The sequence below is a fragment of the Rattus norvegicus genome, chromosome 5 (assembly GCF_021556685.1).
Source record: "Rattus norvegicus strain SHRSP/BbbUtx chromosome 5, alternate assembly SHRSP_T2T, whole genome shotgun sequence".
Classification (NCBI taxonomy): Eukaryota; Metazoa; Chordata; class Mammalia; order Rodentia; family Muridae; genus Rattus; species Rattus norvegicus.
Genome location: NC_141538.1, coordinates 83,041,893 through 83,168,350, shown reverse-complemented (window position 1 = coordinate 83,168,350; position 126,458 = coordinate 83,041,893). Strand labels below are relative to the sequence as shown.

The window sequence follows — 126,458 nt, the reverse complement described above, 5'->3', positions numbered from 1 at the left end:
AGCAATTTATTACTAGTTATTAGATTGATGTCAATAAGATCACAGCTTCAGTTGTGTTGTATCAAAAGCAGTCATTGACTTCTGACTCCAGCACTTTACACCAGGCTCTCAGCAGGTCTTGCCTGGCAATGCTTTTTCACTTAGCTGGGCCCCTGATGGAATCCACTTCAAAGGAAGCCCCTTCAGTTGCTCTTACCATGCAGCTGTCTCCCTGACTTATCCTGGCCCCCCTCTCCCCCTATCCACAGGGATTATGGAGGCTTTGGTGTCACTTCCTTATAAAGCATTTCCACAAAGGGAAGCTTCTATCATCTGTCTCAAACAGTGAGTCATCTTTCCATCCCCACTGCAGAGCACTCCCGTGTACTTCTCATCCATATGTCAAGTCCGATCCTGGCCTAGACAGGTGTTCCCAAGGATCTGGAAAGTCTTTAAACTCCTTGTATGGAGGATGCTCCACAAGATAGTTTCTGAAAAGCTTACTGGGTGTAAGCAGATCTCCAGTCCCCAGATACCGCAGCCACATCTGCCAAGGTTGCTGTTCTCAGTGGAAACCAGAGAGAAACTGAAGAGAAAGATCAGACTTGTGGGCTGTCTTCAGAAGTACTAAGGGAACAGGGAGTCTGGCATGGTTTATATTCACTCCTCTCAATTCCCTTTTGATGTTTACCCTATCTAGTAGAAGCAACCAGATGTGTGAGAGGAGTTTAGGAGCAATATATGAGCAGAGTTTGTATAGTTCTTATGAAAATCTTGGCTAGGTCCTTTCCCCACATGGGATGCTGAGTCAGGATACGCCGACATGGATGCAGGCTTAGGCTGTTCCACAGTGGGTGGGACCTGCAGACAAAGCTCTATGGCTCTCTTTCTTATCTCTGGCTTGAGTATAATCATCTCTTAGCTTTCCAGTTTGACAAAGTGTACTGTGGACGAATCCTTAGAGTTAATTGATGAGCAGCCATTCAGATAAAGTCTGACACTTTCTGGAATCAGGCTGCCCCAGGGATGATAAGGAAGAAATGTGTCAGTCCAGATTTCATCTTTCTTCCTGGCCTAAATCACTCAACACTGCAAAGCTCCCACATCAACAGACCACAGAAAAAACTGTCAGGCTGAGGGTGAGGGTTACAATTCCCAGGCAACGTTTCTGTTCCTCCCTGTCCTCTGACCCACCCCATGAAATGCAACAAAAAAGAAATGTCATTCCAAATTTCAAAGAAGACTGATCCCATCTCTCACAGATAATCTGGTATATTAAAAAACCTAGAAAGTTTAAAGCTGAGATCATGGCAACATTATGGAGTACAAATGCTCTAACAGTAGGCTGGGAGGTGATAATCTTAACCTGTTTTCATTAACAGGTAACTTAGAAAGGACATTTACTTTGACTTGGGATTTTATAGGCTGAAAAGTTTAAGAACTAGGAACTTGCATATTTGTTTTGCTTCTTGTGAAAGCTTTGTGATTGTGATACTTCCAACAAGGTGAAAGGCAGGAGGCTAAGCAGCCCTGGGAAAGAGGAAACTGGTTGAATCCCTCCCTGAGTGGCTTACCTATCCCCATGTTAAAAATCAAAATGAATCAATTTATGAAGTTTTTACTGCCATGTCCCAAACACCTGCCAACACTGGCACAGTACAATCAGATTTCAACATGAGTTGAAAAAATCATAGTCAGTATAGGTAAGGATGCTTAGTCAGAACAGAGGGGCCTGCCTAGGGTGCTCCCCACAAGGAAAAGGGGTGATTTGTATAGCTATATGAAGCTAGTCCACCAACCCCCAGGTCCCGCTGAGGGTGATTATATTTTCAAGTTAGCTGAAATCATCTGACTATGAATGAAGGAAATCATCCTACTTAGAAAACAATGAAAGAAGAGTGATCTTGTCTTGAATCTCTGCTATTTCTGTTGCTGTTGGAGGGCAGGTAAAGGGAGTTTTTTTTTTTCAAAGGCAATTCATAACATTTCTCCCAGATATTAATCTCTCAGAGCAACATTGAACATCTGTACAGGAAAAGTATTCATTTTTATACATTCTTGCCTCTGGTAAATTGCATAAGCGTGTGTGTGTGTGTGTGTGTGTGTGTGTGTGTGTGTGTGTGTGTGTGTGTTGTATATCTGTAGTAAAAAAGATGGGGAATTCATGAAAGCTGTGTAAGAAAAGTGATTACTACAAATTGGCCATGCAGTGATCTTTGTAGCCTGTCTGAAAAGGAAATATGTATATTTTATTTTCTTGTTTTATTTATTAACCTTTTATACTTGAATGAGCACATTCCTGGAATGTATGTCTAAGATTATGTTTCCAAGTGCAAATAAGGAAAATAGAAAAGGATAAAAGGAAACCCTCAGAATAGACTAAGTCCCTGGTTTCTAATGGTAAACAACCCCAGAATACAACAAGAAACAGCATAGGCATTTGACAGTGTTGTTTTTTAACTGTAAGAATAATGTCAAGTAACATCAGTTCTTTTTGTTACATTTTACAACCAAGAAATCTAGGAAAATGAATAATTCACCTTGAGTCCCCTTCCTATCCAAGCATAGTGGTTGAAATAGGATTGGAACTGAGATCGTGCTAGATAACCATACAATTTCATAATTAGCAGAGGAAGTCATTTTGCTGTCTCACATTACTCAAGAGGCCAAAGCAACATAGCCAAATTCCTCTTAGTAGATCACCATGCTCAGACTCCAGAATCACTCCACATAAACTACTTGAGTCTAAGAATGCCACCATTGCCTTTTGCTGATTGTCAATTAAATATTCATTAACATACCCCCAATATTGTTAAAAATTTGTGAACTGGAATCTTCTTGGTGGATTTGAATTCTTTCATGACTCACCCCTGTACCACAGTATTTTCCTCGCAACTCGAATTTGAAATGAGTAGAATAATGATAGAATCAATCCAATGGGCTCATAGTAAAGAACTGAAGATTTAGTACAAACAGTCCAAGTAGTTCCTAAATCACGACAAGAATAACAACTCTATAAATGTTAACCACCATTACCTTTTGCTATTCACAGAAGAAAACTAAGAAAAAAAATAGGAGAGAGAAAAAGTGACAAATCACATTTCTTCATGTGTATTCCATCCAGCTGTGAGAAACCAAGTGAAGAACTTTGATCCATATTGATTTCAAAGGTGCATTCCTATGACCTACTCTAAGCCCAAGACTCACTTTTGACTCACTTGTACTCATTGCCACAACCCAGGTTGAGACCAATGGACACCACCAAAATCACCTCCCACCTGTCTCTGTAGGGGATACAGAACTCTACAATTTCTGGCTTGATCTTGCCCAACACTGGTCTATTAAAGTCTTACTCTCTTAGACTCTCCAAAAAACTGTCTTAAAGTGTGAACAGGATAGTACAATGGATTTCAACTCCCTTCTCCCCGCTATTAATCCATGCAAAGCTAAGATTGGAGTCGCACATTCTTAACAACACAGCTATGCCCAAGGATGCTTCAACTAAATTTTAACAGGAAATAAGGGGTCAAATACATCATTCAGCATCAACATCAAAACCCATCATAGGGCACCAGTTTGCAGAGTGTTTTCTTTCATAGAGCTTTATGTGATATTCATACCAACTCTGGGAGGTACTAAAGGTGTGGGGTTTTATTTGATTCTCAAAAATAGAAAGAAAGGGGGTTGGGGATTTAGCTCAGTGGTAGAGCGTTTGCCTAGCAAGCGCAAGGCCCTGGGTTCAGTCCCCAGCTCCAAAACAAAAGAAAGGAAAAAAATAGGAAGGAAGGGAGGGAGGAAGGGAAAGAGAGAGAGAGAGAGAAAGAGAGAGAGAGAGAGAGAGAGAGAGAGAGAGAGAGAGAGAGAGAGAGAGAAAGGTAGGTTGAGGGAGGGAACATGTTTTTCCTTGAGATGATTTACCTTCTAAATATTCAAGCTGAATGGAACCCACAACTGACTGTGCCAAACTTATGTCTTAACCATATTTGTTATAATAAAGCCAGCCAATTAGAGTGCCAGCCAATTGGTGTGCCAGTCATTTTTGTGGAAACATGAATGGACTTCCTGTGGTTTGGGCATGTACAATAGGAAAATGCTGCCTGCCTTAGAGGGGCTGTCACAGAATAGTTGAGAAAATGGACAAGGAAATCAGTGATAACATTCAGCACTGTAAGCATCAAGAAAATAATTTAAACAATGGTTTTTTTGTTCACCTCCAAATTATATGATATGTACTATTCTAAACATGAATGAAATGCAAACTTATTAACAAATTATTAATAAATACCAGGATATTGGCCATAAACAGATGCTAGTTATAAACAACACTGTCAGTAAACAGACATCAAGATACAGGTGTCTGTGGTCTAGTAGAGCAAGAGGCCAAAGGAAAGACTACACATGTAATGTGCTAACAAAGAAAATGGTAGTGTAAATGAGGGTAGAGGAGGAGTCTCCTGTCTGGGCACAAGAGTTCTGAAAATATTGTCAGAAGAAACACTACAAAATAAAACTTAAAAATATAATTTATCATATGGTAAAACATGGCTCCTTCTAGCAAATTGGATGAACAAAGGTACTCGGACTTCTAAATTATTTCTTCAAATTTTAATTTAAAATATTTGAGTTTCTAATGTCCTTAGCAGGTGCCCATTTAATACCAAGGCATAGAGAGCTGGGTGGTGTCAAGGACATTCCCAAAGTCTCCCAGTCAATAAACCACCCCTGGAACAAAAGAAAAAAGTCACACAGTCAATAAACCACTCCTGGAACAAGAACTCAATACCAAACCAAGTTCTTTTTATGCTGTTCCAACCACACAACTGACTTCTTGGTTACCTGTGTACCTGACCTATGCTGTTTTGTCAGGCAAGCTCCCATCTGTCTTGCTTCCCACTCAGGAACATCTTTGAGAGATTGGGAGTTTTGATTTTTTTTTTTGATGATTGGTTGGTGGTTTCCTTTGTTGTGTGGAAGAGGGAGAAGAGGTGAAATAGAGAATCAATGAAGATGATGTGTAGACAAGATGGGGAAAGTTGATGCTAAGCAATGATTTTAATTGAATGACTGACAGTCTGCCTTGGATATAAATTCTTTCCAATTGTTTGAGAAGACTTTTGGCCACTGTAGAGTTACATGAGGCTTTGAGATGAGTTTTGACATGACAAATCACCATACTCAGACTACATAACCATTTGGCATAATCCACTTGAGTCTAGAATGTGGACAAGGCTAGGAGCAGCAGAGGGGAATATTACCAGAGTTGGAAGCCAGAGATCCTTACAGAGGGTGATCACTTGCCTTTCTCAAGTTAGCTAGTTCCAGCCAATACTCTACTCACTGTCTAGTCCATCTGGGGAAAATAATGTAATAGACCGTTAAGACAATGAGAATGATCTCACCTGGGGCAATCCTCCATACTCCCTTTGGCCTCTAATCATGGCCTCCACCAGCAACTCATGAATGAGAAGAGCAAGCAACAACAAAGTCAGTCCTTGGCAGGAATCGATGTGCAGAGGTGGTGTTTACAAGCCTTCTTTCTACCCTCTCACATGGAAAAAAAATTCTCATAGTACTGAAAAGAATATAGCCATGCAAGATCAGATGCCAAAGATATGATGGCCTTGCCAAATGAGAAGATTAGTGGCTATTAATTTCCGTAAGCGTCCTCTGCCTTAATGTCTGGTAGATTTTGGAGGCTTGGTTCTGACTAAAATGACCATGGACCACGGCCATAGTGGCCTATGGCTTGTCATTTCTCCTCACTGAGTCCCCTTTCTTCATGTGTGCAACAAACGTATTGGACGTTATAATCCAGTACCCCCTTATGTTCTGTGGATAGAGAGAGGAAAAGGCTAATTATAAAATATAGCATGTCAAATATTCATGTGTCCCTTCATCACATCATATAGTCAACAACTACTTTCTGAGCTTCTGCAATGTCAAAGTCACTTTACTAGACACAGAGATAAACAGTCCTGATCACAGACCCACAGGAAGCCTAGGGTCTAGGAAGGAATATTAGGCATACAGGTATATACAGATAGAGAACTCCACAGCGTGAAAGTGATGACTACACTGACAGAGCTGAGCTATGTGTGTGGAAGCATTTTTGCTGTTATTTATATTTTGTCTGTTTGTTTTCAGAGCTGTTAGTAGCTGGTTTTGGTCATCTTGACCTAAACCTACACATATCTAAGAGGAAGAAACCTTAATTGAAAAAATGCCTCCATGAGATTGGTCTATAGACAAATCTTTGAAATATTCTCTTAATGATTGAGGTGAAAGAGTCCTCACCACTGGAGGCAGTACCACCCCTGTGCAGTGAGTGCTAGAAGAAAGCAGGCTGCTGTCTGAGGATCCCCATCCCCTAACTGGGCTGCCTGGTGTGGCCTCAGTGGGAGAGGATGCATCTAGTCCTGCAGTGACTTGATGTGCTGGGGGCAGGGAGGGGAGGAGCGGGTGATTGGGGGGGGGATCCCCCTTCTCAGAGGGAAAGGGGAGGGGAAAGGAGGGAGGGGCTGTGTGAGTAGGACACTGAGAGGAGAGGGGGACTGCAATAGAAAGGTAAAAGTGAATAGATAAAGAAATTAAGGGTAGAAAAAGAAAGCAGACTATAGGCACTGATCAAGACTAGGAGCCTTTCCTGGTTATAGAAGATGTCCAGTTCACATTCAGTATCCCCCATTGCTAGGAGACTTCACTAGGGTCATTCTCACAGTTTCCAGGGATCCACTGTACTAGGTTTCAACATCACCATCCAAATGCCCCCAAATTCCAGTCATCTCTCCCAATACTCTCTCCCTCCATCCCTCCTATACAGCCCACCGGCAGCCTGATCCCTCCTGTTCCCATAACGACCCATTCCCAGTCAACTTGAAAAATCTATTCTATTTCTTCTTCCCAGGGAGAACCATGTGTCTCCCCTTGAGCTACTCTTGTTATTTGGCCTGTCTTTCCTTCCCTTCATATAAAAGAGGGATTATTTGGGTCTGAGGATTGAGGCATGATTATCTTTTACTTAAGAGCTAATGTCCACTTATAAGTACATACCATGGTTTTCTTTCTGGGTTTTGGTTGCCCTACTCAGCATATTTTGCCTATTTGTTCTATCCATTTGCCTGCAAATTTCATGATGCCATCGTTTTTAAAAATGCACAATTTCTTTATCTATTCTTGGGTTGAGGGACACATCAGAGGGACATCACCTACCACCTAATGGAAGCAGATGCAGAGAGCCACAGTCAAATACTAGACAGAGCCAAAGGAACCCAACAGAAGATGAAGGGGAAGAATTATAGGAACCAGAGGGATAGAGGACACCATGAGAACAGAATCAACTAAGCGGGATTTAGGGGCTAACAGGAACTGAAGCAACAAACACAGACCCTGTACCAGTCTGATCTGAGATCTCTACATATGCCTTAAGGGTGTATAGGTTGGTGTTCTTGTTGGAGTCCCAACAGTGGGAGCTGAGGGTGTCTCCGACCTGCTTGCCTGTGCTTGAGACCCTTTTCCTTCTTCTAGGTTGCCTTGTCAAGCCTTAACATGAGGTTTTGTGCCTAGGATTGCTATAATTTATTAGGCCATGTTTGGTAGATATTCCAAGGAAGCCTGCTCTTTTATATGAAGGGAAACAGAGGAGTGAATCTGGAAGAGATAGGAGGTAGGGGGATGGACTGGGAGGAGTAAGGGGAGGGGAAACTGTGGTTGGGGATGTAATAAATGAGAGTAGAACAAGAGAGAAATAAAAGTCAGACTGAGCAAGCCAGGGAAAGAAAACCAGTAAGCAGTGTTCATCATGGCCTCTGCTTCAAGTCCTACCTCCAGGTTTCTACTTTGAATTGTGTGACCTGAGAGTTGTAAAATGAAAGAAACCCTTTATTCCTTTTAGCCATGGTGTTTTATAAAAGCAAGTGGGGAACTAAGATAGACAAGGTTTTACTACATAGCCCCAACTGGCCTGGAACTTGCTATGTAAATGGGCCTCTAACTCTCAGAAGTCTGCATGCTTCTGCCTCCTGAGTGCTGGGTCAAAGGGATAAGATACCACACCTGACTTGGAAGCATTTTTAATTAGATAAATATTACAGGAAACTTCCAAGTGAAGTTGGATCACAGAACCAGGTGGTTAATGGTTTTGAGAAGTGGAGATGAGGAGATTAAGTAAATTTCAACATAAGTCCTATGTCTAGAAGAGCACATGATCTATACAGACCCCTTTGCACAGAACAAAAGCTCCAAAGGGAATGTGAGGGCCATTGGATGACCATGAAGAACTGCAGAGCAAATAGAAGCATTAGTTACCCAAGAGAAAAAAACAACCTATGGCAAGGGAGAAAATCCTCACTGACTATCTTCTTACAGGAATTAATATCCACAATGTATAAAAAGCTTTTAAAAACCCAAAAGAACAAATTCAATCAGCATATGGGCAAAAGAACTAAATAGACAGTTCCCAAAAGAACAAATAACTAGCAATAAATACATGGGAACAGCTTAGCCTATTTCTCCATCAGGTAAGCAAACATCCAAATTGCTTGAAGGATCCATCTGACCCCAGTCAGAATGGCTGTCCTCAAGGAAACAAAACCCAACAGTTGTTGGCAAGGGTGTTTTATGCTGCTGATGGGAATGTGAATTCAATTAATTCAATAACTATGAAAACCTGTCTGGGGAGGTGCAATAGATGGAAACTAAGGCTGACATTTGGTCCATGTGGTATTTAGCCTAAAATAGCAGAGTCAGCTTACTGCGGAGATTCTGGAATAGCCATGCTGATCATGGAACCATTCACAGTTCATCTCCATGTCATCAACAGAGAGGAGGAGGAGAAAGCTGTAGTGATACACAGAGGAATTTTATTCAGCCATAACGAAAAGTACAGCTATGCCATTTGCAGGAAAATGTATGGAACTGGAGATCACTGTGCTAAGTGAAATAAACTAAACTCACACAGGTAGACAAACACTGGATATTTCTCTTACATAATGCTAACTAGGAGAAAATAACAGTAAACAGAGGACTCTCGGGGATGGAGGGCAAACGTCGAAAAGGCATTAGAAGACTGAATATCAAAATATATTATGCACATTATGGAAATAGCACAACAAACACATCACTCAGTATAATTACTAGATGTAGAAGTATAAATAGTCCAGGGGAACAGAACAGGGTCTAGTCTGAGCAGTCGTCCTCACTGCAAGGCCAAGGTATAGCTAGAATTATGATGTTTGGCAGCATTTTTGGAGAAAACTTTTTTTGTTGGTAGTGAAAGGGTTTCTTGCCCTTGTTTGTTCTTGTGGGTTTTGTATGGTGGGTTCTGTTTGTCTTTGAGAAAAGGTTTCAGTCTACAGCGCAGGCTGGCCTCAGACTCATGATGATCCTCACTCCAGGATTACAAAGGACTGAGCCTCCATAACCTGCTGAACATTCATTTTACAAGTAGATTGCAGTAAAGCAGAGACTGAACCATCAGCCAAGGAGATAGCATGGGCTAGACCTAGGGCATAAGTAGCACATATGTACCAGCAGATGTGCAGCATGGTCTTCATGTGCACCCCTCCCCATAACTGGAGCAGGGGCTGCCCCTGAATCTGTTTCTTGTCTGCGGATCCCATTCTTCTAGCTGGGCCACCTTGTCTGTTCTCAGTGGGGGAAAATTCACCTGCAGAGACTTGATGTGCCCAGGGTGGGTTGACACCCAGGGTCTGCCCACCCCTCTTTCCCAGAGGAAGGGAAGGGATGGGAGCTGTGGGAGGGATATTGGGAGGAGAGGGAGGCTGGATATTGGGATGAGAAGTGAATAAATAAATTAATGGGGAAAAAAAGATGTGTCTACAGTGTCGTGTGACACACTTCTATAACAGCTGATGGCTACATTCTTAAGTGTCAGGATCTCTGGCTGTTTCCCCTCTCAGGGCCGCCCATTTGGCTTTGCTTTCCAGTAATAGATTAAGCAGTTTGTGGTAGCTGTGAATTCATGATTGACTATAGAACACTAAGAATTGTTGGGGACCAGGGATCTCAGGTCCGGAACATTCTTAGAAGAAGCCCTATTAATCACACAGGCTTTTAGCAGACACTCTCAACTTATTTAAATGCCTTGTTCAGGTCTATATAATTAGTTACAAGTAAATTGATCATATATTGTGTATAAGCGTAGCTCATGGGACACAAGGAGTAAATAAGTGCCTGCCTAACACTTTATTTGCTCACTGAGAAGAGGTAACCTGGGTCTACTTAGCAAAGCCTAGAAGCATGGAAACACTCACTACTGGTAGAAAGGCAGGCTCGTGCCACTGAAATATGTTTTGGCTAACATGCAGAATGAAAAAAATTCCCAAAGCTACGAGCATCTGAATCAGCCCAAATGGTTTAAAAGTTCAAATGAGTCGTTTTATGACATGACTATTTATGGATGTTTTTGATGTCTGAAGGGTGTGGGGTGGGGTCACTTAAGCTGAGAATCTTAGAGTCCTGGAATCAGTGCTGCCGTAGGGAGAGCCTAATTTTGACTAGCTTTATTCTACCAGAGAAACTGAGACTAAATGTTATGATAACGGCTGAAGGATGGTATCAACCGTAGTGGAGAGTTGAAATTTCCGATACTGGTTGTTAATTAAAATATCATAAGTCTCTTCTAAATTACAGAACAGAGAGATGTATTTTCCACAGTCCAACAAAGCAGCTGTGCCTGTACTAGTGTGACAGTCTCACTCACTGTTTCTGATCACTAATGTGTCATGGAGCCATGAGGTCTTAATGCTTCCCAGACACAGACCCCTGATGGCTTTTAAACTGCTTCTCTAAATTGCAGGGTACAAGCACTGTCCCAAACAAGCCCAGAAGTACCACGAGTTTAGCCCCAGGTTCCCCGAGGATAATATAACATACTAACGGAGGACTTCAACCTCAAAGATGAAGTTGTTACGGCTTAAAATGTATTAGTGCTTCTCTAAAAGAAATAAAAAGTCACTCAGCACCTAGGTACACTGGGAGCGCAGGAGGTTCAGGAGCCACCAGACTTAGTAGACCCTACTAAGTGGAAGGCACTTAGCATATGGCATAAACAATGTCAAAAAGTGACTCCTGGGGGACATTGGGATCTGTAATGATTCCCCCAGGCAGCTGGGCACCCCGAAGAGCTCACTCTTCTAAGCTCCCAGTATGGTTCCCACCTGCTGAGAACTAATCTTGGGTTATCTCCAAACTAGCCAAGAGAAACCTGAACTGCCCTGGCTTTGCTCAACCCTCCTCGAGCTCCTCTTTCCAGGAACTGGGTTCAGCCCTCGGGCTTTCTCTGAGGTGCCACCCCGCAGCTGCTGCCCAGAGCCCAAGGAAGCCCAGGTCGTGTTTCCAGCTTGCTCAAGTCCAGGAGCATAGCCAGGATCCAGTTCCCTCTCATCCCTGCTCTCAAGGCTTCGGTTTCACAATTAGAATACGCGTTTGTGGAGCAATGCAAAAATCACACTTCACTAACAACTACTCTGCGGGGGCGGAGGGAGCTGAAATTCCTACTTTTTTTTTTCTTCACTATAAATTGTATGCAAATGGTCCGTTAGCTGGCTGAGCGCCTGGAGTGAGTGCGTCTTTCATGAGCTAACCCTGTTCCGCTGGGAGGGCTGTGCCTTTAACTCACCAACTGAAAAAAAAAAAAAAAAAGTGGGAAAGGATGTCTGGAGGCGAGGCGTCCCATTACAGAGGAAGGAGCTCCCTATATAAGCCAGCCAAAGCTGGCTGCTCCAGCCACAGCCTGCCTACTGTCACGCGTCTCTCCCGCGCGCTGAACACACACCCTAGCCTCTGGTGGGCACAGACAGTGGCTGGGGAGACGCTAGGGACTGCGCGCTTGGGAACTCGCCCAGGTACTTCTCTGAGCCGGTGCACCCAGAGACCTTGATTTCTCCGACCTGGAATAGGTGAGTCTGTTGATCCCATCTCCCAGGGTTTTTCTGGTGTGCTCCTGGCATTCCCGGTGCCCAGTACAGTGTGGGTTTGTAACTATAACACTTCTGTTTTATTTCCAAGCCGGGTAAAAGAGTGTTTCCCGGGTGTGATCTGATGTGCCCACCCTGGTATTCCCTACTTTGCTCTCCTGCAGTCTTGTATTTGGTATGGATCTGTCACTAGTTACCATTCAGAGGAACTTTAGGTAAAGTTTTTGTCTCTGCCTTTCTTTGGGGAAAAAGTCTTACTTTTCCTCTTAACCTTTGACCTAGTTGATTCTCACCTGTGGATTTTCCCCTTTATGAGTGTTAGGGAAGTAGCATTTTATAGCGGCATTTGCTCGCAATGGTGCGGTGGGACGAGTATTAAAGCAGGGAGAACACAACTGCACATCCACAGTCTTAGCACTTGACAGCTTTCGTTCCCCTCCCTCTCCATTTGATCCTCAGTGTCCATTCTGGGGAAAGACAAAAACTGGGATACTAGAGCGAGGGGATAAGCTCTGGGCACAGATGAACAACTCACAGGCTGTAAGATGAGACCCGTGGGCACGTCCCTGGGTTCTTGAAGCAGGGTGACAACCTCCTGATTCGCAGACCTCAGGTAGAGCATGGTTAGAAGGTTTGGAGGCACCTGAATCCCATATTGCTCCCAAATCGGGCTCCCTCCTCACACTTTATCCCAGAATCCCAGTAACATCTTCCCTAGCTGGGGGAAGCCACCTTCCCTGGTGAACTTCGGAAAGACCCCAGAGATTCCCCTATGCCATCTGTGTTACAGGGGGATTATGAGGTTGGGGTTTGACCCTAGAAGTGACTTAGGCATTCCCAGGAGTGCCACCACAACATAAATGTGCCAGGAAAATATGTAACCTCTGTGAACCTTAGGTTCCACTTCGCTAAAGAGGGGACAACAGCTCCCCTTATAGTGAAGAGCAAGTGAGGAACAAAAAGATCAAATTAGCAACTGGGCCATCTCTGTCATGGCCCAAAGCTGCCATCACTCTGGAAGTGAAAAGCACCACTTACCCAGTTTTGGAGTGTGTCTGCTTACCCTCCCCTTTTTATCTTGCCTGATCTCAGAGTGCCTGCTCTGCTAGCCTGGCATGTATTTTACAAGCAAGGGGTTGTGTTGGCACCATTAGGAGGAAAGGTGGCAGCCTGGGGCTTCATGTGAGTGTAGAGTTCTGACTCCAGAAGGTCCTCAGGCAATCACAGGCTCAGGTGCCTGGCTATGGACTGCTGTGTGGCTGACGGTTCTTTGGAATCCGATTCTTTGCATCAGAGGGTGAACTGGACTGGGAGCTCTCATTAAGAGTGAATGTCTCTTTCTTCTGTTTTTGTGAATCCCCTTTTCTTGGTTTTATAGAGCTTTCCCATATGTACCTTAGAAATGAAAACTGCCCCCCCACCACCACCTGGTCCTGAGATATAACAAAGCTCACCCAGGCTGGTGAGAAGTATGCTCGCTCTAAAGAAGCTGATGGAAAGCACTCCTGTCCTGTGAACCAAGCCTTTCGCAGGGCATGGGTGGCAGTATGCCTTGGCTTTGTACATTCCAAGAATGTGACCCTATCTGGGGAAAGAAGCTGGTGCAGGGTGCGAATATCCTCTGGGTTACTCAAATGGTGTGAGCAGGAGAAAGAGCACTGAAAAGGGTGTAGTCAAGCTCCGCAATCACCCACCCCTCCTTTGTTCAAAACACCCAGTTTCATGCTCTTGGCCTCTCTTTACCCTGTCTCAAGAGGTGACAAGATTTCCATCCATCAGCTTTGTCACTCCTACAAAGAGGGTTAGGAGTTAACCTCTCCTGGGTCTCTGTGGCATGCACCTCATATAGATATGACTGGCTCTTGACACATCGTAAGAGGTCAATAGACAGAGACATTTCTGTTTACCTTGTTACTAGATCACAGATACTTTCAAGGTTAGTGTTCTAAACAAATGTTTGTCTGCTTTAACAAGAGAGGCATGTATTAATAAATTCTGAACAAAACACAAGTTTCTGATAGGTACGCATGAGGCTGTATGCAATAACAAGGGGTTAAAAGACCCAAAGCCATTATTCATCCCCTGAAACATTTTCACCAGATTTCAAACAACAGGACACACAGCTCCAGGGCTCACAGTTAGGCAGTGCCTATTCAGGTCAGAGTTCTGAACTCCAGCAGCTACAGGAGTAAGGACAGTTCCCTAAATGAAACAGGAGACAGAAATTTTAGAGGCTTAAGAAAGGTTGGTTATTTCAATCAAGGTCAGTAACCACCAGGGCCAGCCTAGAGTTAACCAGTGCATATGGTACCAAATGATCATAGTGTGTCCCTGGACCATGGGTGTACTTGTGAGACAAAGAGATGCCCAGAGCAGAGAGATTGGGTCTTAGAACTCAAGTGAGGGGCCAGAATATAAACCCATGTCTTTGTTTGGAGGCTGTGCTTCTTTTCAATGTGTCAGCTTCTTGAATAGCCCTCAGAAGGAAAGCACTTCCTTTCTGACAAAATATGCCCCTCTGGGCAGACTGTGGCCACCCATAAATACAGCAATAGCCTGATCACATAACCCGAATAGAATTTGGAAAGGCAACTCAGGCTGACAGAACGAAAAACATACCCCCTGAATCCTATCCGTTCTCATGTTCACAGTGAACTAAAAACACCTCTCTTCCAGCATTTCCATGAACTTACAAACTGGTTTGCACAAAGCACAAAGGCTGCTCCATACTGAGGCTATTTAGGTTTGAAAAGTAGAGCTTATGCTACAAACATTTAGTTGGCTCTCCATATACAGTTCCTGAATGGCAGTCAAACACTCACCTAAAATAGCTAACAGTGAGGGCTGACAACAGGACAGAGTGATGGCAAAGACTGTCTACATCATCTCACTTAACTTTCTAATACTGCAAATTATGGATTAACAGTTCTACTTAATAGAAGAAACTGAGGCCCAAGGCAGCTGAGTAGCTCAGCCCAGGTCTTCCCACAGAAGAGTCAGAATTGGCTGCAAACCCAAACTTTCTAAGTAAAACCCCACAGTTTTGTCTCTTGTGCCACGCTGCCTCCTGACGTCAGGCTTGGCTAACCCTGCATGGTGTCCTTTGGGGAATGGCCAGAGGAGTACAGAAGACTCCAGCTGGCATCGGAGCCTCTTGATTTCACAGAGGAGCCCGGCAGCTATCGTTTTTCATGGTGCACAGGAAAGGTTAGCTGGTGGTAGTGCAACCCACTGCTTAGAAACGGAAACATTCCAATTTCAGCTGAGAGACAGGGTCTAGGGATAGAAAGGACAGAGAGATGGGGAGAGAGAAGACAAGTATACACACACACACACACACACACACACACACACACACACACACACACACACGGGGTTGCAAGGTTGCAGCCATGTCCTTCCCAGTGATTTTTATGACATCAGCACACACTTCCCCCGGCTGTGTGGGTGGGAGCTACGAAAGGGAGAACAGAGCTATACCTTCGTCTTCTAAGGTATAGAAGAGCTGAATGTGTGGTTTTCAAGGGGGCTGCTAAGCAGATAAAGATGAGGCTATCCCCGGTCTCTAAAGATAGTCAGGGAACAGTTATAGACTCCAAGCTATAGATGCTGCCAAAGTGTCAAAGAGAAAGGTTATGATTCAAACACCTCTCACTGCATGAATATAGCTGGGAATCCCCTTGAATACCATCCCAGACCAGTCTAAATACGGTCAACATGTGGGAAACATTAGATGAAGGCCCCTTTCCAAGAAGGAAAACCCTCTTAATATATAGTGAGACTGGCCTGCAAACTCCAACCCTTTCCAACACAAGACACACTGGTGGCTTTGCCTTCTATGGGATCTGTACACACCCTATGATATCTTGTGGAGGAAAGACCACTGCATAGTTACCTGATTCCAACCCCGGTGCTCAGAGTTTTGTTCAATTAGACCCTTAAATCTAATCAACTGTGTTCTTTTTCTTTTCTACCATATACACTTCCTAGTGCAGTGGTTCTCAACCATCCTAATGCTGTGATCCTTAAACACGATTCCTCATGTTGTGGTGACTCCCCAAAATAAAATTATTTTTTGTTGTTACTTTATAACTGTAATTCTCTACAGTATTGAATTGCAATGTAAATATCTGTTTTCTGACCGTCTTAGGCAACTCCTGTGAACGAGTCCTTCAGCTCCCAAAGAGGTCACAACCCACCTGTTAAAAAACACTCTCCTAGACTTTAAGAGGCACCTGGAGTTCAGTGCTCTCGTTGCCATTCTTGACTCTCCAACAGGGAACAAAAGCAAAATGCCCACACTCAAAGTAGGTTGTGAATGGAAAATCCTTTCCATGTGTACTTTTACTCTATTTGTGAGTGGAAATTTTTAAAAGATCATTTCATTCCAAGTCGTCTCAGATGTTTGAAATTTCCTGAAGTTCACAGGTCCTGAAATGTGTGCACTTTAACTCAAATAGTTGTGGCTGGTCCTTGAGCCTTCCTCAAACAGACTGCCAAGAGACAAAGGTGTTTCATAAGCCCTGATAGCCTGCTTCAGAATCAGCCAAAGGTCACCTCTCACCCTAAAGGAAGGAAGGCAGCTTCTGCTAACATCTCTAAGGATGTGTCCAAACTATTCTTGATGCAGGCAGATGATGGATAACTGTAAAATTAATTGCACTAGTTTACTTTGTTCATTGTCATCGAGACAAAATACCTGTCAGGAAGCACCTTAGGAAGGAAGGCTTTCATTTGGGTTACGATCTGCAGGCACACTGTCTGTTCTGGCCGAGAAGGCCTGGTGGCAAGAGCCGGGGTTGGCTGGTCGTACTGTATCCATGCTCAGAAGCAAAATGACGAGAGTTTGTACTCAGTCGGCTTTCTCCTTTGTATGGAGTCCAGAACCCCCAGTGCATGGAATGATGCCACCCACACTTAGGGTGAGGCTTCTCACGTCAATTAATGCAATCTAGAAAATGACTCATAGACATGCCCAGAGGTTTGTTTCTAGACCCATTTTCCAACCCTATCAAATCGATGATCAACATTAACCAGCACACTAAATGTAGTCTGCTCTAGCAATACTGTACCATTTTACCATTTCTTATTATTTCCAACATCATTGCCATTCTAATGGTGTGGACCTGAGGTGAATCAATATCAGTAGTTTATTGAATATCATGCAGATCGATGATAGGGGATACCTTAACAGAAACCTAGGTCCAAGTCCCTAGAAGGTGGTAACGGCTTTTAGGCTACACCGGCCATGCTCGGCACCCTGCCTCTGCTCATGCTGTCTTGGGGAGTTCATTATCCCCAGAGTCTGCATGCCTTCTGCAGACATCAGACCCTCAGAATATAATGTCTGTGAATTCTCTGCTGTTCCCAATACAACAGGGTTTGACTTCTACAGGTGTGCTGTGCAGCCTGTCCATGTTTCCTGACAACTTTCCCATGTGCAGGACAGACTTCCCAACATGGCATATGCATGATTCAGCACGTTTATGAAATACTCCTAAGCACATTACCTTGATGTACTCCCAGAATGTCTATATAACGGCTTTGTAGGAAGGTAAACTGAGGCCTTTGTTACTTGTAGAAAATAGAAAGAAGTAAAGACTTTCAGAGCTCCTTCCCAGGATCAATTCCACAAAGTTTGTTTCCCTCACTATGCTAAAGGATTCTAAAAGAATTGACCCAAACTTCTACATACAAAACAGCTTAGAGATGACAGGCTATTTGCTAGATAAATATTAATATTTTAAAGATTCACTTTGTGTTTAATTGTGTATGGATGTGTGTCTTTGTTGGGGTAGGTGCACAGGAGGACAGTTTCTCTGGGAGGTCAGAGGAGAGCGTCAGATCCCTGGAGCTGGAGTTATAGGCAGTTGTGCACACACTCCTACTTAAATGCTCAGAATTGAACTCATCCCCTCTGAAAGGACAGTATAACCCATCTCTACAGCCTTATATTTACATTTTGAAAAGATAATTAGGTAAATCAGGCAATGCTTAGCTTGATGAGTGAATTGTCAACGAGAGGCTTTAGACAAGTCTGTGGATTCTGTGCATTGGAAGAGTCAAATGTTATCACCCAGCAGGTGTATAAGACAGTTAAGATAACACTTGCTGAGTTAAAAAAGTGGAAGAGACTCAAGACTGTTAGGAAAAGTATTTGTTTTCTTCAAAATGTTAAGGCTAGAGATAAGAGATCTCGGAATATTGCATAAAAGGACCGTGTTAAAGGAGTCCAAGCAGTCATGCAACATGACACCACTGCATGTCACCTGAAGAAGCAACAGGTTGTGTCCAGAAGAAGATAGCCCAAAGCTGCATTAGACCGTATGCCAGTCAGAGCCCCTTGAAAACACCGAGCGAGTATAAGCACAGTATATGGAATGAGGATACCTTAAAAAATAAAAATGTATACATCTAATAATAAAGTCACCTATGGAGGTGGAAGTCTGGTGGAGGTAACCTCAGAAGGAATGTTGGCACAGCAGAGGGAGTCTGCTTGCTGGGGAAAACAGGAAGCCAGACAGCTTCTGCAGTGGGCAGCAGCATCTTGAATAGCCCATGTCATTGGCAATCATTCAGAAGTAGCTGGAAGCAGGGATGTTACAGGAGAGCGTTCTTGCAGGCAGGTTGCTTTCACTAGAACTTAGAATGCCAACGCTGAAAAGGCTGATTGATGGGCAACCTCAAAGCCAGGAGCTTACAGGCCAGGTTCAAAGAGATCCAGATATAATACAGGAGATGCCATGAAGAGAAGGGTAAGGCAAAAGTCACATTCAACCTTGTTTCAACTAAAGCCCCTCTTCATTTATGCTTGTGCATGGAACTTCCACATGACACAGAATTTGCTGAAGGGCTTCTCTGGCACAAAAAGAAGAAGAAAGAAATAGGAAGAGGAGGAGGAGGATGAAAATGTTTATAGAAATCACTGGCCAACTTTAACATCTTCATTTTAAAGATGGTGAAATTGAGACATGGGGAAGAGAGATTTTTTTTCTAAGATGTTATGCCAGCTGGCAGTGGGTCAGGGCAGAATCTTGGGTCTCCTGACTCTGCTCTTAGAATCCAGGGATAACATAAAAGTCTGTAGTTAATATATACTCTTACAAAAGAAAAACAAACTGTCTTATCCTCTAAATAGTATAGCATATGTGGATTTAGCTAACAATTCTAATATTTACTTACCTACCACAAAGCATAGTCATTTAAAACATCACAGGTAGTGTCTTCTGGATTCTATGGGTCTGAAATCAAAGCATAGCTGAGCTGAGTGAGTGAAGCTGAACTTTCTATGATTAGTTGTCATTAGCCTGGGTTTAGATCATAGCTGAAGGCTTGACTGGGGATCAGCTCTCTTCCAGGCTATATCTGATGGCTGAATTTCTCAGGAGCTTCTAGACTGAGGCTTTCAGTTCCATGCTGCCTTAATAACTTCCCACATGGGGCATTTCAACAAACCTATTTACCTCCTCCAAGCCAATCACACACACACACACACACACACACACACACACACACACACACAGAGAGAGAGAGAGAGAGAGAGAGAGAGAGAGAGAGAGAGAGAACACTCTTCTATAAATGAATTTTGCTTGACAATGATCACCCAAAGTAGTTTTTTTCTAAATCTTATAACTTTCTCATTTTTTTGTCATTTTTTGCAGCACTGGCCTTTATGCATGGCCAGCAAGCACTCTGCCAGTTTAGCTACACCTTCTGTATTCTGAGATCAGGTCCTAGGCAACTGATGTTGATTTTCAACTCTCTCTGTAGCCAAAAATGACCTTGAGTTTTATCCAGCCTCCTGCTTCCTAGCACTGAAATTACTTGCATACACTACCACACATGGTTTCAAAAGTAGTCCATTGACCCAATTTGATCATGATGAATTTGGGGCTATTGAGAGCTAGTATCAATACAGTCATTTTTGAGTCAGCTGGCTACAATCTCTAATACTCCAATATCACCGTTCCCTGGCATCATAGGTAACAAATTCACTTTTGCCACCAGCACTCCAGTCGATGGGTAACCAGTAATTGTGGCAACTACTAAGGTGTGATCTATGTCTTAACTCCTCAATCCATTTATATGATCATTACCATAGATCATCTGAGTGGACCTGATTTCTTTCAAATATCACCCAAGGCAATATTTTTCAAGACAGCTACTCCAAAATATCAGCCAAGGTTCTCAAAAAGCAGCAGAACTGATGATATATCATGAAGAGTTTTACTGTATTGGCTCACAGGATGCAGTCTGAGTAGTCTAACAATGGCTGCCTCACCCTGGAAAGGCTGAGAATCCGGTAAATGTTGAGAACACAAGACTGAATATCTCAGCAGTCTGATGGGTACTGAAGGCCTGGAGGATTCCTGGAGCTCTGCTGGCCTCCAGGCTGTGCTGGAATCCTTAAGAGGTTGCTTCTATTATTGGTAAAGGAATGCCTCGGCAGCAGAGAAGAAAAGTGGACATACATGTGGTATGTGTTTGGGGTTCAGCTGTAGCTCTGTGTCCTCTGATGCTGCACACGGGCTAGAAGGATGAAGCAGAGTCTGGAATGGTTGGGGTTCTGCAGGACCCCAGTCTGGCTGAGAATGGGTATGTGTGTGGTAGTGGTGGTGGGGATGGTGTGTAGGTCTTAATGTTACAGCTCTTTTAGACAAAGGCCTTCTCCAATGGTCTACAATGAAACAGCTCTCTGAGAGGACCTTAGCTTGTGCCCATAAGGTTATTTAGGCTGGGTTTGTATGCATATGCTTTATTCAGGGTGAACCAAGGCTATATATGGACCTTGGAGAGTAGAAAGGAGTTTTCAGGGTAAATGAAAATCATTGGCTGGAGTTTAAAGTTCTGTGAATGCCTCATTTGTATAGAGAGGCATTCCAGGAATCCCAGGTACTTATGAGGAGGGTTCTTATTGGGGGTGGGGAAAGGAAGTTGAATCTGTTGGTCTTCCAAGGACTACTCACTTTCCCCAAGGTAGAGGGTGTGAGAGGTTGGGCTCCCCAGAAGAAGTCAAAGAAAGGGAAGCCCTACTGTTAATGGGAGTCCTCCATTCTCCACTGAGTTCAGATGATTTAATAGGTCATGGTAGATGTTAACCTTAATTAATAGGATTTTTCTCACAGACAAGCAGGCAAAGGAACAAGTTTCCTTGTTTAATGATCTTTCATGTAAGCTGCCACCAGAAGTCGCTATCCATATTTAAGGTGGGTCATCTTGCTTCCAATAATTTGGTCAAGAAAAGCCCTCATGGGAGTGCCCCTTGCTTAAATTCCAGATTCAGTCAAATTGACAAACAAGATTAGCCATCACACCAAATATATTTTACTGAAAGGTAAAGTAGTCCGGGTGGAAACTCAAAGTACTTGTTTTTCTTATCACCAGTCTAGCTCTCTCAGCATATGAATTAAACTTTAGAATATCACTTTTTCTTTCTTTCTTCTATACCATATACAGTATGGTGTGTCTTCTACTACTGTAATAGTTTCTTAGGAGTTTCCATTGCTATGAAGAGACACCATAACCAAGGCAACTCTTATAAAGGACAATATTTAATTGGGTCTGGCTTACAGGTTCAGAGGTCAGTCCATTATCATCAAGGCAAGAGCATGGCAGTTTTTAGGCACACATGGCACAGGAGAAGGAGCTGAGAGTTCTACATCTTGTTCCAAAGGGAACCAGGGAAAAACTGGTTAACCCCACCCCTTACAGTGACACACTTCCTCCAACAAGGCCACACCTCCTAGTAGTACCATTCCCTGGGCCACGCATATTCAAACCACCACATTTGGTTTGAATATAAAATGCTACCCAAGGTTTGTTCTTTCCATGCTTAATTCCAAGCTGGAGGAGGTATTACTCAGGAGACTATACATTCTATATTCTAATAAAGAATTTTCAAGAGGAGGGTCTGGGTGAAAGAAGTGATAGGCCTTAAGTTTCCTATAATCGAGATCCCTGGCCTCCAAGCAGACTCTGAGCCTCAACTAGCACCACGCTTTTGGCACATAGCTTTTATACTTTGTTTTTCTTGCAAATGTTATTCCCTCCTACATAAAATGGCATTCTCTATGTTTTACATCTAAATCATCTTCTTTCTTCAGTTATCAGTTCCAACACCACTTCATCCAGGTACAATAGATGCTCCCCTACTGTGTCCTTTTGCACCATCCCTTACACCAAACTGTAACTATTCTACAGTAGACCAACCCTTCCAACAAAGCAGTTCTCAAGAAGATATTTGTACCAGGTTCACCTGAAAATCGGCATGACTCAAAATTAATCTTAAATACCTGATAAAAGTCCTTATTTCCAAAACTCAAAAATCCATTTCTGGTGAGTCTTGCTTGGAAAACCTAGACTTAGAAGTTATCTCTGTGTTTCATTCTCTGGTGTCACAATTACGCAGGGTGATAACACACCTTATGACAGCAGGAAGCTATTCGGGCACTGGGACAAAAAAAAACCATGTCAGGACACAGACTTCAAGGATTATCTTTGCTTTCAAAACCAGTCCTAAAAATAGCTGCCATCATTTACTTGGGATTTGGGAAAGGCCAGTACCAAGGACAGAGGACATCTGTCTGTGGATTTGAGAATGAGTCAGAGAGGGTTGTTGTAACAAGATTGATCAATCACCGACTAGTGGGAGGAATGACTGGTCTCAGGGAAGAGATGAAGACAAGGATCTCTTTGTCTCTGTATATGGGGGAAATCACAACCCATTGAAAGAAATGAATCATGATTAAGAATGTGTCTTTGGTATCTGAGGAGTCTGGGTCCAAAATGTTTTTGTTTGCTGTGCAAGCTTGACAAAATATCTGCTCTAACTTTAACTTTCTAAATATATATAAAAGACACAATATAGCAATACACATTTTAGAAGATCACTGTGGTTATTAAATAGTATTGTGTATTACATTGCTTAAAAAACTGGCATGTGACACAAATAGTTATGGTCATTCATGCTGACACTGCTTTTGAGGCAGTTGTTGGTGATAAGACTACTTGGTAAGCAGTACTCAAATTGTCTCCTGTGAAACAGATCCTTACTGAGAGTCACTTAAAAAGGGTTCTATGGCTGGTAAGTCTGGAAACACTTGACAACATCTTGGAAATTCAGGGTTCATATGGTCTTTTTATCTACAGTCCCAAAGGCTGACAAGTGGTAGAAACAATAAGGTAATATTGTTATATTATATTATAATAATGAATTATAGGATATTACCTTATTGATATTGCTAAAATTCCTATTTTATTCTATGTGGGCTTCTATGGCAACATTTTGTGTACTAGTTAGTATGGAGACAAAAAGAAGACTTTGATCTTAAGAATAAAATACCAGTAGATTCCATGTCTTGAGAGTCCCCATATCCTAGTTCATGGATTGAGATTTACAGCTGTGCCTACACAGGTTGGAAGAAACAGGGAGGTTCCTTGGGGCATCATTTTGAAGAACATTGATCCCACTATAGAGAGTTCTATCCACATGACCAGTTACTTCCCAGCAACTAATAGTATCATATTGTTAGATTTCAATATATGAGTGTTAGGAACAGCCACAAATATCCAGAAAATTCCATGAGGAAAGAGAAGTGGTAAAAAAAAAAAAAAGGGCCAGAAAAGTGCCTAAAACCTTCAAAGGAGACAACAGAATGGAATATGAAACTGAGAATGTAGGCAATTCTTAGGACACCAAATATCCCTGTTTGATTAGAAACTCACAGAATGTTTGATGCAATCAAATTCAGAATCTGAGAAATTCTGTCCAGCTCTGGTGAATCCATATCCCAAATCTGATGAGACCGTTGATACTCTTATCCATACGAAATCTGCCTTAAAATGTGTTGGACCATGATCTTGGAAATGATACCAGAGCACCGGGCTCCACAAATCCTTAAGGGAACTGTAAATTTGCCCTCACACATTTAAGTTGACAGTTAAAAGGGCAAACATCCCACTTGAGCCAAAACAGGCATGCCCAGGTCAGGAAACCTAGCTGGAGAGGCAGAGACATGCAGAGTGTCATCCCAATTAGCAACTCTTTCTGGCTAGGGAACCCAGTGAGCCCAGCCAGACCCCAGCAGATTCTGGAACCCTGTCTAAGCCAAAGAGAATTTGCCAACATGTACCCAGGAGCTAATAACCACTTGCAAACAGTGCACCTTGGCTTCGGTGCTCTCCAGAGAGAAAGCGTACTAAGTAGGAGAGCCAGCCAGAGCTCAAAGAGGACTGCAGAGGTCAAATACTTCCGGACTTACATGTGGAGACCACTTAGACAGCTGCTAGGGGGTCTGGGAAGCAGAAGATGAAGAAATCGTTTCTGCGTGCCTAATCTCTTCCCTTACTGAGCAGCTCAAATCCTAAGTTTGTACTTTTATCAGAACTGAAGAAAGTTGTTTGAGGAGCCATTCCAGTGTGGCACAATGGGATTGAAGGGGCAGGCTTCAAAAGCTGCATCTGTCTCACGAACTAGTTCTTAAGCTTCCATGAGTCTTAGTTTAAATTCCAAGTCGGCATAGTAATACTCCGCTCACTTGCTTATTGTGTCATTAGTAAGATTAATGAAAAACCTAAAGCATAACATTTGCCACAAGACAAGTTTGTTTTAAAGTATGTGTGTGCGCGCATGCGCATGTGCGTGGGTGCGCATGCACACGAGCAGGCAAAGGTATTTGTGGATGTCAGAGGAAAACTTAGGGGAGTCAATTCTCTCTTTCATATTGGTCTCAGGGATTGAACTCAGATCATAAGGATTGGCGACAGGTGCCTTTTTATTCCACAGGCTCACAAAACAGATTTATAGTAAATAACAAAATGTTGGTTTTCCTGCCAATCCAGCTCTATTTGGGTCTAGAACAGCAACTGTAATGGTCCCTATTCTCCGCCAGGGGTCAGCAAACTGTGATGTAGCCGCCCATTTTTGTAAAATCTTTCATTTTAGAACATAACCATGCTCATTTGCGTATTTTCTGACAGTGTCTGCTACAATAGCAAAGTTGGATAGTTATGAACTCTATTGTGTCTATGCAACCAAGATACCGGACAGAAGCAACACAGAGGAAGAAGGGTTTATTTGGGCTCAGAGTTTCAGAGTCTTACTCCAGGATGTCAGGAGAGGGAGCTCAGGACTCAGTCTGAGGTGTCAGAAGCATGCAGCCCCGGCTTGCTTACCTGGATGACAAGGGAGCATGGGAAATTAGACTAGAAAGAGATTGGGTATAAACCCACAATGCCCACCACCCACCCTCTGACCTCCTTCTAGCCGCCAGGCCCGAATTCCCAAAGGCTCCACAACCTCCAGGTTAGTCCCACAGCTGAGGACCAAGTGTTCAAACTCGGAATCCAAGAAGATGATTCAGATTCAAACTCAAGAGTAAGAAGTGATCCTACAACACATTTATCTCAGGTCATTTAAGGAAATATTGACTGACCCTTCCAATCAGTATGCCAGATTTTCATATAGTTTCCAGACACTGTGACCTTGGCAAGCCATATACTATTATACACATAAACCAAGCTAAAAATAAAAGTTTATCTAATAAGTTTTCCCAGCACAGGTAGGGGCACAATGCTCTAGAGATCTTCAGGAGATTTAGACATTTACTAGACATTTTACTAGACAGAACTTTAGAAGACTGACAGACACTACTATGGCCCATTCTCCCTTTATCCATTCTGTACTTTCTTACTCTCTTACTCTGTTTTCTCCTTCCTTCCTCCCTCCCTCCCTCATCAGGTCCCTCTCCCTCTCCCAGCATTCTTCTCCCTTTCCTTCTTCTATGGTCTTTCCTAATCCCATTCCCTCTGGTTAAATATTCTGATTTCCTCACCATATGCTTAAATAAATAGCTGCTCAATTAATGTAATCAAAACAAACAAACCCACACCTCATCTAGACAAATCCTCGTTGAGATTTTCTTCCCAGGGGACTCAGTTGTGTCAAGTCAACAAGTTAATGTAAAATTCCAAAAGAAAGTTTTAAGTTTCAGGGTCTCTGAAGTCTGAGGCCCAATTTTCCAGGACCTATTGATTTTTAAACTCCCCTGTCTGCCTCCTCTCACTTTACCATCCTCTCATTTATTAGCCTTCTCTCTGGGCCGAGCTGAAGGAGAGCAGGCTGTTCTCCACCAGCTCTAGAGATCTGCAGGAGACTTAGACATTTTACTTCACTTGACTTCATGCCCTCTTCTCAAGTCCGAAATGGTAAATAAAACCGCCATGCACACACCAGTTTTCCAACTTCATTCTCCCTCCATAACTCCAACAACTGCATTCACAGTAATGACACGAGCATTTAACTATTACATAAATGTTAATTTCTGAAACCAAACAATACACTGGTTTCAAAAGAAAAAAATCACTCAATAGAACAAAAGAAGCCTAAACTGCGGAATGAGATGAGAGGCATCACCCTTACTTCAGCTTCCAGTTGCACTGACTGGATAACTTGCTGAACTGTCTCCAGCCTGTGCTTCTGATAGCAGGAAAATATGAACAGTGTCCTCCGATTGCCTAAGCTTGGATCACGATGAAAAGGCATCTGCAATGGGCCAAGAACCAAATAAATAATACTGATTTATCTCATTTTAGATTTGAGTTGCTTGAGCTCTTCCATCCCGGGGCTTCACCCTTTTATGACAGACAGGTCCTGGCCAGGGATAGCATCATTGTTAATGTGTAAGGACTGAAAAGAGAAAGAGGGTCAAGGATTTGTCCTGACCTGGTACTTGCTGCCCTTGTGTGGCATCAAACCCAACCTGTGACGTACTTCAAACACAGAAGAATCAAATAAGTTTGGGGAACACACTCTAAACGATCTTCTTCTTGGAGGTTTCTACAAACACATAAAAGACCCTGGAAAATCCTGAAGTAAAGAAAGATGTGTAATTTGTTTGGCTTAAAATAACATTGGCTTTAAAAATAGCCTTTTCCAAACATGATTAACTAGGAAATACTTTTTGCTCCGCATTAATACCTCAACATGCAACACGTTAGGAAATAGCTATGGCTAAATTAAGCCTAATTCTGAGTTAAGGTTTACCTCTATTTTTTGGCTCTTGTGTAACTTCATAAAGACTTTTTACACTGTTGACAGTTTTCTTGGGAGGGGGGACACAGGGGACCCAAACTCAGGCTTTTTTGAAGTTAAGCCTGTGAACTTAGTCATGCAAACCAGCCTTTGGTGTCAGTAAATTGCTGGAGGAAAACCTCGGGTTAAGAATGCTGCCTCTAACTGGTGAGTCAGACCACCTAAATTAAACTCTCTTCTCCTCTTCTAGCTATGTGACCTCAGTTTCCCCATCCTCAGGGAGGGGAAAATAAAGGAAGAAATGTCAGGGATCTTAGAGAAAAAAAACAATGAACTAATCCATATGTGGCACAGAAAGTACAGATGTTTTCAATCAGGACTGGTTATTATTGTAGCTTTGAGGTGATCTCGTTTTGAGAGAAGAAAAGTAGACACTACGTGTCTGCATTTCTTTTCTAGGCACACTAATTAATAGCTGGAGTGGACTTAGTTTTCCATAGTGTCTGGTTTCTTGCTACCAATCTCAGAGATCCATTTTTGTTTCAGGGGTCAGCTCCTATCAAAGTGCATCAAGGCTGGCCGGTCTTGATGCCTCCTGGGTTTGGTAATTGTCAGTGTCTCTATCTGGCTGCATCTAAGAGCAAACCTCAGGCCAGCAGAATTCCACTCATTCGAATACCAAGACTGTTATTTCAGAAAAGGTTTCCAAACACTCTAGTTTCCAAATGCCAAATATTTAGCACATGCATTCACACCGCCTTGCTCCTGTGTTGCTCTCTATCCATAACCTGTCCCTCCTGAATAAATACCTTTAATTCTTTAACCTTGGCTCCCTCATTTGAGACCTATGAAAGAGCCAGCTGCATTTCTTAAAAAAATCGGATGGAAATACAAAATAGAGGAGGCTATTGTTCCAGGAGAAATGAATTCAAATTTGTTTTTGAAATGATTTTCCAGAATTTTATAGGAATCTATAGTGTTGCCATTTGGTCAAGGCCACTTCTTATTTTCTTTTATGTCTAGGCAAGGAGCAGAGGAGAGCAAACTACTGCTCTGCAGAAATTTTATTTCAAAAATTGAAACCAGACGATCTCGAGGTAGCTTGTGGTCTGAATGTATCAATGGATCTAGTATTTTTTCATCAGAGCTGCTCTTAGGGATACTGAACCACAAATATGAATCTCATTATTGTGTCTAGATGGAAATGTTTTATGGATTAAAATTTGGGGATTTAATTTGGCTAGTAATGAAACTTCTGTTCAGGGAGACGGAGGAAAGGAGCCTCAAAATAACACCAGTGATTCATCCAAATACCTGAAAGGAAAAAAAATCAATATAATATCTGGATCCCCTTTGTATTTAACGTTGGCCATTTTGCTTGAGTTTAAGTGGAAGGCTAAATTTGGTTTGACAGGACTATTGGCAAATTAGCAGCAGGTCACAGATCATTACAACCAAGAACATTCTAAAACTGGGCTTCGTTGTATCCTTTGGTACAGTCTTGGTACAGTGTTGGGTAATACCAAGTTAAATGCCTCGTATAACTTGCCTTTATGAAGCCCAGATCCCTATATAGTCTAGCTATATATGTTATGCATAACTAAATCAGCCTAGCATAAGTATGAAATAGACCTGTAACATTTCCAGACATCAAAATCGTCCTTAAGCAGTGCTCATTCAGAAGACAGAAAGGAAGATAACCAACTTCCAATAATGGATTGTTCTTTTAGTTTCTCTTGAAGGATAGATTAAGTTTGTCCATTCGAGTGGGGCAAGTGGGCTTTCAAGACACCAAGAAGTCTCTCTAAAAGTAATTTAGATTCTGCAGCATCTCAGAGGTGCCCAAAAAACCTGCTTCACTCCACAGAAGCACCATCAGGTTCTGATCACATGTAACTGATAGGTTCCCTCGGCCTGCTGTTTGAAGGTTGGATAGACAGAGCGGCCACTGCTCTCAAATACTAACTCCTTTCATTGACTTCCGGTACAAAAGGCAATGAACAATGATGGACTCAGAGAGACTTGGGTTCATATCCTTACTCCTTAAATGACATTCCAATTTGCACATGTGACTTAATAACTTTATGCCTCAGTTTCTTCATCTGCAAAATGAAGATAAAATTTTTTACCTTGTAACTTGGAAAGACTTTAGAATCTTGTGTTTACAATGCTTATGGCAAGCTGTGAAAAAAAACACAGTATCTTTCGTACTTCTATTATCCTTGTTGGTATACTTCTCCTTGAACTTCAAAGAACTATTCAGCAAGTACCTGGGCCTTTCCTCCTTCAGTAACACCCCACCACCACCACGAGCTCCTTAGCCAAGAATACCACTTCTTTCCTTATTGTTTACTGAGGCTGTCACTGCTAATACTCTTGTGCATGCATAGTCTCCACATGCATTTCCACAATGACCTCTGGGAAAAGGGCACAGCTCTTACTCAGACCCTCCTCCCCAGTGTCCTGAACACTGTGAAGCCCACAGTGAATTAGAAGTAATTATCTCTTTAAAGAATCTAAGCCCTTTCTGTTGGGCTAGGACCATGTAACATGTTTCCCAGTTTGTAGAGGCACTTGAGAGGAAGTATGACCATTTAGACCAGTGATGTGTGGTTTGACAAACAGTTACATATGAGACTGTTCGGGAGATCATTTTAAGCCTTCTTATTAGAGGGAACATGTTTGTTTTGGCTACTATTGTATCATTCATGCTTAACTAGAGGCTTGGCACATGGTGGGTATTTGATAAGGATAGAGGGATAGATAGATGAATGGAGGATGGATGGAGGGCAGGTGAATGGATGAATGGGTGGATGGATGGATGGATGGATGGATGGATGGATGGAATAAAGACATACAGAATTAAGAATTCTATAAAGTTCTTAGCACAGGAGTCCTCTCAGTTCCTTTCCCTTATACTTCTCTCTGGAGACCATTACAATGGGCTCGAGCTAAGCATTGATGGAAACTTTTCATATGTATTTCTTTTTTATCATTTTTATTTTATTTTTGAGATTATTATATAATTATGACATTTCTTCCTCCCACTTCTTTCCTCCAAGCCTTCTCCCTGCTATCCTTAAAATCCATGGCCTCTTTGTTCACTAATTGCTAGTACATGCATACATGTATATGAACATACATGTATATTCCTAAATATAGCCTGTTCATCCCTTATTACTATATACTTATATGTACATTTCAGGGTTGACCTTTTAGCACTGGACAACCAATTCTCCAGAGAGGACCACCTCTTCCATTACCAGTCCATTACTCAGTTACCTATAGTTCTTTGTGTAGAGTTGACGCCTCATAGGCTTTCCATGTCTACTTTCCCATGTGTTGGTGTTATCCTTATTTGGCTCAGATGTGATGAGTCAAGTTGGTGAGACTTTGTGAGTGTAGCCCCTGATACTACAAAGAGACACAGATTCATACCTCCTCAATCACCTTACACTCTTTTTACCCCCCACTTCTACAATACCCCCTGAGCCTTCTGTGTTTTGCAGATATCTCCATTAGGACTGAGTGCTATAACTCTGCATTTTGATTGGTTGCGGTTTTCTATAACGGTCTCCATCTGTGGCAAAGGGACATCTCCTTGGCCTTATTTTTACTTTTTCCAGCTTTACTAAGGCAGAATTGAAAAACATATAATGTGATTATTAGATAGATAGATAGAAATGGTAACCGATACAAGATAAGAACCAACATATCTACCACCACACATAGTTGCTTGGTTTGAATAGGGTGGAAATAACAAATATCTACTATCTTAGTAAATCCCAAATATACAATGTAATATTATTGATCCACTTTACCATAGTGGCTCCCATAAATAAGTATGTGCTATGATGATTGTATATGGCTATCTGGGGTAATTAATGCAGCATAATCCTACAGTTGGACTTTCTCATAATTGTGTCATTAATTTGCCTGCATGTGCACAGTGTGTGGGTACCACTAATTTACCACCTCTGGACTCAGTGATCCTCTACTGTTGGTTGTAATCCTTGCTCAAGTGGGATTCCGATTTTATAATCTGATTTCTGACTGCATATGGAAAGCACTGTGAGGCTGGGCCAAGTGTTTTCCATTAAGAGAACAGTTTTGAAAGACTAAACCACAGACAGTCTGTTCTGAAGAAATAGCTGGCCTGGTGTCATGGACAACCATCCCAGCAGCAGCTCTCAGCCTCAGAGAAGCCTTGGCCAAAGTTCTGACCTCCCAGAAAAGAGCTCCACCCAACTCATTCACTCCCTCGTTCCTGCTACTGAATTAGAGCAAGGCTAAGGGAATCCTAGGTCTGGAGCCATAGCCTTGTCATTTTCCTAAGGATTTCAGAATGTCCCTGATATCAGACTCACTGAAACACTGAGGACTGAGATAATTTATGTAAACCAGTTTCTTAGATAACACTTAAACAAAATCAGATCATGTGTCTAGTAGGCATGATTGCTTGTGTCTTGTTTGAAGAAGGTGGTTAGCCAAAGGCTACTTTGTGCCCAAAAATAAATTCTTAAGGTACAGTTGAGAAGACTTTCCTTCTTTCCAAACCTATTCATTTTTCCTTAAGCTCATTGTTTCTTTCTCTTTGCCCCTCTTTCTATTCCCTGAAGCTTCTGGAGATAAAGCCACAGTGGGAACTAGAAAGATAGTTCAGTAGGCAAAGATGTTTACAAAGTAAGTTTGATGACCTGAGTTCAGATCGCTGGGATTCATGTAAACAGCCAGATGGATTATGACAGTATGTAATCCCAACATTCCTACAGCAGGAAGAGAAGCAGGGACAGAATCACCTAGAAGTGCATGGACCCACCAGTAAACTATGCTCAGTGCAATAGAGAAGCAAAAGAGACCTGCCCCCAACAAGGTGGAGGATGATAACCGATTCCCAGCAGTTGGCCTCTACCTGCTATCTGTACACACATGCATGCACACAGACCCACATGCACAATTAAATAAAGCTTAAAAGAAAAAAAGGGGGCAGAGTGGGAAAACATGCCTCTACATAAGGTGTAATTTCTTTTAAGCTTAGAAAGTGGTTTACATAAAATATCTCATTTCTCACATGTAGCTGGTATTGATGTTGTCACTATACAGATGTTAACATAGAGGCCCAGACAAGCAATATTTTACATCCACTGCCATAGTAACAAGTAACAAGAATTGCTGTCACCCACCATTTTTTATCTAAAGACAGTTTGCAATTCACTGTGGTTCATACTAATAGGAAGAACAGAGTCAAACTGTTACAATATTTGACTGCCTCTAGAGCAGATGGTCCCAAACACCACATAGTCTCTTCCAGGGCATTTATCCATTTTAGCATTTATAGTTCCTCCCAGTGAAGATCTGTTTCTATTGCTGCCTCCTTGACTGACCTGTGACCTCATTAGTATGAACACAGAGATGTCCATTACTGGTCTCTGATAGCCTATGTCTATCCCAAGGCCATAATCACATCATTCAACTCATCTCTAATGGGAAAAAAAGAACAAATCATTTTTAGGAGACAAGTCTCTGGGACAATCAGCAGTACCACTGACATGTTATTGGACACCAATTAAGAGCCCATGATCCTATCTCAAACCGATAACAACTTGCCAGTGCTGAAATTCAGACCCTCATGGCTCAGAAGGGTCTTTGGCTTGTCAGTTTAAGTTTTTTCTATTTTTTTCACCCAGAGTGTCCTGGACTCACTCAACTGAGGGGATCAGATGTCCTTGGAAAACAAATCTACACTTAAGGTTGTTTCCTGGCTCATGGCTCTTCCTGACACATTCCAAGAAGGAATTTATGGATGTTGGGAGGGACGAGGAGTGAGGAATTTGTAGACCATTTTAGAAGCCTGTGTTAGCAGCCCCATGCTTGACTGACCCAGCACAATAAAATTTTCTTCCCTGTAAGCCAGAAGAAAAATTTGCCGTAATACCTTAGATGCCAAAACGATATGGAAACAAGTTCATCTGCATTTAAAAAAAATGGAATCATTGTTGTCTATCCAAGTCCAGGATATTCCATGTATGTGCCTGAGTCAAAGAGATAAACACATTCCATGAGCTACTAATCATGATGTCACAAGTAACTAATTCAGAAGTGTGTCTCCAACCACATAAGGCTATCCAGATGAAGTGGATACATGTCTAAAACTAAAATCATGTTTTGCTTGTTCTCCAGTTACGGCCATGGAAAATATTCAAAGAACAACTCCTTTATCTCATAAGAGTCTCCAGCCTGTGGAGAGGTGACTAAAGATAACCTTTAAGATATCCCATGCTTCTTAAGGTGCTGAAGTGTCCAAACTTGTCACCAATCCAGTCATCCATAAAGAACATATGCAATAGCACTCATTCTCTTGGGTACATGAAGACGACCCCACATCTCCTTCCCTGGGATTGATATATGATAATATTGATACACTCCATGTTAGCTTCCTCAGTTATGAGTGAAGGAACACAAGTCATCAGCTTCCTAGAACACATTCTCCAGACCTTTCTTTCTAGTCACTTCCCATAAATATGAGTCCAGGGCACTGGAGAGAGGAATCCGTGGTTAAGAGCATTTGCTGCACTTCCAGAGGACCCAGATATGATTCCCAGCACCTACATGATGGCTCACAACCATCTATAACTTGAGTTCTAGGGAGCATGTTTCACTCTTCTGGCCTCCGCACACAGCAGGCATACATGTAGTACACAGATATACACACAGGCAGCAGGCATACATGTGACATACATACAGAACACATGTAGGCAAAAGCATTCACACATAAAATATGTTTTCTCAGTGATAATCTTTTATCTGTACTTTTTATGGTCTTTGTAAATTAAATTGTTCATTCTAAAATTATACATTCTAAAATTATAACAGTATCTGAACTTGACTCCCTGTGACCTCAGTCTCCCCTCTCTCTAACTGAAATCTCTCAGCTAATTTCCATTTCCCCAAAGTCTGCCCTCAGAAGAGACATAAACCAGCCAGTTACCCGCATGCAGCAGAATACTTTGTTTCGCTAATGTCACTATTTCTCCCCAGATCCACCCACTCTAGAGCACATATTTCTCTTTCTAGCAGATCGATCTTCACAAGACTTAGTTTCTCAAACACCATTGACTTCTACAGTTTCTCTGATCCAGGTCCAAATTGCCACCGAATTTGGGACTGGATTCAACTAAGGTCAAAGCAAACAAAAATGCTATTGTCATAGACTCTTGCTGGGTTGTGATCCTGAGAGTGCAATACAATGTCTTGTCCTGTTGATTGAGTTCCTATAATGTACCAGACAAAGTTCTGAAGCTCTAGTACAGACCTCTAATACTTAATTCCCCCGTGTGTGTGTGTGTGTGTGTGTGTGTGTGTGTGTGTGTGTGTGTGGTGTTTGTGTGGGTGGTGGTGGTAGTGGTAATAGTGGTGTTGCAGAAGTCAGTAGTCAACATTAAGTGTCTTTCTTCAATTTCCTCCAGAGCTATCAACCTTGTTTTTTTTGGGGGGGGGTGGGTTATTCTTTTATTGGGATTATGAGACTGTGTCTGCAAGTCTGGAACTTGCAGATTACACAGAAGCATGGGAGAGCTATAAGCATGTGCTCCTATGCTCACCCTTTAACATGGATTCAAGGGACCAAACTCAAGTCCTTGTGCTTTCATGGCAAGTACTTTACTGACTGAGCCATCTTTGAAATTGTTTCTGACCCTTACTTTATAAACAAGCCCAGGGTTGTGGATTAAATGATAAATAACTTTCCAAGTTACAGAGCCAGGAAGGGCTTAAATGTTTTATAATACAGAAGATGTGGATGATCAAAGCACTACTCCCAATCCTCAGACACCATGAGCAAATGTGAATGATAACCCTCAAAAATATCATTCCTTTCCTGTGGACCTCTTAACTACACGATGAAGTAGCTTCCCTCCTCCCACATTATCCTTAAGTCTTCCTTTGGGTTCTCAACCAACAGCTCAAGTGTACATCTTAATGAAAGAAGACCATAGGTAACTTTCTGTCAAGTATTTATTACTCTCATATGTATGTAAATCATTGTTTTGTAAGTCTTAAAACAACGAGCCAGGGTTCAGCTAGGTAATCATGACTCAGTAATTTCTCAAGTAAATGGCAATGTGACTGATGAATAGGTCAGTTTAACAATCAAAAGAACTTCAAGGTACATCTTCCACATTCTGTCTCATCTAACCCTCTTCACTATTTAAGTCACATCCTAACTTGCTTCTTTCCCAATAATCCACACACTGGTATTTTTGGACAATCCCTTTGCTTTTCAACACCATAGGCAGTTTACTCTATACTCAGAAAATAAATCATCTACATTCTTGTTTTTTGGTTTTTTTTTCTGTTTTTTTTGTTTGTTTGTTTTTTTATTCTTGTTATTCCCTAAATCCTGAAAAGATTGTTTTTTTTCTCCTTAGTTCTGTTGTTAAGTCCCAATAGAGTCTATGCTTGGTCTTATATCTATTTCCACCACCCACAGAATTTTGGTTGCTATAGAACATTCAGTGTGAATTCTGTCAGTACTGGTCAATCTGAGAAGAAACTAGAAACCCGTGGACAACTCTTAATTTGGGTACTTGATTCAGAAGTACCCTGTCAAGTTCTTCTAAAGCTTAGACTGTGGAATGTTCTGGATAGATAAATCAAGGGGAAGGGGCTCTGAGGTGCAAAGGATGGATGCTATATAAGAGGCTCGTGACTAGAAAGGAGCAGTAAAACCTCATTTTCCCCTGAGTTCTTTGTTCCCTCCCCCCAGGCACCTGCAGAGAAACAGCAGGTTTATTTCAGCTTGAAGAATCACTAATTACAGCCAGGAGTCATTAAACATCTCCTGGGGCTACACTTCACATCACCATAAAAATTCCCTCAGAAGGCCTGGCTAGTAAATTCTGAGGGACAATGAATGATCTCATCATATCAGCCTGTCAACCCTGCCATTGGCAAGGATTTTCATTGTACAAAATGAAATAAGGGGAAAAAATAAGTAACTTACCCATGTGCCCAGATCTGAATCTGAGATACAACTCCCTAATGTTTTGCCATGCCTTTCTTTTTCTACTGTCTCCTTTCATTTCCAAAAGTTGAATAATGAGTAATGTCATTTCTTCAAAATTGCAAGATTCTTCTAGAGACCATTTTATGTCCTTGCTACCGTATATAATGAAGGAATATCCAGAAAGCTTCAGACACAGGGAGCAAGAAGGCAAAAATCATTCCAAATTGTAGCCACTCCACAGTGTGCATTAGTGACAGAACCTAATAACTATTCTTTTTCTTTATTTATAGATCTTTCTTCCATGAAGACTGGAGACGTTCAACTGTATTCTTTTAAGTACATCTAAATACCAAATTCTACTGGAAGTTCAGGCACCCTACAGATCTAGAGACACCTAGCCAATCCAACCTCTACCATGGGGGCCGTGACCTGGCTATTGCCAGGCATCTTCCTAGCTTTGTTTGCCCTCACTCCTGAAGGTGGGGTCCTCAAGAAAGTCATCAGGCACAAGCGAGAGAGTGGGCTGAACTTGACCTTGCCAGAGGAGAATCAGCCAGTGGTGTTCAACCATGTCTACAACATCAAGTTGCCCATGGGTTCTCAGTGCTCAGTGGATCTAGAGTCAACGAGTGGAGAGAAAGACCTGAGCCCCACACCAGAGTCCAGTGGAAGCTTCCAGGAGCATACAGTGGATGGGGAAAATCAGATTGTGTTCACACACCACATCAACATCCCTCGTCGGGCCTGTGGCTGTGCCGCAGCTCCAGATGTGAAGGAGCTCCTGAGCAGACTGGAGGAACTGGAGATGTTGGTATCTTCTCTAAGGGAGCAGTGCACCATGGGTACAGGCTGTTGCCTCCAACCTGCAGAAGGTAGGCTTCCCAGAAGGCATTAGGGTTTGTTGCCCCGTCTCTGCATAAATGAGAAAATTATGAGCTTAAAGGGATCCAGGAGTAATTTTTAATGCTGGTTTCCTGGGAAACTAGACAGACAAGGTATTCATTTAAAAAACAAAGGGGGAGGTTTGAAGGTCAAGTAAGGTGGAGAGTGCAGGCATTTCTCTCCTGTTCTAGGAAGTCATGCTAATAATAGTTCTCACACTCATTTTCTAGCATTTGAAAAATCTGCTTCATAAAGCTCTATTTCACTTAATTATATCTGTTAGATTATTGGTCTGAAGAGTTAGCTCAGCAGGTAAGAGCACTTGCTCTCTCAGAGGATACACATTCCATTTCCATCACCTACATGGTCACTCACCACGTCTGTAATTCCACTGCCTGGGTGATTCTAACATGATGGAACACAGTGTGATAATGGGACGATGGTCGGTTCAGGGCTGTGCATACAACCACCTGTATGTACCAGACACAGTACCTGTCTTATATGATCCTACCAACAACCCTTTAAGGTAAGATTTAACATCTCTCCGTGAGTCTAAAATCTGAGATTTTAAAAGTGGGCCAAATGTCACAGGATGACTCAATGATAAAGAAGGACATACACAGACTTTGGATGTGCCCGGGTACTTCATTCTCTCTGGAGGACGCCCTGGGCCCTTGCACATCTATTCCAGGAATCCTGCTGCTTAGGAGTTCATTATCTCTATCCCCTGAGTTCCACAGAACTACAGAAGCACTTGCTTCAAATCAGAAATGAGTATCTGTTTCCACCACTTAGAAAATACTACCAGAAAGGGCACTGATGATGATGATTTCAAGGATGCACCAGAGTACTGTATGTAGGGAATACTGTGGGACTCAGGCTTCTAAGGCAATTTTTGAAAGTTTATCTTTATTAATAAATCAATTCGTTTTCTCTCTGTCAACTCCCTTGGGGAAACATGTAGGTGAGAAGACATGGTGGGTTTAATGTTAGTGTGGCTTGAATACGACTGAATTCCATCTGATTTTCTCCACTAAGCTCCTGCTCTCCCCAGCCAGTTGATACCTAAGGATACAGCTGAATTTGGGTCAGGGCTTTTCCATGGGAATAGCAAAAACTGCTCTCATGAATTCAGCTAAATACCTGTTCTCTTCACTGCAGGCCGTCTGGACAGCAGGCCCTTCTGCAGCGGCAGGGGTAACTTCAGTGCTGAAGGTTGTGGCTGTGTCTGTGAACCAGGCTGGAAAGGTCCCAACTGCTCTGAGCCTGAATGCCCTGGAAACTGTAATCTCAGAGGCCAGTGCCTTGATGGACAGTGTATCTGTGACCAGGGTTTCACTGGGGAAGACTGCAGCCAGCTAGCCTGTCCCAATGACTGCAATGACCAGGGCAAGTGTGTGAATGGGGTCTGTGTGTGCTTCGAAGGCTATGCCGGCCTTGACTGTGGCCTGGAAGTCTGCCCAGTGCCGTGCAGCGAGGAACACGGGATGTGTGTGGATGGCAGGTGTGTGTGCAAAGATGGCTTTGCTGGTGAAGACTGCAATGAGCCCCTTTGCTTCAACAACTGCAACAACCGTGGGCGGTGTGTGGAGAACGAATGCGTCTGTGATGAGGGCTTCACGGGCGAAGACTGCAGCGAGCTCATTTGCCCCAATGACTGCTTCGACCGAGGTCGCTGCATCAACGGCACCTGCTACTGTGAAGAAGGTTTCACAGGTGAAGACTGTGGTGAGCTCACCTGCCCCAACAACTGTCAGGGCCATGGCCAGTGTGAAGAGGGACAGTGTGTTTGCAACGAGGGCTTTGCAGGGGCAGACTGCAGTGAAAAGCGGTGTCCCGCAGACTGTCACCACCATGGCCGCTGTCTCAACGGACAGTGTGAGTGTGACGACGGGTTCACAGGGGCTGACTGTGGGGAACTCCAGTGCCCCAATGGCTGCAGTGGGCATGGCCGCTGTGTCAATGGGCAGTGTGTGTGTGACGAGGGCTACACCGGAGAAGACTGTAGCCAACGGCGATGCCCCAATGACTGCCACAACCGGGGTCACTGTGTACAGGGCAAATGCATATGTGAGCAAGGCTTCAAAGGCTTTGACTGTAGTGAGATGAGCTGTCCCAATGACTGCCACCAGCATGGCCGCTGTGTGAATGGCATGTGCATCTGTGATGATGACTACACTGGGGAAGACTGCAGAGACCGCCGCTGTCCCCGGGACTGTAGTCAGAGGGGGCGCTGTGTGGACGGACAGTGCATTTGTGAGGATGGTTTCACTGGTTCTGACTGTGCTGAGCTCTCCTGCCCTGGTGACTGCCACGGCCATGGCCGCTGTGTGAATGGCCAATGCATCTGCCACGAGGGCTTCACCGGCAAAGACTGCAAAGAGCAAAGGTGCCCCAGTGACTGCCACGGCCAAGGCCGCTGTGAGGACGGCCAATGTATCTGCCATGAGGGCTTCACAGGCCTGGACTGTGGGCAGCGCTCCTGTCCCAATGACTGCAGCAACCAGGGACAATGTGTGGCAGGCCGCTGCATCTGCAATGAAGGCTACACAGGGGTAGACTGCTCTGAGGGTGAGTATCAGCAAGCTGGCAGCAAGTGGTCCTGATGGGTATTCAGCTGATGCCTATCAGAGAATATTTGGATTTATCAATATACCAATTCTTTTCATGTGTTCTGCTAGTGTATTCCTGTTAAATATTCTCTCTCTCTCTCTCTCTCTCTCTCTCTCTCTCTCTCTCTCTCTCTCTCCATATATGAAGAAGTTATGTTCCATCTCTTGGTACTGGGCAACTTAGATTCAAAAGCTCAGAGAAGTGATACTGTTGTCCAAAAGACTCAAAGCTGATACTTAAATATTATCTATCTCAACTCTATTGGATCAGCCATTCATTATCCTTTACTAAGTATCAGCTTCCTTTCCTTCTCTACTCTGGCTTTGAAACAACGGCAAACAAAATTCCTTCATTTGAATGGAAATGATAATTCAACTGGACTAAATAGACATTTCTATTAAATAAGAAGAACTTATTAAGGCAGTCAACTAAAGAATAGTTTCTGGTTACCTGGGAACTAGACCTGTCCCTTAAGCTGTCTTTTGGTGCTAGCTTTATCCAAGGGGCTGTGAACATCTCCCAGAAGAACACTGTTTCTAGTAATTATTCAAAGCAGAGGCATATAGTATCCATTCAAGAAACATTGACTAAATGAAACCACAGCAAAGAACAAAAATATTCATGTTCAAGGAGCGTCTTCTCTTTATTTTTCTCACACTCATGTCATGATAAAGAACATCTTCTGAAGGTAGGCAGGAACAAATAAATAGTCCCAGTGTTTAGTGTGTTTGAATTGTGCAAGATTAGCAGAGAGATGTGGGCTCTAAACCTGATATAGGCAACTGCAGGAAAACTTTTTGCCCTCACTCACATCTAAGGAACAAGAGAGTCTGGTTAGACAAACCCTATAGGACTAACTCAGGGATCCAAGCCGAGATGACACTTTTCTGTACCATGGTGTAACTCAGAGCTTTTCCAGAAAGTGGAAAAGCGTCGAAAGCAATACTACTGGCCAGGGACTTCAGTCGGAAGGAAATGGACTAATGGGTTGCAAAGCTACTTCTGGTGGCAAAGATCTGTAAACCCAGCTCCTACAGAGGCTGAGGCAAGATCAAGTTCAATGCCTGAGCCACAAGGAACATTCAACATCAGCCTAGGTCAGATGATCAAAATCGATTGTATGGCTTTCTCAGAGAATTAATGAAATTATTTTTTAAAGTAAAAAGAAATAGAGGAAGAGAATTTTGTTATAGGGAAAGTAAAAGACCTCTTTTTTAATACTTCTTAGACTTATTTATTTTTGTTTTATGTGTATTAGCGTTTACTTTGAATGTATGTGTAGGAACCACCTGTGAGCCTGTACCAGCAGATGTAAAAGGAGGGCATGAGAGTCCCCGGAACTGCAGTTTTTGGTGCTTGTGAGTCATCATGTGGATCTTGGGAATGTATCCCTGGTGCTCTGCAAGAGCAAAAGTGCTCTTAACCACTGTGTAATCTCTCTAGTCTTGACTGGCAGAACTTGTATTTGGTATGCATAGGACCCTAGCTTCGAACATCACAAAGAAAGAAAAGATGAATCATAGTAGGGCTCCAACTGAGTCCAGAAGGCTAGGAACAATGTGTTTTAAGAACAGACAACTTCAGATCTCTATTGCAAATAGTAGAAGAGAATTATCAAGGAAGTTAAACTTATAGGGTACTGCAGGTATATTCTTGACTTCCAATATCCTTTTTTATTCCTCTCAGTGTCCCCTCCCAAAGACCTTATTGTGACAGAAGTAACAGAGGAGACTGTAAATCTGGCATGGGACAATGAGATGCGGGTCACTGAGTACCTCATTATGTACACACCCACCCATGCTGATGGCCTGGAGATGCAGTTCCGTGTGCCTGGGGACCAGACATCTACCACCATCCGGGAGCTGGAGCCAGGAGTGGAGTACTTCATTCGTGTGTTCGCCATCTTGGAGAACAAGAGGAGCATCCCTGTCAGTGCCAGAGTTGCCACCTGTGAGTAGGCAGAGGACTCTGTGTAGACTCACCAGCTGTGTAGCACTCTGCACACTTTAAGTGCCCAGTATTTATTAACACACTTTGCCCAATGAGACAGAAGCAATTGTTAACCCCATGTATAGATAAAGAAACTGAGACCAAATAGTTCATCATCTCCTCTCAATCCCCACAGCTAACAAAGATGGATTTGGGCTTTGACCTAGGAAGTCTTAGATTAGATCTTAACCCTATTACCACCATTGTATGGAGTTCTAGTCTATTGAATTCACTGTCTGTTTCAGGTTGTTCCTTTAAGATTTAGTATAATTACCTTCGTGCCTGAAAAGCAAGCTGTGACTAGAAACTGGCCCTTACTTGCTTAATAACAGCAACATTGGCCTCTCCTTACTGAGTGTGCACTACATGCCAAGAGTTAGGCCAGCAGACTTCATGGAATGTATCACTCAATGCCCTTGGTGCATTCCCAAGGGCAGACACAGTTACCACTTTCTCCCAGGAAAAGTAATGATCTCAGGGCTTTGTGTAAACCTTGCCCAAAGTCACAGTGTAATGGGTGATGAGTTAGATGGTGATCTAGGTCCTTCTGAATTCAAATCCTATGCCTACTTTGCTTTGTTAGTTCAACCATATGAAATCGTAAGTAGGTAGTCATATGATTGGTAATAATAGGGGCTTTCATATTTTCTCACAGCAGACTGCATGCCAGAAGAGCCTCTAAGTAGACCCCAGATATGGTTACCAGCCTCAAAGACAGCTGCCCATCACAGGTTTAGTGTATCGCTAGCTGTGTGGCTGCCCAGGATCTTGCCCTTCCTTACGTCCTGTTGTGCTGTTCCTTACAGACTTGCCTGCACCTGAAGGCCTAAAATTCAAGTCTATCAAGGAGACATCTGTGGAAGTAGAGTGGGATCCTCTGGACATCGCTTTTGAAACGTGGGAGATCATTTTCAGAAATATGGTAAGGGACTCCCTAGAGGAGACATCCTTGACATAGGGGATTCTCAAGGTGATCAGAAGACCCTGCAACTTCTTATGTCACTTGGTTTCCCTAGCTTTGGATGGTAGACTGGGCACTATCACTTTGTGTGGTCACTTATGTATTTAAGTGATGTCGAATTCTTCCCTGCTATTAATAAGTGGAAAAGTATAGTATTAAGGGAGGAGAGTCCAGAAAACACAAGTTAAGTCATCTATAGGTACCAACATGCAAATCTCTATTTGGGGTAATAGTAACCAGTCTGTCCTATACAGTATTTCCTGGCACATTTTAAATATGAGTGGATCTTCCAAGGACCCAAAGATTAGGTAAATTAGTTTTCTGGTTGTAACCCAGGCCCTGTTCTCAATTATCTGGGAGAGCACGGGATAACCCACAACTGATGTCAACTGCTGCCTTACAAAAGGAAGGGTTGATTTGTGGCTCTATTTGACAGGGATAGGGTAAGTATAGGTGTTTACAGGAAGAACAAATAAACTCAAGAAGCAGCTTTCTTGTCTGTGTACTCTCAGCATCTAATCTCCCAATCTGCTATGCTACATGGGAAGTAGATAATGGATAAACCAAACAAGAAGCAGACACAAATGAAGCATGAAGGTGCATGGCTATCCCTGCCTCTGAATCTTAGCCCTGTGTTCCCATCTTACAGAACAAAGAAGATGAGGGAGAGATCACAAAAAGCTTGAGGAGGCCAGAGACCTCCTACCGCCAAACTGGCCTGGCTCCTGGCCAAGAATATGAAATATCTCTTCACATTGTGAAAAACAACACCCGAGGCCCTGGCTTGAAGAAAGTGACCACAACTCGTGAGTAGCAGCCAACACCTGTGATAGACCTAATTGTGTCTCTTTGCACCGTCTGGTTTATAGCACGCCCTCTGACACAGCATCTGTATCAGTGAGAGTTTGCTTACTTATACAAAGTCCATATGCAGTGCCTTCAGTGAGAATTCTGCAGGTTTGTGATTTGGACTTGGGCTCAGCTATGTGAGGATTGTCCTTGACTGGGGTCACTTGGGCCTCTTTTGTGAACAGACTGCTTGGCCTAGAATGGCCCCAGTCAAGAAAGTCACCTGTAATCCTTGCACTCTAGAAGCTGAGACGGAAGTATTAGCATGAGTCAAGGCCATGAGTCCTGGGCTCTGTAGTGAATTCTAGGATAATATAAGCTATGCAAGGAGACACTGTCTCAATAAAATGAAAGCAAAGCATAACCGATGGCGATTTTCTATCTGTGGGACCTCATCATCGGCCTGGGCCTGGTGGCATGGCTATTGAGTAGACTCATAACTGACATTTCCATCACTGCTGTCGGAGCAAATTCTCAGGCCAGGTCCCATGGGAGAGACAGAGAAACAGATGTGTCCCCTCCCTGAAGTTTCTCAAAGGCACATGCTCAGGATGGTAGATGTAGAAAAAGTAATCATGGAAGCTATCACAAGTCATCTACCACATCGGCTCATATCATACTAACACCAAGTCTCCCATGACAGAGACCAGGTGTATATGCATGGTACTGTGTGTAAAGACTAATGAATAAGCCTTGGAGAAATTGAGTCACTTTAACATAATGTAGTCCAGACAGTCCTGGTCATGACTCTACGCACAGCTGAGGAATGGAGAAAAGGGGATCCCAAGGCTTGCTGGCCAGGTCAAGGCTAGCCAGAGACCCGGGCTCAAGGAGTAATGTGGGCAGTCCAAGAATGATGCCTAAGGTTGACCTCTGACCTACAGATACACTCACATATACATACACTCACACACAACCTTTTGCACATATACATATATCCAAACACACACTCTCATACATGCACACATAAATGTATACTCACATATAAATGCATGCTCACGTACACACTCACACATGCTGTTCCAGCCACACACACCCACACACAAACACATACAACTTTCAAAAACCCACACACACTCAACAAAGTCTCATACACACTTTCAAACACAAACAGACATACTCATACACCTTTCACTTGACACTAATATCCTTAGCAATTCTCAGGGTAGAGTAGGATTTAATAAGCTAGCGAATTCTGTGGGATATAACTGAACTTAGAATTGTCCTAACATCAAATATTTTTACAAAACAAGATACTGTAGAATTGGAGCAAGTGATTCTACATTGGCCTTTAGTAGAGAAATGTCTTATTTTCTTCAAGAGAACAGATGTGCCGGCTCTTTAAGAAGTCAACTCTTGCTGGCAGGGGCTTGCTGGGAAAGTTGGATCTATTGACACATGACAAGAAGGAACATCTTGCACTTAGATGCTTGCACAGTTTGCATAGCTTAGGGCCAGTACGTAGGACTGTCTCCTTCATAAGCAAATGTTTTCCATCATCCTGACAACAGCACTCTGTGGTAGGTGTGAGGCAGGTACTGACAGGAAAAATCATTAGATCACCAGTAATGCAGAGAAAAGATCAAGGAAATGCTTATTCACTGTAGGCAAAGCACACTGAAGAGAAAATGACATTTCTTTACTTGCTCTTTGCTCTTTTATTCAAATTACTTGAGGCTTGGCCTCTTTGTATTCTGCTTATTAAGAGATAAACACCCAGCCTCTGAAGGGCCATAGTGTGTAAATACCAACATTGATGGATGCACGCTTTGCTGTTCCTTTTGTGACTATTTCTGAGAATTTTTGCAGAATCCAAGGACCTTAGCTTTTTGGTGCAAAACATGTTTGATTCCTCCTCTCTGGCACCTCATCAAGGTTTATTGTGCTCATTCTAGACACTTAAATGATGACAAGATTCATCATTCTATGATGGTGAAAGGGTGTGGTAGTCCTGGGTTTAAATCCCTTCTTTGCCATTCTCTACAACTTTGGAATATCCTACTTCTTTAAGGCTTGGTTCCAACGTTTGGGAAACTGGGTCCATAGCATCTTTCTCACCAAGTTGTCTTAAGCCAAGGCACAGATGACACAATACCATGGGATGTGATCAGTAGAGAGAGTAATGTCAGTCTTTACCATTCAAGGAATGCAAAGTCGGGGCTACCAGTATCCCTGACCACACCCCAACCTCCTTGGCAGTTTAAGTGGCTTTATGGCTGTGAGAATGTAAGGCAGTGTCACTGTTCAGGAAATAGCATCATTTTCATGATGTATTTCGTGGATTCATTAAATACAAACTGATACATAACCACTTAGACTTTAAAAATGGACCACGAAGCATCCCACAATCTATCCGAAAAAAAAATGGTCCTTTTTCCATACTCTGCACGAATCCCAGCTACTTCCCTTTAAAAGCACTTACTGGACAGATGCTGAAGGCATAGACTTTTAAAGATAAAAACATATTAAATGTTCAGGATGACCTGAGGAACTTGAAGGCCAAACATTTATTTTGTGAATAGATGAATGAATAAATGACCCATTGTAACCTGTAAAGGTTCATGACTTGCCAAAGAATGACACCCAGACCCAAACAGTATGTAAAGCAAAGAGTGTTTTATTCTGCAGAAGTCCAGCATGCTGGGGTCTCCCATTACCAGAATAGAGAGACAACCAAGTTAGCTTGCAGGCTCAATTTAAAACACAGTGGACTTCTGGGAAAGATGAGCTTTATCTCACTCTATCTCTAGGCATTCCAGAACCATTATGGGGCATGAAGAGTGGAGTCTGTGGGGTTTTTTTTTGTTTGTTTGTTTGGTTGGTTGGTTGGTGTTTGTTTGTTTGTTTGTTTCCTCTTAGTAAATTACTTGCCCAGGCTTGCCCAGACTTGCCCAATTCTTAGCTTAACTGACAATTTGAAGCCTGTCATGGAATCTCCCTAGCCTTCACAAACAAACTATAAAAACATCTGTGACAAGATCATGAGACAAGTGTTCTGTCACAAAACTCTCTCAGGGCAGCAGCAGCTACAGGGAGGAGGATGTATGTACCTGTTTGACATGAAAGGCTTAGAGGAGAAGGGAAATCTCAGTAGATGAAGCAAAGGAATAGGCTTGTACCGACCAGGAGGTAAGGAAGTGTGAAATCCAGGTGTATGGGGCAGGAAGTGAGTTTAACAGGATGACACAGGGACTCCCAGAATGAAAACAAAACAAGCAGTGTGCTTGAAACAGAAATGACTCTAGTCTTACCTCTTTTGTCAAAAACTACTTTGAGGCTGATCCCTTCTGCTGGCCTTGACCCTTTTCTCTTCTTTTTGTTGGTCACAGGCCTGGATGCCCCCAGCCAAATTGAGGTGAGAGACATCACAGACACTACAGCACTGATCACCTGGTCCAAGCCCTTGGCTGAAATTGATAGCATTGAGCTCTCCTATGGCATCAAGGATGTGCCTGGAGACCGGACCACCATCGACCTCACACATGAAGACAACCAGTACTCCATCGGGAACCTGAAACCTGACACGGAGTATGAGGTGTCCCTCATCTCCCGCAGAGTGGACATGGCAAGCAACCCTGCCAAGGAGACCTTCATCACAGGTGAGGCATGCCTTACTGTCAAGTGAGAAAAAGACAGAGTACCAGTTCTGTCCCACTCCATGCATGAGTCTTCCAGGCTCCTTTAACACCAAAGATGGTCAAGGGCCTTTCCAACTCTGCATATTCATTTTAGATAGTAATTGGTGACTTGTTTAAAGAAAACGGGTCTAAATAACTTCCAAAACGTACCCAGGCACACATATACATGTGTGCCTATGTGCATATATGTGTGCATGTATGGGGGAGAGAGAAATGGGGGAAAGGGGAGAGAAGAGAAAAGAGAAAAGGGGGAGGGGGCTGGTCTGATCTTCTCAGACAAAATTTCTGGCTAAAATGTAATGGCTCCATGGGTAAAAGCATTTGCCTGACACCTTAGCAAATGGCATTACCTCAAAGGTATGCAAATGTCGATTATCTATCCCAAAAATACTTTACAGGAGTTTGATAAGCACCAGGTGATCAGCAATTAGCTATCAAAAATACATGATTCAACAGAACAGTTTTCATATCCACAGTCTTATCTTGGGGGCTTTGTAGTGTTCTTTAGACACAGAAAATGAACTAAATGCAGCCAATTGAAATGCCGCCTATCAATCAATCATCAAGAAAGGAGCCAGGCCTGTGCTCTTTAACTCTGTGTATCAGTTACCAAGACCGGCTTCGGAGAAATTCTGACATTTCTGTCCATTGGCAGGTGCCTTTTGAATCTCTGATCGAAATGCCATGTTTTCCTACTCTCTTCAAACCAGGTCTAATGCCAATCTTCCCTTTCCCTCCTAAACAGGCCTGGATGCTCCCAGGAATCTCCGTCGCGTCTCACAGACAGACAACAGCATCACCTTGGAGTGGAGGAATGTCAAGGCAGACATTGATAGTTATAGAATTAAGTATGCACCTATCTCTGGAGGTGACCATGCTGAGATAGATGTTCCAAAGAGCCAGCAAGCCACAACCAAAACCACACTCACAGGTGAGCCCTGACCCAGCGGTGCTGTGCCACAGGGGCCCTCTAAAGGACAGGAGCCTGCTGCCACATATTCCTACTTTGCAACCCTGCAGAGAGAATGAAATAAGCCCAGCTTCCTCCTATCTACCCCTCTCACCGTAACTGCATCAAGTTAGTAACAAGTAATGGGCACACAAAAATCAAAAATCACATTAGCTAGGGACCAGTCTGGGATCACCTTTAAACTCTTCTGAGAGCCCACCTTCTGCTAGGCAGATCTCAACCTGCACATTCTCTTTCAGGTCTAAGGCCAGGAACTGAATATGGAGTGGGCGTCTCTGCTGTTAAGGGAGACAAGGAGGGCGATCCAGCAACCATCAATGCAGCCACAGGTGAGGTGCATGGCAATCCTGCCACAACTGAAGTAGACTCAACAGAAAAGGCAGGACATATGAGAAACATTTACTTACAAATTAAAAGCATGAGATCAGAGGAGAAACAGGTCTCTAGTACCATGGGGTCTAGATGTCTACATTTAAAAGAACTAAAGCAGAGCTACCCTAGCAAAACTCTACAGAGGAAAGAGAATAAAGGAATTTGAAAGAAAATTTGGAAGCAGACTTAGAGTATGCCTTTTTATTTCTCAACCTATTCTTTTAAAATAAGCCTGTTAAATTGGTACATATATGAAGGCTTTCCCTTGAGAAAATACCACCATAGGGCAGATAGTTAAATAACCACATAGATACGGAAGGCCCATGGCTCCCATAGCATCCTGTAGTGCTAGTCTTGGGTGGAAACTACCTAGGGCTAAGGGTTTGGAACTGTTGCTTCCTTCCTAAAGTGTCTTTCCTGAAAAACCCATATTTCACAAAGGACACATCCCCTATGACTCCCAGCAGCTTCTGCTAGATCTCTCCAGGCACTGTGGAGAGAGGAGAAACAGGGTGTGTGTGAGATATAGGTCAGACTTGATTGGGTTTCCTTGGGATGCAAAAATTGCACACTGTGATTTTGAGATAAGTGTAGATTTGCATGCAGTTAATGGGAGATCAGTCAGAGGCAATACTGTACCCTTCGCTTCATCTCCTCCAAGTAACAGACACACACAGATAATTCACTACTGGATACAATCTCACAGCTTTGGATTTCAGTAGTGTTGCAGATTGCGTGTGTGTGTGTGTGTGTGTGTGTGTGTGTGTGTGTGTGTGTGTGTGTGTGTGTGTGTTGGGCATTTCATCACATGTAGGTTTGTAAAGCATGGATAACAAAGACTCAAAATCATTGCAGTGCATCCTGGGTACCCACGTTGGAATATCCCGCAATAGCCCTGCCCTTTATGTAGAACCCTGGGCATTTATTTAACATCCTTCCTCACGCTGTCATTTTCCCATTTTACAGACATTAACTAAGGAGAGTGTATCAGTCCATTTCAGTTGCTGCAACAAAATGCCTTATGTCAGGCAGCTTTATGAAGGAAAAGAATCTCTTACTCACAGTCTTAGGGCTGAGAATGAGGTTTAAAGGACCAGGAAATAGAGTGACTATTGAGGACACTCTATTTTGTCTATTGAGATGTCTGTCTTTGCCATGTCTTCAGGGGACATAGGGACCAGTGTCTTTCTGGGATCTCTGTTGTTAAGCACTGAACCTAACCACAGGGCCTGCCAATAATCCTCACATCTGAATAGCATCCTTTGGGGCATTAGGATTCAATATATTGGTTTTAAGGGGCTACAGTGTACAGTCCATAGCAAAATAGCCTATCATGTTTTGAAAGTGGCTTTTGTCCTTTAGCAATATGGAGACTAACAGTCTGTCTCTTGGAAGTGCTTTGTTAAGTAGCATTTCATAGTTTGGATAAACCACTGCACATTATTTTTAATTTTCCCCAAATCCCAAAAGGTAGTTAGTAACATCATCTGTCTATAAAGGGTGGAGTCAGTCAGGTAACTGTCCTGTAGGTACAGGACTCCCCAGGACACACTGACCTCCAGGAGTCCCTGTGCTCGCAGCCTAAAGAAGATGTCTCATCATTCTCTCTCCAGAAATTGATGCACCCAGGGACTTACAGGTGTCTGAGACCACACAAGACAGTCTGACTTTATTCTGGAAGACACCTCTGGCCAAGTTTGATCGTTACCGCCTCAACTACAGCCTCCCCACAGGCCAGTTAATAGAGATTCAGCTGCCAAAGGATGCCACCTCCCATGTCCTGACAGACCTGGAGCCAGGGCAAGAATACACTGTTCTCCTCACCGCTGAGAAGGGCAGACATAAGAGCAAGCCTGCGCGTGTGAAGGCATCCACAGGTAAGTCATCCTGAGCTCCCGCAAGCCCTCTGCTACCTCTGGGTGGCAGCTTTGAGTCAGCCAGGCTTGTTACCACAGGCATGTGGTGCTCAGAGGAGAAACAGACTCCTTCCTCTCCTCACAAAGCTCTCTCTGCCACAATGAAATGGCAGCTTCCTCGTCTTTCATGAAGATTGATGCTTCTTCCTCTATGTCAATGGACTGAACCAAGTTCTCTCATGGAGAGATGCTGACTTCTAAGCAATCCTGACTAGGAGAATGTAAACTGGGAGCTGTGTTTGTCTGTCCAGTCTCTTGTTGCTGTTTAATTTTTGCTAAATGGTAGTCTAAATTTTTTTTATTTCTGTTCTTTAATCTAATGACAGCTTTACCTTTCATTGTTTTAAAGATGCTCAGGATGTTGGATGTCATTACTTAACCTCTCTTGCCCTCCTCAGCATCACCCTGAGGAGAACTGCATTTGGTCCGGAGCCCGCCTCAGTGCCTTCTCACTTTTCTTTTTTTCTAGTCATGAAGAGTCTCCTGGTTCTCCTTGGTTGATCCCAGGTCCCTTCTAGTCCTATTAGCCTGCTCATGCACCAATCTTCTTTCCTGTCACTTTAATTCAGGGGCTGAACTGAACAGAGAGTCTGGAGCTAAAAATGGTTCTTCCTATATGAAAAATGACACATTCAATTTTAGCCATTAAGTTTTCAAGATCGCTTGAATTTTTGAAAGTGACAGGCTTAGCTTCCATTTTCATTAGCATGTATGTATGCAACTACGGCATATACTACACTGTGCTGGTGTTGGAAGAAAAGTTTGTCACATGATCATCATAGCCTGGTTGATCCCACTCTCCTTCTCAGAGTCCTTGAAGAAAACTAGAAGCTAGGAATATCAGCGAACAGGATGCTCAGAGGTCACTAGCACTGGTCACACAACACTAATGGCACCCAGCTGACCCTCAGTAGTCTGAAAGAGAATGACAAGGCAATTTAGAAATGTCTTGCAGGGCCCAAGTTATCTATTACTACTTCAACTAAATACAACAGAATTTTCAAATGTCAGTCTCCTTCATTAAATTGATCTGCCACCAGGTAGTACAAGAGAAAACATAATTGTTTCAAGTTGTTGAGAATCCAGGCTGCTTCACTTGTTCTATTCCACCATTTTCAGAGTTCAGCTCCTGTTCCCGAAACGAGGTCAATGTCACAACATGGCTGCTACAATACCACCATCACATTCATATTCTAGGCAGTTGAATTGAGGTAGAGCCAGAGCTCCAAACCATTGTTCTTTCTAGAGATTTAATCAATCATTTCTCTCTACATTTCATTGGCTATTCTTAGGTGACATGAGAAGGCTAGTCTCCTATAAGAACATGCCACTGTAAAGTCATAGACCTTTTTAAGGAACATAAAGAAATTTGTGAAACAGAAGGACAGTCTCTAATCGGAAATGAGTGCAGTGGTTAATTCTGGGAACAGTACACACCGCTCCCCACTGAGCTATGGGATGCTGAGACTGTCAGAGATGCTTGGAAGGAAAAGTTAATCAGATAGGGAAATAGAATCAAAGGGAGCTAGCTTTTATAGCCCAAGTTCAATAGTCTACCCTTACACAAGGAAGCAGAAATAGAAGAAGGAAGCAAACCCCTTGATTTCCTCTCCTTCTACTCTTTCCTCTTTAATGAAGTCATTAATTAGTTCAACCCCCAGAAGGAGAGAACTCCCCCTGCATCTCTAGAGTCAAAGGCAGATGTTGTAAGATTAATATTTCTTACCTGTAGACGTTATGGGGAAGTGGAGAACTGATGGTGCTTGTGCGTTTTCTCCAAGGAATCCCCGTGTTCCAGCCACAGTAGTAGTCCAAGTCCAGACCTCTTCTATGAGGTGGCACCATATTGAAAGTATAGTTAATCTTCCCACCTTTCATACCTTAACCTGTGCTCCACAGAAAATCAAACTTGTACATAACAGCACCTTTCCATGGGCTGGGTGGCCCTTTAGAGTCCAACTTCTCTGGCCTAGCTTCCACTATTCATGCCCTTGGCCATCACATGGCTGTCCCCTTATATGCTTGCTGAACCTGACTCTGTCACCAGGCCTGCACTCCTTTTGTTATATTCTTATTCTGCTCCCTGTTTTCCACTTATCATTCTTTTTAGTCTCATCCATTTCAAGTGTTATTCAAGGGCATCCTCTGAGCAAGCTGTGAAAGGTACTCCCCTCCCCAACCCACCCCTGATGCTGCTCCAAGGTTCTGTGGCCACTTAACTGACTTGAGAATGGGCACTAACCACCTTACTGTCCCTGACCTCCTCCCATCCATGAGCAGATTGTGGGGACAATCTCCTTTGTCTCCTGCTGCCTGCAGTACCTGGAATACATCCAAAGCCAGGGTGAGCGTCATGAACATCTGCAGAGATCCAGCTGCTCTGGGGCCAGCATTACCACATTTTATTTTCTCCTTTTTGTCCTTCTCTGCTTTAGCAGCTGTTTAGCACCCTTCTGGAGTAAGGAACAGGGTACTTATTCCCTGGGAATTTTTTAAGTTCGTGTAATATGAATGACAAAAGGAGAGCAGGATGACAAGAAAGGGGGACAATGAGAGGGAGAGACGTAAAAGGGAGGGAGAGTAGAAAAGGGGGCACGTTCTCTTCCAGAAGAGAAGGAAACAAGTATGGTTTAGCCTCGTTCTCTCCTTCTGCTCCCTCCTCCCAACCCTCCCATACTCTCCTCTTCTGTTCTTTCAGTTTTTCTCTTTCTGCTTTGATATTTCCATTAACTAAACACTACCTAAAGCCAAGGCTATGAATTCACTTCGAGCAATAAGAGACATAAAGGAGGACAATAGGTATGGGCCAAGGACCATGAGGTGTATTTTCACAGCAACCTAAGAACTCAATAGTGTCTCACATGAATTTGGGAGGTAGAAAAATGAAATTTTATTCCTTTCCACAGAAATTAAAGAACATTTTGCTCCAATTTGCCATTTTGATTTTCTATCAAGGAAACTGAAGCTTATCCAAATATTTATCCTTTCAATGTATATTTACTTAATATACTACGATTACATGCTATGAGTCAGACAGAATAGGTGGGATAGTCAGGCAAAAGAGAAACTAGAAACAGCGCACTGCAGTGGGAAAGATGGAAACAACATGCGAATGATGTAGTTCTGCTGTTAGAGGCATAAGGAGCCACAGGAGAATAGAGGCTCGTCCTCATCACAGCTGACAAAGGGGACGAAAAGCTCAGTGGAGTCTCAGAAGAGGTACTACCTAGATGAGTCCTTGAAGAGCAAAGGGAGGAGTTCAGGGAGAGTGCAGTGTCCTTTCCAGCAGGGGGAAGAGCATCTGAGAGGCTTAAAGTCAAGGGATATTCTGTAGTCATCAAGCTTAGCCCTGCTGTGTGTCCAAGTGGAAGAACAGCATTTCTAAGGCTTCGGGACTTAGGAGACAGCTGCAAAGCACAGATGTTCACGGGCTTTAGCTTTATTCTCGGTAGCTGCTGAGAACCACCAGAAAGCTTCGAGGCAGCCAAGACTTAATATTTCGAGTGTTTATTCCTAGAAAATGAGTTCAGCACCATTTGAAGCATCATTATAGTCTTCTGACTTTATTGAATCTTCCCCTTGCTGTGAGAGAATCACTCTCTCACAAACAAAGCATACAAAGAGGTATCTGCCTCCTGCCAGTCTATGGTAACCACCATCTATATACAATGGTGGGAATCTGAAAGGCTGACGACATGGCCAGAAATTCCTTCCTGCAGCTGCTCAGTCCACCATGAGCACAGATGACAGGAGACTTGGAAATTCTGATTTCCTAGGCCCACTGACATTTCTCAGAGGGTAGATTCCGAAGCACAGCTGGGAGGGAATGACAATTGCCTTTTCATTGTGGCCTGTAGGAAATCGAGAGGGTGCAAGTAGACAATGGGAACCCTTGGCTGCTGATGCAGTGAGCCCACAAGTATGTCATTCACCCCCAAAATGAAGAGTCAGCACTTACGCACAGCTTCCCAGGCTCCACTTCAACAATCGCCTGCTCTGTCTTTATTCAGAGCACCTCTCCACCCTTCTAAGTTTATTGGTGGAAGTTATCACCTTTCACATACCTGAGCATGTGTTGGGGGTCAGCTTAGTGCGGTGTGCCAACAGCATCCATTGTAGATATGAGCACACACCACCCACATGAAACAAAGGCCATTCTATATCTTTCTTGATTTGCCTGTGGAAGAGGGAAAGGTGGGGGAGTTAGATACCCAAACAGGACGGAAACTGAGCACCAATGGCAACAGCACTGTGAGATCTGTGAGTTCCTTCAACTGTGGGAAGAGGTGTGACGCGGGGGAGCCTCAGGGACACAGACAGAAACTGAAGTGCGGAGATGAAATGAGTCTCCGAAGCGCCTCCGTCTAATGTGCTCTCCCCGCTCTCTGTATCTGTGAGCACTTTAACAGCTTTGCCTGTGATGGTCTATAATCTCCTCCTCCCTCCTCCAAATTAGGCCATTCGCCCTACACTTCATGCAGCCTCTCATCTGAAGTCCATTTCAAGGGAAACAATTTGATTACTGTCATGATTAGAGATAAGGTTTAAATTCCTGGAGAGGAAAGAAAGTTACTTCTTCCTCACCATGGCACAAATTCTCAATGCCAGCAAAGTTTCTGATTGGTGGTTTTGGATAGCAGGAGAAAAAAAAATTTGGGGGGGGTCTTGTTTTTGTTTGTTTGCTTGCTCAGATGTCAATTTCCCTTACATCTCTTTACACATAAAAGCTTTTATAATACTTTTATAATACTTTTATAATATATACTTATAATATAAGACGGGCTGAGGGCTGAGCTTACTTAAATCCCAACATGAATGATTTAGTCATGATTGGAGGCCCTGTTCCTGGCCTCACCAGAGCCCACAGTTTTAAGGATAACTTACCTCTTAATATCTCCCAAATCCATACACAGTACCTTGAGTTTGAAGTCTCCCTCCACATACATGGATAGTTGAGAACTTAGAGATGTGCTCCAAAAGCATGAATTTGGGTTAAAAGAGGAATCAATGGCTGTAGTGCAGGATCAGGTGTTATAAATAAAGGTTTTCTATACAAAGGGAGATCATAAAGCCTCTAGACTTTGAAGGCCAGCCCCAGCCTCTCCAACAGCTACTTAGCCATGTTATCTCAATACAAAAGCAGCCATCAACCACGTAGAATGGGGAAGGTATAGCTCTGCTCCACTAAAATTTCATTTATAACACAAAAGTATGAATTTCGTTTGATTTCCATGAACCATGAAATATCATGGTTCTTGGATTTTTTTTCAACCAATGATTTCCAAATGTAAAAACTGTATCAGCCTTCTTACTCTTAGACATGGCCTACTAATTTTTCCTAGTTTATGTACCCATGTTCTAGGTCAAAATACATTTTAAAAAGTTGAGACATTGGAACTTTGTGAATGTGGGGTAATCTAAAAATCCTGAACGAAACAGATTTTATAAAAGCACTGCTTGGACAATTTGCAAGATAGCTTTTTAAAAGAATGTTTTCATGGTCATATAGGGATCACTTAAAATTGCCAGCCAAGTAAACAGAAAAATGACTTGTTTTTTTTCCAAAAGAGCAAAGGCAGTTCATGCCCTTCCATTTTAAGGAACAGTTTCCAGAGAGATCCTTTGTCTATAGGTCATGCAGAGTCCACTTAAACTCAGCCCAGGCAAATGACCCCCTTTCAGACAAGGGAGACTGTACCGTGTTTCTGTGTTCTGGAGGCAAAGATGATGCATCCAATTTTAATAGAGCCTAATAAATTCTTCTCCCAGGTTTCAATTAGCTTCTTTCCAATTCTCAAGAAATGCTATTTCGAAAGCTTGTCAGCTGTCTCAATTCATTCAGCCTTACCAGTAATTTCCACTTATCCCTACTGAAGTGGTTTGTAAAAACTGACCTGAAACTCAGGAACTGAAAAGTCCAAATTGATCTATACTGAACTTCTAGGAGAGGCCCAGGCAGCACAAAGAGAAAGGAAGTCTAAGATCTAGGGATCTGCAAAATTCAGAGTTCTGGAAAAGACCCAAGACCACCTGAGGCTAATTCCTTGTAATGGAAACTACTTTGCCAACTGGAAACTGAGGCATGGAACTTCATTAGCAGATGAGTAGTTTTCTCTAGAACACTTGTAAACAAGAAAACATATTTCCAAAAGAAATTTCAACTGTTCAAAGGCAAATCAATGCTATACTAACCTATTTATTGCATTTTGTGGGGACAGCACCGCTGGGCATACAGGGACAACATCTTGGTTCAGATTCTACAGGCCTTGGCCAATGGATTTGCCTGGTTCTTAAAGGCAAGCATTTGATGAATAGTATAACTGACCTTGTCTCTGTCATTGTTCAGAAGAAGTACCTTCTCTGGAAAATCTCACCGTGACCGAGGCCGGCTGGGATGGCCTCACACTCAACTGGACTGCAGATGACCTGGCCTATGAGTACTTTGTTATTCAGGTACAGGAAGCCAACAAGGTGGAGACTGCTCACAACTTCACAGTACTTGGTAACCTCCGGACTGCAGACATCCCGGGCCTCAAGGCTGCCACTCCTTATAGAGTCTCCATTTATGGGGTAGCTCGGGGCTATAAAACACCGGTGCTCTCTGCTGAGACCTTCACAGGTACTTTCTTCCTTCATTTCTAAAGCTTCTGTTTTTCCCAACAGGAAACTGACTGAGGATAATCATACTTCATTGATTTTAGAACGGCCTTGTTCAGCCACAAGCTATAATGCCATGGGGTCTAATGCTGGATAGCCAGGCCATCGCATGACATAGTTCCAAAGCCATGTTAACACTTCACATAAACAACACAATGCTGCTGTATGGAATCCGTCATTGGGGACAGTCCAAATAAACCAAGGATGGTGACCCCACACTAAGGGCTGCTTATGTGCTAGAGTCAAAAGGAAATTAGCCACAGAATGAATTCCTGAATTCTCTGAAACGGATAAACTAAGAAAGCAAATATTTCCCTACACCCCTCTTCTGCTCTTTCCAAGGTTTAAAATGTTACATGAAGCATGTTTATCTAACAAATGTCATGTTTTCAGGGGATATAAAGACTGTCCTTGTGTTCATGATTTCTTATATCTTACAATGACTTTTAAATGCATTCTTTGTCCTTCTCTAGGGAAAACTCCCAGTTTGGGAGAGGTGACTGTGGCTGAGGTGGGCTGGGATGCCCTCAAGCTCAACTGGACTGCTCCAGAAGGAGCCTATACGAACTTTTTCATTCAGGTGCTAGAGGCTGACATGACCCAGACTGTCCAGAACCTCACAGTCCCAGGGGGACTGAGGTCAGTGGACCTACCTGGGCTCAAAGCAGCCACCCGCTATTACATCACCGTTCGAGGGGTCACCCAGGACTTCAGCACAGCCCCTCTCTCTGTTGAGGTCTTGACAGGTATTTTAGACCCATTCACTTCTTTTCTCCAATCCCTGTCTCTGCTTAAGAGGAATCTCATCTCTCAATGGGACTTAGACTCTTCCGAGTTGGGGCAATACTGGTGAATCACTTCTGCTTCTTTTCAAATATCTTATCCCTTATTAGGCCACGTCCTGCTCTTAGTCTATTAGACAGTTCATACAAAACCCTGCCTACTCTTCTTTTTCAAAAGTAAGAGGTGACTTCTCTCGAAAAGTATGTTTCAATTAGAATATCCAAGAAGCTTGAAGGCAAATTTTGTAAATGAAAAATAAAATCACTCTGAGTTCATTTTAATACTCAAGAGCTTCCCATAACCCTAGTGGTTTATCAAGAATGGAAGTTTTGAGCAGTTCTCAAAACTACCTTCCATTCCCAAAGGCTGAGAGAAAAACTTGGCTTTAATTCAAAGGATTAGAGTGTGTTCTGTACTGCAGTAAATCACGCATCCGTAGTCTACACAAACTAAAGAGCTCATCCCAACTTCAGCCAAACCCTGTCTCACCTGAACCCCAGAATACAGTTCCCTTTATAGCAATTTCATCCCTGTGTATTCTCATGCAGAGAAGGTTCCAGTTCTGGGAAACTTCACAGTGACTGGGCTTAGATAGGATGTTCTTACACTGGACTGGGCCACACCAGACAGGATTTATGACCAGTTCATCCACTTGAATCCAGTAGACTAGCCAGGCAGAATGGGCCTACCACCTTACCATTCCTGGTTGATTGTGCTCCATGGAAATCCTAGGCCTCAGGGCTGGTACTCCCCACACAGTCACCCTGCATGGCAAAGTCAGGGCCCATCACTCTAAATCACTTGCTGTAGAGGCCATCACAGGTACACAACCATCTTGGACCAGAGATATGATATATGCCAATCTGGCTGCTCCTAGAATAGCAAAAATCCCTCATAGGTAAGTCTTACCTGATGGTTTGCAGGTAACATGAGTCTGTGACTTAGCATATCTGGACTAGAATTCTGTATTACAGGCTAGATATATTGCTTTGCATCTCTGAGCCTTTTTTTACTTGCCATTGAATTAAAACTAACTCCCCTGCTTTAGAACCTTTCCATGAACAATGGATGGACTAAGAAATGAAAGCACTTGACAAAATGTTCATCATCTAGCCAGTGTTGAACAGCTAAGTGAGTCGTTGTATTATTCAGGATCCTCTAGAGAAATAGAAATTATAGAATATATGTAGAATATATGAGATTTATTATGGATTACATATGGGAGTTATTATGAGAATATATATGTGATTCATTAAGATGGCTTAAGGCTGTACTCTACCTAATCCAACAATGGCTGTCCACCAACAGGAAGTTTAAGAATCCAGTAATTGTTCAGTCCATGAGGCTAGGTGTCTCACCTGGTCCTTAGCATGCATGGCAATCCTGAATAAGCAGGCCCTCACATCAGAAAAAGAATGGACTTACCAGCAAGAGTGAAAGCAGGCAGGCAGAGAGGAAGCCTCATTCTTCTGTGTGTTTTGTAAAGGTTGCCAGTTTCATAAAGACTACCAGCAGAAGGTGTGGCCCAGCTAAAAAGCAGTTCTTCCTACCTCAAAAGATCTGGATTACAAGTGTGTCTTCCCAGTTCAAATAATTTAATTAAGAAAAAAATTCCCCACAAGCAGGACCAGCTGCTTGGGTTTTAGTTAATTCCAAATGTAGTCAAGTTGACAACCAAGAATAGACTTCACAGTGGTAAACCCAACATTGGTTAGACAAAGCACAGGCAGTAGGTTTATGGTGCAGGAGAATAGAATTTTCTAGAGAAATCTTTTCATTACTGCTCTCAGAGACATTAAGTAATATCCAATTCCTAGTCAAATCTATTCAGATCTGGAAACCAATCTAGACATCTTATGCCAAATTCATCTAAGCCCATTTCTGAAGTGCACTTAGAGTAAGAACCTATCCAAGAAAGGACAATACATTTAAGTTCCATGTTTTCCATTTAAGTTGAAGAGAAAAAGAACTTCATCTCAGTCTTTGAAACACTCTCGACATAAGCTGTCCCATCTATCACAAAAAGCTTTATGCTCTTCATAAGAGGTCCAGACTAGCTTCCAAGGAGGATGAAATGAATGGTAAAATTTGTGGTGATAAACTTTTGATGCTGTGCCCCTCTCCATGTGCCTTGTATTTTGATAATGACATCAAATTACCTAATTCAAATGACCAGTTTTCCTGCTTATATATACACCAAGTAAACTTGCCCATTGCTGTTAAATATATATATATATATATATATATATATATATGTGTGTGTGTATATATATATATATATATATATCTCCAATATAAAAAGATTGTTTTGATCATCTTCTTGACCCAAGTTGGCCAGGTTATCATTTTGCCTTATTCCTGGACTGGGTTGAGATAAAACAAAGGTTGTCTTGGATGTGTGGTCTAGGCTAGGGATGCTGATGAGTTCCATTTGTAGTCTACAGGCCTTGCTGCAGCTGCCAGCTCCTTTAGTAAATGGAATTTTCTGGTGAAGTCGTCTGCGCAGCAGATAAACAGTTCTCAGCAAGTGCACCTGTGTCCCTGGGCCTCCCAGAAACCCTGGGTCAGGGTTGGGACATCTTCCTCAAAGTATCCTGGGACATGTAGGAACAAGGATTATATGCTTTAGAAAGCTAGGATTTCTACAACTCCTAATCCATGGTGATTTCTGCTTAGGAAGATGGATAAGGGTATATTTCAGTTTTTAAGGGGCTTGCCTCTTACACTTGAGGACCCGAGTTTGATCCTCAGATCCTCATAAGTGTACAGAGGTAAAAATACTTATAATCTTTACTGAGGAAATGGGAACGAGAGGATTTTTGGAGAGCCAATCCAGTTGAATTGGTGTGTTCCAGATTCAGTGAGAGACCCTATCTGAAGCTAAGGTTGGGAATGATTGAGAAAGATATTTGATGCCAGCCTCTGGCCTCCTGCACACAACTGTATACATAGAAACTCTCTCTCTCTCTCTCTCTCTCTCTCTCTCTCTCTCTCTCTCTCTCTCTCTCTCTCACACACACACACACACACACACACACACACACACACACACACACACAATTAGAGCCAAGACTGTATTGAATCCCAAGCAGTGAATTTTTCCATACCACAAAATCAGAGTTCCTTAATCAGCAATAACTGACCACACTGAAGATCCTTCTTACATAGTAAAACAAAACTAATAGTGGGACCTTCTTTGCACGTCTACTAAGCTACACAGATTCACTCTTAATTGAAAGTAAGCATGTTGATTTCACATAGCCTTGCTTTGTGATGCTGCCATCCTTCATGTCAAGGGTTAAAACGGTGGGGGAGTTTGAGCCAAGCCAGGACTCTATTGTGTAACATCATAAAGTTGAGAGAAGCTCAGAGATAAACCAGACCACCTGTCAGAACTTGGGAACATGAATTCTTTGGAAGCCCAAATACAGAGTAGGTAGCCTGTCCCAAGATGATTCTTAACCACAAGGAATAAAATGAGGCATGACTTCCCACATGACTAGGATGTTCCAAAACACATCAACAGACTCTATCTTTTATGTTGCCATTTATCAGACAGTTTCTGTGCCTTGTCTATGATATTAAAATGTTGATAAATATCAAGTAATCATAGAACCTTAGAAGATGGAACTGTCAGTTCTATTTAAAACTGAGGCTCAGAAAGAAAGCAAGATGCCCAAGATGATGCAGCTTGTCAACATCTGTGGCAGAATTCTAACCCAGGTCTGTGGACCTCCAAACCCTGCACTTTTGACTACTCCTACTTCCTTACCCTCCTCTACAATCCCACATTTTTTTGGTTGCCTTAAGCCACTGGCTGTGCATTCCCAGAGATTTCCATGCTTCTGCCTTTCAAGGAGGCATGATGCAAATTTTCCTTTTCTTACTGTTTCAATTCTTCAACAAAACTATAACCAGAGTAGCAAAAATCTGAATACAAAAATACCCAGAGATTGGGAGCTACCAAAACCAAATAAAACATTCTTTCTCTTCCCTTTTGCTTTTCTGGAGTAGGGTTGTGGGGCATTTTGTCTGTCTTACTTGGTTTGTAGCACTAACAGAAAGTTCTCTGCCTTCTTCAGAGGAGATCCCTCAACTGGGAGGCTTGTCCGTGACTGAGGTCAGCTGGGACAGCCTTACACTCAACTGGACCACAGATGATCTGGCCTATAAGCACTTTATCATTCAGGTGCAGGAGGCCAACAATGTAGAGGCTGCTCAGAACCTCACAGTATCTGGTAGCCTCAGAGTTGTGGACATCCCAGGCCTCAAGGCTGATACCCCTTATAGAGTCTCCATCTATGGGGTGATCCAGGGCTATAGAACACCAATGCTCTCTGCTGATGTCTCCACAGGTATCATCTCCACTGCTCATGCTTAGTCCTCATGGTTTTCTTCTCTCTCTCTCTCTCTCTCTCTCTCTCTCTCTCTCTCTCTCTCTGTCCCCCCGCCCCCTCAGATGACAAGGGAACTAGCTTTTCTTCATAGCCGATTCCTTTCTACGCATGATGCATGCCCAGAGCCCTCTCTGTGAGTAGGTCCATCATTCCAATGCCTTGGTCACAGCAGTGGTGAGCCCCGTAAGATACTGACACTTCTGGCCTCCAACCCCCACTCTCTTGGTTTACCTGGTCAACCCCACAATGACATCTTTACATGGTGGCCTCTATTCGAAGAACCAGCCTGTTGGTTTTAACTCCCATCTGTAAGTCTGGCAGAGAATCAAAAGCCCATCTTCCCCACTTGTGAGTTTTGATGGCACACAGGCCACTTATTTTAGAGACTCTTTTACTGTTTGAAAATGATGCTGCATTATTTCAAAATTTCTTGTGGAGATGTGTCCTACAGCACTTACACTTAACTGGTGATTCTTTGAAATGAAGCGAGCACAACAGGAGAACAGAATTACTCTCCTGTAGGCAATTCTGTCAGATGCAGAGTCATTGTTAGAACATCAAACTATCAAATTGTCTATCAAAGAGAGGAAACATCATACAATTCTGAATGGATGATATACCAAAGATACTGTTGTTCTTTAGCAGGACACCCAGGAGCCCTCAGAGCAAGAAATACCCCAGGTTATAAATGTAACAGAGTTAACACCCCTTTTGCTCTGTGAATCAAGAATTATTCCCTGAAGCAAGCTGCCAATCCCAATACTGGGGATGCATTCTGGTTTACTCATTACACTACTGCCGTTATAAAGCATTCAATGGGAGTCTGCCTGAGTGATCAGCTTTCCCTAACCCTGTTTTCTGTAGCTCGTCTTTACGGTGTGCCCTGATGAGTTGTATCTCATGAGACTGTTCCCCTTTTTTAGATAGTCAACTGTGACTAAAGTCTCATACCAAACCATTCCGTCTTTTTTGATTCAAAAGGACAACTCTGCAATTTTTGCCTCACTTGTTACGGGAACTGTCACTGCTATACCCATAAAACATAGGCAACCACAGTGTGGACAGCGACCTCAGGCTGGCCAGAGATTACAGTGGAGGCTCTTCTGAATTTTCCCCAGGATGTTCTTGTCTAACATCCACAAACTATTCCATCCCAGAAGGCAGAGCAATCAATCATCCACCACTTCGGATCTTTCCTGCAGATCTCATGGTTTGGATGCCATCTGTATTTTTTTTTTATGGTACCAACATTCTTGTCTCCGACAAAGTTGGCCCATGGAGGGGAAAGGCTATAATTCATCTGTGAATCTGGGATTAGGGGTCTTTCCCCTCGCTACATAGATTGTACTAGCCTCACAAACCCCTCGCACATGCACACACTGCATGCTATATCACTACCTCTCAGAAAAGCAAAAGCACTGGCCGGACATCTCTCAAGCCAAATATTATTTCTTAGGGCTGTCTGAACTGTTTGGCTCAGCTGTCTTGGCTGCCATTGCAGGACTCGCCTTCTTGGCCCACATAGACATAAGAGAGAACATGCTATTTTAACAGATGATGAGAACAGCTGGCTGTTCCTTATCTAAAGTATGGAAAAAAATAATCAAGAGTTACCCTGAGAGGTGGGTGGATCCTTTCAAGTGACAAAATCAGAAGCCTAGAGGTCCCACCCAGGGAGGCCCATGCTGTCAGAATTATTTAGCGCTCATTTAGATAGATGGGCACTCTCTCAAAGCAAAGGGCTCTCTCAAAGCTGATGTAGGAATCCACATAATCTTGGTCCCTGAATGCAGCTCAAGAGCCTAAAAGCTGTCAACCCTCATATCTCTTGACTGATTGCCAATGACCCTGAGGCATGGCTCTTGGAGGCAGGTCCAGCTAAGATAAAGCCAATTCCACTGAGGCCAGGCAGCCCATCTGCCGTCCTGAGGTATCTTGCCAGGCTTGATCATGAGTGGCAAATGCAATGCAGAAAAAATCTAACAGCCATACCTTCCTTTGTTCATTTCTGTCTTAACAAAACCATTTTCTCTTTCCTTGGCATCGACTGGTAGTGACAGCATTACTTTGTCTCACTGTAACCCTGAACTATCAGACCTTCCTCCTCAGGCATGGCTCCTAACCACCTCATCCTTGAAACACAGCAAAATAACTAAATAATTTGATTTGTTTCTTTTTTCTCTCCTTTCCTCTCATCTTTCAGCCAAAGAACCTGAAATTGGAAACTTAAATATTTCTGATGTAACTCCTGAGAGCTTCAATCTCTCCTGGACAGCTACCGACGGGATCTTCGACATGTTTACTATCGAAATTATTGATTCTAATAGGTTGCTGCAGACAGCAGAACATAATATATCTGGTGCTGAACGAACTGCCCACATCTCGGGCCTTCCACCTAGTACTGATTTCATTGTCTACCTCTCTGGAATTGCTCCCAGCATCCGTACCAAAACCATCAGTACCACAGCCACCACAGGTACATGAGCATTCTCTAGTTTCTGACACACTCTCTCTCTCCACAGTCTCTCTCAGCAGGATGAAGCAGCTTGATTTCAGGGTATAAGCCATTGAATATCATCTTTCCTAGGTTGCTGGGTTGCAGTATCATCTAACAAAATTTTCTTCCGACAGCCACCTACATGGTATACTTGCATGAAGCCATATTTCTGATTATCATAAGCAGACCATTCTAAGTGTCACATGAAATTTTATCCAGATTGTCATAAATAATTTGAAGAAAGAAACTCCCTCCTTTGGTAACTTCAAAATCATCATGATAATTGCCCTGGGCTTGCAAAGATGTCTCTTCCAATCAAAATTTATGTTTTTGATTATCCTAACATCCTCATACCCAAATAGCCTAGCAATTTAAGAAAAGACATGTTTTGCTTTGTTTTTTTGCCTCCAGCTAAAAAAATGAAAAGAAAGAGCAAAGCTAGATAACGCATCAGATAAGCAAAGGTACTCACACCATCCACATTACTTCAACCTTAACACCAGCTGTAGAAGAAAAGATGGGCCCTGCCTAGAATGCTGAGATGGACATAGCAAAAAATGAAATAATAGTCCTTCTCAGATAAGAAACATGTGACTCCAAAGGTAGCAAGCTGTTCTTGCTCTGCATATGTGATCCTGTGACATGTGTTCTATGCCAGATGACTTCTGTTGTGACTTGAGAAGGACTCAACTAGGGAGGAGTGCTTTGTCCACTCAAGCAACACTCTTAGCACATCTGAGGCAATGCCTTCTCTTTTCAGATAAATTAGCATGCTTCAGACTAGAAAAATCTGTAAGGAATGTAGTTTTTCCTTAAAGTTCACATTAGAAGGCCCATGTTCTGGGGAAGCCAAGAAAAGGTTTGGTATTATAGCATCAAAATTACCTTCTGCTTCTACCAATGGTTGATGGAGACCCCATTTATATGCTGTTTTAGATTGTTATCAGGATAGTTTCTAGAAAAAGAGAGCCAGGAATATTTGGTTCCTAGTCCATTTGTGTTAAAGTATAATAGCACAGAGAGGACAAAAGTAAATTGACCATATGTAATTGGTTTGAATTGGTTTTCAACAAAGAATAATTTCCTGCCTGAAAGGCAGAGTCTAAAACCTTATGGACTTAGTCTTCTGTGTTTTAATTTTGAGTTATAATGGTGAATTTGATGAAGATACTTTCTTATGTAATCTTATTACTTAATAGACAACCCTCTTCTTAGCCACATCTCTGCTACAAATGCAAACTTGGGAACTTGCCCTTAATAGCTTTCTTATAGAAGTTAGTTGTTTTGATCATCACCAAACAACAGTGGTACACGCTATCCTCAGTCATCCTGAAACTCTGCCATCTCCAGCCTCAAAAAAGGCTTCTAGTCACAGCACTTACCTGCCCAGGCTGATGGGCAGACAGCATGCCCAGATCCTGATGGTCCATGCAGCCACAAATACTTTGGGGTTCTTTAGTCTCCATTGAGGCCCCTTTGAACAACATTTTTAAAAATCAGCTACTGCCCATTTTTCATCCTCTTGCTTCTACCAAATCCTTCTCAATTTAATGTAGCCATCGAATCAAAACTCTAAAGCTTGAAAATACACATCATCCCAAATAAAAGACCTTCATAGTCTAAATGTTCTTCCCATATACTCATTTCAGTCTGGAGTTGCTCTGTCTTGAGTTAATATGACTTGCTTTTGTTTGAATTCCTAAACCATCTTTTCCTCCACTCTTCAACAATCTTTCCTCATAGCACCCATTCTCATCTGCCTGTGGTACTTCTAATCAAAGCCTGCCTGTGTCCCATTCAAAGGAATGTCTGCATGCTGTTTTAGGTCGAAATGATCTGTAGTCTCTTTTCATTTGCCTGGATTTTATACATTAATTGCTGCCCTTAGAATGCTAAGAAGGGACCTTATATTGCAATCAAAATCTCATGAGAAGACCCAGTAGGGTCCATCTTGTTTCTGAGATTTTCGTTTGTCTAGATTCCTGACAGGCTGCTCTCTTTTGACATCTACTCTGTCGAGCATGCACTGTCACCCGCTGTTGTCTGTTTCAAAGCACCAGAACTTTCTTCCCATCCATCATCTTGTCAAAATTGCAATGCATGTGGTGAACACTCAGAGCATTAAATCTTTAAACATGTCTATCTTTCTTGGAAGCAGACAGCATGTCAAAGAAATGTTCATGAGAGAAGTGGTGGGAGAAAAATGTCCCTTACCTGCATGGAACACTGATCAAACCCTAACTAGCATTCTCTTTCTGGGATTTGTCTTATATCTCACAATGCACTGTGGTTGTATCCTTTGAGAGTTGGCTGAAGGTAATGCTAACCTCAGAAATCAGGGCCTCCCTTCCTCCCTCCCTCCATTTGCATGATGAATGTGTTGGCACTGCCAGTCTTCTTACTGTAGCATGAGAATAATTATAGACTGCATCTTTAATTCAAGAGATGCCTTCTACAGCAGAGGACAGTGAAGAGCTGAGTTCCATCTGGAGGACTTTATCCTCTGTGCGGTTGTAAAAACACTGCCAAAGTGGGAGCAAAAACGACAGCCTTATCAGCACCTCAGAATGACAGGAAAGAAAAAGCATGTCATTGCTCTGACTGTAAGCTGCTTCTGAGCCAGATTGGGTTGGATCCTTAGAGACTTTAGAGCCTCTCTGCCATGGAGTCTTACAGTTAAATCTTACTCAGAGGAGCCTATTCTTATCTCTAAATATTGGAACTGAAACAAAACAACTCCCAGGTTAGAAAAAGAGTTTGCCTCTTTCCAACCCTAAATCCTATCAATAGCTCAGTCTTCTAGGGCTACTGGTTCCCTTTAAAATCAACCTGGTTTAACTTACTTCACATTCATATTACTTAATAAATGATTAGGAATCTGGCCCCACATATGTCTCAGTTAACACTAGCTATGAAGGCCTATTATGTTAAATGAATTTTTCATACTACTGACTATTTAAGAAACAAGATAAGTTCTACCTCAGCAGAATTTTCTCTTTATAAAGGCTCCATTAAGCAAACTCCCTAATCAAAGAATTTGGTGTTTAACTTCAAGTTTTCCTCCAGCTTTCGCATCTACTAAACGTTTATTAATGTAATCCATCTTCATTTGTATAGCATTTGGGGTGAGGTATGGATTTTCCTATTATGCATGCATTTAAGTTTCCAACATCCTTGAAGAAATCCCACATAGATATGAATACTAGCCTTTAGTTGTGCATCCATATAGGTCAAAAGAACACTAGGAAAACCCCCTAGAAGCACTTTCTAAAGAATGCTCAGTGGGATAGCCTCTCACTGAGGCATTTAGAGACATTCCTGAGATATGGCTCCAAATCTTAGCAAAGCTGTGGTGAACAAGACTGCACATATTTATTTACAGAACAAGATTTCAAGGCCATTGAAGGGAAGTATGCTCTGTGAATCTTATTGGTAAAAGGAAATGGTTGCTGTTTATGATGGATGTCTCTACATGAAGATGTCTTTCCCTGGATAGCTTGACCTCAGAGATTCTGGAAAATGTAGCCGCAATATCTTTTTATATGAGTCCAATCTGTACTTCTGATGACTGGTTAACTCTCCTTTGCAAATGGCTCTAAAAGGCTTTTACACTTTAAAGGAACATAAACAAATGATTGCAGAAAAATCAGTAACTTCTTTGTCATATAGTAAATGCAGGCATAAGTATTGCCTGACATTCCTTTTTTTTCTGCAAGTATTTGGTTAAATGCAGACATTCAAATTCTATGGAAAATGCTGACAAAAATCTGTTTCCTCCAATAACATCTCTCTCTCTGTTTCTTCCCATGTTCCTTTCCTTCAGAGCCAGAACCACAGTTGGGCATGCTAATCTTTAGCAATATTACTCCTGACAGCTTCCATGTGTCATGGACCACACAAGCTGGGCTTTTTGCAAAGATTGTTATCAATGTGAGGGACGCTCATTCACTGCACGAGTCTCGGCAAATCACAGTCCCGGGAGATGCACAGCAAGCTCACATCACAGGCTTGGTAGAGAACACTGCCTATGATGTCAGTGTGACAGGCACCACCTGGGCTGGTGACCCCACCAGACCCCTCACTGCCTTTGTCATTACAGGTACTCAAAGGTTCTCTTTGTCAGTTTAGGATTCTGAGAAAAGGAGTTAGGCATTCTAAAGAAAAATCCAATCCCAAACATTGTCTTGACTCCAAATGTAAAGGTCGTTATTTTTAACCTCCAGGAAATGAATATATTAGAGTATATATGGTACGAAGTGATATTTTAGCATACGTATTTATAGAAGAATGACCAAATCAAATCAATTAATATATCAATCACGTCATCTACCTTTTGTGATAATATTTAAAATCTAATCTTTCAGCAATTTGGAACATCTGTCATTATTATTAATTGTAGCAACTGTTCTGTGCACTAGCTCACTGAAGCTTATTCCTACTGGCCAGTTGAACTTTGTGCCCTTTGAACAATGGCAAGTGGCCAGCCCCACCTCTGGTAACTGGTATTTTCCTTGCTACTTCTATCAGTTCAATTTGTCAAGATTCTCCATAAAAGGGGGATTATAACGTGATTTCTCTTCCTATGCTTGGCTTATTTCACTGAATGTTCTCCAGGCTTACCTAGGAAGTCAAGAATGACACAATTCCCTTCTTTTATGGCTATATAGTAGTCTCCTATGTGTACTTAGCAGATGTTCTTACTGACGTAGCCACTGAAGGTAACGGATTGCTATGCAACGTTATTCACAATAGCAGAGATGGCAAATGTAAATTTCTAACCACTAAAAGCAATGCCACCCCTGAGAAGAGTTACAGCCCCTTTTGGAAGCTCTTCACGCTTGTATAGAGCTTTGGGTATCTTTTTGCCCATTTTGTAGGATAATTTATCCATGACTCAGAGAGTCTGGAGAAAGAGTGAAATCTAAATTAGCAAAGATCTAGAGCAGGGATTATGTCCATAAATTGTGGTATGTAGGATGTAAAGTAACTAATGTCCTAGAGGTTCCCCAGATCTGATAACTTGCCATTTAAAAAACCAACCCCAAGCCAACCTCCCCCCAAACACTTATTCTTAAAACAGTTGAACACAGACAAGTGACAAGTTCAACCTAGGACGATAGATGAATGCTAAACTTTACACACTTACTAAATTTGAACTGTGATGTTTCTACGGACCGTATAAGGAGATGCTTCCTACTCTGTCCTGATCTTGATGATAAAGGCTGTCAATGGTTTTAGAAAAATAAATCTCTAGCTTGACAAACCTCTCTTTAAAATGCTTAGAAATTCTCTTCTACTAAACTCTCAGGAGATAGACGTAGTCGTCTGACTCTTAAACTAAGCTATCCACCCCACCCTTTGAAGTCTAAATTACTATAAATGAGCTATGTTAATAAATACAGCTAACTAATTGTGGTAGCTGATTTCTAAACCTCTCCCATATCATCTTACCTACATATAGCTCTGGCAAATTGCAAATTTGTTTGTACCCTAAGTTCCTTATGCTAGGAAAGAAGGTACCCACTGGTGCTGCTGGCCATCTATACTAGGACCATAGCAGACACAGTGAAAAGTAACTGCCTAGCCTTTACTGGATCCTCTACCAATGTTATATACCCCTGTCACTTCCCAACAGGCGGGGCTGTAGATCAAAGTTAAATTCACTTTACAGCATGAGTAAGGCCTTAGATTTCTCATTCCTGTATATAAATAGCTAAAAGAACCAACAAGCCCAGAGGAAACAATAGAAACATTCCTTATAACTTCCTCTTAGTAGAAAGTTGGGTATATTGTAGTGTAAGATTTAAAATACTTTTTTCTTTTCAATTATCAAATGTGAACTTAAGCTGGTTTACTTTTTTTTTAAGTTCAGCAGAAAGAATAGAGTGAGAAGCCTCTTCTTACTCTAAGCAATCAGACCCCATCAGGCCCTTACATGTCACCTTCTGAAGGACCTCCCACAGAACAGAGAGAAGCCAGGGAGGCTCAAAGATCAGCCCTCAGGAAGGAAACATAGATCCAGTTACAGCATTGTTTCTGCTAATCCATAAAGTGAAAAGACTCTACATTTTGAAAGAGGCACACCAAAAAAGAAACAAAAAATGAAAAGGAAAGACTGTAGGGGAGACCAAGCCCTTGATTGACTAATTAGCCCAAAAGTACCTGTTTTCACTGGAATTCGCTGCGTTAATAGCACGGAGTTACAGAGGCCAGCTATCAAAGGGCACCACTTATCTAAACAAAACCAACATTTGAGATCCTTGTTTTACAAACCAAGAATGTTTGCTTGGTAAAAACAATTTCATATTTGCTTTGAGAGAGTTACGGCTCTTGGGAAATCTTATGAGAAAAAAAATCTCTCAAAATAAACATCAACTGTTTCAAAATCAACACAGGAAGTCCAAACCACAGCCAAGTTTAAATCTCTGCTTGTGGATGAAGAAGGCACTCATTCACTTATTCATTCAGATGTCAATTACTTCTTTTTAAACATTGTCTTAGTATCCTAAGGGGACTTGACCATAGGCATTAGTGTAAGGCCATTTATCACTCTGAAACATCTGTAAGCTGCAACAACAAGAGAGAGGAGAGAGAGAGAGAGAGAGAGAGAGAGAGAGAGAGAGAGAGAGAGATGGAGACAGAGACAGACACAGAGAGACAGAGACAGAGAGAGAGACAGAGAGAGAGAGAGACAGAGGGGGAAGAGAGAGAGAGAGAGAGAGAGAGAGAGATATGGAGACAGAGACAGACACAGAGAGACAGAGACAGAGAGAGAGACAGAGAGAGAGAGACAGAGGGGGAAGAGAGAGAGAGAGAGAGAGAGAGAGAGAGATTCTAAATCACATGTTGCTAAAGCAGACTTGAGCATGGAATTTCCACCCCTCTCCCCTTTGATATTAATTAAGTACATTCAGCATTGCTAAGTGCTGGATGAGGGTGCACTGGCCTTCTCTCATCTTTTTTATTAGAGCTGTGTCCCCACTGATATGTCAGAGCACTTGATAGCATTTACTAATTTAAGCATTGGCTTTGGATATGCAAAGAAGACTGAGCTTGGAGCAAGAGGGCCTTGGAAAAGTTGAGACTTTCTTTTCCCATTGATGTCCTGGAGGCCAGCAGACAAATAGCAACACCTATCTTACAGCATTGTTGTGTTAGACTGGATCAACGATCCGTAGCCTCCTCAACTGAGACTTGTTTTCAGAAACTTGGCTACCATGAGGTCACTCTTTAGAAAGCTTAGATGTGCGAAAAGACCCCTCAGCAAATAGGGAATGAGTGTGTCTAGGACACAGATGTTTGGTGAATAGATAGACAAAGAATGAAACCAAGATGACAAAATATGTTCTTGCTTTCTAACTTAACCCAGAAAAAACAAACAACATAAGAATTGCCAAACCTTAGAATCCCTTCCTGGTTTGTAAATATAAATTGTTAATTTGGATGAATAACAACACAACAAACCTTATTGCTCCTGTGATCTCAGTTTATGAAACACTCTCACTCACTACTTAGCCCAAATGATTGTATTCAAAGTATGAACCAGATTGAGATGTGAAATAATACAAAAAAAATATGCTTGCAACAACCAATTTTTTTAAGAAAATCTGATTTGCTTCAAAACAAAAAACAGCAGGAAGTAGATAAAGGTCCCAAAGTGACACAGGGTGTCCTATTTGTATAGTGAGGTATGGATGGCCCAAGTTAGACTGAAGGCCTTGCTCTATCACACCTTGCTAGGTTAAGACTTGGGCCAAATCAGCCAACCATTGTAGAAACTTTTCTTTTGACCTATGATTGGGAATGATGGTTACTGTACAGTCTTGTTAAGAAAGCTACAGTATAAGGCACCCAAGACATTATCACTAAATGTTCCTTTTCTGAGCATTTAACTCCAGGGATGCTTGACTAGAATCTAAAAGTAATCTTAAATATTTAACTCGTGAGACAATTGACTGGGAATCTATCTGTGTTCTTGGAGTCTTTAGCATTTAACTCACGGGATGGTTGACTAGGAATCTATCTGTTCTTGGGGCTGCACTCTGCCCTAGCCAAATCAGTGCTGCTAACCTGAGTCATTTTCACTCCTCCCTTCTTTCAGAGGCCTTGCCCCTTCTGGAAAATTTAACCATTTCCGACACTAATCCCTACGGGTTCACAGTTTCCTGGACGGCATCGGAGAATGCCTTTGACAGCTTTCTAGTAACGGTGGTGGATTCTGGGAAGCTGCTGGACCCCCAGGAATTCACACTTTCAGGAACCCAGAGGAAGCTGGAGCTTAGAGGCCTCATAACTGGCATTGGTTATGAGGTCCTGGTCTCCGGCTTCACCCAAGGGCACCAAACAAAGCCCTTGAGGGCTGAGACCATTACAGGTATTTCAATTCAAGAGAGCCATCGACTCCTCTTCCTGGTCCCTTTCTGTGTAGTCTGTCTACAGATCCTTGTGATTTTAACATTGTCTGTGTTTTCCACTTAATGCACAGATGTCCCTTGTTCTCTCATGTCCTCCACATGTTTTCCCTTTTTTTTCATTCTATTGAGTACTGACATCCCCCATCTTAGAAAGGAGAAGGTCGAAATGTTTCTCTTCAGTGTTCCAAATCCTTTAGTGTCCATGTCTTGCCTGTAGCTCTCACATGCTTACTACAATTACTTTCATTTGTGTTCATCCTGGCTGGTTCTCAGCTACATTTCAGCCTTCTCAAAAGAAATATACCAGTGAGTATATTTTGAAAAAGTATTTTAAAATCTTTTCTATTTCAAAGTCTCAACCTGTGATCTTAACCAACTTACCCAGTGGTCTTATCATTGGGAACTAAATGAAATGTATTATACTCACCTTAAGAAAAACTAATATCAGAGAGATTCTTCAACACAGACTAAATCCATAATGTTCTCAAGACTAATATTTCCTACAGAGATATATTAATAATTTTAACAGTTGAAAAACTGTGTTTCCCAAAGTATTTCTAGAGAAAACAAGCACTAATGACTATTTAAAGATCTCATTTGATAACATTTCGTGTTCAGTTAAGTTTGGAAATAGGATCTTCAACCACCCAGGCTTTTCAGAATCTCTTACTGTCCATCTCACAGAGGGCGGTATTTCCCAAACTTGTTTGACAAAGGAATGCCTTGTAAAGGATAAGGAGAAAACAGGAATAGTTTGCTTTGAGCACACTTTGGGAAACTCAGCTTCAGATTTATTTTGACTGAGTTTTGTCTAGTTACCAGAATGAAACTCTGGGTACAAAGCATATATAATTATATCTCAGGGGCTTCTAAAGCCTCATCCTACCATCTAAATGGTAAACTAGCAAGGAAAGAAAATTCAACGGAAAATAATAGGAGTCTTCTTCCGGAGAGCAGCTTCCAAGAACAAAGCCAAAAGACCATAACATTTTAAGTCATTTTGCTTAGGCTTGGGGGAAATATAATCATCAGAATCATCATGGACAGCTCCACAGATCATTAAAGTTGGTTTATTTGTCTTTTCAAAAGGAAAAGAAACAGAGCTCACAGCGGATGGGCACTCAGCCACTGGAAGACAAAAAGCAAATGTAAACAAGTTATGGCTTTGAACTTGTTTAATAATGTATGGGAGGGGCCAATGCTGAGTCCAGATGTGGACCGATACAGTTACTTTTAGACAAAACTCACAGATGCAAGCATATGCTTGGCTTGTATTGAATGTGTCAACTCCATGTTTTCCCTCCCCTCCCCCTACTAGACTTTTTAATGTAGAATGGTTTTTCTTCCCGGGTATCTCAGGACACTCTGTCTCTGAAAACCGAGGCAGCACTGCATTCTGATACTCCACCAGAAGGAAGAGTTCGTGAATGGCTAAGTAATGCTCTGTCTCCTCCTTCTTCCTCCATCTTCTCTCCCTCTAGAAGCTGAACCAGAAGTTGACAACCTTCTAGTTTCAGATGCTACTCCAGATGGTTTCCGTCTGTCCTGGACTGCTGATGAAGGGATATTCGACAGTTTTGTTATCAGGATCAGAGATACCAAAAAGCAATCTGAACCACAAGAAATAACCCTCCCTTCCCCCGACCGTACCAGGGACATAACAGGTCTCAGAGAGGCCACTGAGTACGAAATTGAACTCTATGGAATAAGCCGTGGAAGGCGATCCCAGCCAGTCAGTGCCATAGCAACAACAGGTACTGTAAAGAAACAGGTGCCATAGCAACAGTGGGACCTATAAACAAAGGAGAGGGAAATGGACTCTTCTTCCTGTAGGGCTGCATAATCACAAGAGCTCTGGAGTGAACCAGACAGATCCTGGTTCCTTTAACCATAGAACGGTTCTCCCAGACTGTGTGGACAAATCTCTGTGCCAAAAAAAAAAGTGTATGAGTCCACTTACTTAGCAAGGTGGAGAAGATTCAGTGAGTTAATTCATGTAAAACCCACAACACGGGACCTAGGATATAGCAAGGGCATCACAGTGTCTCTCCTATATCATTATCTTGACAACTACTGGACATTCAAACACTTCCTTCTATCTCATAGTATCCAAGAATACAATCCCTTGTTCTTTGGTCAGATGTTCCAGTTGCACTGGATGAGTGAGGGTTGGTGGAGACGTGGAACCGAGGCCTGTGAGGATTATAACAGGCTTATAAAATGTCCCACATGAACTATCAATACAGTGGTTAGCCAAACTGAAGGATGGAGCTGGTAAGGCCAGCACGACAGTCTTCCTGGGGCTCACAAATAAGAGCAGACAGTGCATGTAAGAGCCCTCTACAGGGGGAATAAGACCCTTTTTCCTATCGGCTATGCTAAGGAGAAAGGAAAAGATGGCTAGAACACCATTACTATGGTCATAAAACTCATGTGACTCTTTAGAGGGAGAAACAAAGACTTGAGACTGTGGTACTTTTAGAAACCGAGGGAATAGTCAAGATGGCATTACATAGAGACAGCGCCTGCAAAGGAATCTGAGGAAGGAATCAGAAAATCCCAAGGAAAGGATTATCACCGAGAAATGACATGCTACACACAAAGGATGTGTCTTCTGATGCATCAAGAATCTGAGGCCCAGAAAGCTGAAGTGCTGTGCCTAAGGTCATGCTGCTATAATGAGCTTATTGTGACAATGTGACTAGTTATTTTAATAAGCAAGATGACAGGTAACCAGTGAATGTATTATACACTGGCTGTGTCTAACACACACAGGGAATATTAGTTCCAACTTGCTATGTTATAAATGTTTTATTGTATGAATATGTAGGAGATGGTTTGGGTGTGAGTGTGTGTGTGTGTATGTGTGTGTGACTGTACATTTCTGTATCTGTTTGTGTGTGTTCACTTGCATGTAGAAGCCAGAAGTCAAGTTAACCTTAGGTATCATTCTCAAAGGCCATCTACTTTCTCTCTCTCTCTCTTTCTCCCCCCCCCCCGCATGTGTGTGTGAGTGTACATGTAATAAAGACAAAGAAACAGATATATTGGGTGTGTCATATATATGTATATATATATATATATATATATGTGTGTGTGTGTGTGTGTGTGTGTGTGTGTGTGTGTGTGTGTGTGTGTGTGTGCAAACATCTGAGTATGCAGGTGCTCATGCCTACATGTGCACAGAGGCCAGGGAAGAAAGAAGGGTGACCTGCCTTATCACTATCTACCTTGTTCTATTTAGACAAGGCACTTTACTGACCTTGGAGCTGGGCTTTTGGCCAGCAAGCTCCAGGGATTTCCCTGCATATATGTGCACATAGTATCAGACTTATAAACTCATGGCCACTGTGTCTGGCTTCTTATGCAGGTGCAAGAGACTTCTACTCAGCACCTCACACTTCCCATGGAGCCAACTCCCCAACCCACCTTACTCTTTTACACTGTACCCCTGACTAAGACCCAGGGCTTACCAATCCAGCTAGATTGACAGGCCAGCAAGTTCCAAGGATCCTGTCACTGTCTCCCCCAGTGATTAGATTGCAAGTGTGACATCATGTCCAGTATTTTGCATAGCTGCTTTGCATTTGCTACACACAAAGGATCTCAGTCTTGTCTATTGGTGCATCAAGATGCTCACTTATGCAGTAAGCCTGCTGCAGACTGAGCTACTGTCTCAGCACCACAAGATATCGTATTGTAACAAGAGACAGGATCTACCCACAGAAACTACAGCCAGTGCTTGTTGACAAGGAGCTGGTACATTAATGTAGCTGGAGGAAGGCACTGTTCTTTCTGCGTACAGTAGCCCCAGTTCACATAGAGTGGTTAAGTGTAGCTGTGCTCCAGAGTATCCCACCCTAACGTTGATCTCCATCTCTCTATGGCTGCCACAGAATGGCTCCAGATTAGAAGCAGGGACGATCTTGGTTTATAAGCAACTGCTCCTCAAAGTTCCAATCACTGATTTTGTTTTGCCAATTTTTTTTTCTATAAGCCCTGTAGTTCTAAAGAAAAAACAAAAAAGAATAATCATGAGTTGATTTGCTTTTATAAGAACAAAAGAAAAACCAGAGTCTGCTTTGTTAGGAAGATCCCTTCTTGGGGTCTTAAATTCACAGACAAAGAGAAAAACACATATGTGTATGTGCACCATATGTAAACAATGTGTTCATGTGTGCCTGCACACTCAAGCTCTAGGACCAGGAGAGGCCAGAAGACATGATATAAGCACAGCAAAGACATGCCTAACTTCACCTTCAGTCCCCAGCTTCAAGTGTGCCTTTTATCTGTTCATTCCCCTGTTCTCTCTCTTCCCTCAAACCACCATGAGCCCTCCTCAACAGCGACCTGTCCCTCTTACCTTCTGATAATGGTCTGCTGTGATTCCTCCTCGTAAGATATTTCTGTCTGGCTATAAGCTGCTCATCATTGAGTAACCAGAGCATCAAGGAAGGGAGTACAAGCTAGTGGTTAGCCTAATTCATATTAAATGACCAATGCAAATTTGTAGAAAGAGAACTGAGTTTTAAATGGTGGATAATTGCCAATAACAAAAGGCATTCATTATTGATATTGAAAGGCAAGTTTTTATAGGAAAGCAAGCAAAATCATTTTAAGGGTTTTTATCAAGTCCATGTATTTAACTACTGGAAGTTCTTTCTTTATTGAGTCTAATTATGAAGAAATCATTATTACATAGGTCTCTCTAACTCTTGCATATGTATGTGTGCATGGCATGCATATGTGTTCACACCTGTGGAACCGTAGATGTTTGAGAGCTTCAAGTGCATGTGTGTTCAGGCTCACAGAGGCATGTCTTGCTCTAGCACCCTCCACCTTATATACTGAGGCAAGAGCTCTCACTAAAACCCAGAGTTTGATAATTCACTGGGTCTAAACACCTGAAGCTCATAGGAGGAGAGGAGATCTCTTTCCTCTGCTTCCTGAGAACTGGGGTAACAGACAAGTCATTGTGTCTACCCCACTTGTATGCGGATACTGGATGTCTAAACTCAGATCATTATGTTTGTAAAGTTAGACTTGTACCTGTTATGCCATACCCCAGCTCCCTTCCAACTTTTGAATAGGTATGACTCTAGTGTTCTGTGCTTAGCTATCTCTTATAGGGCTCAGGACTTGAGGACCCCATAGCAGAAAGTTACATACTGAAGTAGCATATACCTAGGAAGCTTTTTAGTATAAAATTATTAGGCCCACTGCTCCTGGAATTCCACAATTTCACTATTGTGACTTTGCTACAGATGATGCCTGGTGACTTTCCTACTACCTCTTGCAAACACATGCCCCTGAGTAAGTAGTGTATGTTGCTACTCATTCTTACAGCATATAAGACAGTGTAAATATTATTGCCATTGTTCAGATGAGAAAACTGTGGTCTGAAGAAGAAAGCTTTGTTTATAAGACACAGATTGTAAAATGTAGCATAACCGATGTCAGTCAGAGGGTTTCCAGTAGGAACAAGTCAGTGAATTGAGTAAGCAGAGGAAAATTCTCTAAGGTAGAGTTTATGTACATCATAGGGTCCCACTCTCAGCTAGACTCATCTAGTTCTTTCCTGGGAGGTGCCTTAAGGTTCAGGGTAGCCCTGCAGGAAAAGGTCACACAAGGAAGAAAAGAGAGGACAATTGGATCTAGTGAATTCCCAGCATGCCAGAGTCTATACCAAGGGTTTTACATCCATTATCTCCACTAATCCTCCAAACATTCCTGTGGGTACCACTTTCTCCATTGGAGGGATGTAGCAACTGAAGCTCATAGAAGGGAAAAGACTTGTCCCAGGCTGCCCAGCCCCTCAGTGGTATTTGAACAATTAAGATCTTTTAAGTTGCTCAGACTCTGTGGCTTAAAAAAAAGAAAAGATTTTCCATGGACAGGAAGAATAATAAAAAAAGGAGGAGTAGCCAGGTAGTTTCTAGGTCACAAAAAAAATGGGTAGGGAAAAAATTCTCTCTGAAAAACTCTACATGCTTCCAGGTTTAATGACCAACATGGGCTGAAGCAAGGAAGTGACGAGGAAGCAGGCTCCCTAGAGACTGGAAATTGTTTCCTGAGTTAGTATGGTCAGCTGAAGCAGGCAGAATTCTAAGCCAAAAAATACACAGAGAAAAGCCAAAGGAAACCAGATTTGGGCAGGAGAAATGAAGGCTACAGAGCTGTCCTCTGGTCACGGGCTTCTCACTGGTGGACCCAATGTCCACTGGTATAAGTTTAGTTATGACCTGACCTTGCTTCTTGGCTTTGGATCTCCTTGAAGATACATGAGTGGACTGTCAAAATTAATTTCCAAGTGAGCTTAATTTCCAGAGTCCAGGTTGCCCAGTGCAGTGCTCCAGAAAGGTCCCATCAGAAGAATGTTAGAGAAGGCAGTCTTACTTTGGTCCTTTGTATAATGGCTACAACTGAATTTTCAGCTCATGGGTGTCCATATGAGGAATAAGCCTTAAATATGGAAAGAACCATGACCTTTTTCACCTTACCATTAATATATATATATATATATATATATATATATATATATATATATATATATATATATGAAAAATGGTAAGAATGAAATCAAAGAAAACTATTGGATCTGTAAAGTTACTGTCCTCTGCGGAATCAGGCCACCATACTACACCCATCTCCAGTAAAGCCAAATGCCCACAAAGCCCACAGTCACCTGGTCTGCATGGTCACTGTACCTGCTGTGAGTTTTCTTTCATGACACAGGGTAACTATGTATCACACATTCTCTATCCCGAGGCTTGGTTCAGTCATCAACTCTAGATACTAAAGTATCTAGATTCTGGGCAAGGAATCCAGGCAAAAGCTACTGATGGACAATATAGGTAATGCTTCAGGGTTTCTGTTTTGTTTTCTCCTTGACAGCCATGGGTTCTCCGAAGGAAATCATGTTCTCAGACATCACTGAAAATGCAGCCACAGTCAGCTGGAGAGCACCGACTGCTCAAGTGGAGAGTTTCCGGATTACTTATGTGCCTGTAACAGGAGGTAGGGGACCTGGAGATGAAAGAGGGTGGGAAGAACGTGCAAAATTAGGGTTAAATCGAAAATGAGACCCTGCTCGTTCTTATCACGCCCCCTCCAAGCATCATGGCTAATGAAAAACCACTTCCCTCCTTCTGAGATCATCTAGAAAGATGCCCTTTGTAAAGACATTTTGGAAAAAAAAATCTTGGGAAAAGTTACCTTATTAACACTCTTTGTGGCCTTCAAATTGTAAAAAGCTTTCGAGGAAATGGTTCCCTAGTATTTTTGAACACAGGAACAAGGGAATTTATATAAAAAATCCTTTTTCCCTTTGATTACAGTCATCTGGAGAGCTAGTGTGAGATATGGGTAAGGTTTTGCCCTTAGGAGCTATAGCTTGTCTCCCACAGGACAGAAAACTGAGTCTTAGCAATGCTAGAACTAACTTGGAACACACAGTCTGTAATGACGACCTCAGGGAAGCATAGTCTGAATACAACCTAGCGGGTAGTGGCTGCCTCTTGTTGGAAGTTTGGAAAGACAGAGTGGTTGGTAACAGCGACACTAGCATCTCCACTGGGCATTTGGCCAGCTATATCGCAAACTCTTCATCAGTTCTAAAATTCTAAGAAATATAAACTCCAGACTTCCCAGTAAATCTAAGAGCACAAATTTAACTGGAACCATCTTTTTTTTTATCATGACTAAAATCTCTCCAAGTAATGGGTCTGTCTGTAGCAGCTTAAGTGAACCCAATGAGTTTAGTAGCTTGGATCTATGCTGTATTGTGAGCTTCCCATATAGTTCATGGAGAGAAAAGAATAAAGAAAATAAAATTTGTGCAACATGCTAACTCCTTCCCGAAAGGAAACTTGCCATTTTTAGTATGCTGTGACTTCATGATTTTTTCCTTTCCTGACTGGGTTTTTGGCATCTGCACCAATGGAAAAAGCATTATACAAAAAGTAAGGTCTGTTCCTTCATGCCAGAGGGTGGGATGAAAGGAGAGGAACTCAAGAGAATGAAATTGAATAAAGATATAACTTCATTTCCAAGTTGGGAGGCCCGGTTTGGAGGCCATGACAAGGAAGTGTGGAAAAGGCTCCCCTGATCTTGCTTTTGATAATCTCCAGGTCCCCCATCCATGGTGACCGTGGATGGGACGGATACTGAGACCCGACTGGTGAGGCTCACCCCTGGAGTGGAGTACCACGTCAGTGTGATTGCCATGAAGGGATTTGAAGAAAGTGATCCGGTCTCGGGGTCTCTAATCACAGGTGTGTACCCCCTGATCAGTGTTTCATCCTTGCCCTCAGCATGATGACTCATAACTGAGAATTGCAAAAAGCTTGCTTCTGGAGTCTCAGTGGAAAATAAGCTGGAATTAGAGCATCCAGCCCCTCCCTCTTGCTTATCCTTATCCACTAAAAACCTGGGTTGCCCCAGAGACATCCCGAATGCCCTCTAGCCTCCATTCTTTCTGCTACTGTGGAAAGGGGTGGAGTAGAGGAATCATATGAGCTGAGACCCTAAATCTCCCATGTGCTAGCCATGTGAGCTGTCAGTTAATTTCTCTAAGGTCCAATGGACTTCTCTGCAAAATGGGCACGATTCTGCTTCCTGCATCAGTGTTGCAAGGTGTCAGTAAGCATAAAGACATCTTTAACTGTCACCTCACTCCTTCTCCTTATTGCCTGGAAGCATTGTGAACACCCTGTGAACACCCCCAGAACACGTGCTTCCGCAGATATGGGATGATGAGAACTATGGCCTCATTGTCCTCTGTTTGTCAGCTGCTACAATTAAGGCACTGTTGACAAATCCAACGCAGTTTATCCTCACTGCAGTATTCATTCCCAGCCTGTAGAAGAGGCACCTGAGATATGAGGAAATTACAAAGCAACATGACTAGAAATGTGGAGACAAACAAGGGTTACTCGGACCAACCCTATCAAGCATTTAAAATGAAGGTTGTTTTCCTATTTAAATCTAATTTAAGAATAATGGTTGTTTTGTGAGAGAATGAAGTGGAAAATTTTGCTTCAGAAGTCTCTGTCCCTAAACAATTTATCCTTTGAGATAGAACAAATTGTCCAACCCAGTCTATTCAGTGATCCGAAGAATAGGCCTCCCAGAAAATTTCAAAAATATACTACTTCCATACAAGAGTTGGTAATGTACAATTAAAACATCCCATCTGGACTCAAAGTCCTGTCTACTGTCCACTTGGGCTTCTGTTTACCCTAAGAAATCTTGCATTGATGATTCTCCACAGCAGAAGATACAAAAGCTGGCTGTGTCTCCTCCCAAGGCCTCATTGTCACGACCAGTCAAAGAAGGATCTGTACACATGAAAGAATAAGGAAGACACTTTGGAGGGAATAATTTTGACTCCCTGATACTGGTTTGTTACTTCCCGACTCTTCAGCCAGTTCCCTGAGGCGTAGGTACCAGTCTGTGGGCTGAGCTGCTTCTGATGGCTGCCCTGTCTCCTAGACTCCTGAGGGAGTAATTAAATTATTGTTACAAAAAGTAAGAAGAATGACATCCCACATTCAGGTCAACTTTTAAGGAAGAAACTGAGCAAGCAATATTCTCCCTTAAAAGAACCCAGAGATTAAGACCCCTGGATTATCCTTTGACAATACAGGTCATTTGAAAAACAAACCCCAAAGGCCAGAGAAATGGTTTATAGTTTTATTTTAAGAGCATACACTGCTCATATTTGAGGCTTCAAATTTAATTCCTAGAATCCGTAACCAAAGCCTTGAACAGCTGCACTTAAATGTACACACCCTGTACAGATAAATACATATCTTGTATTAATACACATTTGTCATTATCTGAGACACTCTTTGTGTGTGCCAACAACTCATGATCCTCCTGCTTCCTCATCCCAAGGATTGAAATAACAGACTAAAATCTTTTACAGGTATATCATTAATAACAAATGCTGAGTGCTTCCCCTATCATGTCTCACAGACGTCCTTCAGTGAAGTGGCCTTTCCAAAGTCATAGAGGCACAGGAAAATAAGGCACAGTAGAATCTGAGCCTAGAGATCTCCACATTATTACCTATAAGATCCCCTTAAATAAAGATATCAACCAAAGTCCAGAAAAGCCTTAGGCAGTAGTAACCATACAAGTTTCCTCTATGTATGTTTGTTTATGTTCCTTTCATGGACAAAAGAACAACATGAGTCCTGACGATAACCCTTTTCACACATTAAGCTCTGTTCAGGAACTGCCTACCCATAGCACCACTTACAAGTCAAAAAGAAAAAGCCAGCCAGTACTATCATGCCCATTTTACAGGTAGTGAAATAGAGACCTAAAATGACACAATGACAAGGAAAGGAGTCGTGATATAAGCCACGTTAGCCTGTTCCACGAGCCTGACTCTGAACCCATAAAAGCAAGTGTCCTCTGATATTATCCTCTAACATGATGAACTCTTCTCCTGTATTTCTTCCAGCTCTCGATGGTCCATCTGGCCTTCTGACAGCCAACATCACAGACTCAGAAGCCTTGGCCATGTGGCAGCCAGCCATTGCCACTGTAGACAGTTATGTCATCTCCTACACAGGGGAGAGAGGTAAGGTCCTGTCCCATATTCTCTACACTATGATGAAGGTTTGTCTTGCTGCAAACTCCTCCCATTCCCCCTTCAATATGGCAGGGGTTGACAAAACTGTACTGTAAGAGCCAATAATGTCTTTGCCTAGCTCCATTGTATCCTCAAAAGACTTAGCTAAGCCATTCAAGTGAAAAGAAAAATGAAAACCAGACACATTTGGAGCTTTGCATGTTTTGCTGACCCGTCCCACCTTGCTAGACTCTTGAGTTACTTTTCTCATTGCTGAGACCTAAAAGCCAACTTGAGAGGGAAAGGGTTTACTCTGGACTCTAATTCAAGAAGATAACTCCAGGCATATCAAGAAAGTACTGGCAGCAGTAACAGGAAGCTACTGGTCACAAAGTATCCACAGTCAGGAAGCAGGAAATGGGGACAGGGATAAAAACTTAAAGCCCACCTCAAGTGGCTCACTTCCTTAATTAGGCTTTACCTCCTCACTATACCGAAACCTTCTTAAACAAGGCCACCAACTAGGAACAAAGTTTTCAAACACATGAGCCTGTGGGGACATTTCATATTCAAAGCACATCAGGAAAGGACAGACTCTCAAGAAAGTAGCTCTAATCTTTACAAAGAAGGTTTCCAGAATCTCAGGTTTTAACCAGATGGTATCAAGAGGTCCTGGGCTGTCTAGCCTTCTCAGAAGCCATGGGAGGGCCTTACAGAAACGAACTTGATTGAAAGACTTTGCTTTCTCCCCCTCTTTTTTGCAACCATCTGTACCAATTTACCCAGCAGGCAAATTAAAGTCTTGCTGAGACCATCAACCAAACACAGCCACCAGGAAGTAAATCAAATGCAAATCAAATGAGGAAAAAGACTCTCTTTCTCTAATCCTGTTCATACATTTATGATGAGCTAGCCTAGAGAGGACTCTGTTATTTCATTTTTCAAGTTTCACATTTTATGGCTCAAGACTACTTGGCTTTCACTGACAATGTTACAGGACACCATAACACATGGTAGGGGTAGGGATGGGGCTCTGAAAAATCTTACTTTAGCTCTGGCAATACCCCGAGTTTCATGAGAAAAGAGGTGAGGCAGGAAGAGAAAATTCAGTTCACCCACTCTCCTCTGTGTTTATTCCCTGAAAGGAAATTCTTCTGAGACAGGGAGGATGGTATCATCTTCCCCCAGGTATCAGCTTATGGTTGTAGAGAATGATGGAAATTTTAGATCAGGACTATTCAAGGCCTGGCTAAAGAGGGGATGGCAGGGCTTGTTGAGAATGAGCCAAAGTGACCCAACTTGGACAGTTTGCCAGGGACTCCTGTTTTTACAGGTAAAGTTCTCTGCCTGTGAACTACCAATCTTAACAAAGCAGGATGGGCTTCTCCTATGATTATAAATTCATTGTCAAGGCAATGAATCCAATAGGCCTGAAAGCCATTGGTGGGCTCCATTGTTCATCGCTGTCACTCCTCAGCAGAGACAATTTGGTAATCCTTGATTGGGCAGCATTTGGTGCTTTGTAAGAGGAATGATGCACAGAGAGAAAGGGATGGGGCTAGAAGTGGCATAAACTGAATTTGAGCCTGAGTACCCAAGACTTGGAGATGCTGCCTGCAACTCTCCCAGAGCTCATTCCTGTGCCTCAAGTACACTCTTCCAGCCAGTTTATCACACCGCATGGAACAATGAGACAACATCTTCCCATCTTTCCAATCTGTTGCCTGAAAAAACAAAAGTCATTCTCTATATGACCCACCTTTTGTCATGCAAGTGCTCAAAAGAGAGAAAGGTGTATGAGTCACCTCAGAATCCCAACCTTCTTTGCTGTGGGGTCACTGAAAGGTTGTGTCTTAGAAGGAGGTATATGTGCTGTTTGTCAAGGGGTAACTTCCACATGTGTGTGTTTTATACTAGTGCCAGAAATTACCCGCACAGTGTCTGGGAATACAGTGGAGTTTGAACTACATGACCTGGAGCCTGCCACAGAGTACACACTGAGTGTCTTTGCAGAGAAAGGTCACCAGAAGAGTTCTACCATCGCTACGAAATTTACCACAGGTACCAAATTACCCAGGGTGGAAGTCCTCCTTTCTGAATTGCCCACCCACAGCCTGCATCTTAAACCACATCCCCTCCCCTACTCTTCCTCCCTAAGTGGCCCTTGCAATGTAATGACATCAGTATGAGTTAAATTCACCAGTGCCCACTCAATCAAGACCCAAAGAAGCATACCATTTCCCCTTGAACTGAAATGACCCAATGGATGAGAAAAGGATATTTAAAGGAAGGCTTCGTAAGTGGAAAAACACTCCCTTCTGGCTTTATACCCAGCATTTAATGATCCATGCTCCAGGCCGGGAAATCGTTTTTGAGAATTTTTCAGGGTAGTTTTCTTAGACGTTCATTGGGGTTTTATGTATTGAGATCTTTTTACAAGTTCAGCATTTGGGGAAGTAAAGGATTGTCCCTTCTGTTGGGATGAGGGCCAACACTGGCACTCCTCAGTCCTCTCAGTGAGAAACAATGGTTCAGTAATGATCTTCACAGCTCTGTCTTTCTCCTCAAGTCCAACAGAAACCACCCAGGAATGTGTGAGTCTTTCGGATTCTTGAGGTGATAAGACTCATATAAACTTTGACTTTGGAGGTTGATGGTTCAACTTCCCCATCTATAGTGAGGAGGGATTCTTGCCTAAGGCCATGGTCAATGTTAGGGAACAGACCTGAGAGGCCAGTTCTCTTTTTGCTCTGTGCTCTACACCTGCTAGCTCACTTGCTCCATACTGTCTTCTCCAGACCTGGATTCCCCAAGAGAATTGACTGCTACTGAGGTTCAGTCAGAAACTGCCCTCCTCACCTGGAGACCTCCCCGGGCATCGGTCACTGGATACCTCCTGGTCTATGAGTCTGTGGATGGTACAGTCAAGGTATCTATCTGTAAATCACACACTGCTGTGCAAAACATCTGCATAAGCATCAAAGTGGGAAAGGAGTAGCTGATACTGTTTCTTCACTCCAATACAACTAGAAGAAAGAGAGAGAGAGAGAGAGAGAGAGAGAGAGGAAGAAAGAAAGAAAGGAAGGAAGGAAGGAAGGAAGAAAGAAAGAAAGAAAGAAAGAAAGAAAGAAAGAAAGAAAGAAAGAAAGGAAGAAAGAAAGAAACTGTAGAGACTGGATGTAGTACCAGATCTTGTGAGTCACAAACCGCATGTTTGCCTTTCTCCCATTAACTAGGCGCAAGCTATCTGAGAGACAGCCAAGATCAACAGCAGTGTTTTTATAAGACTTGACATTTTAGGAGTTGAGCTCATGGCCATCTAATGTTTCATTGAGAAAGTACCAACAGCTTCTTCTGCATTTTTGCCACGTACAATGTCACCACCTGACCTACCGTGATGGAGCTCACCACATCCTTGCAATGTCACTTGATAAGACCAACTATAGCTATCATTACTATTACCTGTGTTCTCTCCTCCATGAGCTTTTCTGTGTGTCTAAGCTAGGTTACTTATTCTCTTCATAGTAAACTTTTTGCTGCATCTCCCTTGAAATCTGTGGATCTGCTTCACTTGAGCTAAGGAATACATGTCTCTACCCATATTACCTTTCTCCTAGATTTCATTAGTTTTGTTTCTGTGGTCTGGTCTCCCCTGTTCACGCTAGGAATTTCTTCCCAATGTCTTCTGATCCTAATTTATCCTTTCATACTTAAGTCAAGAACAATGAATCTAATGAGGAGTTCAGCTGTACATAAGGGTTTGTTGATGCTGGGCTTTGATGTAGAGATCAGCTGCTGTGTACCTGGCAATTTGTGGAGGCACCCCGTGGTGCTTAGGCTCTTACTGTGCAAGTGTTGCTTGCTCTCACACTTCCAGTGTGGTACCTTGATCTCCTCACCAGCTGTTCCTGGTGGACGTGAATCCAGAGGCTCTACTATAACTCAGATGCTCTAGAGAGTGAACCCCAGCCCTGCATCTGTTCTTGGAGGCGACAAGGAGAGTAGTGAATCAAGCTATTCCTCATGCGAAGCTTCCAAAGTAACTGAACCTCTCTTGAGCCACACACCACATTGCTTGCAAAGGCAGCTGAGCTGTTATACCCAATGCATCAGAAACTTGCTGGATGCTTCCCTGTATGTCAGCCAGCCTGGGGTGGTTCTGCCCACTCCAATAAGTTCCTAGCACTTCATCCTCCCTCCCGTTCACTTTTCTAGCATATTCCTTATACTTGACTCCTATTTTATAAGATATGAAAACCACATAGAAGAATATTGGTATTTCTGGTCTGCCATGTTTACACAAGTTAGACACATTTCTAGCTTTTCTGGAGTTGAGACACAGTGAATGAATTCACAGTCTGAACTGAAGCTGGTCCTTAATCTTCAGGGTGTTAGTGCCCATACCTTTAAGACAGTGCATTGCACTTCTAGACCCCCAAAGTCTTCTGCAGGTTTGGGGGTCTAGAATTGTGCTTCTCTGGATCATGAGCCTCATTTCAGACTATTCACACTTAGACAACTGAACACAGAGGCAGAGAGCTGAATGCAAGACTATGCTCAGACAATTAGATAAGACTTGCTTTGTTCCCTGAGAGTTGATCCTTCCCCAGCAACCAGAGCTGATGGCTACACAAAGGTCACTAGATCACTGGCATTAAGTGAACACACATAAATCATGGATAAGGTGGTAGGAGACTTAGAGGATATGATACCATCCTCTGCCATCAACAAATTATGGATTGGGAACAAGTATCTCAGTTTCTGGGAAATTCAGTTCCCACACTGTACAAATATACGTAACATAACACAACTCCAGGAAGTCCCCAGGAAGGGAAAGAACCTTCTAGTGGTTTCCACACTGACTTATGGACTAAACAGAATCAACTTTGCCCAATGAATTGTAGAGATATGAATTGTGTTTGTGTTGCCATGATGGAGGAGGAATTCCAGTCTCAAACACCAAGGTCATTTACTAATAAGAATGGGAACCTAATGAGGATCTAAGACACAGTGAACCTTAGGAACTGAGCCCAAACACCAGTCTAGAACCCAGGAACCAGCCATATACATAGTTAGTGTGGGCCACACATCTGCCCCTCCTGGGTCATCAGCTCAAGCTTTTATCCTGCCCCACCTACTGGTTTATTAACATCATCTTTTGACTCAATAGTTCCTCAGCCTGAGTCCTAGTTTCTCTAGATATAAGCCTGCCTCCCCAGCATGTGATAATTCAGTTACTCTATGCTGAGGCCTAGGTTATCAAATTGTTTTAAATGTTGTGATAAAGGCTAAGCCCTCTTCCAGAACTGCTGACATAAATGGCCTCAATGTCTCTTGTGCAATCCACCTTACCATCAGCTTAAGCTTCTTAAGAATCAACAGCTTAAGCCAGTTCAAAGCCTCTCAGACCTCCCAACTCCTTATTGTTGATACATGCCAAACTGCATAACATCCCATTAAAGGTGTTTTGTGATCTCTCTTCGCCCACTTCCATTACCTACCCCCACTTAAAACTAGGGATAATTGATGCAAAGCAGTGATTCCGTGTTATTTTAACTTCCCCTGCCTTTCTGATCCCAGAACTTTTATTTACACAGTACTCTTGCTATCTCAGACATTCCAGATATACACTGGAATCTGGCATGCAGTAGGTACTGGGAGGGTTTTTGTTAAGTGAATATATGACTGCATGAGCCAGGGAAAGGGAGCATCTCTACTGTGAGACTATCTGGGACAAAACTGATTCTTTTTCCTGCCCACAGGAAGTCATTGTGGGGCCTGACACCACCTCCTACAGCCTGGCAGACCTGAGCCCATCCACCCACTACACAGCAAGAATCCAGGCATTGAGTGGGTCCCTGAGGAGCAAACTGATCCAAACCATCTTCACCACAAGTAAGGGGTTCAGGGAGGAGCACAGTCTTAAGATCTGACCCCGTGACAGCGAATCAACCTTCCACTTCCCCTTCAACTTCTAGTTTACATTTTTGAAACAAAAATCTCTTAAACAAATCAATTCCCTTTTAGTGCTTGGAAGCTTGGGGAATGCAGATGTAGGCATCCTAGTGAAAGGGACACAGAGCTAATGAGAGCTCATCTAGATCCAGTCCACAACACCATATCCTACTGGATACAGCTTAGAAGTCATCTACACTCCATGGGCCTTACTTTCTTCATCTTCACAATGTGATTAAGAAAAAGATAGCCCTCCTTCACAAGTATCTCATGTGAAAAGCTGACATATTATGTTTGTATTCCTAGCTCTGACTGTGACTCTTCTACTGTTAAGTTTAATATAAGCTCTGTTGTGAGGAGTAAAGACTTAAACAAGCAGGGGCTGTTTGCCTGCACAGATGAGCTAACGTCTGTTCTGAAAGTACCCACCTCCTCCCTCCACTCTAAGAGACACTCTTTCTCTTCACCCTGCAGTTGGACTCCTATATCCATTCCCTAGGGATTGCTCTCAAGCAATGTTGAATGGCGACACCACCTCTGGCCTCTATACCATCTATATAAATGGTGACAAGACTCAAGCACTGGAAGTCTACTGTGATATGACCTCTGATGGAGGTGGATGGATCGTGAGTACCATTATAGATCATGATTGGTTTATAGAGCTCTGGGACAGGGGCTTTGATGAGGGGAAATGTGTACTCTCAAATACACATGCGTAAGGTAATCCTTGTCATGTAGAAGACTTTCACAATTGTCTATTTAAATAGAAAGTAGAAAGCAAGAACTGGAGACGTAGTTCAGTTAGTAGAGCACTTGCTTGAAATGTACAAGGTTTTGAGTTCACTCCCTAGCACTACAGAAAACCAAGAATAAAGCTGGTAAATGCCTACTTGAATTTGGAAGGTGGAGGCAGAAGGATCAGGAGTTCAAGGTGATTGTAAAATATCAGATTTGAGCCATTCTGGGATAACAGAAAAAGAGGCAGAGGAGAAATTCTGTTATGAATGGCAGTGACAATCAAACCTACTAGTTATAATAGCCAGTACTGGCTGAGTAGTTACTCTTTATCAGACACATGTTAAGAATTTCAGGACTTATTTTAATCCCATGACCATATCAAATGTATAGGATAATTTTTTATCAATAAAATTTGTTTGTAGTTCATCCCCTCCCTCTCCCAAACTTTTCCTCCACTGTCAGCTTCAGTGTGATGCATTATGAAGAGTGATGAGAGGCTGACGTGCATCGATGTCACCAGAACTAAGAAGCATTATCCTTTCCTAGTTTTCAGAGCACCAAGATTTGGGGAGGGGAGGGGCATGATGTGCTCAACATCACAAGGCAAATAAATAAGCAATGGTGGATGCTGGGGATGGATGGGAGTTCTTCCCTCAGTTTTGTGTTCTCCTTCCAAAAAGACATCTTCTCTTCCCTTCTATTACTTAAGTAGCCATGTTGTCGTAGGTTTTCCTGAGACGCAAAAATGGACGTGAGGACTTCTATCGAAACTGGAAGGCCTATGCCGCTGGGTTTGGAGACCGCAGAGAAGAATTCTGGCTTGGTAATACAATTCTGAAAGTTTGTGACAGATATGCCTATTTCTGTTCTCCTGGTCACTTGCCCTCCTGAAGTAAGCAATGGGGAGAGGAAAGGATTAGAGTGAAAGAAGTTTGGTAGGAGCCAAAGAATGTTGGAATAATTAAATGTTCCAGGTCATAAAAATAAAACATTATCAAACCAGGCCTGTGGACCACCCTTGCATTCAGTCAGACACTAAACCAATTATGGAACCAACCTCAGTGCTGGTCTGAACTGCTTTCCTCAAGCTCCAGACACTGAGATGGGTCTTGTGGTCACAATCTCTCACCCAGAACATCCATGCAAAGAGCAGAATTCTCATCCTACTCATTACAGAACAGACCCTCAAGGACATTGCATGGTTTACTCTATGACAATCTAGCTAATGGATAACTACACTGTCGTTCAAAATTTCCAAAGTTAGTACTACAGGGCCATCCATCACGGACACTTCAAAGCAAGCCATGTGAACAGAGCATTGTTCTCTGCACCACTGCCTGAGCCCGAGACATCCCATCCCAAAGTTCTCCATTGCTTCATGTTGATTAGGAATGTTAGACTGTACGGGTCATGTCCCCGGGCTTATCATCTTTGATCTTCAGGCTATAATAGAAAGTTGATAAGCAAAGGTATTGAACTATTTTCTTCTGAGGCTCAGAAAGATGAGATTTGTTTTGTCTGCCATCATACCAGCAAACAGAGAATGTTTCAAGTTTGCCCAATATGTCCCACTGTTGAGTGTTCCCCTGTTTCCTCGGTCACCTGCAATTACTTACCAGACATTGCCTGACATCCACAGGACTGGATAACCTGAGCAAAATCACAGCCCAAGGGCAATATGAGCTCCGGGTGGACCTACAAGACCATGGGGAGTCAGCCTATGCTGTGTATGACAGGTTCAGTGTTGGAGATGCCAAGAGTCGCTACAAGCTGAAGGTAGAAGGATACAGTGGAACGGCAGGTATGGGGCAGTTACACCGTGAGTCTGGAGTCATGAACTTCCTATGGATTTTCTCGCTCATCACTCCTGTTTCTGAATCAACAGATATCTGAATGTCTTCTGGATGCTAATCCAGAAGAGCTATCATGAAAAGGGTCTGGGCTAACATCTGCAACATCTGGTCTCTGAGATGTAGAGTAGTCAAGAATCATGTCAACTATGGTTGAATTATAATGACTCTCATTTTAAAAAAATGTGTTTCTTGTTCTTTGGTAGTAAATAGTTGTAGAGTGGTGGTAGGAAAATGGTCTTTCAAAAGCCTCCATCTTCACCAGATGCTTCCTTGTCGTGGGCATATGATGTCTCTGAGAATCTGCTAATGTGTCAATTCTGATATATTGGGATGTCACAAGGAGAGGTTAAGATGTGTTTCTTCTAGTTCTATGGTGATGCACACATTCCTGGCATGGTTAGTCTCTTGATTGTCAAGCAACCTTTTGTTCTTCACCTAAATTATATCCCTAGTGTGCTAGATTATGATTATGTGATACCCAGGCTATCTGAAAATATTTAATGACTAGAGGTCTTACTTATGGTTGGAGCCAGATACCTTTGTACACAAGAAACACGCCCACTTATACTATTTGGGAGGGGATAGAGGTTTTTGTCTTTGACTTAAAGTGGCCTTTGTACAGCCTTTTGGCTCCACATTAAAGGAGAAACTAATAACAAAGCCATTCTTTTCAAGTCTAAGAGGTGGTATCCTTCTCTGTAGGTATTTTTCAACTATAAGAACCATCACAAATGTCTTTTAGGAAATGGGATAAAGATGAGAAAAATGGCTTGGGAAAATTCAGGAAATTTCAGCTCACAAAGGAGCGTGTGTGTGTGTGTGTGTGTGTGTGTGTGTGTGTGTGTGTGTGTGTGTGTGTGTTTCGGGAGAGCAGTGGAAACAAGGAGGGGCTGGGTCAAGAATGCAGACTACCTCATGTAAGCCATGGCCTCTTTGGGTGGCCTGATTTTATGATTATTTAAACAGGAGACAGATTTGTGACCCCTATGGGAGCCCCTCCAGAAAGGAAAAAGTCTTCACCTTTGACTAATAGGTGCCAAAGCCAGGTTGCAGTGAAAAGGACACAAAGCTCCTTTGAGAGGCAATTTGGTATGATGGAAGAGAGAGAACCAGGGGTGGAAATTATTTTAGTGCTTACATGCCTCAAAAAAAAATCTGACACTTTATCACCTGACAATGAATACCTCTTTAGCTGAGATCATGTCAAGAAGGAAGGATCTTGTTACATGGCAAGAAAATCTACCAACCAACAAGGATTTAACTTATGTTCACTTTATATCTCTGGTGAAGGAGTACACTGTGGTTTTTCCCTTCCCTCAGAATAATTCTTTCTAGCTTGTAGCTTCCTGCATGCTTTGGTGATAGTGCCTCACAGGAAAGTTTCATCAATGTCTGCCCACTCTCCTGTATGTTATGAGTATCAATGTTGGTTAAAAAGACTCTGGAGGACCTTTGATAGCTTGCTCTAAGATCTCAGCATCAAATACTTGGATGTCTTAAATTGTTTGCACACAGCCCTATGGCTTGGGAGTAAGGAGGACCCAGACAATATTCTTAAGTAGCACTATATGAAAACCAAGTTCTTAGGTAAGAATCAGACAGCACCAGCCTGGTAAACACTCTTTTTAAATAATTACAAGATACCCAAGCTAGCTGACAATATTTAGTGACTAAAGGTCTTAATTATGACTGTAGCCAGATACCTTTGTATATGAGGGGCATGCCCACTGGTATTATTTTTGTTTTGTTTGTAAGTTTACAGGGTCTTATTATGAAGCCTATGGTGGCCTCAAACATGTGCACTCCCTGCCTTAGCCCAGCCTACCACATGCTGGGATTACAGATGTTCACCACCATGCCTGACTCACACATCGCTATTAAATGCAAATTTCTCACCTTATCCTCATAGGTCTTTTATGTAAAGCAAATATAGACAAATCATAAACAACAACCTTAGCTCTTTGTATGCCACTCCTACCTGTCCAGAAAAAAAAATACATAGCTGGTATCAGAATAGTGCTGTGGGATAGACAGAATCCACGGGATGCCTGCAATTTTCAGAGGAGAAAATGAAGGTTTAGAGGAAGCTCAGCCTGTGCCAGGTCACAGTAAGAAAGGCAAAGAGATGGACTTGAATGGAACTTTCCAGAACCACCTGCAGCCTTCTTTCTTAGCATATAACAGTGCTTCTGTCAAAGATAAGTCTTGGGGGCGGCTTTGATCTTCAGTCTAGTCTGAGGTTCAGTGCCAGCATTCCTAAGGATCTTTCAGTTCTAGCCTTTGATTCTGCCCTTGCCAACCTCACAAGACTTTGATTTGGGGGGAGTCTTTATTCTCTCTTCTCTTTTTTTCTCAATCAGGTGACTCCATGAACTATCACAATGGTAGATCCTTCTCTACCTATGACAAGGACACAGACTCAGCCATCACCAACTGTGCCCTGTCCTACAAAGGAGCTTTCTGGTATAAGAACTGTCATCGTGTCAACCTGATGGGCAGATATGGGGACAATAATCACAGTCAGGTGAGTAGTCTGACAAGTCTGGGGAAGCAAGATGTGCATAAGGAAAGGACACTTGAAGTAGAAAATGTGTTATCTTCCAAAACAGTGAGAAATCTCAATGACATGGAAGATGAGCTAAGATTAAGAAACAGCACAGTGTAACTCTTAAAGAGTCTAAGGGGAACCACTGTCCAAATAGGTCACAAATTTAAAACTTTCCCCACAGAGAAAATTGCTGTTAGAACTCTGTAAAGCTGATGAAAGGGGATGCTATTCAAGGGAAACAGGGATGATATACACCCTGGCAGAGCACAGACCCACAAGCATCTTCATAGTCGCAAGAAGGACCTAGGTAGAAGGCATGAACTTCAAATCCCCTTTGCTTTGCAAAGATACTCATGCCCTGTGAAAGCTGACCTTCCTCAGGTCCCAGAATAATATTGGAAGCATACCCAAAGCCTCATATGCGTAGACCCCCACCCTCTGTTTTTTCCACAAACCCCATCCAAGTCTAGTACAACTCCCATCGTAGCATATTTCTGAGCTCAAGAAAATACAAATCACATGCAGTGAGACTGAGGCCCACAGGAGTTGTTGTTCAAGACCCTTTATCTCTTTTACAGTGTGTGTGTGTGTGTGTGTGTGTGTATGTGTGTGTGTGTGTGTGTATACATGGTATATGTACGGAGACACACACATTTAGACAGCAATGTAGTCTGCTCCCTCCTCTCACCTTTTTGTGGGTTCTCGGGATATAACTCAGGTTTGAGAGACAAACTCCTTTCCTTGTTGAATCATCCCCTCAGCCCTCACACGGATGTGCTGCTCTGCAACCCTAACACTGCATGTCAGTCTGCAATGCTTTTACTCTACCCACATTCATTTTTGCTGTTCTATGCTAGACCCTTAGTAAAATACCCCTATCAGTATCCTGTGAATTAACACACACACACACACACACACACACACACACACACACTGCACCCAGCTGCTCAGTAACCTCATCTTGACCTGAATTCTTACACCCTTTTTCTTAAAAACAGAAATTAATGTCAGTTACCATTTTATTTCAAGATGGCTGTCCAAGGCTCTGCCTAAATCGTGATGACTCCTAATGATGGGTAAAGAATTAATTTAGATTCAGCTGGCCCTTTTGAAAGGTTTTACACACAGGCCAGCAAATACAGAGTCAAGAGACAGTTGCCTGTGAAATGCCAAGTGGTTATAAGTTGGAACAAACCCCTTTGTGTTTTGATGACTAAATGGTGATGGTCCATGAACATGTGTCCAAATGGAAACTAACCCAGAGGGCTCTGGTTTTTTTTTCACAGGGTGTTAACTGGTTCCACTGGAAGGGCCATGAGTACTCAATCCAGTTTGCGGAGATGAAACTAAGACCCAGCAACTTCCGAAATCTGGAAGGCAGGCGTAAGCGGGCATAAATCCCAGGGACAATTTGGTGAGAGAGGAATGGGGCCCAGAGAAAACAGGATTTTTACCAAAGCATCAATACAACCAGTCCAACGGTGAAGCTATCCTTGGGCATTTGATGGGCATCCAAGCAGACCATGGATCACTGAGGCACTGACGTAGGCCCCTCTGCAATTACTTCCTTTGCACCAAAGACAACAGTCTGCAACTAGTTTCTGCTTTTTTGTTTGATTGAGCAAAGTCTCCTAGCGACAGCAACACCGTGATTTTTACTTCTACTGGGTGGTTCTGGGAATGGGAGAGGGGCGAGCTGGCTATCCAGCGGACATAGTCATTTTCAGAGCCAGCTATATTCTACACAAAGCTGTTCAATTGTTATTGGTTGGGTCGCAAAGATAAAACATACGTCATTGGAGGTTACCCCTTGCCCTGCACCCCACTGATGTTTTGTACATTTCCTACAACTGAAGCCAGAAAAATGATATTGTTTAAATTTCAAGGACATTAATATTATTAATATAATAATGGTGATGGTGATGATGATGTTGAAAACTGAGGACTTTTAAAGAGACATTCCCTTCCCAAATGTGTCTGGACAGTACCTGATTGTATTTTTTTGTTGTTGTTTTTTAATAAAAAGCACAGTACTTTTCAGTCTGGCTGTCATTTTGATTTTCATTGTCAAGTCTGAATTTGGCCAAAACCAGTCTATCAGAACAAAGAGAGGGATGCTGAAAAGGAGAGGGAAGGGGTCACAGGGCTCAATTCCAGGGAAGAAAAGAAGAGAGAGAAAACAGGAGGCAGAAAGGGAAATAAACTAGAGCTTCTTTCAACTAGAAAGTTGAAAGAACTTACATCCTAAGAAGGAACTTCGTGCTTGTCATTTTCATGGTTGGTGTTTTTCATTCTTCATGATTTATGTTTTAAAGATGCCTTGATGTCTATTTTCTAGTGAAGTCTGGAAGTTCTATCATGAGAAAAAGATTGGGAACATTGGCAGACCTCCCAAACTCAACCAAACTGCCTAACTTCTATGAGCCTCAATTCTCTGTTCTGTAAAGGAAATGCCCGTTTCTTCTTTATAGTATTTCCATGAAGAGTTAGCTGTGCATCCAGGAGAGCATCTAGCACAGTGCTTGGCAAGCATGAAGACTCTGACTGTGACAGTAGAGATACACTATCAGTTCCTATGGCTTGACTCTGGCTATTTACCCATAGTAAACAGAGCTGCTTAAACCTGCTTAAACCATTGACCCCAATGTCTCTGTTCCCTCTCTTGTCAGCCCCTGATGAAAATCTCTCCCTTTTGGTTTTTGATGTGCCACAGTAACAGGGTTCTAATAACAAATTAGAATTGGCAAAATTCAACTGTCTGGTATGTGGGGGCACTCTTGAATTATTAAATCTAGAAAATACACCACATGTCTCCTCCCCCTATATCAAAGGACTTAAGCAGAAGAGAAGCTCTAAACTGAGTCCAGATACTTAAAGGTACCATGTACTCCCTACCCAGCCCAGCAGGTATGAGCCTGTCCAGCAATGCAGTGAGTCAGAATCCTGGGCTGTAGCCATTCCCTTCAAACCAAGCACAGGGCAATCCCCAACTCATAGTCTTAAAGATTCTCAGCAAATTGGCTTATTTAACGAAAGTGGTTAGGCCTCTGGGACCTCATTCAAATGGAATGTAGTGGTTAAGAAGCCAGGATGAGAGGAATTCATGGCTCCAGCCAGATCCTCTGCTGCTGGGTTTATCTTGCTTTAATAAATGCTGTCACGTTACATATACAATTTGCTGTTCCAGATCATAAGACCCATAACCTGCAACTCGGCCATAGCAACGTTGTCCTGGCTGCACAAACCCAAACAACTGGCTCTCTGTAACAACTAGGCCTTAAGATCGAGGCTTAACTCTCCACTGGCCACTGACTTGGAAGTGCCTAAACCCAAATCCCTTCTCTCTTCAGAGCTGTAGATAGGCCTAGCTGCTAAGAGGCCTCCTAGGACCCACACAAGAATCAAGTGCTCATTAGAAAGGGGGCTATATCAGACAAGGGTCCTTAATTAGAGCCTTGGGAAGAATTTAGATGCCCTTTTAAAACAGTGGTTCTTATCCTATGGGTCATGAGCCCCTTAGGGGTCACATATCAGTTATTTACATTATGATTCACAACAGTAGCAAAATTACAGCTATGAAATAATTTTATGTTTGGGAGGCCCTACAACATGAGGAACTTGTATTAAAGTATTAGGAAGGTTGAGAACCATTGCCATAAATGGAAGCTGGGTAACAGAGGGGTCTGAGACTACAGTGTTCAAAGCTCAACACATCTTTCAGTCTCTGACCCTATGACTTTTCCAAGCAGTTGCCTCTAACTGAGAAAGTCTCTTCAAGCTATAGGCTACACACAATTTGTCCCCTGACATGAGCCAAGCAAAGTCACCCCTGAGATTAATATCCAAGATGTTCAGTGACTCCTAAGATCCTTTGGTTATCCACACTCCTCCTTTCTCTCTGTTCTGTGGTCCACTCCAAGGTTATTCCTGTAAATCATACCAAAGTCCTCCAGAATCTGGTAGAGTATGATAAACGGGAGGCACCAGCAGTACACTGAAGGGAGATGGAGGGTGGGGGTGAGTCACGGGACCTATTTTTCACTCCATCTCTGTGCCACAACTGTAGGATTAGGATGATATATTCCTTCCTGAGGTTCAGCCATAGCAGTTGACTGTGTATACATCTCTTCCTTCCTGAAGTTCAGAGAGCTGACGTTCACATTTACTCCTTCAGACCTACCGAGTTGCTGCCCCAGACACAGACTTGGGGAGTTGTGCCAGCCCTGTGGTTCTGCTCCATTGGCAGACACTTCTCAGAGATTCTGAGAAGTGGCTCACTCTTAGGACTGCCTAGATGCTTGGAACCATTTTGTTTGTTTGTGTTTTGTTTTTTATTGGAAATTTTTTATTTATATTTCAAATGTTATTCCCTTTGCTGGTTTCCCGTCCATAAGCCCCCTATCCCAGCCCCTCCCCTTCTTCTATAAGGGTGTTCCCCCTCCCCAAACACTCCCCCTTCCCACCTCCCCACCCTGATATTCCCCTACACTGGGTTATTGAGCCTTGGCAGGACCAAGGGTTTTTCCTCCCTTTGATGCCCAACAAGGCCATTCTCTGCTACATACGGATCTGAAGTCATGGGTCTGTCCATGTGTAGTATTTGGGTTGTAGTTTAGTCCCTGGAAGCTCTGGTTGGTTGGTATTGTTGTTCTTATGGGGTTACAAGCCCCTTCAGCTCCTTCAATCCTTTCTCTAATTCCTCTAGTGCGGACCCTGCTCTCTCTCAGTTCAATGGTTTGCTGCTAGCATTTGCCTCTGTATTTGTCATGCTCTGAATGAGCCTCTCAGGAGATAGCTATATCAGGCTGCTTGGAACCATTGTTAAACCTATGTTTCTCCTATACATTCTTATTCTTGTCTCTTTTCTTTTACACTAGTGACCATTGCTCACTTAACGAATTCCCAGCATCCAGATTCCTATCTATATCTAGAAGACTTTTCAGTGAATAAGGACCCTAGAGTCCACCACAAAGGCCAGGAGGAATTGGATACTCATAAGGAACATATTAATAAATCAAGGGGCCCCTGAGATTGGCTTCCCTATAGTGTTTAGCTGAGAGGTATCTGTAACCACCATCCATGGCTGGCTATTCCAGCAGAAGGGCCCAGTCCAGCTTACTGAGTTGAAGCTGAGGCCCAAAACCTTCTTACATATGGAGGGTAGACGCCATCACCTTTAGAGGCAGACACAACCCTGTGTGTCTGCGTACACTCGGAAGCTATTCTTTGGGAGAACTGAAGGAGAAAACTCCCATGCTCCTCTCTATACTCAACCCTGACAGACATGACGGGGTTTACAAGGCCTGGAAAAGGGTCCTAAGTCATCAATAATTCATCTTTTGATGTATTCAGACTTTAAAGAGAGTGTTAGGAGGTAGTACAACAGAGGAAGGTGAGATGTGGCTGGAAAAGGTCATCCTCCAGGCATGCCTTTGAAGGATCTATCTTAGCCCCAACTCCTTCTTCTTCACATCCACCACGATGCTTTTCCTTGCCACAGATGGAAAAAATTATTTTTAATGTAAATGCAAATAATGAATTAATCCAGCAGCTGCATTTCTTTACCTTTGTAGTGGGTTACCCCAATAACCTCTCAGAGAAACCAAAGGTCCTGAGTGCCAGAATCTTTGCTTCTCAGGTAGGTTAAGAAACCCTCTCTTAGTGACTGTGCTTATGAGAAGCCTAGTAATGAGGTACAGGTGAGGCCTGTTCTGGATGACATGGGTGGAGGTAGTGAGGAACGGAGGTGAAGGTGTTGGTAGGACCTCGACTCAAAGACTTAATGTCCACAGACTATGGCTGAGACTATTGAAGATATTGAACCCAGGCCTGGCATGGTTAGCCTTGTTCTCTAAGTAGAGCAACTGTTCACTAGAAAGATGTGGATCCTCTCCATTCATATCCTTCTGGTTCAGGAGCATCAGGAACACCAGTGTGTGCTGACTGCCTGGGTTTGTGTCAGTGTCTGGTACCAGCATCCAGCAGATGGCTCACTTTCCTGGTCCTCCTGTCACCCCAAGAACCCCACAGATGAATTCAGTCTCTACAAAGGAAGCCCAGTGAGGCTCACTTGGGATTTTCCCCAATTCCAGCAGGACCAGAAAGGAAAGCTTAATAATTCACAGTAAACACTCACGGGGTAGGGTGGGGGGACCCCAAACTAAGTAGCTCCCATATGTGCATGCCACATTTGCAACTACAGGTTGGAAAGTGAGAGAAATGACTTCCTCCAAGTTCACCTAGCCCCTAAGTGCCAGAATCCATGAATGCTTACGACCCCTTTGGCCTAAGTCCCATGAAGAATGCCAGTAACCATCTTCAGCCCTTTATCCACTCTGCTGTCCTGAGTATTCATGTACCTATTCCCTCAGCTCACAGGTTGCAAAGAGAGCGCAAGTTGGTGCTATGGCGTCCTCTGGAAAGTGCTGATAATCTAATCCTATGCACATCCTGGTTTGCATCTCAGGCTCACCCAATATCAAGTCATTTTTGAATGCCCACCTCATATTTCTGAATATCTTATATAAAGAATGTCTATCTTAATGGCTGAGTGGGGATGGTGAACAGTGAAAGACATAGAGAAAACTCTCCACACAGGTTTCTCATTGTCCCGAGCAAGTGCCTTGGGTAAGTACTTAAAGGGACCAGCAGGTGGCAGCCTCTTCCCATCTTAGGAGGGCAATGACCCTGGGTGTTCCTAATAGAGATGATTGATGTGATTGGGGTTCAAGGCTGGAGATCTGCTGACACCTCTGGGCAAACAATTTCTTCCCCTTCCCATTAACCCATTAACAGGAGTCTCCAATACTTTCCAGCGACTTATAAAAAGCCTGACTGACCCCCAATTCTTTCCTAATTCCTTACCTGTTTTTACCAGCAGATGCATCCTAGAGTGAGAACAGGAGCATTGCAAGCAAGTGGGTATTTCTGTTCCAATGACCAGTTCCCATTCCGATTTGACATAGACCCTGGCAATAATCACCACCCTCTACAACTTGCTGAGCAACTGACTCCTTTGCACCCTAAGACTATTTCTGGTTTCCTTCTGTTTGCTAGTCCCCTCTTGTTAGTTCCAAGGGCAGCCTGTACTATCTCCCTGGTCTGTCTCTAACCTCTTAGCTGTGGTACTTCTAGCCCTCTTCACTTGCTTTGATTTCCAGCATGGAGACAGGTGGGAAAACGTGGGTCTGACTTCTCCCGATGGCTTTTGCTATGCCTATTGCTGTTGGCTTTCTCTCTGTCTATAAAGCCCTGTTTAGATGTTGGTTCCTGCATATCATCTTGAGTAAAATGAGCAGCAGTTGGCATAAAGTCGAGAGCCCCAGGTCCTTAGCATCCCAGAGCCAATCTCCATCCAAAAGTATCAAAAAGTGTTCTCTTCAGTCACGTTGTGTTGCTGTGTGGCTCAAATCTCCCGACACTTGTCTTCTGGGTCAAAGAAAAACTCACAACACAGCTGTGGCCCTGAAGACACCTACTTGTCTATTATGTGGTACTCTGGGATACTGGTCTCCCACTAAGCTACTCAGCAGGCACAGCCACTAGAAGCACTTGACCGAGAATGCTTTTCCCAGGCAAACTGGTGGCATAGACCTTTAACTCAGCACTTGGGAGACAGAGGTAGGTGGATCTCTGTGATTTTGAGACTAGCCTGGTCTACAGAGCAAGTTTCAGGACAGACAGGGCTACATAGAGAAACCCTATCTCGAGCCCCACTCCACAATCAAAAAACATTCTCCCCTTGGTGCAGGTGTGGCTAATTTCATCCTTGAGTCATATCCCAGTGTCATTATCTCTCTGAGATGAGATATTTTCCCCCACCTCTCTCTGTCTCTGCCATTCTCTCTCTCTGTCTCTCTCACGCACACACACACACAAACACACACACACACACACACACACACACACACACACACACATGAACATCATCCCCAATACTCTTTTCCCCCATAGCATGTACTTCCACCCTTCTGCTTATTTGCGTTTATTGTCTCTGGAAATCAGTTCCTGGCCATGTTCCTTTACCTTGTCTCCAGAACCAAGAATAGAACCATCCTAGTATTTCCTAGCTGTTACCTATTTCTTCACTGAACACATGAGCAGACCAGGGGAGAGGGCTCAGCAGTCCCCTTAGCTCCACTTGCTAAAGGAGTTGGTGCTCCACTTGCACCAACCCCAACAGCATCAATCATCTCTATTAGGGATGCCCAGGGTTCCTACAGAGTGTTGACTGTATACCCGTATCTCCTATTCATCGTTGTACAGCTGAAACAGATGGAAAGTGAGCTCGATGCCACCTATAATCAGCCCGGATCTGAATTCAGTTTATGCTTGCCCTTACCATGAGCTTAACAAAATGGAATGGAAGAGTGTGGTTTAGAGAAACAGTCACAGAATTGCTCTATGAGAGCATGTAGAAATAGCCTTTCCTGCAGGGAACTAGATTGTCCTCCATTGACACATCTAGCAGAAAACTGGGAGTGACCTGGGGGGGGACACTATGGATTTCAGTGTTTTTAAGGACAGAGTCCATTACACGACTAACCAAAGTAAAGGTACTGCTCCCAGGATTCTGCATGAATTCCCTCAGGAGCACTCCCCCGGCCCCCAGTTTCAGATTCAAGAAGGAACACTTCCCAAGAATCAGAGGGAGAGAAGGCATCTTCGCTAACCTCTCAAAGCATAACTGATGCTGAAGGTCCATAAGCATGAGGGAAAGGACAGGGAATTTCCGAGACACAGTGGGGGCAGCACCAGCATGGCTTCCCTCGTCCTGTGCTCAAGAGTCACTCAAAAGGACCAAGGGAGGCCTTGATTGTCCCCAGAGGCATTGATCTTTGCTCTATAGATTTCCTTCTTGCTAAGTACTTAGCAGAGGAGGGGAAGAATAGGCCCTCCATCCATGAAAAGAGCCTCGGAATCAGAAAGAGAGAGTAGAGCCAACTTCAAAGAAGCCTAGGACCATGCTCTACTGGGCACCTTTCAGATGAGCAAGAGATCCAGCTGTGGACAGATGTGTCAATCCAAAAGCCGAAGTGAAGCCTTCCACTCAGTGTGACTGATGAGACCTCAGAGCAGACTGCAGAGTCTTGAGTACGCCAATTGCTGGGCTTTGATGGAGACGAGCACCACATCACTGTCATGTCTGTAGGACTGCCACTTCTCCATTGTCGGGTCTCAAATATCCGTACCCACCATTGCAGCACCCCACTTGGGTACCGAATCCTCAGTGCTGCATCTACCATTAGATGTATCAGGCATCCCATTACAAACTCTTCATTAATAAATCAATTTATAACAACTGCCTGGGGGATATGTGGAAGAATTCAGAGGTCACATCAGACCTTGTGGAAAAGAGGTTTTCACTCAGTGGACATTCTTAGAATCTATGTAGACCTCCAGGAGAGTGGGGAGACTAGAAACTACCTCTTGAGAAAAAGATCAATGGGACAGGACAGAGATGTGATGTTTGTTTTAAAACAACCCCATGTCATAGAAAGAACAGACTTATCTGCTGAGTGACAGGGAGAAACAGAATCTAATAATGAATTCCACAAGAAAACAAACTGTGCTATGAGAGGAAGACTTGGAAAGACCAAAGTCATCCCAAGAAAGAGATTCTCATAGCAACAGCATGCCCTGGATCTGGCACTGCAAAGACTGTAGGGACTGGTGGTGACTTGGAGAGTGGAGCAGGTGAACTGCAATCCCACCTCACGCCCAGCCTTACAGGATACTCCTTCTAGGCCTCTGACTTGGCTCCTTCTTGCTCACAAAGTATTGAACATGTTTCCTCTCCAAGTTTTCAGTCTCCAGGCTGCACCCCAAGTGCAATGCACTGAAAGACACACATGAAGATTTGAGACACTGGGAAATGCGAATGTTCTTCTTTGGAGAACAAATGAGGTCCTAAAGAACACTCCCCGCCAGGGACCACATCCACAGGAGCCACCCTTACAAAGTGATAAACCCTAACACTTCTGGATTTAATCCATGTTCCCACAAATATGCTTCTTACCTAAAGTAAAAAAAAAAGGTCAACCCCAGACACTGGCAAATGTGTCTGCCTCTTCGGTTGGAATCACTTCTAGAAGAAATTGTTCTTGGTCAAATTTTTCTGTTACATGAACCTTTCCAGAGCTGGTGACTATAAAGAAGATCTTTACCATAAAGAGATCGTATCCCTCTCTTCCCTGCCTTGGTCACCACATAATCCTCTTTTCTTCCCCTAACCAATGCACAGAGTATTCAAGTAGAACTGGAGTTGCTTGATGTGCATCTTATAACAGATGCTTTCCATGCTAAGACGAGAGTTTGGGTAAAGTAGGACTCCTGACCATGGAGTCAGGAAACTGCCTCACCTGCCAGACAGGGAGTGTGTTGGAAGCAGAAATTCTTTCGTGAAGTCTTTACGGCAGCCATCGCTGGTGAGAAAAGTAGCACTGCTCATAAATGAGTGGAGCCTCTGTGTGTTTCAAATCCTGGCTCTACAACAGAACTAGCCATGTACATACTATATCGTATGACTATGATAAATGCAGCGCTCTGCCTACAATATCCCATGTGCTCTTGCAGAGTTGTGCTGTAGTCAATGGCAAACTATCTTGGCTATACTCCCTGCAATCATCCTTTACACAGACTAAATGATCAATACCCATTTGGCTGGCTGGTCAATAGGTGGAGCTAATGTGGATGCTTTTGGTTCATTTAAGCAGAAGCCTGAACAGGCCAAGTCAAGTACCTCATGCCTTTTAGCTGCTTTACAGAAGAGCAGAGGCAGGCAAAGAGACACAAATATTAACTCTAAATATACCCAGCTAAGTGTGAGAAACAGCCAAAATTATAGGTTCCCTTCCATTATGACTTCTGGGTTGATATTCTAGTCTCATGATGCAACAGCTCAGATCCTCTAGAGAACCACATAAGATGTCCACCTCTAATGGCTGGTCATAATAAAGCTGATTATGAAAAACTATACTCAATGTCATATGTCCTTAAGGGAGTCACAAGAGATATTCCTACAGCATCCGGTTCCTGCATCTGTCCCTCCACAAATATACTCCTGCAGATAAATATGCACTCACTGCTGGCCAGGATGTCAACGGTTTATCAGCTGACAGTTTTCAGGTTCCTTTGCTACAAGGAAGCAAGGGACAGAGAGAAGCCTTGGCTGTGCCTCTCAGTCTTCATGGTTCAGGTCTGTTCTGTGGCCTGTTTGTTCTAGTTCCTTCCACCAGTCTTTCTTCTCCTTTTTACCCCAGTGATGCAATTTGCTCCCTGCTTTATCCATGAGCCCGTAAAAATTCTTCCACAAAGACAGAAGAATATTAAGGTGTGAAATTGTAGATTCTTGTTTTGTAAAGGCTCCTTCGTGTTTCTTGTTTAGGTTCTCCATACTGACATGAAAGGTGGAGCTAAAAATAAAACAGGGCCTGGTTGACAGCAGCTCCTGTTACAGCTGCTTTCCATGCCGAAGCTCATTTAACCTTCGCCACCATCCCATCCCCTATGTTCTACAGAGCTGGGAACTGAGGGAGGTCAGGCCAGTGTCACTGAGGTGGTCCTTTGCTTCCTGCAACCAGAATTAAACTGCTGACTTAGGCACTTACTCCCCAAGTAGTGGTAATGGCTGTGAACATGATTAGCAAACCTCCATTGGTGGAAACAGCCTTAGACTGTGCATCAGAGATGATGACTCCTTGCCCATGACTAACACCTCCTCTGCTATGAGGAGGTACAGACTCTAAAAGCATCAGTGATGGAAACCAAGGGGTTACTTGTTGTTGTGAGTCTATTTGGAGGAGAAAAAAGTCCTTAAGGCAAAAAGACAGATGCCTTAATGATTTTTCTGCCTGCAGAGTGGCCGCAACACTCTGTAGCCTCCCCTGTGGAGTGGAGATGGTTTCCTGCAGGGCAGAGAATTGAGACAAGATCATGAGGTCAGTATCCAGTGGAACCTGCATCTTCAGCTCTGGGAACATGAGACACTGCATTCAGAGAAGCTGGCCGTGCTGTAGAAGCATGGCTGTCTACCTGCAGCCCAGAGAGTCCGTCTTGGTAGAAGATGCTTTCACCTGGCTTTCCACTCCAGCCTCTCCAGAACACCCAGGGCCACTTCGGGCTGCATAAATGTGTCTACAGAGGCTGTAGGGATGAGATTCCAAAAGCCCTGTTTCCAGTCCTGGATTCCCACTATATTTAGGTTTGGAGAACAGACTGACTGTAACCACACAAACAAGAATCTGCATTAAGGCTCTAAGGAAGTAATCACTTTCCCCAGCCTCCAATGACATCATGCACCGGGCTGCACTGAAGGAGAGGAAACAGATACAAACACTCAGTCTGCTCTAAAAACCTCCATGCCAGCTCACCTCCGCCTGTGCACGGAAGCCTCAGCCTGTCCCGTCCTGAGTGACCACCCATTCCTGCCCTCACTGAATCTCTGCTAGTTGGTCTCCATGTTTTCTATGTTTAGCTCTGCAGAATTCCTTTTCCCTCACCTCCTGATGTCCTCCACCCCACACATAATAATCATCTAAGCCATAGCATGCCTTATTAATTACACCTGCTCCTTACCCTGGAATCTGACCTCTCTCTATATATATAATTACCCAAGCCAAATCTGGCATCACTCTTGCTTGAACCTCTGCCACGACCTGGACATATTGTGAGCTCATAGGTTTGAAAACACTCTGACCCAGATACTAGAAAAAGGTCATAGGGAAAAACTGGCATTGGAACCACAGTAGCCTCCTTCGGACAAATGTCACTGGGACATTGGAATCTAAATATGTATGACTGAAGGCACAGTTCTTGCAAGAGGCCTGGAGTGGGAAACAGCTTGGTAACAAGCTAGCATCTGTGGACACATTTTTTTATTTGTCCCGCTTCACATGTGAGCATGTTCTCCCTCTAAGCAAGTGTCTACATCTCTCCACTTCTCTGCCTCAGGGCTTTCTCAAGGACCTGGGAGTCCACTGAGATCTAAGCCAGAGTCATTTTTGGAGTGTAAAATTAATGGGGACTCCAATCCAGTTGGGGAAGAAAGAGTGGAGGAGTATCACAGGTTTCTGTCCTGTAACAAGACAGTTGGGAGGCTTTGCCAACCTGCCCTTGGGGGAAGAGAGTCAAGGCTACCCAGAACAGGAAGCAATTAATTGTGTAACCCATATCAGCCTGTTTTCCTTCCCTGTCACATTCTGCCTACTCCCTCACCCTGATCTTGGGACCATCTCCCATGCCCCGGTCTCAGGCTCTAATGAACTCAGAAGGAAGAACGCTGTGGTTGGAACATATGAAACTCAAGATCAAATCAGAGAGGCCATTAAGGGCTAAACAGTAAACAGCCCCTGGAAAAGCTTCACACTTTAAACATCAGTGTTCGGTTGGCCACCATGATAGAGTCTTCCATGGACTCAGACAGGATCTTAGGTAAAATTGGTGGCAAGAGAAGAAACAGAATTTGTCAGCACCACTGGGGCTAGATAGAGTTTAGATCTCAGACAAGCTGATCAAAGTTCAAGGCCAAGACTTGGAACCAACAGGGATAAGACACTGAGCTGCAGGCTACTCAGACAAACAGGGCCAGCAGGGAAGCCACAGGATGAAGGTCTGACTCAATTGTTATGCAAGTGCCCAGAACTCGTTTCTAGCACATTGGATTGCTATGAGAATAACCGCAGCTTTCCTGAGTGCTGCCTCCTTACAGTCAGCATACTAAGCAGTTTTCACAATGAGCTCACGTAGACCTCAAAACAGCCATATGTGTTATTCTCCCCATTTTATAGATGGAAAAGCTGAGGCCTGGAAGTGGTAGAACCAAAAGTTACTGAATTCCATGTGCCATTCTCTGACCATCAACAACCCGGCAGGATCTGAAGGTTGTGGTCCCAATTTAAGGTCAAGGATTGACTGAACTTGTAAGCATGACTGTAATAGAGAGGACGGCCTGGTAGAAGATGGATTCAACAGGGATCTGAGTATCTTCGCTGTTGTGGAGGTTCTCACAATGGGTGACTGCTGATCAGCCACTTGACAGTTGTCCTTCTGTTCACAAGGAATATTTCTCAGGTTTGTTTCGTCTGTCACCCATTTTCACAAGAGGAGGCTGGATGCTCAGCTTTTAGTAATACTGAATAGATATTGCACTATCCTTCCATTTGTGGACACACCCCCATTTATAAAACACATTCCAGTGCCCGAATTCATGATCCTGAGTGGGAGCAGAGCAGTCTGTTAGATTCCCATTTCCCAGTGTTGTAAAACTGAGGACCAGAGACGTTGAGTGCCTGGGCAAGTGGTAGAAGTAATGGCTATTCGAAATACAGCCAAACCCAAGCATTTCAGTGGTAATCTGCTGCCATCTTGACTCACCTTGGGCCCCTGTTCTTCCTGAAGTACTTAATTTGCAGAGGAGGGAAGGAAGAAAGCCTATCCCTCTGACCAACTGCCCAAAACAGAGATAGAACACAAAAGCAGTGTCCCTAGTACCATGGCACCCCATTACTGTGTGTGTAGAGCTGTGAGTTTCAGCAGCTAGCCTACTCTGTCTAGTACAGTCCTTCTATATTCAGTCGGCCTTCTCCTCTGGTCAAAAAAATTCAGCATCATTTAGATCATCCAACCAGCACTTTCTAAGCTAGACCTAATCATCAGCATGTTCTTAGCTCTCTGTATGCTTCCAATCCCGTCTTTGCCTAATGTGTTCCTTCCTTACTCCTAAAATTATAGAATAACAAGGCACCCACAACCCAGTTTTCTTTCCTACTAAAGAAGTTGACCCTATCAGAAAACCCAGTGTCTAACAGGAGACCTGGTACTGACCTTTAGCACGGTTTTCTCTTACATGACATCATTCTGAGAACATGGCCTCGGCTCCATCTCTAAAATTAAGAGTTTGGCCTCACTAACATCAAAGAATCCCTGTTAGCATTTTAGAACTCTGACAGGTAGGCACAGAGTACAAGACAGAGGATGTGCGTCAAGCCACTGAAGGTGTGGGATCATCAACAAAGGTGATTTCCCCAGATTCAGATGGGGAAAATGGCTTGCTTAAGGGCTGAGAGTGCTAGAGCTGATGTCAAGTCCATTTAGGCAAAAATCAGCCCAGTTCCGTGGGTCAGAAAGAAAGCACTTGACTAAGTGCTGGAAAAACAGAAGAATGAGGATTTGAACACACTTCTTTTCAAGTGTCACCTGCTGTGCAATGGGAGGACTTAGTGATAGTACTTGTAAGACAGACTCACAGTAAGTGACAGAGAAGCCATAAGTGACACTCATGGCAGAGTCCCAGAGTCATGCAGGAGATTCCCTTGATTCTTATCATGTCAGACTGAGGAATGAAGCTAGTTGGGAAAATCAAGGTGAGAGACAGAGACGTCTCATTTGTTCATTTATCTCAGCATCATGTGCCAGACACTGACTATACAGAGACGAATCAAATGCAGCCTTAAGCTCAGGAACTAGGTAACTAGGTTTGGAGACCAGCATATACCCAACTTCCTGATCCCCTAGTGTGATAACCTCTCCAGGCAATGAGAAGGCAGCTCAGCTTCTCTATCCTGGAATCATGAAGAGATAAACACAGCCATCTATGAAAACAAACACAAGGATGCCTCCTGCACTTCTGAATAAATTTAAAAAAATAGAAAAATTTTTATAAGAGAATAAATGAAATACAGCATTTGACTATCTAATGTTATCCATATATAGTTTCTAAACTAAGACTATAGGGCATATTCAATAATCAGATATATGTACAATTAGGTATCGCAACTTTAATTACTTGTGTTTTACATGGATATATGCATTTGAACACAAAAAGAGAATTTTTTGTGGACTAGAAAACTGCAAGTCAGGTTCATGAACCTGCAGCATCTGAGAGAAGAAGAAAAATAGGTCCAGAAGTTTTGGATAAAGAGAAGAGGAATGTAATCTGCAGTATTCAACTGAGGCTGAAAGAGGCTAGTAGAGAACAGGATCAACCCCTGTTGGTCTGAATGGTGGTGTGACCTGTGACACATTGTTTGCCCTTTCTTGTGCTTTTTATCATTCCCACACTTAAGCAGTAGTGGCTTGCCCCAAGAATTGATGTATGGTGCCCTTTATTTATTAGCCTAGGCTGATCAGGGAAGACTTTCTAAGCCTCAGTGTAAAGTAGGAAAAAGATGAGGGAACTAACCAGAATGGAAGGGGGTAATGGGACCATGGACCGATGGACTGACAAGGTCTGGGAGGCAGCACCAATGTTTGTTGTGAAGCCATGGAGACTAGGGTTTCAACCTTGTGGCTTCACCACATACTTATGGGGAAAAAATGCGCAAATGAGTTCGCTCTTTACCTCTGATGGCTCTATTGTTTGGCTTATCAACCTAGCACTTATCTGAGTTAACTGATTTAAAAAAAAACAGCTCTAGAATTCTATATATTTGTTAAAGAGGAGAAGGAGAAGGAAGAGAAGGTACAAGATGATGAAAACCAAACTAAAACTCTGATTCTCAGTATTCACCCCTAACTCCTCCCCCACCGTGGCATCTGGTATTCTGGACACATCAGGACACTGGAGCACAAAGCCTGCCGGATACTGGTAGCTATGACCTACTTCACTGCAGACTTTCCTGCTGGTGTTTGTAACTGAAGCTGGTGACAGGTGACATTTGACATCCTCTGCCTTGTGCTCTGTCTCTGTCATCTGACAAAGCCAACTCCTTGCCTAACTCTTCCCCACTGTTCTAGACCCATTGCAGGTGTGGCTGAGGATGTGGAGCCTTTGCAGGATTCTCTGCAGAGCCATTGAGGCCACACTCCTGCCTCAGCCCCCAGCTCCTATTCCTAGCCATAGTGCACAGGTTTGAGAAGACACTTTGAGACTGATGAACCTCCTGGTCACTGACTGTGACGTTGGCTTGGAAGGGCTGATGCTTGTCAAGCATCCTGTACTGTGGCAAACAAGAACCACCACCTGTTCTGAATGTCTCCTTTGTTGAAAGCTCCCTTTCTTGATCAAATGCCCAGTGATGAGGAACTTAAGGGGGGTTTTCAATTTTCTATTTTTCCTGTTCAGCATTGTTGTCACCTTCCCCAAAACCACTATGCTGGTAGGATGGTTCATTTTGTGGATCAACGTGGCTAGATCATAGTACTCAAAGGTACTTAGTTAAACCTGTCTGGATGTTGCTTTGAAGGTATAAACCCACAGCATGGGTTAACATGTAAACCACTTAAGTGGATGAAGCATATTAGCATTGCAGAGTGGGTGGCCTCAGGAAAGTTCAAGGCACTAGGAAGAAGATTGACCCTCTCCACAGCAGAAGGAATTCTACCAGCAGATGGGTCTCATGCCCAAAATGCTCCATTAGCTCTTCCGGGCCCTCCAGTCTGCCAGCTTATTCTGCAGACTTAGAGCCTGGCAGCCTCCGCACACTTTCTCTAAGGTGGGTCAGTTTATCTATCTATCTATCTATCTATCTATCTATCTATCTATCTATCTATCTATCTATCCATCTTCCCTCCCCATTTCACACACAGTGTCTTACTGGTTTATTTTTCTATGTTTTTATTTAGTATGTATATGGGTTTGGGCCTGCGTGTGTGTGTGTGTGTGTGTGTGTGTGTGTGTGTGTGTGTGTGTGTGTGTGTGTGTGTGTATGAGGAGGCAGATATCAACATTAGGAATCTTCCTTTCTCACTTGCCACATCATTTGTTTAAAACAGGGTATCTCGTTCAATCCTGGCCTCACTAGCTCACTAACTGCTTATACTGACTGCCCAACAAACTCTGGGCATTCTTTTGCCTCTGGTCATCAGCAGACAGTTAAAGACAAATACCACCATTCTCAACTTTTATATGGGTGAGGGGGACCAGAATTTGGGGGTCCTCATGTTGTGAGGTGGGCACTTTACCAACTTAGCCATCTCCCCAGCCCATATTTCATTTGGTTCTATTTAACAACTGGTGATTCTGTGTCTCTCAAGGACCCCCACTAATACAATTTAAGCCAGTTTTGGGTTTTTGTACAGAGGTATGTACCCAGGCTTTCAACATGATAAGTGGAAGGTAAAAATATCAGGGCCTCTTAGCAGTCCTGCTCTATATGATCCAGTTTTCAAGGCTTTTATCTTCCGAAGGAGATTTTCATGGTTAGGGTAACTACTAATTTGCTAAGTCTCGAATTGCCTTAAGCACAGTACCCTGAGCATGCCTGTGGGTTATATTAAGTGAGATGGGAAAACCTATCTTAATTGTGAGCAGCAGATCCTGAGCAATATAAAATGAATTGGAAGCAAAGCATTAACATGTTTTGTCCCTCTCTGTTTTCTGATTGTGGATGTGGGTGAGTGGCTGCTTCAAGCTCCCTTTGCCTACAGGTCTCCATCTCGATGAACCTTGATCTGTGAGCCAAAACAACATACAAAGAGACAAACAAAATCCCTTTCTCCACTTTGTTGCTTTTGTCTGGGCCTTTGATCACAGGAACTATGACAGAAGTCAAGTAACTCAATGACCTTGGAAATAATGACCTTGGAGGAGATAGACCTTTGGGAAACCACCACTGACAGGGAGATGTGTGAATTTACGATAAATTGGTACCTCGGTTATGTTTTGTGATCTCAGTCTTCTCAAACCTCTGAGCTACACAAATCAGAAGAGTTTAGTGAACTATGGATGCAAAGGGCTGCCTGATGCATCCTGAATACTGAGTTAATCCCTTCGAGAATTGCTAGCATTTGGAGATTTTACCTTGCAACAATCAGAATGTCAGATTTAATTGTAATCCTAAATGTGGTGCTGGATGTTGCTTTCGGTAGGGGTGATGAAGTGCAAGTTCAGTAGTCACAGTTAGGATCAGATGGAATCTATATGTACAAGATAAATGTCAAATGGACAAATCTCAGTTGAGTTTTAAGAGCTAAGTAGGGGTGAGTTTGGAATTAACATGCAGTTCCCTAGGACAAAACAGGTGTTTGGGTTCATAGAGGTCACAATAAGGTACAAAATAATGACCATGCTCCTTTGTCCATCTTGTGTCCATCTTGTGGAATGTAGTGATTCCACTTAAGCTTGTCTTTGATCCAATAAGGGTCCTTCTGGAGCCAGCCTCACTCTCTGCTCTGCTGTGTAAGGAGTGAACGAATTGTAAAACAACTTCACTCTTGGACTCCGGGGAGGATGGGGAAATTCCCCTGGAAGCCCAAAGTGAACAGAAGCCAAACACTGGGCTTTTTCTGAGCAAATATTTTGAGAGAAACCAAAGTGATGATGATGTGGAAGGCTGCGTGGGGCTGTCCCCTCACACAGACGCAAGTCGATGAAAACAGGGATTCACACAGATGAATCATTACCAGTATTCTCCTGCGAGCCTTCGCCAGTGGCAACACCATAAATACCAGCTCAAAAAAAAAAAAAATGCTGACAACTGTTCTAGAAATTGCTTCTGAAATTGGGGAAAGGAGAGATTGGAGTGTGGAAACTCGGAATTCTTGCCCCCCTGCCTTTGGTGAGAAATGTCTTACTCTTCAGAAGTGTGGGTAGGTAGTTCTAAAGCTTGAATGAGCTGTCTGTACAATTCCATAACTTCTTCTCTTACTTGGTGGGATGGGGAGTATTGTTTCTCCATGATTTGTGTGTGCCCTTTGACAACAAGAAAAAGGATGGTTGTGGAAGAGAGGGAACTTGCCTCTGGTCAGGAGATGGGAAGAAGAGGAAAGCTGTCTGGTGTTGTGTTTTACAGAAAATCAAGTGATTATAAGACTTTAAAGCACACTGTGAGCTCTTCAGTGTTTTGGCCATGAGAATGTACACATGAAAATCATATACAGGAGGGAGGACAAAAATCAGGTAAATCTAAGCAATGTATAGCGTCCATTTCAGTGTCCTGGCCTCAAGGAAACTACTGGTAAAACAGCACACATGAGGAACTAGGCAAAGGATGCTTGATTCACTCTGTTAATTCTATTTTGTAAAACAAACATCGGCCCCTAAGAATGCCCATGACCCTTAGCCATTAAAACCCAGTCCTTAAGCCTTGGTCAACTACTCATCGAATTTTCTGTCTCTACAGATGTAACCATATTGGAAATTTCATACAACCATACAAGTGGGATCATCAAATACACAGTCCTTTATGACTGGCTTCTTTTACCTTCTTTTAGCCATGATAGAGTACATCAAATACTTCATTTCTGCACATTACAATGCAGCTATTTATTGTACAAATAAACCATATTCTGTTCATCTGTTTGCCATTTGGTGGGCATCCATGTTTTTCTCTTTGGGGTATATGCTAAATTATGCCACTAAGAACATTCATGAACAGTGTGTGTGTGTGTGTGTGTGTGTGTGTGTGTGTGTGTGTGTGTGTGTGTGTGTGTGGTGTGTTAGAGGGGGGGAACAGGAGGTGTCTTGGGAGTAGAACTTCTGAGTTCTTGACAGTAACTGTTTAACCCTTGAAAAATGCCATAATGTTTTCTAAACATCTTCACCATTTTATACCCCAACAGTAGTAGAAATAAATATTTTTATTTCTTCACATCATCATCAACAGTTAACTTTATCTGCCTTTTTATTATAACCATTTGAGTGAATGCTAGGGGATTTTAATGTGCGCTTCCTACGTGGCTAATGAAGTTGAGCACCTTCTCTTATGCTCATGGCTCATTTTTTTATTTTGTGGGAGAAATAATCCAAATAATCCTTGTCCACTTTTACTTGTATTATCCATCTTTTCGTTAATGTCTATTATTTCTTATAATTATTTGTGAGCCGAAAATGATCTCAGTGAAGACTTTAATTTGAATTATAGCATTATTTTAAAATACTTGAAGTAGAAGGGAGTCCAGGGAAAAAATACTAAATCATTTTTCACCGAAGAAGATATACCATTGGCTCTAAACACATGAAAATAATGTTCAACATCGTTAGCCATAGGAAATTCAAGCTTATCAGCAGTAAAGTATAATTACCCATCAATCAAAACAGCTAAAGTAAAAGTTAATGAAAAAGAAAGGCAAACGGTGGTAGGCCACAGAAAAGCAGGGTCATTTGCACATTGCTAGCAAAGATGGAAAATAGTACAGCTACTCTGCAGAATGGTTTATCAGAATATTTTTTTAAAAATCAAAATGTACGGGTTGGGGATTTAGCTCAGCGGTAAAGCCCTTGCCTAGGGAGACCAAGGCCCTGGGTTCGGTCCCCAGCTCCGAAGGAAAAAAAAAATCAAAATGTACGACTGCCATCCGATGCAGAATTATCCTCTTTGGTCCCTGAGAATTCCATACTTCTGGCTGTACGGGAACCGTTCTGTCATTGTTCAGAGAAGCCTTATTCCCAGGAACCAATGTGTGCCTTGTTTTTCTCATCACTGTGACCAAGCACCTGACAGAAGCAACTTAAAGGAAGAGACATTTGTTTGGGCTTGTGATTCCAGCCCATCGTGATTGGGAAGGCATGGCAAGGCCTAGAGCATGCAGATGGGAAAAGGGATGCTGCCTTTAAAGACAGCCTCACTATGCACTTTTGCACCAAAATATCCACAACTTTCCAAACAGTACCTCCAGCTGGGGATACAGAACTTACACTCATGAGTATATGGAGGACAATGTGCATGTGAGCCATGGCAACCCTGCATCAGAAATCCTCACATGTTCTTATAGAAATGGTTGTGCGTGGTGGTTGCTAACATCATAGAATACTATATAGAATGAGTAAGTGTAAAAGATTACCACTGCATGCATACCTAAGAAATGAAGCAGAGTTAGAAACAGTGAATCACAAAAGGATATATGCTGTGTGCAGCAAAATTACAGAAAGTGGGTAAGTGCTCGCCAAACTCACACATTTGCCAAAGAGACTGGGAGAAAGAGTTGAATGTGACTGTCACATAAGGAAACAGAACTATGGCAAGGTCCTGCACCTTGAATGTCAGCACCTAGGCCTCATAACTTCATAACATGCTAAAAAGCTATAAATGTAGAGATGTACCAGATCCCTTGTATTATTTCTAAAAGCATACAAATCTACAACTATATCAAAATAAAAGTTTCAGAGCTTGTGACATGGCTCAGAAAGTAAAGTCATTGCCCCCAAGAATGATGACACAAGTTCCCTCCCCAGAATCCACGAGGTAGAAGAAAAGATTGCACCCATGAAGGCTCTTATCTGGCCTCCATGGTCTGCCCATACCTCCCAGCTATACAGAAACAAAGAAACAAATACATGTTAGTTTTGACAGAAAAACAAGTAGTATATTTTTGACTATGTACAACTCTACCTATTGTTTTTTCTTTTTCCTTATTTTTTTCTCATACAATACATCTCAACTACATCCTTCCTCCCCTCTTCTCCTTCCAGTCTCCCATCCTTCTTCCCCTTCGTCTCCAGATCCACTATGCCTCCATTTCTCTTCAAAAGAGAGCAGGCCTCTAATACCAGAGCCAGACTAGGCAACCATGTAAAAGGAAAAGGCTCCCAGGAGTAGGCAAAAGAGTTTGAGACAGCCCCACTCTCACTGTTAGGAGTCCCCCCAAGAACACCAACCTAAATAACTACAGCACATATGCAGAGGTTCCAGTGCAGACCCACGCAGGCTCCATGCTTGCTGCTTCAACCTCCGTGAGCCCCTATGAGCTTCACATCACTGATTCTGTCAGCTCTCCAAATGAACAGTCATCCTGGAGGTGTGTTAACACAGTCAGTTCTCAACTGTAAAATGGGAATACCCCTATTTCCATAGTTACACTAGGAGAAATAAAATATGATGCAATCTTAACAAGGAAACCCAACTATTCCTATAACTAATTCTCTGGCATCTTCAGTCTCCCAGTCCCTTAGCAAATTTCCCAAAACCTGAGAGGTACAGTCATCATTTGACTTCACATGGCTGCTGTGTGAAAAGCAGCCAAGCTGCTGTTGAGGAAGCAGATGGCCCCTGTGAAGGGCTCTAGGCTTAGGACAGCCCACCCTGGAAGCACATCCAAAGCTCTGTGGGCTTCTACAGACTAGATGTGGAAGAATCTTCCCTGGTTGTTGAGCTACTCCTTGTCTAAAGCTACATTTCCATGACAAACAGGACTTCCAGCCAAGGCTGATGTAAGGACCACATATATCACCACTCTGTTTCCTTACCCTGTCATGCTGATGCGAGTTCCATTAATTCTGCTGATTTCACATAAAGAAGAATTGTCACTTTCTTACCACCCCCTACCCATAAAATCAGTTCTTTTCTTCATATTTGTTGAAGGAAACAGGCAAAGATAAACATGTCCTCATATCTCAACATCTATAAAAGCAGCATGCTTCTTACAATCAATGGCGCATGATGACTTGATTAAGTATAATTATTTATCTTTCTTAATGGAATATGCAATCATGATGTTTTTGTAATCAGTGACATTTTAGGTTCTAGTAAATATGGAATGTCATTTCTTTAAAAATGAAAAAGCCAGCTTTGCTTATTAGTAATAGAAGGCACCATTTAAATAAGTACCTTTTGTTAAATTACATTTTAATTGAATTTTCAACATAATTAAATTTTAGTAAGAGTGTACTGCCTGCAAACAATTTCGCTCAGAGCCCCATTCTTATCTAATGCAAAAAAAAAAAAAAAAAAAAAGAATTCAGCTAGCAAAACAGGTTGTGGTGGTTTATGAATAACAAGCTGTGAGAGCATGCGGTTACAGGCACTAAATAACTGCAGGATACTAGCAGTGTTGCCCGTGAAGCACATTGAACCTTCTGTGTCCATAGAAAGTGGCTTATTTTAAACCATGGCCAAAGGTCAATGGGGAGCATTCACAGGGAATTCGCTGATCGCTGTTTCCAGTGACAGCGAATCGGAGACAGATATACAGACCACCCCTAGGAGAAGATAAGAATAGGGTGGCTTCACCCAGAGACGGGTGAGGCAGCAGTTAGAATGTAAACAGTCTTAGGAAGTTGAGTGACGAATAGGAAAACAAACGTAGTATCTATCAATCCATTATCTAGTAATCTAGGTAAATGTAAAGCTTATCCACATTGGACCATGCGCATTGGTTAAAATGTAGACATTGTTTTGATAACATTGCTTTGAGAAGAGACCAAAAGTTTAAGGAAGAAATATTATTTTAAAATGAATATAAAACAAAACTATTTGGACCAATAATAACAACACCCTTTTATGGGGTATATGAATAACACAACTATTTATCCATATAAAATAGAAATACAAGTAGAAACTTCCCAGGAGACTTTCAAGGGTCAGATAATAAGTACTCAATACTGATAATTGTTTGCTTTTCAGAAAATATGAAAGGCTGAATCAGGTATCTTCAAAGTCCCAAGTACTGAATTCCCAGTGGCCTCCCCTGAGAGAATATCACTCTCTTATCCCTTCTCCCCTCTATAAGCATCTCAGGTCACTCACACCCTCAGTCACTGGAAACCTAAAAGACTTTCCTGAAACTGATTCGCAGATCCTAGGGCAGAGTTGCTTAGTAACTGAGTGATGCCGGCCCATTATATAGATGGGATGGTACAGCCACAGAGACCCAGTGGAAACATATATCTCCATAACTAGAACCAGGCTATTTCCCTTCTGTGTGTGAGTATGCATTCTTCCCCTACCCACTATGGACAATAATGAACCTCATTTGACTTGCCAAATAAATCAATACCAAGCAATATTTAGAGTTTCTATCTTTGATGGGCCAGATACGTGCATCTATAGTGCTATCCAACAGGCACAGAGAGGATGGAGTTATTGAAGGCCTAGAAATTACTATGAAGGCAAGGAGTTTCTTCACTGACAAAGTGAAAACAGAAACATCCCATTATATCATTCCCAGCATGCCTATTCCTGAAGATGTGTTGTTCCCCGAAAGCTTAGTGACAGAAGGTCAAGCCTATGGCTGCCGAGAATCTTAGGATCCTCACAGGATAGGGCACAGGAGTCAGATGGTGTAACAGAGGTGGTACCCAGGTATAGGAAGGGACAAACACCACCTCTGTGAGAATTATCCCATATTCCCAAAGCATATGCCATTTTTACTTTTATAGAGCTGATGGAACACTCGGCAGGCGCTGTAATGCAGGAAACTCCATCTGCAGTGCATGTAACCTGAGCAGGTCGTCATACTCCACAGGAGTATGAAAGGGATAAGTCACCAACATTGTGTTGAGGTCAAACTGATTTAAGTTTGAGTCCTAATCCTGACAGGAATTAACTAAAATCATGAGGTTGATCCTCTTAGATGGTGCTTAGAATAGCGCAGAATGTATGTAGTTCATGCTCTGTTCTGTGAAAATGAACTATGGCAGGGATAAGGAAAGAGATGAACATGATGATGACCCAATGGTTATGATAACAACAAAGGAGGATGAGAAGAAGGGGGCAGGAAAGGGAGGAACACAAAGACAAAGAAGATAGATGGAAGAAGAAAAATAAAAGATGGTACTGGCAAATGAGAGGATATCTTCAAAAAGGAAGAACATTGGCTATGCTACAAGGAGAAGCATGATTCTGGGAATTGGGGTTTACTAAAGACTAAGAGCCACTGCATCTACTCAGAGAACTCAGACAAAAGCTCTAGAGACATGGTCAGAATGCTCTTCCAAGACAAGACTCTTGTCTGCTTTCTTGTTTGTCCTATGTTGAGCACTACTAAAACCAACAATAAAAAGAAGATATTAAGAAACCCATTGCTGGGGGCTGGGGATTTAGCTCAGTGGTAGAGCGCTTACCTAGGAAGTGCAAGGCCCTGGGTTCGGTCCCCAGCTCCGGAAAAAAAAAAAAAAAAAAAGAAACCCATTGCTACCACCATACCAAGTGTTCTCAAAGACCTGGGCATGAATCAGAGCCATGTATTCCCTCAGGATAGGTTATGGGAGAGTAAGAAGGGGAAGAATTTCAGGAGGCTATCTAAAAGGAAAAAAAGACAACTGACCTATATTCTAAATGAGCTTTGATCAGAGACCTTAGTCCTCAGCAAAAGAGGGCACTTCTGCCAGTAACACCTAGGAAGAGAGAACAGATGCTTTGGATCTAGGGATCTAAAAGAAAGCTCAAAACACAAGTCAAAATAAAGCACTGATTCTAGGCATCTGTAGCAGAAAATAGCATCATTTAAACCAAGACTTGGAATGACTATCCCCTACTGTCCTGCCTATTCTTTCTTCTGCTCAGAATAGTCCTGAAAGTCTATCCTTTAGTCTTGGAAATGTCAGGCATCAGGAAGTTCCACTAGAAGCAAGTTTCCTTCCAAAATGAAAATCTAGGCAGGTAGCCAAAAGAGAAGGGAAAAATAGGATGAAATGGAGAAGCAAAGGAAATATAAAGGAAATAGGCCTTCAGCTATAGTCTGAGCAGACAGCAGTTAACCACCCAGCTTGCTCTGATTAAATGCTTACAGTCTTACCGCAAGTTGAGATCCTTGCAACTAGAAACAGTCCCGAGAGTCAGTTCTGGACAATGTTGAGTTTTAGGCAAAGCCCTGTGAGTCCCAGGGTCCCCTACAGGAAGTAGAAAAGGTTTTCATAGTTCAAAATTTGGGCCACTGTGCATCAAGCATTCACTAAGCCACATCAAAGTCTAGGGTGAGTTGCTAGGTCTGTGCTGAAAGTCCTCAAGAGCCACAGCTCAGGAGGGGAGGAAGAGGCTCCCAGTGCTGCCTCCTGCTCCCCAGGGGGACCAGGTACTTTCCTAAAAAGAATGCATCACTTGGTTCTTCCTGTGCTTTTACTGTAAACTCTTGGTTTATCATGCACCTTGGAGGAAAGACAGAATAGAGACAGAAGCAGGAACAGAGGAAGGCAGATGACTTGAGTTGAGAAAAGACACAGCACGTAAGTAGCCACAGATATTTATACATTGAGAGCTGTGAGTGACAGGTCTGTGGTTGAAAGGCATAGATGAAGGGTTAACTAGAGAAAGTTGCTTTTCCATCTGTGGTCTAGGAATCCAAGAGGGCCAAGATGAAAACATCAGCCATCTGATGCTTTTCATTGCGCCTTTTCTAGAACACTAGTGTAGACACTTTTCTTGAATCGCTGTAGAGTAAATACAAAGCCTCAGAGCAAGGGAGACTCAGAAAGAAAGGAGAAGGGTTATAGGTTCTGAGGCCCATGGATGCTTACAGAATAGTGGCATATTTTGATGTTATCCATGTACCAAAACAGAATGAAAAGAACAGACGTTTCCCTTGCTATCTTCCCACCAGGCAGAAGAGGCACTTGCTTAGCTTTATCCATTTTGTGGTAGAATAGAAAATGGGTTAACAGTGCTTAAGAAATAACCCAGTCAGTGATCGTGATGAACAAGGTACAGTGGCAATCAGCTATGGCATTCTGGTCTTCAGGTGAATCTGTGTTCACCAGAGGAAGAAATGACATCATACACAAAGGTGATCAAGATCTCAGTGCCGAGAGGCCAACATGATTCAAGAAAGCCAGTCCTATGACAAGCTTGGCTTGTCAGGGACATTTGTGGAAAAATTACTTAGAAGACAATGACAGCTTGGAATGAAACTCTAAAATCTAGGAGCCTGGCCCTGCAAGCACTGGACCCAGAAGAGCTACATAAGGGGAAAGAGGCCCTAACTGCTGGTTGAAACCCTTGGGTCCTGATATGTGAAAATCTTACTGCTTCACTTCCTATTTGTGAGTTTATGAAGACCCGCACCCAAAACTGTGAGCAAAGCAATACTCATCTAATCCATACATTATAAAGTACAGGACCCTAGGCAAGTTTAGGGAACATGGGCCAGCATAGCCCTAGTAACCATCCACTGGCTTAACAAGTCTTCCAGGTCATTCCTCCAGAGAATGAAAAGGAGCTAAAAGACACAAGCGCTCCCCAGGACAGAGTTTGCATCTGGCACTTGCTTTTGTTGTTGTTGTTGTTGTTGTTGGTGGTGGTGGTGGTGGTGGTGGTGGTGGTGGTGGTGGTGGTGGTGGTGGTTTGGTTTGGTTTGGTTTGGTTTGGGGTTTTTATTGTTGTTGGTTGGTTGGTTTGGTTTGGTTTGGTTTGGTTTGGTTTGGTTTGGTTTGGTTTGGTTTGGTTCGATTTACCCACTTCTCATTCTTACTGAGTAGTGAGAGGGTAGGCCATTTCCTAAATTCTATTCTATATGAAAAACCCCCAGGAAGTGACACACAGAACTTTATCTTGTCTCTAGAGTGTGGTGATTTCTAACTTGAACAAATAAAAGGATACCGGTGTCTACTGGACCCCTTAATCACAGCTTACTGCTGGATATAATGACATGCACTATAATTCCAGCACTTGGAATCCAGAAACAAGTGGATCTGGGGGTAAAGGTCATCCTGGGCTCCATAGCAAAGCCTCATTTTAATAAGTAATCTCAACTAATTTTCCTTTCACTAGTCCCTAGAGTGACCATGAGTAGACACATTAGTATGTCTCTACACCATGTTCACCTTTCTTGTGGGGATGAGCTACAGATTTATCTTCATTGCTACCTATACCAACAGATGCAGTTTGGTCTTCCTTACTGCCGTAAAGAATGCTGTCACGTTTTAACTACCCATCCCTGCGCTTTAAGGCTTTTCTAGGGTAGAAAAGCAATACAAGATGAACACAGAAAACTTGGAACTGACAAAAAAAGGAATTGGTTTTGAAAGGCTATCTATTGTGCAGAACACCACTTGGGCTGCAGTGCACAGGTTGGATAGGTAGAGCAGAAACAAGACAACGAGAGAATCTGGGTGGAGATAAAACTGGTCCAGACACATGAATGATGCCTGGAAGCTGGGTTCTAAAGCCCCAGTTGCTCTAATTGTGAACACCAAGCTTTCAGTCATGATGTCATATAGCATATTGCCAGCAAGGTCCTTGTGAAGACACAAGGTAAGTCTTTGTTGAGGGGGTGGACCTAAAGAACATGCCAGTCAGCATTCTATTTTGACTTGGAAAAATTGTATCACTTGTATCATGCATTCCAGTGAGCTCCTTGCATTACACAAACACAAATTATGGCTTCAGTAGGACTAAGGGAGCCAGAAGCAGAGCCTTACATTATAGCATTCAGACCAACATTCCAGAGACTGCTGGCCTACAAAGCAGTTCCCCAAGAGAAGGCCTACTTTAAAGAAGGAATAAAAGCTATGTTTGTTTATTTTGGTAAATTTTCATGCATCAAGCATTAAGTCATTAAGTTATCACTGGATGATGACACTCTGGGACACCAACATATAAATAGGTACAGAGAAAACAAAATATTTATATGGAAACTGCCTGACACACAAGTCACTCACTTCCATGCACTTCTGTACAGTTAAGCCTCCTGTGTAGTTGAGCATAAATGGGCTCTCTCATGGGAAACACATAAAGCAATATGTTAAAGCACCCATACTTCCTCTCCTTTTCTCACAGAAGTTATATTATTATTTTTATTTTTGCTTGTTTGTTCCTTATTAATATATATTCATGTATAAAATGATGAGCTTAATTACATTTTTATCCAAGCAAAGCTACCATGTACTTTGACTTATTTCATCATATATATACACACAACCTCACTTGTTCTTGCAGTGTCCTAACGGTGCTCTTCTCCTCCTCTAAAGTCTCCCTTTTAGTTTCATGTCATAGTTCATATATGTGATATATTTATGATGTACATAAAATATATACATCCATATATATAAAATATCCATAACTTGTTTGCTTTATTAAGATAGTAAACAGTTGCACCCATTTTCCAGCAAGTATCATATCATTCTTGTCTCTTTTGTGCTTGCCTTCTTTCCTTCTCGTTCCCCACCCTTCTGCCATCTGTAGCACACCAAATGAAAGAAGAGCAGTGTGAAACGGCACACCAGTGCTGTTCTGCTCCTCTGAGGTGAATCTGTAAATCCACACAATGAGGCAGAAGGAAACTTGTGCAGGGAGTGTCAATTCTTGCTCTGCTACTGAGCTCCAGTCCCTGGGTCAAATGATCTTAGCTTGTGGGACCTGTGAATGGATGCGAGCTGATTTACACCAGTGCTGCTCTGAGGGGTAAATGAGCTCATTAGAAATGGCGCTCATAGCATAAACAAACAAATGCCTGATGCGAAGGTCAAGGATGTGTTTGTCTGTCTACTCCTCTCATTTCCTTTCATTTTCCCCACACCGCCCTAAAAACGCAGTTTGAGGATTACATGCTACAGCTAGTGGGCAGCTGTGGCAATCTCTCCTAAACATTTCTCCTAGGTATGTGCTCAGGAATCATATCTGCCCACCCACACAAGCCTGGGGGGGGCACCATAATGCAACTTGAGAGCCTCCAGCTAGGTGCCTGGTGCTGAGCCCGACCAACACAAGATGGAGATCCCCAAATACCAATGTCTCCACCTCAAGCAATCCAATCTCAATGAGTATAGCAGCCTGCCTTGCATGTGGGTTAGTCCTACTAATCTATGTTAATATTCTTCTGCTCCCATAATACCATGCGTTCCAGCTATTTTCCAAGCATGGGTATAGCTAATATCCCTTTTGTTCTTAGAACAAATACATAAGGTTTACCGTTCAATGTCAAGTGCCTCACCTTCACAGGTGAAGAAGCATCAATTAAGAAGGGAAGCATTTTGTTCATGATCACAAAAATAGTACATGGAGTAGAAGCCAAGTCCAGAGGGTTCATCATGCAGTTAGCCTACTGGATCAAGGACAGACAGCTCAGATATTCTTCCATGCCCCAGAGTATCAAACTGCACAACTTATTTTAGTGCCTAGATATTACTTTCTGTCATGTTTACTGAGCCATGATATGACGGTTCACGCATCTTATTTTATTCCTGGGTTATATGTTAGTAATGATAAGATTATTGAATAAAATTTGATTTTATAAAAAGGATAAGTATAATTTGTATGGCTCATATTTCCAATCAAGACTCAGCACAGAGAATGTGCACCCAATTCTTCAGAACTTTTCCTAGAGCTTGCTTGAACTGTGCAGAAAGTAGGGGCTTCTTGGGACTGTCTTTCACTTCCCTTGGAAATTCCTTTAAGCTAACCCTCTAGATCTCCTGGCGTGTCCTAGTATTGAAGTATACAAACATATGGTTTCATCTGATAATGTTAATAAACAGAAATAGATGTTCATTGAGAGAAAATAATTTAAACATGCCAAAGTATAAAGCAGAATTACTCATAATCCCATTGTCTGTTTGTTTACACATGTAAGTATGGGCACAGGTGTGTGTGTGTGTGTGTGTGTGTGTGTGTGTGTGTGTGTGTGTGTGATTTCCTTTTTCCCTGTGCTTGTGATACTGGTAAAAAGCCTACTGTTCATACTCACATTCCATGACCAGGTTGATGATAAACCCTTTCTCCTTAGACAATGCAGTATGACGGTATTGTGCCTGGGAATTTTATTTGTACTAATAAAAAAACTGATATTTCAAATTTTCTTCCTGTTCTTTATGTGAGCCTCAATGGGTACATGATTTGATGATGGTGACCTTTTCTTTTTTTTTTAAAGTAGACAGGGCCTGTAGGCTACCGACAGGACAAAAAACAAACAAAAAACCACCCTCTGCTTATAGGGAAAATCCAGTTTTAACAGGCAGATCAAACAACTCCTTGACTCTTAATGTGTGTAAGAAAGGTGAAGTCACAATGATGTTTATGGGATTGGTGGTGTAGATTCAAGTGTTTTGGGCCAGTCTCTGTGCTCTACTTTTTTAGGACTACTAGTGACCAGGAGACTAGAGTCTAATGAATTGTTCAGTTAATATATATTTGACAAGGAAGAAGGGTTCCCTGCTGAGAAATCTCCTCTCTTAAGAAGGATGATACAAACTGAGCTGAGCATCCAATCTCCTGAAGCAAAGTAAAGAGGCTCCCATGAAACATTTTAAGTCAACAATTTTTTTGCAAATATATATATGAAAGACAAATGCTTAAGTCACAGTGGGCTC

The 126,458-nt window shown here is 42.7% G+C and overlaps 1 protein-coding gene and 2 long non-coding RNA genes across 16 annotated transcripts; 1 reads left to right on the top strand and 2 right to left on the bottom strand.

Moving 5' to 3' along the window:
- Positions 1-11,722: 11,722 nt before the first annotated feature.
- Tnc (tenascin C) lies at positions 11,723-96,604 on the top strand. Of its 14 annotated transcripts, XM_087660085.1 has the most exons (28): positions 11,723-11,897; positions 36,241-36,822; positions 37,994-39,403; positions 41,132-41,395; positions 42,241-42,356; positions 43,045-43,201; positions 46,574-46,843; positions 47,628-47,813; positions 48,092-48,181; positions 49,838-50,101; positions 56,487-56,759; positions 57,271-57,543; positions 61,663-61,935; positions 64,181-64,453; positions 68,298-68,573; positions 72,576-72,848; positions 74,370-74,642; positions 79,783-79,905; positions 81,018-81,161; positions 83,360-83,479; positions 85,388-85,531; positions 86,269-86,399; positions 89,233-89,365; positions 89,900-90,051; positions 90,890-90,986; positions 91,803-91,964; positions 94,377-94,540; positions 95,851-96,604. In XM_087660085.1, the coding sequence occupies exons 2-28, from the start codon at positions 36,366-36,368 to the stop codon at positions 95,959-95,961; spliced, it is 6,609 nt and encodes a 2,202-aa protein (XP_087516211.1). In that variant the 5' UTR covers positions 11,723-11,897; positions 36,241-36,365; the 3' UTR covers positions 95,962-96,604.
- LOC148005849 (uncharacterized) lies at positions 35,336-121,051 on the bottom strand. The gene is made up of 3 exons (XR_015620943.1): positions 120,956-121,051; positions 54,205-54,317; positions 35,336-36,862 (listed from the first exon to the last, which is right to left on the bottom strand). It is a non-coding gene; the product is annotated as an uncharacterized LOC148005849 (long non-coding RNA).
- Positions 73,943-74,637, bottom strand: LOC134478997 (uncharacterized). Its single transcript, XR_015620942.1, has 2 exons — positions 74,539-74,637; positions 73,943-74,441 (listed from the first exon to the last, which is right to left on the bottom strand). It is a non-coding gene; the product is annotated as an uncharacterized LOC134478997 (long non-coding RNA).
- Positions 121,052-126,458: the final 5,407 nt, after the last annotated feature.

Excerpts from the sequence above, each read along its gene's own strand:
- Tnc (XM_087660085.1), top strand. The coding sequence starts at position 36,366 with ATGGGGGCCGTGACCTGGCTATTGCCAGGCATCTTCCTAGCTTTGTTT. Across the intron at positions 43,202-46,573 it reads GAAGAAAGTGACCACAACTC|GCCTGGATGCCCCCAGCCAA; the intron begins GTGAGTAGCAGC and ends TGTTGGTCACAG. Across the intron at positions 86,400-89,232 it reads CTGTGGATGGTACAGTCAAG|GAAGTCATTGTGGGGCCTGA; the intron begins GTATCTATCTGT and ends TCCTGCCCACAG.